The 105,282-nt window shown below is 50.6% G+C and overlaps 1 protein-coding gene across 7 annotated transcripts; it reads right to left on the bottom strand.

Moving 5' to 3' along the window:
- Positions 1–1,381: 1,381 nt before the first annotated feature.
- ARHGEF18 (Rho/Rac guanine nucleotide exchange factor 18) lies at positions 1,382–102,396 on the bottom strand. 7 transcript variants are annotated; one of them, XM_061422259.1, is made up of 30 exons: positions 102,100–102,396; positions 96,225–96,336; positions 82,474–82,595; positions 72,149–72,429; positions 70,975–71,125; positions 70,211–70,325; positions 69,143–69,200; positions 68,482–68,526; positions 67,842–67,919; positions 65,919–66,021; positions 65,637–65,778; positions 23,240–23,378; positions 21,350–21,462; positions 21,051–21,191; positions 19,137–19,387; positions 18,297–18,422; positions 16,199–16,316; positions 15,115–15,363; positions 12,888–12,964; positions 11,393–11,571; positions 10,322–10,413; positions 7,875–8,057; positions 6,678–6,767; positions 6,257–6,381; positions 5,562–5,618; positions 5,417–5,464; positions 4,828–5,298; positions 4,145–4,463; positions 3,409–3,525; positions 1,382–3,323 (listed from the first exon to the last, which is right to left on the bottom strand). In XM_061422259.1, exons 3-30 carry the CDS (start codon positions 82,486–82,488, stop codon positions 3,169–3,171), a joined length of 4,038 nt encoding a protein of 1,345 aa, XP_061278243.1. In that variant the 5' UTR covers positions 82,489–82,595; positions 96,225–96,336; positions 102,100–102,396; the 3' UTR covers positions 1,382–3,168. The 7 variants fall into 7 exon arrangements, with proteins under 7 accessions (XP_061278243.1, XP_061278242.1, XP_061278245.1 ...); XM_061422258.1 differs by having other exon boundaries at positions 96,225–96,310; XM_061422261.1 differs by lacking the exon at positions 102,100–102,396 and adding an exon at positions 97,419–98,960 and having other exon boundaries at positions 96,225–96,310.
- Positions 102,397–105,282: the final 2,886 nt, after the last annotated feature.

The following is a 105,282-nucleotide window of genomic DNA, read 5'->3' as shown; positions in this document are numbered from 1 at the left end:
CGGGTCTCAAGCTCCCAGGCATCGCGGGGTGCCTGTCGTGGCTGAAGCACCTCACAGCCACGGCGTGGACTCAGGGCTGCCGTGGTCCATTCGGGGCCGGTCTGAGCATTTCGAGGGCTCTGAGCATCATCAGTGGAGATGCCTGAGGCTCCCAGCTTGTGAAAGCACGGCGGGCGAGAAGGGACCAGTTTGTTTCCAATCTGGGGTTTGAGAGGCCACGTGCATGTGTGGCCTCAGGTGATATTGGCAGGTGGTGGGCGGCCCACGCCTGCCCCTCACTCACTGGCCCCTGGAAGAGCCAATGAAGGGTCGTGTTTACAGGCCCTGAAGCCTGTGGTTTCAGCCATGTTTTGTTCTTTTACAAAGAAGGTACGTGGTGGGCAACAGCTGGGGTGTGGGGCTGCTCAGGGTCTCACAGGACACAAGGACCCCACCTGGCCTCCAGCTGAGCCCCTGCCCCGTCCATCTGGGGTGCTCCCTCTGGGTTAGGAGGCTGGGCCAGGTCACTCTCCCCCTTCCCTCTGCCTTCCAGGCACCCAGAGGACCTGTGAGATCAGGGTGGGGGTCAGAGTGGCACCTGCCTGTCTGAAGACTCTGAGTTAACACCTGCAAGGCAGCGTGCTTGCCAGGGAACCACGTGAACACCTGTGTGTGTGATGCGGCAGGTCACAGGTACCCCAGGGGCTGGCATCCCCGAGGGCCTGGGCAGCAGGGCTGGGATACAGCTGCTGGCACTGCCAGTCATGTGGCTGTGCCCCCTGCCCGGTGCCCTTCCCTGGGCTGGCAGGTCAGTTAGAGGTTGGGGTCAAACAAGATGATGATTCCAGGGGACCAAGCCCCAGGGGCATAGACAGCTTTTTCTTGGGATGTGGGGGAGCATGTGTGTGGCAAATTAGGCTCCTTTGAGGAGGGAGATTGACAGGTCCAGAAGCCAGTAGGGTCCCCCCTCGTCGAGGAGGCTGACATCCCAGGACCATGGTGCGGGGGGCAGCCTAAATGGGTGGGGACCCATGCGCTGGGGGGCCACCTCAGCACTGCCACTGCCTCCAGCCTTGACTGTCCAGGTGGAATCCAGAGCAGGCTGCCTGGCCTGGGTTGTCTGTGCGGTCTATCCCGTCACTAGTCGGAGCTGATGCCAAGTGGGACTGGGGGTGAGGGCTGTTACTGGCCTGGGACATGTCCCTGCCTCCCTACACTCCCCGCCAGGAGAAGTGGAGAATCACAGTCTGGTCATCAAGCAGGCCTTGGGCCTGGTGTCCAGGGCTCCCCAGGGTCCTAGCAAAACAGAGGGTCTGAGTGCTGTTGCCCCCGCCACGCAGACTGCAGCACTGAAGTTTGGGCAGGTTGTCCTAGAACAAAACCCCAAAGAAAGTGACTCCGGTCCGCTCCCCCTAGACACGTTTATTGCAAGAGTCAGGTCTTAAGTTCTAGAGCAGTTCAGACATAACCCCCAGTGAGGAGATGCTGCTATCATTGTAAAAAATGATCGTCGGGTTGACTAAGGTCATGGTCACAATTAACGAAGATGTGCACAGACCCCACCGAAGTAGGAATGTTTGCTCAACTCCTAACTTTACAAACGAGACTGGGCTGTACCTGGGAGTGGCCTCGGGGTCCTGGTGGGACGGGCCCATGGTGCTGCCCCGATGCAGGCACCACCTGGAAGCCTCTGTGGCCGATTCCCACCACTTGGCGTTGAACTTATCCCTGCAGGAATCCCCTGGGTGGGTGAGAGGATCCTGTGGGTGGGGGCACGGGGCCCAGGAATGTCCTCTTCACGACAGGACAGGAATGTAAAGTCAGCTTTTCTAAAGTGCTCCGATGCGTCTCAGGACCAAACACAGTGGTTACAGACGTGGCATGGGTGGCCGGACGTGTCCCGGGGAGGGGGCCACTGCTCCTCTGGAGCACTCCAGGACTGCGGTCAGTTCCTTGTCACTGTGGGCCATGGTGCCCAAGCTCCTGCTCCACCCCAGACCCTGCCTTCCCACCAATGCTTGGCGGGATACTGGGTTCTGCAGGGGCGTCTGGGGTGCAGGAAAAGGCTGGACTGCTCCCTGGCCCCGAGCCTGCACTTGGCCAGAGCTGGAATGTGGGTGTGCCCACTGTCACGCGCGGCACCACCCCAACAACTGCGGCTGCACCACGAGGCTGGACCAGTGGTCCTTGCCCTCCTCTGGGGGACTGATGACAACCTGCGACAGCTCACTGGACGTGAGGTGCCTGTGAGGCGGCTATCTGTGCACTCGCTGCCAACAGTGACTGCCCAGGCCACACTGGTCCCTTCCAAGTTCTGCTCCCACTGCTCTGTGTCACCTCAGTATCTGCCCATCCACTGGAGATGCCAGCTGGGGGCCACCTCATGGGGAAGGAGGACTCTCCATCCAGGGCTGGGACCCTCAGGCATGCGCCAGCCCTGGTGGAAGCCCTGGGCTTGGCTTCCCAGGCATTCAGTCTGGGAGGCGCTTTGGGAAAGCACCAACTTCGACAAGAGTGGGTTTTAAAAACCTCCACCAGATTAAAATGAGCGGTGGTCTGTCCCCTCCCGGTCAGCCCCTTTCAGGATGAAATTCCGAACCTGCAGGACATACCTGCATGCCATGGGCCAACCCCTTCAGCCACCCTGCCTGCCCTGTGGCCCTCTGTCCTGGGTGAACTGTGTGCCACCCCTGGGTGGGGTCGCATCCTGGCCTAGAAGTTCACCACAAACCCACTCGTGTCTCTGCTTTAGAAGTCATTTCGGCCTGATTCTGTGGACAGAGCCAACCCCATCAGGCCCCTTCTGGTGCCATTGTGGCTTGCTGCAGGGTCTCCTGGTGGCTCTGGTCACTACCTTGGAAAGATAGCCCAGAGTGGGACTCTCCTCTGCTGGAATGGGGTGCTATGATGGCAGATGGCAGCTCCAGTGGGTTAGCTTTGCTTCAGCCTTCCATTACAAACTTTCCTTTTCACGTTAAAAAAAAGGTTTACAAAGTTGCCCAGGCACCACTGCTAATCCTTCAGAGCGAGCAGCCTCAAGACAGCAGGCCAGCTCTGCCTGCCCCGTCCTGGCAGATGTCAGAGGAGGCCTGTGTGGGAAGGGGAGAGGGTGGGCTGGGGGTGGGGTGGGGCCACAGAGCATGAAGAGTGGGCGGTGCAGGGAGGGGTCTGCACCCCGAGCCATGCCCCCTAGAAGAAGATGACGTCTTCTTTGCCGGTTTCTTCCTTGTTGACTGGTGTGGAGGACGGGGCCCCGGGTGGAAAGGATGGCCCCCAGGTCTTGAGGGGGAGGGACTCGGTGGGGACATCGGCTGGGCCCGGGGTCGGGGCTGGAAGGCTGGGGTCTGGAAGAGAGACGGGGTGGTGGGTGTCCGCATCAGCCAGGCACTGTGGGTGCCAGGGGGTAGGGGGCTGGGCCGGCTGGCTCACCTTGGTGGGGCGTGGAGCTGGGCAGGACGGGACTCAGCGAGCGGCGGTTCCGAGAGGTGTTCTCTTCTTTGCCCATGAGCTTGTTGAGAAGCAGCGGCTGCCTCAGGTCAAACGAGGCTGAAAGAGGGTGGAAGATACTGGGGTCTGCAGTCTCGCTGCCAGTGCCAGAGCACCTGGACCTCGCCCCACTCCTCGCCCACACTTTCTCCAGTGCTGGTTCCCAGGGAGGGACGCCGCTCAGACAACAGGCCCCGAATTCACTGACAAAACCCAGAGCAGACACCCCTGGTGAACGAGGGGGGCCCCTGGACTCGTTCAATCTTCAGACAAGAGGTTCTGTGATGCTGCAGCCTGGGGTCCTGGGACCAGGGCCCTGTTCCCCAGGAGGGCCCCAGGGCCTTCTTACTGGGGAACACTGGCTCTGGGGCGAGGACTCAGTGGGGAGTAAGCAGTGTCAGTCACTGGCACACTTTCCCCCTCTGCACGGGGGTTTCCGAGGCCCGTTTCTGAATCACCAAGGTGCTCCCTTGTGTCTGATCCCAGTTTTGAGGGCCAAGGTGGGAACAGGAACTGAGTTCTGAAGTCTCTGGGGGTGGGTAGGTGGTTGTGTGTGCGTGGCGCAGGCCTCAGCGCCATCACCAGCTGGGGTTTCCTGCCGGTGTCTGGTCCAGAGGTAATGAGCCAGGAGGGCACCAGGTGAGGGGAGGGAAGGGGGTGCCAGGAAGTCCCGACTCACCCGAGCTGTCCCAGCGCTGGGAGCCCCGGTTCTTGCCTCCCTTGTCCTTTCCGCCCTTGGTGGAGGCTGCCAACTTGGTGGGAATCTGCTGCTGCACAGCTGCCTGCCTCTGGATCTGGTTGGTGGCACTCAGCAGCTGGATGGGCACTTCGCTCTTGGCCGGGGCGCTGTCCCTGCGGGCCACCTCGGGGCGCTCGGCGTACTCGGACCCCGCACTGGACACCAGCGAGGTGGGTCGGGGCCCTGGTGCTTTGGTCAGGGTCATGGATCCATCCAGCCCATTCCCATTGAAGCTGGGAGTGTGGCTTAGAGGCTGGGTCTGAAAAAGCCACAGAAGACACATCCCAACGCTGTTCCTGCTGGAAGCCCTTCTTGGGGTACTGAGGAGGGGCAGCGCCCTGCGGATCAGCACGGTGCCATGCACCAGCCCCCACACTTTGCAGGCTCCAGGGTGGAGGTGGGGTTTTGGAGGTTGGATGGAGCTGGCGTGCCTGCCCACCTCCCGGGCCCGGCATGGCTTAACCGAAGCCTCTTAGTTCGGAGGGTCCCATCTGGGCATAGAGTCTGGTGTAGGCCTGATGGAGTCAACATTCCTCCCTTGTCCCGAAAACACAGGCACGTACCCACCCACGCATGTGCACACTCAGGCTCTCAGGCACAGGCACCATTAGGCCGGTGCTCACCTCCGCCAGTGCCTCCGGCGGCAGCGCCCCAGGCGCTGTGTTCTGCTTCTTGAGCCGGCGCAGCATCTCTAGGCGCTCGCGCTCCCGCTCCACGGCGCGCTGGGCCTCGCGCAGCCGCTCCAGGTCATGCTGGTAGGCCTGGCGCTGGCGCTCCAGCTCCTCGCGCTCCTGGTTCAGCCGCTCCTGCAGCCGCAGCAACTCACTCTCACGCTGCTGCAGCCGCGCCGAGGCCTGGTCCAGCTCCCGGCGCTGCTGCTCCCGCTCGCGCTCCCAGCGTTGCTGCTCCAGCCGCAGCTGGCCCTGCAGCTTCTGCACGCCTGCCAGCTCCTCTCGCTGCTTCTCAAAGTTGCGCTGCCGCTCCTGTTCCAGCAGCAGGTTCCCGCGTGTTGACTGCAGCCGGAACTGCTTCTCGCGCTCCTGGATGGCTGCTTTCTGAATTTCCACGTAGCTGTCCTGCTGGGCGATGACCACCTGGGGGAGGGGAAGGGAGGGCCGGCTTTAGGAAGAGCCAGGCCATCCTCCAGCCCCCAGCCTTAACCTGAAGGAGGAGGGCACATGTGGCCCGCTGCGCTCCCCAAAGGCCCCGTACCTGGAGGCTGAGGAGCAGCTGGGACAGCGTCTGGATCCGCTGGACGAGCTGTGGAGAGAGGGACAGGGCCACTGGGCGCTGCAGGAAGCCCCGCTGGGTCCCAGGGAGTAGGTGTGGGGACGTGGACACACAAACCTTCACTTACCTCCAACTCCAGGACCGCAGGTGGGTGGGGGCCGGGGTCTGCACCTGGTGACTCTGCCTGGGGAGACAGCATCAACACATAGAGCCTTTACAGGCCAATCTGACTTGAGTGGGACCCACTTACTATTGATGAGACATCCCCTTAGCATGGGACTGGCCCCACCTCTGCTCATCTGACTTGTGCCAGCCTTGGTGTCTGGAGAATTAAGGGCGAAGGGTGGTTCCTGGGAGGTAGGAGGGTGCAGGGGTGTGGGCCCATGTGCGAGGCTCTTAGGAGCCCAGAGCTGGGACTCTGAGCCCAGTGCTTGGCAAGGGTGGGCCTTAGGAGCCAGAGAGAGGAACAGCCAGTGACGTCACATCCGTGGAAGGTGGACACCTGTGTAGACTGCCAGCTGGTGGTCCCCGCCTAGTACCTCTCACCTACTGATGAGGCCACTGCCCTGAGCGGGTCCCCTCCCCTGCCTCCTTCCTGTGCGCCTCCCACCCCGCCCTTCCTTGGGACTGCAGGAGGAACCCGCATGTCCTTTTGCACATTAATGATTAGTCACTGCCGAGTGGGGTAGCACTGGCTGCTATTTGCCCCAAGAGGGAAAAACCAGACAAACCAAACATAGGCTGTTCGGCCTCAGAGGATAATTATAGGGATATGGGCTGACTCTGTACTGAGCTCAGGCACATCCCAAGGAGGCAACGTACCACCTTTGAGGCTTCCTCGGGGGCCCCCTGGGTATCTCCAGGCCTCGAGTCCAGGCTGCTCACCAGGCCCTGCCAGTCTCGGGGGCTGAGGTCACTGCTGCACATGTTCTTCTGAAGACTGCCATCTGAAACCCCAAGCCAGGCGCGTGAGATGCCTCGGGTCCCACCTGCCCTGCTCCCCGCCCCACCTCATCCCCTGGCTGGGTAGGGAACCTGGGCCGCAGAAACTGGCTTGGGGGCTGCTGTCAGAACATGACTGACAAAACCCGGGAAGTTCCAGAAACCTGACCCTGGTGTTTACAGAAGGTCGAGGGAAGCAGCAGAGAGATGCTGAAGAGCAAATGCCCAGATGCCATGGAAAGGCACGCCCTCCCATGGTTGCCGAGCTCCGGGGTCCCCAGCAGGTGGCAGCACCATTTACCCTTGCCTGGGCTGCCTGCGCTGCCCCCGTCTTCTGCCTGGCAGTAGGCGTTGCCCAGCCGCCTGCAGATGAAACTCTGGATGTCTTCGACTGTGGAAGGAAGGGGATGGAGGGGAGCTGAGTCACCCTCTGGCTCCACCCTGGGCATTCAGAGCCAAATTCAGGGACCCAGGCAGAGGCCTCAAAGGGTGTCGGTTACCCACTATCCTGGGCACCCCCTGCACAGGTGCTGTGCCTAGGACATGCCAATCTACAGGAGAGGTGGGATCTCAGGGGACCATGGGGTGGGAGGTGGGGGGCCCTGGGCCTGGGAGGGAACTCAGCATGGCCACTACCTGTGTGCTGATGGTCACACAGATGGGCAGGAGACACAGGAGGTGGCCTCGAGGGGAGGGGGCAGGGGTGGTCACACAAGGTGCTTGAGGACACAAACTTTGGCCAGGTGAGGGGGTGGGGAGAATGTTCTAGGCTGAGGCACCAGACACGAGGGAGTTTCAGGGCCCAGGAACAGTGGTGACTACAGACATCGGAGACGGTGGCTTGGCTGGAGAGAGCAAGACTGAGTCCACATGGGACCCTTCCCGCCTTTTCCCTTCACTCTGATGGAAAGTTCTGGAGGGCAGGACCCTGTCTGTCTTGCCGGTTGATGGAAGAGCAGCCCTGGCTGTGCTGTCAGATTGGATAAGCACTGGCCGTCCTGCCCAGCAAAGCCCCTGGCCTGGCACAGGACTCAGCAGCCATGTGGAAGATGCTAGGGGCTCCACAAGGACCCTGATGGCTCTGGGAAGCAGGCCGCTTATCGGCCAGCACCCTTCAGCTACAGGGACCAGGAGCCCCTAAAATGACCCATCAAACTTGTATGTGTATCTTTTTCTGGGGAGAGCATCAGTGATCCACTTATCAGAAAGAGGAACCATCTCAGTCAATTTGAGATCCCCCCTGCCCAGCATGGGGCCTGGAGCTCAGCAGGCACTGGGAATGTTTATTGAGTGAATGTGAGATGGTGCTTGGAGTCTACATCGAGGGGCTGGCACCCAACTGGTCCAGGGACCTTCCAGCTCTAACAGAAGCGGGCAGAAGCACACGGGGATGGGGTGGCTGGTAGGCCACACAGGGCTGTGTGCCCGGCCTGGGGTCCCCTGGGAGGCCCCAGGAACGATGGGGCTGGGCTGCAGGGGTGGGCTGGTGGCTACTCACTCTCACTCATGGCTGACTTGAGAATCAGCTCGCCCTGCAGGTTCTCAGGGGGGTCCCCTCCCCGGAAGAGAAGCCGAGACAGGGCGAGGTCCTCGAGCCCGCTCATCTCGGCCATCTCCAGGTAGATCTGCTGCTTCTCACTCAGGCTCTGTGCAATCTGCTGGTCTTTCCTGTTCAGTCGCTCTGCAAGGTGGCCGTGAGGTGGTGGTAAGCCTCCTCTGGGGTGGTTTCCCCCAGGAACCGGCTGTCATGATGCCTCGCTGGGCCAGGAGGGCCTCCGGCGTTCCCACTGACCCTCATCCTGTCCTGGACCACTCCCTTCATCCAGAATTCCCGAGAGGCAGGCAAGGGTGTGGCCCTGCCTCCTGCTTGCTTCCCTCAATTATAAAAAGATCAAATATGGTGGGAGTGTGGGGCAGGGCCATAGCAGACTAAATTTATTAGTTTGGGACAAACCGAGAGCCTTTAAAGACTTAGTTTTCTAATCTTGAAAGCCTTCTTACAAGTCTCTGGGTTTTATACTTTTTAAATTTTTATTTCTGGCCACATTTCACAGCATGTGGGATCTTAGTTCCCTGACCAAGGATATCAACCCGAGTCCCCTGCAATGGAAGTGTGGAGTCTTAACCACTGAACCACCAGGGAAGTCCCTATAGCTTTTTTGCTGCTGTGACTATGACTTATTTTACTAGACTTTCTCACATGACTGCTAGTGTGTATATATATATATATATATATATATACACACATCCTATTTAGCTAAATTATTTAGTTCTCTTAACATTTCCAATAGTTTTCCAGTTGATTCTATCAGATTTCCTAGGCAGATAATCCTGTCACCTGCAAAAAATAATTCTGCCACCTCCCTTCCAATTGTGATTTTTTTTTCCATTTTCTTTTTGGCTGTGCAGAATGGCTTGTGGAAGCTTAGTTCCCCGACCAGGGATTGAACCTGTGCCTTTGGCAGTGAAAGTGTGGAGTCCTAACCACTGGATCACAAGGGAATTTCCGCAACTGTGATCTCTTACTTCAGAGTCTTCCCATTATTACCCTGGCTGGAAAGTCCAGGGTGGAGATACTAATGGTGGTGATGGTAGGGGAGGGGCCCTGTCTCGATCCTAGCTTTGATGGGAGGGTCCCTGACCTTCCAGTGTGAAGGATGAGATTGGCTTTCGGTCCAAGATGGGAAAGAAGAGTTCAGTGAAGAAGATACCGATTTCTAATCCACCACAACTCGTCAGGAATGGGTGACAACGAGACATTCCTGGATGACTCTGAGGTGTTTGTGGAGATGTGTCTGGGCAAGGCCTGTACTTTATTAATTACCCTTCGGCAGGAATACAAGAGTGAGGAGGGGGTGAAATGAGCAGTATGTTAGCATGATACTTTTGGGGTCAAGGGGATTTCCCCTTTCCTTTGAATAATTTTATTCCTGAATACCCTCCAACGTGCACCTCTCCTCACACAGAGAAATAAAATACACACTACCTAATTTTAGGTGCTTACTGCTTCCATGTTATCTAAGTTGAATATAAAGATCACGATAAGAACGGGAGAAGAGGGGAATTGACTGAGATCAAAAAGTACTTGGACTTATTTTTGGCAATGACCTCGCTGAAACTGCACAGGAAGCTGTGAAAACTGGGGAGGAAAATAAGCGTGATGTGGTCCAATGATAAGATGGAATATTATTCAGCTTTAAAAAAGAAAAGAGCCTGTTGCACGGATGAACCTTGAAAACATCATGCAGTGAGACAGACCCGTCACAAAGGGACAAATGTCCCTGTTGATAAGAGATGTGTGGAATAGCTAAATTCCCAGACAGACAGTAGGACAGAGGTTCCCAGGGTCTAGGGGTGGAGAAAGAGTGAGAGTGATGGCTAATGGGGATGGGGTTTCTTTTTGGGGTGATGAAAACAGCCTGAAACTGTCGGGACGGTTGCACCACCTTTTGATATAGACTAAAGCCACTGCATGGCATGTTGTGAATGGGTGACCTGTGTGGTATGTGGAATACAGTTCGATAACGTAGTTAAAAAAATATCCAGATGGAAGAGGAAGCCGGTGTGGCTGGTTGCAAAACCAGGATGGCCTGAATCCACTCGACTTTAGGAGGAGGCCGTGGGGGTCCCAGCTCTCACAGGGACCTGGAGGGTCTGACACACTTGACGTGGGATACCACGTCGAGTCCCTTCCTGAGCGAGGACCCCAGGAGGAACCCCAGAGCCCCCCAATCCCTTTCCCATACGCTCCCTGGAAGATCACTATCCCAGGGCAAGGGCCTGGGTTCAAGCCCTGGATGTGTGGGCAGGATCCGCTCCATGGCCAGCCCTCATGGGACAGAAGGGAACGGCCACCACTGGGCCCAGTAGGGCTCCCGGGGCCGTGTCACCAGGTGAGGGCTGGGTCATGGGTGTGGAGGTCGGACTGATTCCCTCCCCTCTCACCTTGGAAGTCCCTCAGCCTCACAGCACGCGTCTCGACCACCTTCTTTTCCTCTTCGGCCTCGCTGAAGGGCCCTTCCTCTTCGTCTGGGCAGCTGTAGGGAGAGGGGACGGATGGGTGAGTGCACTCCAGGGAGTGGCTGCCTCTGAGCTGGCAGAGGTCCACCTGGAGAAGCCACTGCAAAAAGCATCTCTGATGTGCTGAGAGATGTAGCTTGTTAGTGGCCAACCTTGAGGGGGAGACACAGCCATCAGCGTGCATCCAGTCTCCAAGTGTTGGGAAACCATCGGCCACACGTTTTAAATACCTGGACACTATTTGGGGCAATTCATTCCCTGGGGCCTCCCAGGCATGGGAGGCTGCCAGCCCAGCAGAGCTGAAGCTGAGCACTGAGGGCAGGCTGAGCAGACTAAGGGAAGCTCCTGGGTATAAAGAGAGGCAGCAGGCTGGGCATGGGGGCCAGACCCCCGGCCCCATCTGAGGACCATAAGCCAGGCATCACACGGAGCCACAGGGCTGGGGTCTGTGGTTGGAGGGGGAAGAACAGCCCCCTTTGTGGGAGGGAGACAGCCCACCAATACAGAAGATTAGAGCTGCCAACCCTGCATCCCTGTCCCAGAGACATGCAGTTAGTCATGTCGGAAGGAGCCCAGTGGGGCTGTCTGCCTGCCCTCAGATGAGGGGAGGGACAGAGCACCGAGGTGGAAGGAGAGGGAGGGGAAAAGCACAGGGGTCTCCCGCCTGCCTGCGAGCCCAGCACCTCACGGGCACTTCTAGGCATCTGCCAACTTGCCAGCTGCCGAAGCCAAGGGCTTCCCTGGTGGCTCAGTGGTAAAGAACCCGCCTGCCAATGCAGGAGATGGGGGTTCGATCCCTGGGTTGGGACGATGCCCTGGAGAAGGAAATGGCAACCCACTCCAGTATTCTTGCCTGGGAAATCCCACAGACAGAGGAGCCTGGTGGGCTGCAGTCCAGGGGGTTGCAAAGAGTCGTACAGGACTGAGTGACTGAGCAACAACAACAGAGCCGAGGGTGCAGCCATGGGGGGTGGGAAGGCCTGCCGGGCCCCTCACCTCTCCACGGCCCTCCGGATGTGGGCCATCCAGGTGTTCCTGTCTTCCTTCGAGCTGGTATAGATCTCGTACATCTCGGGCCCATGCAGGGAGGCACTGATCAGAAACATGGCTTTCTCCTCGTTGGCTACCTCCCTCACGATGAGCTTTTGCAGCGAGATGACGGGGCGCTTGGAGTCCTGCACAGGTGGGAGGGGAACAGGGAGGGTGACCCTGTACCTGCTGCTGCCCCACAGCTGTGGAACCGCGAGCTGGAGGGGAAGGGGACGGGGGTGGGGGCGTGCACCCCGCTTATCCTCCAATTCAAGGGAGAAAGGTTTTTCCATCTAGGGGAAAAAGGCACTATGGTGATGATATCCTCACATCATTTTTCATGTGTCTGTTCAATGTGCTTAAAAGATGTTTTATGATCGCTAATGCATGAATGCTGTACAAATCTCAGCAACATAACAGCTGGTGGTCTATGGTAACAAACACATCTTCCTCCCAAACCTGTGTCCCAAACAATCAGAGCCAAGCAGTATTCCCAATCTCTGGGCATCCCCCAAGAGGCAGTGCTCTGACCGACCAGTAAAAGGCACGCTTGTAACTGGTTGTTATGGGCTGAACTGGTCTCTAGCCGCCACTGACCCTAGCTAAATCCATATGCCGAGGTCCTAACCTCAGAAAACATGATGGTATATGGAGACAGAGTTGTTAAAGGGGTGACTAAGTTGAAGTGAGGGCTGAGGGGGGTGGCCCTGACCCAACAGGACTGGGGTCTTTCTGAGCAGAGGTGATGATCAGGATCCAGGCACACACAGAGGGTGGCCAGGTGGGGCACTTGGGGAGCAGCAGACATGGTGTCGCCCTCGTGGGAGTGAACACACAGCACGCATGACGCTTGCTGGGGTCATGGGCGTGACAGCGCAACCTACTTCTGGAAACTTCTTGAGAAGCCAGTTTAAGTCTCTGGGAAAGGGATGAGACTCCAGAGTTGAGTGACAAAGTCCCTCATCCTCTCCAGGGGGACTCAGCAGTGGGTATTCATGGGTCACCCAGGTGAGAGGGGGAAGAGGCCAACTCCCTGGTAGACGAGGGCCAGGTGGGGTGGATGGACCCCAGACTGACTCCGAGTCCTCCCCAGCGGGGAGCTCCTGCAATGTGGCTGTTCTAGGACCAGTGGGCCATGGGGCCAACGCAGCCACAGCTCACAGGATGGCGGCTGCCTGAGCCGCATCCTCAGGGGTGACCGGGCAGCCTTGGCATGACCCTGAGGCCCCCTCAAGCCACTGCACGGGACCTTGGTTTTGGCAAAGTCTATTCCTGCCTTGCTGGCACCTTCTGGCCCTGGGAGGGCCTGGGGCGACAGGCTAACATATGGGTGTGCTTCTCTAGCCACCATGCTCTCAGGCCACCCCCCTGCCCCAGCACTGAGGTAGCCCCCTGGTTGCTCCTGCCCCTCAGCTGCCTCCATGTGGGCAGGTTTTGAGTAGCGAAGGGACAGGACACGTACCACGGATGCAAAGACGTATTTCTGATCCTTTTCTTGGAGCAGCAGCAGCACATCTGTCAACAGGACTGCGAGGACGTCTAAAGGGAGAGCATGAAAAGAGATGTCTTTCAGGGTCCCCGTGGCCGTGTGGATCCTGCCAGGCAGACGGAAGCCCAGGTGGCCTCGGCCCTGTGGCGCTAAGTCGGTGCCATGATGCTTCTGCAGCAGCCCAGTGTCGGGGGGTGTCCCAGCTTCGACTTGACCCCTCCCCTCCCCTCTCCTGGTTTCAACATTTAACAGCGAACCCCTGGACCCTCGCATCCTGCCTCCTGCCACGGATATACTCTCGTCCCCAGGAGCCAGAGCTTCCTGGTGGTGGCAGGCTTGGAGCCCTGTCCCTGTGGAGACATCGTGAGGTGACCGCCAGGCAGAGCTGGTACACAGGGGTGCGAATCCTAAGCTGTGTTTCTAACAGCAGCACTAGCGCTGTGGGAAATGAAAACACCGCCTCCTCAGGGAGCTTGCTCAGGATACCCCACCCCAGTTAGATACCCTCCCCTTATGGAATTCTCCTGCACTGAAGCCTGCGGGGTTCCTCTGAAGCACCTACTGAGCTTTTCACTGTTTTCCTGTTTACTTCTCTCTGTCCACCGGCTGGAGCCCCACGGGGTAGGGCCTCGGCCACCTGCCTTGGTGCTGGGCACATAGTGGGTCTCAGTTGTAAACCGTATCTTCTCGCTGCTCACCTGCTCACATGGAGAACAGACACTTTCTGTCATCTGGCCACCTGTGACACTTCCCCAGAGATCTTTAAAGATGCTGAGGCCAAAGGACAGGTGATGGGTGTTTCCAGAGGCTCATGGAACGGACAGGACACTCAAGGATGAGCCCTGAGCTCTGGTTTGGAACAGCACAGCAGATCTCGAAAGGAGGGCTTGGAGCTCGCCCCAAGCAGCAGGGGTGACACCCACGTCGCATTCTCTACCCCCACTGGGGCCTGTTACTGTTGTTTAGAACTCTGAGGCCTCTGCTGAGTCAGGGAGTCATGATATGCTGGGTTTCTGCTCAGGAGTCGGTGACTCGCTGCGCCCTCTTCACCTGGTGGCCCTTGCTGTGTGCACCATACCACCTCCATCACTGGAGACAGAGGGCACCCCTGCAGCCACCTCCAGCTTGCTCCTGCTCTGATTCTCCACTCCTCCCGACTTGCTATATAACCATCCTTTAGCCATGAAGTGGTGGCTCTGTGTCAGCTGGTACCCACCACTCCAAAATGGTGCCACTGATCCAAGATAGCGTCCACCACTCGAACATTACACCCACCACTCCGAGGTGGTAACACTGATCCAAGATGTCACCCATCACTCCAAGATGGTGCCACCAATCCAAGATGGCACCCACCACTCCAAGATGGTACCACCGATCCAAGATGGCACCCACTACTCCAAGATGGTGCCACCGATCCAAGATGGCACCAACCACTCCAAGATGGTGCCACCGATCCAAGATGGCACCCACTACTCCAAGATGGTGTCACTGATCCAAGATGGCACCCACCACTCCAAGATGGTACCCACCACTCGAAGATGGCAGCCACCAATCCAAGATGGCACCCACCACTCCAAGATGGTGCCACCGATCCAAGATGGCACCCACCACTCCAAGATGGTGCCACCGATCCAAGATGGCACCCACCACTCCAAGATGGTGCCACCGATCCAAGATGGCACCCACCACTCCAAGATGGTGCCAACGATCCAAGATGACACCCACCACTCCAAGATGGTGCCACCGATCCAAGATGGCACCCACCACTCCAAGATGGTGCCACCGATCCAAGATGGCACCCACCACTCCAAGATGGTGCCACCGATCCAAGATGGCACCAACCACTCCAAGATGGTGCCACCGATCCAAGATGGCACCCACCACTCCAAGATGGTGCCACCGATCCAAGATGGCACCCACCACTCCAAGATGGTGCCACTGATCCAAGATGGCACCCACCACTCCAAGATGGTGCCACCGATCCAAGATGGCACCCACCACTCCAAGATGGCACCCACTACTCCAAGGTGGTGCCACTGATACAAGATGGCGCCACTAATGCAAGATGGCACCTACTACTCTAAAATGGTACCACCAACCCAGGATGACATTCACCAACCCAAGATGGTGCCACTGATCCAAGATGGCGCTGACCACGCCATGATGGAGCCCAGCAGAGGCGGCCGGCGCAGGGCTTTACCTTTCAGGCGCCCAGAGGTGGTCTTCCAGCACAGGGTGCCCTCCAGGTGGAGCTGCCTCTGCAGCATGTCCTCCTTGCGGAAGGTCAGCCCATTTTTGAGCTTGCTGGAGGACTTGAGGTCCATCTTCCCAGCGATCTCCCTGAGGCGCTGGCCCTTCTCGCACTCACTGACCCTGGCGTCCACTTGTGAGATGATGTCTTTGATGAGGTTCAGGGCCTGGGTCAGGTCTCTGTGGTCCTCGGAGCCAGCTACCACACATGGCAGAGTTAGCGCTTTCCTTGGTCTGCATCCACACACGTGATGGAGGCAGGCAGGCTATGGGGTCGAGGAGGTGTCTCCCGAGGCCATGGCTCAGAGCGGCCTCGAGAGTCACCTTCCAGCTCAAGTCTCCTGAGAGATAAAGGCTTTTCCTAAGTAAAGGTACAGCCCAGCGCCTGGCTGACACCAAGACAGAGCGTTTGTTGAATGTAGAAGCTGAGGCGCAAGTCAAGCAATTAAAACGGCCCTGCACAGCCCTGGGTCACCAGCCTCCCCCTGCCCTCCAGCTCTCCAAAAAAGACTCCCACCACCGTTCCCCCACCATCACCAAGGGCTGGCTCCTCCCACTCCAAGGGCAGCGGGACTCCTGCATCCTCCCACTGCCCAAATCCCCTGGAGAAAACAAGGGAGGTGTGGTCAGTACTGCCCTGGCCTTTGAGAACCCTGGGCTGGGCTACATGTTCATCTTCTCTGCCTTCCATGGCACCAGGCATGTGACACGGAGGTCCTTAGCCAGAACACAGCTTGCACCCTTCCACTGACTCTTCAATACTAGTTCAACTGCTCTAGTTGAGACTTTGCAGGAACTGAAGGGGGGGTGCAGGCAAGGGAGACCAAACACCCTGTGTTTCTCAAGTTGGAAATCCCAGCCCCCAGGAGGGTAGATTCTACAAGGTGGGAGCTCAGTTAATGATCGCTGAGCCTGGCTGAATCCAGGACAGATTGCAGAGCAGACTGTCTAATCCACTGTTAGGACGGGGGCGGGGAGACTGAGACTCTCCTCCCCACCCAGCGTGGACAGGCAAGGCAGGAGGGCTGGCATACCTTCTGTATTCTGGATAATTCGCTCTACCAGCACAGGGTACTTGGTGATGCGTTGGGTGACCAGGAGGATACACTCCTGCACGCCGAGCCGCCTCACGATGGAGAAGTTGCCGATTCTCTGTGAAATGGAGAAGACAAAGCCATGCCGTATGGGCATCTGTTTCCTGCCGAATCGTTAACGGTGGGACACGGGGGGCTGGGGACCCTTTCCTTTATCAGTTCGTGGGGACCTTTTCTTTGTTGCTTCAGCAGACACTTGAAAGCAGGGACCGGGCTTCCCTGGTGGTCCGGTGGTTGAGAGTCCACCTTGCAATGCAGGGGACACCGATTTGAACCCTGGTCCGGGAAGATTCGACATGCCAAGGAGCAACTGAGCCCACATGCTGTGACTACTAAAGCCCATCCGCCCTAGAGCCTGTGCTTCTCAAAAAGAAGCTACTGCAGTGAGAAGCCCATGCATTGCAATGAAGAGTAGCTCCCGCTTGCCACCAGAGAAAGCCCGCATGCAGCAATGAAGACCCAGCACAGCCAAAAATAACTAAATAAAAAATTAAAAAAAGAAAGCAAGGAGTGCCTGCTATATACAGAAAGGCCAAGAAGCCAGAGGTTGACTCACTTGCTGTAAAATGCAGGGCTCTGCAAAAGCCATGAGGAAGAAACTAGCTGGTGTGGATTTTGGGAATCACCAGAGAGCTGTCCACACACACACATGCACACGTGCAGACCCTAACACTGCTGATGGTTGTTGAGGCCTTCTGATGCAGCTGGGCCTGTGGTCCCTGCAGTAGCTCCCTGGTGGCTGCTGGTGCATGCTTCTGGCTAAGAGCCCAAAGAGGCGATCATCTGAAGCCATCCTTTCTTTTTTTTGGCTGAATTGTGCAGCTTGTGGAATCTTAGTTCCTCAATCAGGGATTGAATCCAGGTCCACAGCAGTGAAGTGGCAAGTGCTAACCACTGGACAGCAGGGAAAGCCCTGAAGCACCTCTTGGTGGGGGCTGGGGCAGCTTCCTGTGCTTCCTTCTGCTTGTCTGTCCCCACTGCTCTGCTTTGTGTTTTAGGAAGGCCAGGAACCATTGTATTTTTGACTGTGCCATGGTGGCATGTGGGATCTTAATTCCCCTGACTAGGATCAAACCTGTGCCCCCTGCATCGGAAGCGTGGAGTCTTAACCACTGGACTGCCAGGGAGGTCCCAGGAGCCAGTTTGTAAGAGCATGGGAGGGGATGGGACAGAGACCTGAGACTTGGCTCTGTTTCCTTCTGTCTCGTGGGAAACCCCCACCTGCGAGGGGCTTCTGGTTCAGGACGTCAGGCGGCCTGGCCCCGTGCTCATCACCAGATGAATTCAGACCACTAGACGACCCTCTCCCTGTCCCATCGGTCTGCTGCCGGGACAATGGAGTGAAATTTAATGACTCTCTGCCCTTCACTCTAGCCCGTTATTTACTGGGTGTCACTTGGGGCACAGGCTGCAGGCATGGAGCTGTTTTGGGGCTTCTGCTGCAGGGCACACGCTGACAGCGCCCCACGGCCTTGGCCCAGGAGCACCTCCCAGGACGCGGCAGGCAGGGGTCTTGGCTCCTGGGCCCTGAGCACCCACATGCTGTCAGGCAGAGGACAGGTGTGGGTCATTCCATGGGCTGATGGGGACGAGCGGGGAGCAGACGGCCGGAGGACAGAAAGGGGCAAAGGCTTGCAGGCCTTGTATCTGCTAGAACATCTGAGGCAGGGGAGGTGGCTCCGGAGGGGACGCTCGTGTCCCCTCGACAGTCTGAAGGACAGTGGTCACCCACTGAGTGGCATCTCAGGGGCCACCCTGCTGTGGTGGAAACAAAAACCACGCCTGCTGTGCTTTACACCCGGGGATTTTCCAGACCTTTCATGGCCCTGTTCTAAATGACTCTGTGGTTAAAAATGAGGTAGAACCTGGAAAATCACCGTTTTGTAACAAGTCCTTTATAAAGCTCTCCAAATGCCTACAGTTTTGTGGGGAAAACAAAAATAAACAAAACAAAACCGCTCCCCATGAACAAACCAAAAAACCCACCTACTGCAAAGAGAATACGTTTTTAATATAAAGAAATAATTTTTTTTTTTACCTTGATCAAGTTTTGAAATTTCTTGTTTTGCTGCAGCAGCAACTTGTAGTGACTGACAGCGTCGTTGTGACCGCTACAAAAGACGCTGTATTTTTCTTTCATCCTCTCTCCGTTTTCACCTGAAAACTGAGGAGAGGCGTGGACCTGTTACTAGGAGAAACATGGAAACTGCTGGGGAACGTCTTCACCTCGTTCGCCTGAGTCTGCTAAACCACAGATTGACCTGATTTGGGGTTTCACTCTCGTCTGGCTTGCTGGCCCCAAACAAAATGCTTCGGCACATGGTGTCTCATTAACAGGGCACCGAAAGGGCAAAGGAGAAAACTTCTGCATGTCACAGGTGCTTGTAAAACACCCCGAAATCCGACCAGGAAGAATACATTTAAGCAAGAGAATGTCAGAAAAAAATCAGAGGTGAAAAGGGTCTTCTTTTCATGAAAGGGTCGTCTTCTCCTTAGTTAGGTGACTTGCATGCTCCGGGTGCTTCAAGGGCAGATGAGGGGTCCTGGGTCCCCTCTGTCAATCTCGGCTCGGCCCAGAAGTCCATTCAAAAGTCAGTTTGGGGTCCATGGCCCTGCCATCCATGGCAGTGGTTCAAACACCACGCAGGTGTCAAGACCAAAAAAAAAGTAAAAACTGGCTAACCAACTGGCCAAACAAAAGCACAGCCTGTACACTGGACGGTGTCTCGACAAGCGTGTTTGCTGTTCAGGCCTCTGTTTCTGAGCTCCCCTGCCTCAGATGGGCAGCTGTGAGAGGCCAGGACCACTGTCCTCGGGGGCTGGGCTCTCAGAACACAGAAGGACAAAGTGGGGTGGGGGTGGGTCTGGCCATACCCACCTGCTGAAGCAGGAGGTCCCCAATCTTCCGGATGATGTAGTTGTGGGCACTGCCCTCCTCCAGCGACTCCAGGCGGCGCTCCTTCAGCCGACACAGGAAGTGGCTGTGCACCTCCAGCAGGTCGTCCGCGCCTGGGAACAGGCGGCTGACGGCCTTGGGGCTGAATTGCAGCTCCTCCCGCAGGGCCCGGGAGTAGACCTTGAGCATGATCTTGAGCGTCCGCACATGGTGGGCCTCCGTCTGCATCAGCTCTGAGGGGGCGGGGATGTGGGAATTAGCGGCACAGGTCGACACCCCGGCTGGGCCCTCCCTCGTCTCACTATGGGCCAGTCTGGCCTCTCAGCTTTCCTCGAAGCCCTCATCATAGTCGTCTGACCTCCCAGGGGCCAGGCCTCCCGTCCTCCCTGGCCCAGCACTGCCCAGGGCCCAGCTTAAGGAGGTGGACACACACCAGGAAAGGGAGGACTGGATGTATGCCGAGACCTCAACTTCACAGGAGGGTTTTCTGTCTAATGTCAACTGAAGACGTTTTCAGGCTGCTTGAAACAAGACTGTTCTGATGGACATCCCTCCCTGGGATGTGAAACTCACACGCTGGTGCTGTGTCAGAGACTCGCCCCAGACTGTAACTGATAGGAAAAGTGAAGCTCAAGGGAGGATTTTTAATTCATGTTAAAAGCAAATAAAGATTAGATTTTGTGATGAAGTTTTTCTGTTGTTTAACTTAAGGTCTTGAAGCTGTCAGAGACGAAACAGAAGTCAAGAGGATACATGTATGCGCACGGCTGATTCCTGATGCTGTCCACCTGAAACTATCACCATGTTGTTCACTGGCTATTGCTGTTGTTTAGTCACTACGCTGTGTCTCTCTTGTGACCCCATGGACTGTAGCCTGCCAGGCTCTGCTCCTCTGTCCATGGGATTTCCCAGGCAAGAATACTGGAGTGGGTAGTCAGCCATATCCTTCTCCAGGGGATCGTTCCAACCCAGGGATCACACCCACGTCTCCTGCTTGGCAGGCAGATTCTTAACCACTGAGCCATCAGAAAAGCCCGTTAATCAGTTATACTCCAATTTAAAATAAAAAGTTTAAGGGAAAGCTTAATAGCATCAGCCCGTTCCAGGGCTGCCAGCCATGGGGCTGGAAGGACTCTGTGCTTGTCCAGCTGTGGAGACAGCGAGGCGAAGCGCTGTCCAGATGGAAGCAGTGGACTGCTGCCCCCACCGGCCCTGTCTGCAGGACCCCTGGCTGGCCCGGGCTCTCCTCCTTGCCCACACCCCGACTTGCTCTGGCCCTGGCAGGGAGCTGAGTGTGTAAAACGCGGAAGGAGTTGAGTGTCCACTGGTGAGTGGTCACCACTGAGCTGCAGGGAGGGGGGCCTGGAGGGACCTGCCGGGAGCACCAGCCCAGGTTTGGGCAGTGTCTGGGAGCTATGGTTTCCATGGTGACCATGATATCCGGTCTCAGGAGAGTGGCTGCTCACGGCTAGCTCTCTGATGGTTACTGGGAAGAGGTGCCCACCTGGGAGCCGGTGTTATGGTCACATTCAGATGGACAGACCCGCCTTCAGAGCCCCCATTGCGGCTCTGTCCGGGCCTGTTTGCGGTCATCTGACTGGGGACGGCTGGGATGGGCCTGCGTGGTCTTCTCCCTCGGGGTCACCAGCAAGGTGGGGATGACTAAGGACTGGGCATTGGGCCATTCCCCTCCCCGGGGACTGATTCTCAGAAAGTCTTGCCCGGCCGCCCCATCCCTGGCCCGGAAGGCCCAGTTGCCCTGGGATGAGGGGAGCAAGTGTAGGGTGCCACGTGGTCTCAGGAAGGATCGACAGTGGAGCCCCGGCTCCCCAGTGGAATCAATTAAAAAAAAAAAAACGAGAAAAGAAGAAAGAGAAGGCGCGCAGGCCTCCTTACCATAAAGCACATCCTGCCTTTTCACCACCTCCCTCTTCTGTTTCTTCACATACTCGGGGTCCACAGAGAGGCTCCAGGACTCAGCCTCGAACTCGTGGGTGTCCGCTTCGACCTCACCTCTCAGCGAGGCAGTGTAGGGGTCTGAGGGAAGGACAGGAGGCTGCTGCTCGGCGGCTGGGGCCTGGCTGGCTCGGGGGCTACCCCCTGCCCTCGTCCCCTGGATGCCTGCACATGGGTCTCGATGCCTCCCAGAGACTGGAGCCCACGTGACACCCGGGGAAGGATCGCGGTGATGGTACCTTCTATAAAGATGGGCTCAGTGCTGGAAGATGTAAGAAAAAGCGAGTCATCGGCCACCTGCTTGAGCTTCGGAAACAGTGTATCAGTTTCATCCATCTCTCCTGTGAGTGGTCTAAACAGACATAAAAACAACTTTAAAGAACTTGAATTAAGTGCACACACACACACGCACACACACTCATACACACACACACAGTCTATAAGAGCAAACCAGGTTATTACTTGATTTGATTAAGAGCAAACCAGGTTGTTACTTGATTTGATTAGACACTATTTGAGAACTTTCTGGATGTCAATATAAGGCTTAACTCTGTCATAAACCTTTTTTTTTCCTTTCTTTTTCTGGCTGTGCTGCGTGGTTTGTGGGATCTTAGTTCCCTGACCAGGACTGAACCTGCACCCCCTGCCATGGAAGTGCCCAGTCTTAACCACTGGACCACCAGGGAAGTCCTTGTCACAGATCATTTTTGAAAATTAGGAGACTACCTGTGAATGTGACATGACGAGCTCCTCCATCAAACTAACTTTTTTTTGGTGGAGGGTAGGGAGTATGGTTGATCTACAATATTACGTAAGTTATGGGTGTATAACATAGTGAATCAGAATTTTTTTGACTCAACTTTTACATTCCGTTTATAGTTATTATAAAATATTGGCTATATCTCCTGTGCTATACAATACATCCCTGTAGCTCATCTATTCTGTACGTAGTAGTTTGTGCCTCTTAAGTCCTTGCCCCTATCTTGCCTCTCCCCACTGGCAACATTAGTTTGCTCTCTGTATCTGCCACCAAAACTAATTTAATGTTCAAGTACATTCTATGAAAAAGTGAGTTAAAGCGTTAGTCACTCAGCCGTGTCTAACTCTTTGAAACCCCCTGGACTGTAGCTGCCAGGCTCTTCTGTCCATGGGATTCTCCAGGCAAGAATGCTGAAGTGGGTTGCCATTCCCTTCTCCAGGGGATCTTCCCGATCCAGGGATCAAACTCCAGTCTCCTGCATTATAGGCAGATTCTCTACCATCTGAGCATCAGGGAAGCCACCCAAGTACACTCTACAGGTGTATTCATTAAATGCTTCCTTTCCTAGCCACTGGTGCCCTCTGGAATCCCCAGAATTCTTTCCAGCCAGAGCAGGGTGGACACAGCTTCATTCCCAGTCCAGACTAAAGGGAGAATCCTTTCTAGGGGAAAAGAAGATCAGCTTCTTGTCCCACCGACTCATGCAGAGACATTTTTTTTTAACATGAGGTTTTCTACTTGAACGCTGCTGAATGCAGCACTTCGAGAACCACCTGGAAGCCCTAGGAAAACCAGCCTAAAGCATAAATAATACGATACAGACTCCGCAGCGACCCCAGCAGGCTTCCTGCCTGGTCTGCAGGACGGAAAGGAGCCCTGTCCAAGGGTTCTTCAAGAGCGGGAGGCAAACTGGCTCCAAGTGGCTGGGGACCCCAGAACACACCTTTTTTTTCCCTTCCCTTTTGAACTTTTTATTTTATATTGGGGTATAGCTGATTAACAATGTCGTGATGGTTTCAGGTGAACACTGAAGGGACTCAGTCATACATATAACATGTATCCATTCTCCCCCAGACCCCTCTCCTATCCAGGTTGCCACATGACACTGAGCAGAGCTCCCTGTGCTATAGTGTAGGTCTTTGTTGGTTATCCATTTAAAATATAACAGTGCGGAACACACTGTTTTTGAAAAAGGAAGAGAAGTGAATCTCCCAGGCAGGTGTTAATGGGAATCTTGCCTTTTGGTGGTGTGGTCCTGCCGAGGGTCTCCTTCCGGAGAGGCTGTCCGAGGGGTCCCTGAGGAAGCCTCCCCACCTACCCGCTTCCTCCCTTCGCCAGCTCCTGGTGGCAAAGGGGGTAACCCACTCACCCGAGTCTTGTCCCGGTTCCCGCTGGGCTGGGTGCTGGCTGTGGACCCCCCTTCTGCAAGACCGTCATGCCGACATTCCTGGTCGGGCGTGGGCTGCCATCAGACAGGAGGGTGGCCCTCGGGTGCTCCTTCAGGGATGCTGCAACGGAGGCAAAGACAGAGTGGGTGCTGAGGAAGTGGGCGGGGTAGCGCAGGTGGCCTGTCGGGAGGCCCTGCTCCGACTGGGGCCGCAGCGCCGAAAGGATCTTGGAGGTCAGCAGCTCGTTGTCCAGGAAGATGCTCTCGCTCCACTTCCTGGGGAGAGAGCCGTAGAAGGAGAGCTCAGGGCGGCTGCGGGGCGCGCCCTCCCTGTCGCCGCTCTTGGAATGCCCGTTCCCCATGGTCACGCTCTGGGCACTAAGACTCGGCTGCTCTGTGCTGTTTTTATACCCTGGAGCAGGGAGGGGGGGAATCCTTCTAGAAATGGCAAGCTGGTTCTCTTACTGTATTGGCTGAAGCCGTGGGTCTGGAGGGCAGGAAGTGGGTCCCCACTGTGACCGTTCAGTGTGGAAATCGCATAGGATTTTCTCCTTGGGTAAAACACCAACAAAACGGCAACTCCCCCACTCCAGACCCTTTCTGTCTTGGTGGGGAGAGGGGGCAGATAGTAAGGATCAGCTTATATCCGCCACAGAGAATCTTAGGATCACAGACTAAGGACCTCGTACCGACATCACACACGCGATTGTAATTAATCTGAGACCAGCTGTCAGGGTGATTCTGAGATGTGGAGACCACTGGGTCTCTGATGCTCGTAATTGCTAACAGAACCTGAGGCTCTGATCCTATAGTAGAAGGTGATCGGAAACCAACCGAACACACAACAGGGGCCCAGCAGGGCTGTCTGTGCTCATCAGCTCGTTAATTTCAGAGTTGGCATGTTACTGTTGATAGCAACTTATGCCCCCCAACCCTGCCACAGATCATAAACTTGAATGTGTTCTACTCATATGTGAATTCATTCAATCCTCTCAGTAAGTGTGAAACTAGGCAATCTTATCTTCACCTTGATAAATAAGGACACTGATAATTAAGAAGCCCAATGCCACTTATATTTGATAAATGAAAGCCCATGATATACTCACAAGACGACCTGATTCAAATCTATAATTTTTTCACACTTGTTACTAGCAGTGCCTTGCATGTTACTTTAAGGTCACAATCTATGGGCGAGTACTGATCTATTATAACTATACTTGAAGTCATGATTATACTGGATTTTGGACACACACCCCCCAAACACAATACACACACACACACAATAAAAAACAAAAACAACAAAACCAGAAATGTAGCAACAGACTGGATGTCGAGCGGAAAGGATGTTGAACACAAGTAAGAGACCAAGAGAAATTTGAAATTAAAATAATTTCAAATTATTTTTTAAAAATGTGATGCTAGAATTAATGTTTTAAAAGTGCAAATGTAATTTTTGCCTTTTTAAATTTAAAAATATGTATTGAAGGACTTCTCTGGTAGTCCAGTGGTTAAGAATCCACCTGCCAATGCAGGGGACAAGGGTTCAATCTCTGGTCTGGAAAGATCCCACATGTGATGGGGGCAACTAACCCTGTGCAACACAACCACTGAGCCACCGCTCTAGGGCCTGCAAGCCACAAGTACTGAGCCCATGTGCTGTAACTACCAAAGCGTGCGTGCCTAGAGCCTGTGCTCCGGGACAAGAGAAGCCACCACAGTGAGAAGCTGGTGCACCGAAACTGGAGAGTAGCCTCCCTCGCTGCAACTAGATAAAAGCCTGAGCAGCAACCAAGACCCAGCACAGCCAAAAATAAAAATATGTACAGGGGAAAAAAAAGTGCTGAACATTTAGATGCACGGTGCCCACTGATTCCTCCCTCACTGATGGAAAACTGCAGCTCTTAGAAAGCCAGGCTGTCATTAATTAGGCTGATTTTTTGCTGCCTCTTTTTTGGCAAATCCACCATGTAAGTCAAGCCTACTTGGGATGGGCTGCTTGGCTAATTTTGAAAGCCACATTTAAAAGCTTTGCTCTAAGACAAACAGCAGCCTTTAAAAGAAATCTGACCACTGGCATTCCAGATCTGGCTCCTGGGTCCCCAGCGCATCCCTTCCCCGTCCCCTGGTTTCTCTATGTCACTCGAGGAAAGTAGTTGGGATTCTGGTTCTGAGTAGCACGGAGACTTGGTGGTGCCACGTGCTCAGTGATTTCAGACGTCCTGACATGGAGATCGTAAATGGCTAATGGTGCCTGTTATCGTGGTAGACACAGGTGGCCAAGCTGTCGCCCATATACCAACACCTGTTTGGCAAAGGTGAAAATCGTAAACCGAGGCCTCCACGGTCCCTGGCAAGTGCTTCCCGGCATTTCTACACCCAGGGAACTCCACCTCGGCAATTATGATCTATCTGGATGTACAAACGGGACGAACGCAGAGACAAAGCCTTTGCCCAGTGTCCTGGTGTGGCTGGTAGGCTGTTCCTGTGACCCAAGGTCCTGCCTGAAGTTGGATGGATTCTGCTGTAATCGAACAGCCCACAGAAGAAAAGGTAACCAGGAACGCCCTCAAAGAATCACCGCTTCCAGAGAATTTTTAGAAAATGATGGATAACACTAAATCTACAGTAAGTGTAATCAGAGCCTCCTTGGGGTGTTGGGAAGACACTTTGAGGTTCTTCCGTCTTGGTCTTGCTTAGGGATCCCAGGTACCCCTGGACTCTCAGAAGGGGAGAAGGGACAAAATTCCAGGTAACACAATGCTGAGTTGGCCCTGACAACGTATGCCATGATTTACTCACTTACTCTCATTATTGTCTGTCTCCTTGGTAGGAGGGAGAAAGGGTCTCTCACAAAGTAGGCACCAAGAAATCACTGTTTCACAGGATTTTATTCAGCTAGAAAAAGGAATGAAATTCTGACACTTGCTGCAACGTGGACAAAATGTGAGGACACGATGCTCAGTGAAGTAAGTCAGACACCAAAGGACAAAGATGGTCGGATTCCTCTTCTAGGAGGTCCCAAGAGGAGTCAGACTCCCAGAGACAGAATGCAGGATGGGCTGAGGTGGGTTCCCGGGGTGGGGGAGGGGAATGAGGAGTTTTGCTTAACATGGACAGAGTTTCAATTGGGGAAAATGAAGAGAGTTTTGGAGATGGATGGTGGTGATGGTTGCCTGACACTGTGAATGTACTTAATGCCACTGGATTGTACTCTTCAAAATGGTAAGGCTGGAGCCTTAGTCACCGGATTACCAGGGAACTCCTAAGTGACTCACATTTTTCACTTCAACTATCTCTGCACGTGATTGTGAACACCGCACAAGTACTGATTCGAGGGTTACAGACACATTTTAGCCAGCAGGTGAATCTGCAAACACGGAATCCAAGAATAATGTCGTTCGTCCATACAGTGGAATACGAGGTACTCAGCCAAAGAAGGAACAAAAGGTTGAAACATGCTCCTATGAGGATGGACCTGGGAAAAACCCTGCTGAGTGAAAGAGGTCAGGCACATAAGATCTCTCAGTGCAGGATCCCGTCTCTAGGAAACATGCAGGATAAGTCCATCTACAAAGGCAGAAAGCAGATTAACAGGTGCCTAGGACTGGGGGCTTCCCTGGTTGCTCAGACGGTAAAGATTCTGCATGCAGTGTGGGAGACCTGGGTTCTATCCCTGAGTTGGGAAGAACCCCTGGAGGAGGGCGTGGCAGCCCACTCCACTATCCTTGCCTAGAAAATTCCACAGACAGAGGAGCCTGGTGGGCTAAAGTCCATAGGATTAAAAAGAGCTGGACAGGACTGAAGCGCCTAAGCACAACAACAGGACTGGGGGAGATTGGAGGGTGACAGCTCATGGGTATGGGGTTTCTTCTGGGGGGTCTAAACTTGACTTCATGAAAAAAAAATGAGAAGGGGGAAATTCCCTGATGGTCCAGTGGTTAGGAATTGGCGCTTTCACTGTCCTGGGCCTGGGGTTCGATCTCTGGTTGGGGAACTAAGATCCTGAAAGCCACGTGGTGTGGCCAAAGAAACAGTTTTTAATTAAAACATTTTTTAAATCAATAAAATGGATTGCAGTGACTCTGAGAACATTAAAAGCCACTGCACCGCACACTGAAATTGGTGGATTGTATGATATGTGCATTGCATCATGGTTAATGGGTAAACTGAGAGGAAGGGCCATCTTTCTGCAGGAGGAGAGGGAACCAAGGGATCTGTAGGCTTGACACCCACTGTGAGTGAATCTTGCTGTCCCTGACTCTGAGACAGCCAGGAATCTGTATTTGTCCTGCCATCGTGTTCTCCTACACCAGGACAGCTACGGTGGGGCAGGTGAGCAGTGGCCGGGCGCTGGGATCTGGGCGGTGCTGTCTGCACTGCCATGGGAGCCACCCGGGAGCTTAATTAGCACCCTCTGCCTGCCGCTGAGAGGTGCCATCGACCGGTGTGCTCCTGGCCCACTGTGGCCACCCGTCCACCGTGGAGGGGACCCAGAGGAGAGGGAGGGACAACAAAGAGAAGTGAATGGTAAAAATGGAAAAAGTTCTTGGCCCGGAGGAAAAAACACACCCTGTTCTCAGCCACAAACACAGACAGCAGTCCGTTCTCAGGAATTTTTTTTTTTTTCAAACCTGGAATCTAGAAAAATAGTGTAGATGATCTTATTTGCAAAGCAGAAATAGACACAGACATAGAGAACAAATGGATGGATATCAAAGGGGAAAGGGGTGAAGCGGGTGAACTGGAAGCTTTGGATGAACATATATACACTCTACTGATAGTAGGTATAAAATCGCTAACTGATGAGAACCCACCGCACAAGGAACTCTACTCAGTGCTCTGTGGTTACCTAAATGGGGAGGAAATCCAAAAAGAGGGGATATATGTAAACATACGGCTGAGTCACTGTGCAGTACAGCAGAAACTGACACAACATCGTAAAGCAACTGTACTCCAAAGAAAATCAATAATAATAATAATAATAAAAAGATGCTACCCTGGGTTGGGCTTCCGTGTGGGAGAGCCTCAGACAGACTGGTCATATAATACAGGTATATATCCTAAGCCTGGTGGCTCAGACGGTAAAGATTCCGCCTGCAAATGCAGGAGACACAACAGACAAGGGTTTGATCCCTGGGTTGGGAAGTTGCCTTGGAGGAGGGCATGGCAACCTACTCCAGTATTCTTGCCTGGAGAATCCCATGGACAGGGGAGCCTGGAGGGCTACACAGTCCACCAGGTTGCAGAAGCAACTTAGCACCCACACACCCTGGGTTATGAATCATATCCCTCCTAATGTTCTTCAATGAATAAAAGCAAATAACGTAATCACTTTTAAAAATGTCCTTGCTGCTAAAACCACAAAAACAAAAACCCGTTTTGTCTTGGTTTCTTAAAGAGTGGTCTCTGAGCAAATCAGGTGACGAAGCTGGTGTGAGAGCTGAAGTGATCCCACCTTGAGATGTTACTTGGGTGACAGACCCCACGCTGTGCAGTTCAGGTGAACAGGGGCTAATTTCTATCCCACTTAGGCTCCCGAGTGAGCTGCCATCTATAAATCCCCTGATACACCAGCAGGACCCCATCAGCCCCCGGGGGAATCATTAAGGACCCACAAGAAAAGCCTATGGATATGACTTAATAGTTACAGACCTGTTGAAAATTAATTTTCAAGGAAACCCATCAAGTGACCATCTTAATTGGACTTAAACTGTCCTTCTATAATCTAGACCCACACTGGTTTCCAGAAACACTGACTTCCAAATAAGAATTTTAAATTCTAACCAACAAGGATATACCCCCTGTTGTTATACCAACAACCATATACCCCCCTGCTGTGTAGCATGGGGACCTATATTCAATATCTTATAATAACCAATAATGGAAACGAATCTGAAAAAGAATAGATATACATGTATTGTTGTTCGGTTGCTAAACCGTGTCTGACTCTTTTGCAACCCCATGACATGACTGTAGCCCACCAGGCTCCTCTGTCCATGGGATTTCCTGGGCAAGAATACTGGAGTGGGTGGCCATTTCCTTCTCCAGGGGATCTTTCCAGCCCGGAGATCGAACCCAAGTCTCCTGCACTGGCGGGTGGATTCTTTACCACTGATCCACCTGGTATTACTGAATCATTTTGCAGTACACCTGAAACTAACACAACATTGCAAATCAACTAGACTTTAAAAATTTTTTTAATATTCTAAATGGCAGACTCCTCCTGTCACTCTATAGGAAACCAACTGGAAACATCTCTGGGAGGCAGCTGGGCCAGGGTACCACGTTCCTGCAGTTTTCTACTGCAGGCCAAGCAAGTGGATCAGACTGGCGGCATCTTTAGGCAGGACCAGACTTCCCCAGCCACCTAGCAGTTTTGGAAGCTTGGCTTCAGAACAGCTCCCCCATTTCTCCCATTTGGGTGAGGTCCTGGGTCCTCCTCCCACCACCTCCATTCTTTGTGTTTGCGAAAACTTCTCTCCCAGGCTGTGAGTGCCGCCTGTCTCTAGAGAGTTCTAGCAAGCACAGGCTGCAGGGAGAGTGTTCCAGAGACAATTAAGAAAATCTGATGCCAAGTGGAGTTTTCAGTTCACAGCTCCAGGCTTGGCGGCTGCCTGAGAACAGACTGAATCGATGCTGAGACAACTCATTGATTTCTCTGCCTTGCTTCATTGTATGTTATACAACCGAGGTGGCATAAAAAAGAAAAAGAAAAAATATAGGAGGCAAAAAAAAAACAACCCCAAAAAACAAAACCAACAGCCAAGCCCCAAATCTTAACCCCCTGCCTCAAAGGACAAGGAAAACAACTAAAAAAAAAAGGCATACTGTGGTTTAGAAGAGTAAGCCAGAAAGAACATTCTTTGTGGATCTGAAATCACCCAATTAACAAAATACACAGCCCCCTTACTCCCAATTACGTCAAACCAGCAAACACCACTATTAAAAAAAAAAAAAAAAGTGGTATTTTCTTGACTGTGTGTGCAGAAGACTTAAGCATCACAAAACAGTATAAAAGTAGAAATAACCCATGACGTCACCGTCCACAGTTAACTGGTACTGGAATGAAGATTTGCAAGTTGAGAATTAATGTTTAATACTGAGTGATTTACAGAGCCATGTTGAAAGCTCCCTCATGTATAGCAAAAGGATAATATGGTAGCAAATACCATATTTTTTGCATAAATACTGTACAGGACATGTGGGTTATACCATCAAGTGATATGCTTGCAAATCACAATCATACAAAATATTCCATATTCTCTATGGATAATTCTGGAAGTTAAACATAGAAAGGACAAATGGCCATGTCTGTGGGCATAAACATGAACTTCAACCTAAAAACTTCATGTTTTTCACAAACAAAAACTCAAAATGGACCACAGATTTAGAACCATAGAAGTATTCAGAACTAACATAGGAGAAAATCTTTAGGAACTGGGGCTGAAATGGTAAAGAGTTCTTTGCTGTGACACCAGCAGCCTGATCCACAAAAGAAAAAAAATTTTTTTAAACTGTCTTCATCATGATTAAAAATGTTTGCTTGTGGAAGATCTCTTAAAAGGATGGAAAGAGGCTTGGGAAGAAATTTGCAAACTGCCTGATGAAGGACTAGCATCTAGAATATATAACAGACTCTCAAAATCCAATCGTAAAAATACAAACAACCCATTTAGAAAAATGAGCAGAAGAGATGAAGACTGCATTTCAGCGAAGAAGATATTGAATGATGATGTAAAAAAAGCACATGAAATGATGTTCAACATCACTCAACCGTCAAATGCAAACCAAAACCACCAGGGACCATCACTACCAGGATAGTTAAAATAAAAAAACAGTGATGATGCTAATTGCTTGCGAGGATGTGGAGAAACTGGATTGCTCATACATGGCTGGTGAGAATGTAGAGAGTGCAGTCGCTCTGGGAAACAATTGGGCAGTTTGTAAAGAAAACAAAACAATTGCATTCCTAGGTATTTATCTCAGAGAATGCAAAACTTCAGTCCAGACAAACACCTATGCACCACTGTTCACTGCTTCTTTGAAGCCCAAACTAGAAACAATACATGGGTCCTTCATGGAGTAAAAGGCTAGACAAACTTCAGTCTACCCACACGACAGAATACAACACACAACAGTCAGGGTGGATCTCACGGGCATTGTACTGAGATAAAAGAGCCAACCTTGGACTTCCCTGCAGTGGACTGGAATCCACCTGCCAATGCAGGGGACGAGGATCCGATCCCTGCTCTGGGAAGATCCCACATGTCTTGGAGCAACTGAGTCTGGGTGCCACAGTTAATGAGCCTGCCCTCTGGAGTGTGCGAGCTGCAACTGCTGAAGCCCGTGCTCTGCAATAAGAGAAGCCACCGCAATGAGAAGCCCCTGCACGCCACAACTGGAGAGTAACCCCGCTTGCCACAAGTAGAGAAAGCTTCAATGCAGCAATAAAGACCCAGCACAGCCATGAATAAATGTTAGGAATATTTATATTTCTATAAATGTAAATAAAGGCATTAAAGTAAATATGCAAATAAAGTCAGACAAAAAAAAAAAAAAAAAAGAAGAAGAATTCCTGCAGGAATGTGAGCATCGGGAAACTGAGTGGGAGATATATGCAAACTCTGTACTCTCTTTTTTTGTAACTTTTTTTATAAATTGAAGACTAATCCCAAACAAATAGTTAAATGTTTTTTTTTTTAAAGTTCAGGAAGAACTGAGCCTTATTAAAAACAAAAGAATAATTTTTGAAAAGATATGTGTGTGGACACTCCGAGTTATGTTTAAAAAGGACTAGAATGAGCCAGGCCCTTCTTGGCAGAGGGAGGAGACAAGCAATTGAAAATATTTATTTAGGGATACCCATGTTCAGCAGTGGCGTTATTCACAGTGATGCTGAGGCGGGAGCAACCCAAGTGTCTATAGGTGGAGGAATGGATTAACAGATGTGGTCCATTCATAGCATTGGGATTTTATTTTAGTCTTAAAAAAAAAAGGAAGGAGATGCTGAGCCCTGCCACACTGTGGATAAGCCTTGGGGACATGATGCTCAGTGAGAGAAACCAGACACAGAAGGACACAGGGTCTGATCCCACTCACAGGTGGTCCCTGGAGGAGTCAGATCCTCAGAGACAGGAAGTGGACGGTGAGGCGGGGGCGGGGCGAGGGGCCAGGGAGTGAGTGTTTCATGGGGATGGAGTTCCAGTATTTCGAGACTCAAGTTCTGGAGATGGATGGTGGGAATGGTCACACTGTGTTGTGAAAGTACTTTCAGCCACTGAATTGTGCCCTTAAGATGGTTAAGATGACAAGTTTTTAGTGTATTTTATGACTATTAACATCCCATTAAGGGACTCAGAGTGTGTCCACACAAAAGAAATGAGACTCCTTCACTGTGGTTTCCGTCTTCATTCCGTGCAGGTGAGATGGCCCCTGGACTTCGAAGGAACAGAAACAACACACTTCGAAGATCATCAAGGCTCAAGGCAGGACTAGGCACGCGTACTTAACCTCAGCTCCTCAGGGCCAGGCACAGCACAGCCCAGGGACACAGATGGCACCAAGTGAAGTCCCTAGACTGAACGATGCTCAAGTGGGACATGGACACAGCTGGCTGAGCCTGTGTGGAGCACCTCTGGGGGAGCTGGGGAGGACAGAGATGACAGAAGGGCAAAGCCATCCTGATTGGCAAAGAGGAAGGAAGTTAATCTTACAAACTCGATGTTAATCTGTGGCAAAAAAAAAAAAAAAAAAAGCCTTCTGGGATGTGAGCATGGGACATAATGGGCTGAGAATCTTAGGTTTCCTGTTCCTTGGAACAAATCAAGACAACTCCGAGAGGTGTGCTCTGCAGCACTAGAGGAGAGTAGACAGAGAGAAGGTGCTCATGGTCGCTACAGCAAATGGCCTGCTAGTCCCTGGGCGGTTCTGGGCACAGTGGGGAGACAGAGTGGATACGGGCCCCTGGGGTATAAGTTAGGTGCTGGCTGAGTCCCTTGTGACATCCTTGTAAATTCACAGGGGGATTAAGAACCCATGAGCACAGCTTGAGGGACTTTAAAATTTACTGGGACCACACTTCCCTGCTGGTCCTGTGACTAAGACTCTGCACTTCCAATGCAGGGGACCACCCGGGTTCAATTCCTGGCCACAGAACTAAGATCCCACATGCTACAAGTAAGAGCCCGCATGCCACAACTAAAAAGGTTCCACAAGCTGCAATGAAGATCCTGTGTGCTGCAACTAAGACTCGGTACAGCCAAGTAAATAAATATTTTAAAAAGTTTACTGGGTGTCCACAAACACTCAGGCTTGGCAGTGGACTGATCTTACACAGAAAGAGGGTCTCCAGTAGAATGCCAAAGGGCTCTGTCCTTGGCCTTGACTGAGATGAGACCATAGGAGCCTTGCTTATCAAATTCACGGATGACACGCAGCAGAGAAGTTGCCCCAGATTTTGTTTGTAAATAAAGACAGAGAGATGAATTAACACAAAACTGTCTTGGAGAAATTACTATAGAGGAAATACCAAGAGATCCAGCAAAGATGGGGGGTGTGGGGCAGTTCCCACGTGCAGCAGCAGCACAGGTGAAAAACCAGGGGGGCGTTCCAGGTGCCTGCCAGCACCTCAGTAAACCACCAGCGTGGTGCACACAGGGCTGGGTCACCTTAGGTCACAGCAACGTCAGTGAGATAACCAGAGCCAGGAGGGCTAAGCCGCTGGCCGGCCAGGCCTGCCTGGGCATTTACCTTGGGCCACGGCCAAGTCCAGTGAGTTCACTGCCCCAAAGTGGCACCCAGGAAGCCACACGATTTTCTAAAAAGTACCAGAGAGGGTGGCACACAGGGGGCCCCAGGCCCCCACGAGGGCCTGGTGGGGCATGCCTGGAAGGTTGACAGACCCACCAAGGGGTCCCAGCTGTGACTGGAAAGGAAGGGGTAGAAGGTTGGGAGCGATGCTTGGAGGAAAGAAAGCGCAGGATGGTGTCCATGCAGGACAGGCCTGTGGGCGGGTATGGAAGCAGGTTCTCCTGGGGGGCTGCCCTATGCAACAGGTGACGGTAACAGGTGAGGAACTGTCGCTTTCCCATAATTATTAAACACTTAATAGCAACTGCCCAGGATTCCACAAACCACACGGAACCACCGCTCCTGTTTCAGCACATTCTTTTCCATCTTTATTTCTGTTCATTTCAATGAGGAGGTCATGCTGTCATCCACCATCAACCATTTCTGATCTGCAAAAACAACCTTTTCCCACAGCTGGACCTCACGTGGGGGCGAGCTCTTGCCAAACTCAATTTTGCATCCCGCCTTTCTGCTGAAGATGTGTCATAAACATTCTGTCAGCCTGTGAAACACACTGAGGAAAGCTTGTACTGTGGCTTTTGTACGGAAGTCTTCTGCAATGGCTGTAAAATCACTTATTGGAGACGACCACTCCTCTAATAGGCTTCCCAGGTGGCGCGGTGGTCAAGAATCCACCTGCCAGTACAGGAGATGTCATGAGAGATGTGGGTTTGATCCCTGGGTGGGGAAGATCCCTTGGAGGAGGAAATGGCAACCCACTCCAGTATTCTCCTGGAGAATTGTCCTGAAGAACTGTCCAGTATTGTCCTGGAGAATCCCATGGACAGAGGAGCCTGGTGGGCTATAGTCCATGGGGGTCGTAAGAAGTCAGACTTGACTGAGAGATTGAGCACACATGCTCCTCTAATGTTGTGTTGTAATGTTTCCTGTGGTTATAAATTAAGCTGTGATGGACACCTGCATGACACACTTCCGATCAGCAACGGATATTCTCCTGGGATAGATCCTTATTAGCAGCTGGGTAACCCTCATGGCCCATTTCCACAGTCTGTTCCCCCCATCACAATGCAGACAGTCTGGAATCTTCCTGATTGTGGGGAAAAAAAGACCCTGTGTTTTCAATGCAGGGGTTGCAGGCTCGATCCCTGGTCAGGGAGCTAAGATCCCACAAGACTTGCAGCCAAAAGAAAAACAGCTCAAAGAGCTCTACTGAGCCAAAAGCACTCTGGTGAGCTGGGGGTATGTGGCCTCCCCAATCAGGGAACTCAGACTTGACACACTTCCCAGGAGAGGCGGGGCCCCCTCTGCACACACCCTTTCTTTCCCCCATTGTCCCTGGGGCCCCTCCCTGGGCTCTTCGGGAGCCCCTGCCCCTCTGTGTAGGGCCCTCCCTCTGTACCAGTGAGACACGCCCTGGCCGTTTGGCCAAGGCTGTGACCTCCTTGAGAGGCTGCCCGCCCAGACTTGCCAGCCCCGTCCCTCCTCACCTGCTGCCTGCTCGGCTTCCCACGCACCTGGCTAGTAGTCCCCATGGCTTCAGGATGCAGTCCTGAGTCCTTGGCCTGCTTCAGACAGACTCTCTGGGATGTGGGCCCTTCCTAGGCCTCACCTCTTGCCACCATGTCCACCCTCGGAGGCCTTGGGGACCCTGGCCCAGGCACCCCTTTGCTTCGCCAGCTTTGGGGCCAGGCCAGAGTCCCTCTGGGTTGCCCTGCCCTGCTTCCCACCCTCAAGGTCTAGGCCTTTTGGTGGTTTCTTTACCCTCCCCCGCTTTCACTGCATCACTCAGGCCTCATTGAACCTTGACCCCCATGAGGGTAAGGGGTGGGTGTCACTCATCTCTGTGTGACATCACTGGCCATCTTTGGGCTCAGGGCACAGCTACACAGGCAGATCTCAGCCCTGCTGGGAAGGTCAAAGGCAGACATCCAAGGGTGAGGCCTGCAGTAGTCAGGTACAAGCCTGTCCAGCCTGTTCTTGGTTGTTTCACTTTAAAGACACGTGGTCACCTTTGCACACTTCTCCTGGGGTCTCTGTGGCTCTCTTGTTACCCTAGCTGACTTGATGAGGACAGCCTCACCCCCACACGGCCCAGAGACACCCCCACCCTTGGGACTGGGCAGACACTCTGCCCTTGCCCTTGGCCCACCTGGCTTTCCTGGCAGGTTTGATTTATTTTTGTTGTTGTTTGGTCAGTTGCTGAGTCATATCTGACTCTTTGCAAACCCAAGGACTGCAGCACACCAGGCTTCCCTGTCCTCCACTATCTCCTGGAGTTTGCTCAAATTCATGTCCATTGAGTTAGTGATGCTATCTAACCATCTCATCCTCTGTTGCCCACTTCTCCTCCTGCCCTCAATCTTTCCCAGCATCAGCGTCTTTTCCAATGAGTCAGCTCTTCCAATCAGGTGGCCAGAGTATTGGAGCTTCAGCTTCAGCATCAGTCCTTCCAATGAATATTCAGGGTTGATTTCCTTTAGGATTGACTGGTTTGATCTCCTTGCTGTCCAAGGAACTCTCAAGAGTTTTCTCCAGCTCCACTGTTCAAAGGCATCAATTCTTTGGCGCTCAGCCTTTGTTATGGGTTTATTTATTTACTTATCTATCTATCTAGGCCATGCTGTGCAGCTTGTGGCATGTGGGATCTTAGTTTCCAGATCACGGTTTGAACCCTGGCCCTCAGCATTGAATGCTCAGAGTCCTAACCACTGGCTCACCAGGGAAATTCCTCCTGGTAGGTTTTAAACCTCTGTGTCTGAAAGCAGACCAGATGGAATCCCACTACCCATTTGGAATTGGGGTGGTGGGCCAGGCCGCCTCTAGTTTGTCAGGGGAAAGAGAGGGAGGGGCTGTGGGTGGTTTTGTCTCTAGCCTTCCAAGATCAGAACCTTGTTTCCCTCGGGCTCCTCCAGCCCCAGAATTCTGAGAGATGGAGGAGGCTCTTTCTACATTGTGAGGTGACCTCTGATTAGGAAATTTTGATGGCACACTACGGAAAAACTTGGGTGCATGGGGAGAAACCACACTCTTCCACGAAAACTGTTCAAAGCTCCTTTTCCTTCTAGGACATCTGGGAGTTAGGGATGCTTTGTGGCGTAAAACATACTCTAACTGGAAACATTCACGTGAGACCTTTATTCTGGCAGAAGTGGGCCAGTCTGTCCCCATTATCCCTCAAGTAGTTTAGCATCATTTCCTCACAGGGACATGATGTGTAGAAAAATATTACTCTGACATTGCTGGGAAAAAAAGAGGCTGGGGTAGGGCAGTCAGGCACAGCTAGATTTTAGTACCCAGTCAGTAGATGTTAATTATGTTAATTAAGCAGCTGGTGTACTGCCTACAGTCAGTTCTTAACATTCTTAATAAACCTTAACTTGAAAGTTTTTTCTGGCAGGGGCGGGGGGGGGGGGAACACTGGCTTAATTATTCCACCAATAAATAAGGTACATCTCTAAATTAATATCTAATGTCAAGATGGAATTTCTCTAAATTATTCTTGTTTTGTAAAGATAAGAGCTACCTAAAGCAAACTGCTATTCGTGAGTCATCTTAAAGAAAAAAAAAAAAAGAACAAAGCAGAACATTCTTGGGCTTAAATCCAGGCAGCTGCATATTATGCTCCTGGAGAAAAATGCAGTCCAAACTCCTTACCTGCACAGATTGCTGGCTGAAAAGAAATGGTCCTCAGGAAACTCAGGTAAGGGCTCATGCAAAAATGTCACCTCTGTCACTGTTATCTGGATTTGATCCCTCAATTATAGTAGAGGAATGAACTTAAAAAAAAAAAAATTTTTTTTTAAAGATAAAATTAAAAACCAGCCAATACTCTTGTCATCATTCACAAATGACTCTGCCCCAATATCTGTTTGCCTGGGTGGTACGCTGACAGCTGTCATCACAGTGAATATACCCCAGAAGGTAAAGAATCCGCCTGCCACTGCAGGAGCCACAGGCTCGATCCCTGGGTTGGGAAGATCCCCTGGAGAGGGGAATGGCAACCCATTCCAGTATTCTTGCCTGGAGAATCCCATGGACAGAGGAGCCTGCTGGGCTATAGTCCATGGGGTTGCAAGAGTCGAACATGACTGAGCACAGCACAGGGCATGGTCTTTGTATCGTTTTAATCATTTCCCTGTAGTCAGATGTCAGAGCCATGTATTTCAATAACATACGCAAGCGTCAAGGGGACAGAATTGCAAAGGCAGAGATTAGAAAACGCTTTATGATTTCAGATCTGTGTCAGTAAACTGCTTCTCCAAATAAATGTACCGACGAGAACAACACTGCAGGAAAATAGGAAAACGGGAGTAAGGAAAGATAACCCTGGGAGGGGACACAACAGACTGACAGCTAGCCGCAGTTGCAAGGGATTGTGGGTATTTCCCCTCATTTTTCTGTTTTCCAAATTCCCTGTGATGGCCATATGACCTTTATAGTTAAAAAAAAAAAGAAAAGGTTAATATTAGGAGGAAGCTGGGTGCAGGGTATGTGGGAAATCTGCACAATCTTATTATTATTATTTTTTTTTGCTGAAGCTGTGAGGTTTATGGGATCCTAGTTCCACCACCAAGGATTGAACCCAGGAGCTGGTGGTGAAAGTGCTGAGGCCCAGCTACTGCACCGCCAGGGAATTTCTACATGATCCTTTTTTTTTTTTTTAGATTTTCTTCAAAGATCTAAAATTATTTCAAACGATTTAGCATTTGGATGGCTGGAGGCTTCTTTAAATTTCTGATTAAAAGGAAATTAGAGAGGAGAGTCTCTACCATAGGTTTGGTTTCAAGCAGGAAACCTGACAAATTTCCATTAATGGAAAGGCTGTTGGATCTATACCAAATGGCAGGCAAATAAAAGTGCATTTATCTACTTTAAATATTGAAGGTCTATGACTTTTAAAAAGAAGTGCTGGGGCTTCCCTAGTGGACCAGTGGTTAAGACTCCACGCTTCCACTGCAGGGGGCTCGGGGTATGAAGAAGAGAAACAAGGAGAAACAAAGTGGGCAGAGCGGGGAGGGGACACTGTCATGGGCCTTTAGAGGTGCCTCGGGTTTATACTTTTTCCTTGAAACTGAAGCTACAGAAAAGTTTATGCATGAGGGTCCTAGATCAGATTTGCCTCTGGAAGTGGCTGATGCAACCAGGGAGCAGTAATGGAAGGAGCCAGGGGTGGAGAGTGCCAGGACTGCTGACACGGGGGATGGGCAGGGGCAGACTCAGGGCAGGGAGAGGGGAGAGGTGGTGACTTTGACCTAGGATGGGAGTCGCCCAAGCTGCTTGGGAGGTCTCAGGTGACAGCTAGATGCAGGAATGGGGCCCTCAAGAGACAGTCCAGAAGAGGGATGGAGACTTGGGCAGACGACAGTACCTGAAGCCAAGGAGTGGACGAGACTCCAGAGCTGGAGAGACTGCTTTGCAGAGCTGCCTGGGGACTGGATGGGGCAAGACATGGCAACGATGGCCCTCAGGGTCCCTGGCTGCTGCATGTAGTGCAGAACAGCGGGCAAAGGGAGTTCATCTCAGAAGCACTGCTTCATCAACTGAAATCCATAGGCTGTTTTCTCACAGGCTGTCATTCAGTCCTCGTTCTCCATCCTGTATTTCCCTAGCTGCTAATTTAGACCAATGGTTCTCATCCTGGGGTAATTTGGCATTTGGGGGACATTTGGCAGCATCTGAAAACAGTCGAGATCATCATCGGGGGTCGGGGGTGCTCCTGACATCCTAGGTCACTACTAAGGATACTGCTCGGCACCCCAACCACAGAGAACCATCCGGCCCCAAATGTCCACAGTGCCCAGGGTGGGAAAGGCCACATGAGACCCAGACATGGAAACTGAAACATTCCTTGCCCTGAAGCCCACCTTGCTGGCTTTAGTCACTGAGACCTGGGGGCTCTGATGACACAGAGATGGGGGCCACCCTAAAGCTTTGATAAGCAAACCTTCCACATCTGTGTCTTTCTAAATTACATGGTAAATGACTGGTCAGGACAGAGCAGAGGATGGAACCCAGGAGCGGTCTCCATCTAATTAACTCACCAAATGTGAGCACATGTGCTCAGTCACTCAGTTGTGTCCGACTCTTTGACCCCATGGACTGCAGCCACCAGGCTCCTCTATCCATGGGATTCTCCAGACAAGAATAATGCAGTGGGTTGCCATTTCCTTCTCCAGGGGAATTAACTTCCTAATTAATGCCCTTTGGGAACTTTCACCCAACTTATTATAAGCCTGGCTAAAGGGTGATTAGCTCAGAATCATCTTAACGTCTCCGTGTACTTCCTTCTACCCCAAGAATGTTGTCTAGAAGCAGATCTGACCTTCCCATCGCCCGGTGTTCCACCCAACTTTCCTGGTCGACTGACCAGACCGTCACCTGCCAGAGGAGGAAATAAGGCTGCTGTGACACCATTTCTTCCCAGGGATGCATGCTGGCTTTAGGGCTTACAACCGCAGCTTTGATGACCCACTCTTCTGGGTGACGGAGGCATGATGGCGGGTCGGCTGTCTCTAGTTGGGGGATGGCCCTGGCCAATCCTTCTGCTTCCTCCCCAGGCCTGAGACCACACTTGCCAGATGCCAGATGCTTCTGCTGGGATGCCCAGAAATGTCAGAGGTCATGGGTATCTGAGACTTGCTTTTAAGTTCTTACAACTCTCTGGTGTCAGGCCCAACTAGCGTAGAGAAGCCTTACGATCCAACAATGAAAAACCAAACGACTGATTCAAAAACGGGCAAAGGGTGTGAATACATATTTCTCCAAAGAACATACAGAAATGGTGCAACTAAAAGACTCCGCATGCTATAACTAAAATCCTGCATGCCACAGGTAAAAGAGCCTGCATGCTGCAACCAAGACCCAGCGCAGCCAAATAAATACATACTTAAAAAAAAAAAAGATATCGAGAAGTAGCCAATAAGCCTGTGAAAAGCAGTTCAACATCCCTATTGTTAGGAAAATGCAAATCAAAACCACGATGAAATGCCACTTCACACCCACTAGCATGGGATGATGTAAAATGACAAGGGTAGGGGAGGATGCAGAGAAACTGGAATCCTCCTACGTTGCTGGTGGAAATGTAAAACGGTGCGGCTGCTTTGGGAAAGTTTGGCAGTTCCTCAAGAAGTCAAACGAATTACCATGCGGTCCAACAATTCCACTTCTGGGTATGGACCCAAGAGAACTGACAGCAGGGACTCCAACAGGTATCTGCACACCCGTGTGCATAGCATCGTGATTCACAACAGCCAGGAGGTGGAAGCAACCCAAGGGTCCGTGAACAGATAAATGGATAAACAAAATGAGATATATCCATAAGATGGAACAGTACCCAGCCTTAAAAACGAAGGAAATTCTCATGCCTGTTACAAGCTGGATGAGCCCCGGGGACATCATGCTCTGTGAAACAAGCCAGTCACAAAAGGACAAATACTGCATGATTTTACATATACGAGGGGCTGAGTGTAGGCAGATTCTCAGAGACACAAAGCAGAGTGGTGGGTAACACAGGCTGGGGAGCCAGTGTTTCATGGGGACAGGGTCTGGGAAGATAAGAAAGTCCAGGAGATAGATGGTGGGGATGGTGGTGTAGCGATGTGAATCTACACTTAAAACCAGTTAGAATGTTTCCTAAGAAAAAAAAAGGCACGACTAGAGCTAGAGGGGCCTTGTCCTTCAGAGTGAGGCTGCAGCTCGGCCATCGTGGATTTCAGCTTCCTCCCACAAACCTGACATCCTGGGCGTCTTTCCTCTCTACTGACAGCTATGTTCCATGATGGACAGGGCCCTGAGAGCTTCCTCAAGAAACTGATTCCGACACCCAGGGAATTGCTCAGGGCTCTAAAAGTGGCCCAGAAGGTCCCTGCTGCCCACTTTTAGTGGTCGCTTCTCAGAGCTCCCTTACCATTTGACAAGGGTGGTTCAGGGAAATAAGGAAACAAAACTGCTATGTTTAGTGTTTTTGAGTCATTCTGATGAACAAGTTTACCCACTGCATGGAGGGGAAGGGGAGGCAGTGGGTAGGGAGGGGGAGGAAGGGTGTCTCTGGAACTTTTTACCAAGAGTAAACTAGTAACTACCATGTGATCCAGCAATCCCACTCCTGGGTACATATCAGGAGAAAAGTTTAATTTGAAAAGACACAATGCAGCCTTATGTTCATAGCAGCACTATTTATAACAGACAAGACATGGAAGCAACCCAAGTCATCAACAGGTGACTGGCTTAAGAAGATGTACACACCCACCCACCCACCCACACAATGAAATATTACTCAGCCATAAAAAAGAACGAAATAATGCCATTTAGAGCAACACGGATGGCCCTAGAGATGATCATACTAAGTGAAGAAAGTCAAACAGAGAGAAACAAACATCATGGGACATCACTTATATCTGGAATCTTAAAAAATGATACAAATGACCTTATTCACAAAACAGAAACAGACTCACAGACATAGAAAACAAACATGGTTACCAAAAGGGAGAGTGCCAGGTAGGAGAGATGAATTAGGAGTTTGGGATTAACACATACACACTGCTGCTGCTAAGTTGCTTCAGTAGTGTCCGACTCTGTGCAACCCCATAGACGGCAGCCCAGTAGGCTCCTCTGTCCCTGGGATTCTCCAGGCAAGAATACTGGAGTGGGTTGCCATTTCCCTCTCCAGTGCATGAAAGTGAAAAGTGAAAGTGAAGTCGCTCAGTTGTGCCCAACTCCTAGTGACCCCACGGACTGCAGCCTATCAGGCTCCTCCGTCCATGGGATTTTCCAGGCAAGAGTACTCAATAAGGATCTACTATATAGCACAGGGAACTATACTCGATATCTTGTAATAACTCATAATAGAAAAGAATCTGAAAAAGAACACACACGCACACACACACACACATAACTGAATCACTTTGCTCTAAACTAACATGATATTGTAACATGATATTGTAAATGAACTATTGTAAATGAACACTTCAACTAAAAAATATTCTATAGTGCTAAAAAAAAAAGAGTAAACTACTAAGAATCACTCCTAAATGATAACACCGACCACCAGGGCGAACAGCCTTCCGACATGAGGATGAAAGGGCAAATCGGGTCGGGAGGACAAAGGTGTGATCGTGATGCTTCGATACGAACATGGCTGGGAAGGACGGGAGGAGGACGCCCCTGCACAGCTCAGGCATGTCCCAGAGCTTATCCGCTTCCCTTCGCTCCATTTCCCACCACTTTCTGGTATTAGGCAAAGAGGCACCTTCAGCCTCATTCACAAGGAATTCAGACCTTAAAAAAAGCATGCACTTTGTGGATAAGTTATTTCATCCCTCTGAGGGCAAGGCCAGAGGCAGGACTGTAGGGGCCCCAGCAAAACCATTCCACCCGCTGAGGCCCCGCTAGCAAGTCGGCAGGCTTTCCTCATTGGCATGTTGTAAACAATTATGCAAATTCAACTGACTGTCCAGAAATCAGAATGACGTGATAAAAACATTTTAATGAAAACAAAGTGATTTTGAAAAGATTAATTCAGGTGTAGCTACGACGCATCTGAAATCTTGCAGAAAACCCCAACTGGCCTGATTATGTAATAGTATTATTTTTCAAACCTTCAATGCGGGAAATAAAGAGCAGACGTCAGCAGACGTGGCTGTGAGGAGGGCAGGGGAAATCAAACACTTGACGCAGGTCAGTGGGTTTCTCTTTCAGTAGATAAAAACCATTCTGTTCAAGGAGGAAGGCAGGAAAGAAAAACACAAACCTACAACGCTAAAAGGAAAAACAAAACTGAACCTTGCTTGCAATGGCCTGGGAAATTATTCAAGGGCACTGCACGTCTGTGAAGAGAACTGAAATGGTGTCAGAGGTTGGGGAGGCTTAGCAAGAAGACCTTTCATGGGGAGTTCCCAGTGCACACACACCTGCCAGGGACTCCTGTCCCCTCTGTAGGTGTGTCCCTCACCGTATTTACAGGATCAGAATCATGGGCCTAGAAAGAGAACAGGAAAAATCAGGAGTCTGTTGTAAAATCAGGTGGTGGCAGACTCTGGCCCTTGGGCCAGCGACCGGTTTTAGTCAATAAAGTTTTATCGGCACCCAGGCCACACCCACTTGTTGTCTGGGACTGCTTTAGCAGGTAGGGCAGCTGTGACCAAGGCTCTGTGGCCTGCAGAGGCTGTATTTACTCCTGGGCTTTTTAAAGAAAAAGAATGCTGAGCCCTGGTCTACTGTATCTAATTGGTTTGTTTTGGAAAGGAGGGCCTATTCCCTGCAATCAACATGCACCCAGAAGGGCTCATGTGATACTCCCCTTTTTAATTCCTGACACACACAGGGAATGGAATAAAGGAAGCAGGGAAGTGGTTTAGCTGTGTGGAGTCATTACTGAATTCCAGAGCCCTGAAACGGCTCATGTTGGTAGCAAACAGGTATGAGGGGTGGGTTTCTGACCATCTCAAGATCCCCACTGTCCTGAGAATGCTGGTTCTAACTGGCTCCTACATTTGGAAAATTCCAGAACCTTGCAAAACCTTCATTAGTATTCCTTTTAGTACTGCAACGCTGTGAGCTTGAATACATTTTAATATATCTCATGTCTCAAGGTCAGGGAGAAAACACTTTTCATGTGCTTATGTAAGCTAGGTGGAGGGCTGGGCAGACAGAACTTTTTTTCCCTCTCTAAGGCAACAAGACTTTTGTATTTAAGAGGGTGGTATCTGAACACATGGAGAAGGAGCAGATTATGCAGAGGACAGGCAAATAGCCAAACATTTTGACCCACTGTAATGTATTAGGCACCAATTTATACTTTACAGCAAATTATACCCACAGAGGATTCAGATTTAGACGCTTCCCAAGCAAGGAACTAGTTCTCCTTAAGGTCAATCTCTTTCCTCTCCTCACTTAAACTGGGCTCCTGAGAGCGAGCTCGAGTCCAACCCTTAATTTTAAAATACCTGGAAGTTACGATGTGTTCTAAAGAATGTACGGATTAAGTACTAGCAACTCCTGTAAGCCTGTTCTCATTTACAAGTCACTGGAAATACAGAGCTCCTGCGGTGGGTGGCATAAAATCCCCCCCAGTTTCATGTCCACCCGGAACCCCAGAAGGTGGCCTTATTTGGACATGGGGTCTCTGCAGATATAATCAAGTCAAGGATCTCAAGATGAGATCATCCCGGATTTAGGGTGGGCCCGAGATCCAAATGATGGTGTCTTTATAAGGGAAAGAAGAGGGATATTTGGACGCGGAGAGACACACAGATATGGAGACAGGCACCAGAGGAGGAGGCCACGTGAAGACGGAGGCGGAAGAAAGGATTAACAAGGCCCTATTGCACAGCACGGGGAACTACATTCAATAGCTGGGGACAAACCATTAGGGAAAAGAAAGTGGAAAAGAATATATAGGGACTTCCCTGGTGGTCCAGTGGCTAAGACTCCACACTCCCAACGCAGGCGGCCTGGGTCTGGTCCCTGGTTTGCGAACTAGATCCTGCATGCTGCAACAGTTCGCATGCCTCAACTAAGACCCAGTGCGGCCAAAATAAATACTTATTTAAAACAAAACAAAACACAGCTAGATCCAGGTGACAACGTGGATGAAGCCTGAAAACGTTACATTAAGTAAAATAAATCAGATGCAAAAGGCTGCCTGTTGTGATTTCATTGACAGGAAATGTCCAGAATAGGCAAGTACATAGAGATGGGAAGTAGATTTGTGCCTGGGGATGGGGAAAAGGGGAGTGATGGCTAATGGGTACGAGATTTCCATTGTGGATGATGAGAATGTTCTGGAATTAAGACAGTGGGTATGATTGCACAACACTGTGACTATATTACAAACCACTGACTCATACGTTTTAAAAGGGTGAATATTATGGTATATGAATTTTCCAGGCAAGAATACTGGAGGAGGAACCATTCCCTTCTCCAGGGGCTCTTCCCAACCCAGGGACTGAACCTAGGTCTCCCTCATCGGGGGCAGATTCTTTACTGTCTGAGCCTCGAGGGAAGCCCCATGAATTATAATACCCCAATTAAAAAAAGGAGCAGCAGAATGGTTGAGCCTGTGAATGGCAGAGCTCACCCCAGTAGGTGGGGAAGTCTTCCCCTTTGATTGAAGCTCTGGGAACATTCTAGAAGAAGGAAAAACACCCCAAGGAAGGTTTTAGCTTCCTGATCATCAGCGGGGCTGGGGTGGAAGGGGGAACCTGGTGACAGATTTGGAAGCACTGATTTACCAGGTGGGACTTAAAATAACTGTTCCTTGGATTTCTGGAGGAGACCACTGTGGTTGCACTTCATTTAAGGAAAAAACTATCCATTTATTCATTTTGAAAGACGTGATTCTTTAAAGTTAAAAACAAAAAGAGCAAAGTTGCATTCACTGTTGCAATTCTAGGACCTGGTTCACAGCAGGTACCGGATAATAAATAATCTGCTGAATGAATGAATGACCGAGTGAGCGAATGAACAAACACACCCAGACGCTGTGGGAGCGCTCCACTAGCAATAACAGCCCTAGGAAGCAAGGAGTGGTATGTTTGTAATGCGATGGACAGGAAACCAAGGATTAGAGAGTTCAGGTAGCCTCCCCAACAGGACAGAAGCAGACCCGAGTGCCCTGCTGTCATCTTTGTGTCCAGGTGCTCATGGTCCTGTGTGCAGAGAAGGGGCCTTGAGGCAGGCCAGCAAAGGAGGACTGACAGTGGCCTCCTGACAAAGGCCTGCAGTGAGAAGGGAAAGTGAGGCAGGGCAGGGCTGTGAGCCAGGGGCTCCCGAGTCAGACAAGAGGAAAACCAGGTGTGCTGTGCGCTCAGTCACTTTAGTTTTGTCTGACTCTTTGCAATCCCACGGACTGTAGCCCGCCAGGCTCCTCTGCCCATGGGATTCTCCAGGCAACAATACTGGAGTAGGTTGCCCTGTCCTCCTCCAAGGGACCTTCCTGACTCAGGGATCGAACTCGCGTCTCCTGCATTGGCAGGTGGATTCTTTACTGCTGAGCCGCATGGGAAACCAGGTGTGCAATTTTACTATTTTGTTTGTGTCAATCTACCACAAACAATGGCTGAGAACAACACAAATATATTCTCTTTTGGTTCTGGAGGTCTGAAGTCTGAAACAGCAGGGTTGCGATCCTTCCAGAGGCTCCAGGGTAGAATGTTTCCTGACCTCTTTCAGCTTCTAGAGGCTGCCTGCTTCCCGTGGTTCGTGGCCCCTTCCTCCATCTTCAAAGCCAGCATCTTCTTTTGAAAAATTTTTTATACATGTTTATTTATTTATTTTTGGCTACACGGGTGTTCACTGCTGTGCACAGGCTTTCTCCATTTGCAGTGAGTTGGGGCTACTCTCTAGTTGGGGTATGCGGGCTTCTCACTGTGGTGGTTCCTTTTGTTGCAGAGCATAGGCTCTAGAGCTCTGAGGCTTAGTTGCATTGAAGCATGTGGAATCTTCCTGGACCAGGGACTGAACCCATGATCCCTGAATCAGCAGGCAGATTCTTAACTACTGGACCACAGGGAAGTCCTAAAGCTAGCATCTTCTAACCTGTCTCTGACCTCTGCTTTGGTCATAGCATCACCTTCTCTGACCCAGACCCTCCCGCCTCCCTTGCATAAAGACCCTAGTGACGACACTGGAGCCATCTAGATAACCAAGGATTATCTCCCCACCTCCAGATCCTTAACTAACTCACACCTGCAAAATTCCTTTTGGCCACGGTAGGTCATCTATTCAAAGTTCTTGGGGGTTAGGACATGGGCATCTTTGGGCCATATTTCCACAGGATCAATGGGGTGGGAGAGGTCCGCTATAGTTCCAGAACAGAAAAGAGATGTAGATGTCTCCTTGATCTCCAGAACCACAACTCTCCATGAATAACACCTTGGTGTGTGTGTGTGTTAGCTGATGCCTGCTGGAAATGGCCAGAAAAGCCTGGAAAAGCAAGGATGGGAAATCAGCCGGCTGAAGGGCATCAGGCTTCTGAGGCTGGTTACATAAGCACACGAGTCAGGTTGCTGTTCTGCTGTCAGATTTCATTTCTGAAGGTTTTCACATCACTTTGCTGCTGGATTCTCCAACTCTCCCCTCCCCCCCCTCCCCCCAACCCCTAGCAGGCAGCGCCTGCTTTCTAAATAGACACCGTGGGACTTTCCTGAAGGTCCAGCTGGCTAAGACTCCTCGCTCCCCATGCAGGGGGCAGGGGTTCCATCCCTGGTTGGGGAACTTGATTCCACATGCCCCAACTAAAGATTGCGAGTGCCATGGGTTACCCTTCTGCCCCGCTCCCCTTCCATCCCAAAGAGCTACAACTTCAGGGTCCCTGGTGGTCTACAGATGAATACTTTTCAATGTTCTAGACCTCTGAAAGACCCTGGGATGGGGTGGAGGTGGGGAGGCGAGAAGAGAGCCTTGATCTGACGGGAGGGCACAGTCTTCCCCAATCTCCAAAGCAAGACAAACTTGGAGACAGCTCCAACTAGCCAGACCAGTGAGGGTAGGCTCCTGGGAGCTGCAGGCTGTGTAGGGAAGCATTCTCCTAGCTGATGACGTTGGGGCCCAGCATCCATCTGGTCACCTCCATCACCCTCTCTCCCACACTACCACCAACAAAGCCCTCACTCATCTACCTGTGAAGCGACCTGAACTCTGTCCTCTTTCTACAGTCCTTGTTTGTTTGGGTTCAACGGATCATCACCTCTCAGGCCACCCTGTCTCCAGCCTCCCCCCTTTCCTGTTCTGCCACCCAAGGATGGAGGCAGCCATTGGGTCCACCCTGGCCTATAAGATACGATGGATGGCACATCATTTCCTGACTCTGAGCCTCTGTACACCATTCTCCCTCTGCTCACAGCCGCTGAGGCCTGGCCTGGCCACCACCCCTCCACAGAGGACTCTCCCGCCTGGGACACAGCCAGGGTGACACTGTGACCCCAAATCTCTGCCTCAACTGGCCTGTCCTAACGGACAGCACTGAGGACCCTAACTGTCTCCCACGTGGCAGGGACCTGAGTCTATAATCTACTTTCTCGTTTAGTCGCTAAATCACATCCGACTCTTTGTGACCCTATGGGCTGTAGCCCACCAGGCTCTTCTCTCCATGGGATTTCCCAGGCAAGAATACTGAAGCAAGTTGCCATTTCCTTCTGCAGGGGATCTTCTTGACCCAGAGATTGAACCCGGGTCTCCTGCATTGCAGGTGGATTCTTTACCACTGAGCCACCGGGGAAGCCCCTCAACAGCTTTCTTGAAATGGAATTAAAATACTACGTAAGTCATCCTTTTCAAGTGTACAGTCCGACGGCTTTCAGTTTATTCAGAGTTGTGTGTCAGTTTCAGAACATTTTCCTTACCCTCAAAAGGAAGCCTGGACCCCTTAGCTGTCACTCACCATTTTCCCCTCTCCCCACCCCAGGCAACCACTAATCTACTTTTCTGGTGTCTCCATGAATTTGCCTGTTCTGGATATTCTGTGTAAATGGAATCAGACCCTATGTGGCCTTTGGGGACTGGCTTCTTTCACTGAGCTTTCACATAGTTTTGAGACTCAGCCAAGTTGTAGAGTGTGTCAATGCTTCATTCCTTTGCACTGCTGAAGAACAGTCCACCGCATGGATGGCCCACATTTTCTTTCACCCATTCTTCCTTTTTTTTTTGGCCACACTGCATGGCTTGCGAGGTCTCAGTTCCCTGACCAGGGACTAAACTGGAGTCACAACAGTGAAAGCCTGGAATCCTGAGGCCACAGGGAACTTCCTGGCCCACGTTTTCTTTATCCATTCATCAGCTGATGGACATTGAGATTGTTTCTACTCTTTGGCTGTTGTGAACAATGCTCCTGTGATGTTTTTGTGCCAATTTTTGTGTAGACCTAGGCTTTGGCACCCCACTCCAGTACTCTTGCCTGGAGAATCCCATGGACGGAAGAGCCTGGTAGGCTGCAGTCCATGGGGTCGCTAAGAGTCCGACACGACTGAGCAACTTCACTTTCACTTTTCACTTTCATGCATTGGAGAAGGAAATGGAAACCCACTCCAGTGTTCTTGCCTGGAGAATCCCAGGGACAGGGGAGCCTGGTGGGCTGCTGTCTATGGGGTCTCACAGAGTCGGACACGACTGAAGCGACTTAGCAGCAGGAGGCTTTCTTTTCTCTTTGGCACATACCTAGGGGTGGAACTGCTGGATCTTATGGTAAATCTAATGTCTGACCTTTAGAGGCACTGCCAGACTGTTTTCACAGTTGCTGCCCTGTTCTACAGTCCTACCAGCAGTGTCTGAGGGTCTCCATCTTTCCATCTTCCTGTTTCTCTTTCAGTTCTTAGACAGAGAGCCCCTGAGGGGATGATGCAAAGGGTCACAAGGATCTGCCATCACTCCCATGTCCTGGCATGATGAGAACTGACTCCCAGATGACCCAGAGCTGACTCCCTTACTGCCATGATGCCCAGGGATGCTCCCCATTGTATCTGGTCAGTTACTGTCCATTTCACTCTTATGAGGGGACGGAGGAGTACACTAACCCTACTGTGGATGACTTCACAAGTTATTCTTCTAAATTCAATTTCCCTCTGAAAATTAATCTCAGCAAATCAGAGTCATCCATGAACAGTGTAACTGTCCTGGTGTGCTGCAGTCTTCGGGGTTGCAAAGAGTCAGACACAACCGAGTGACTGAACAACAAATTGTCCTCATGGGATCACAATGGATTCCAGCCAAGCAGTCTGATGGGGTCCTGCCATCCCTGCACCCCACACTGTGATGGAGGGGGCACCCACTTAGACCCTCTTACTATGGCCTTTCTCTCCTCCTGAAACCCATCTGTAGGAATGACCAGCTGATAAAATGTCCCGGCGGTTGACAGTGGTGACAGTTGTGTGAGCTTGTGAATGTTCTAAAACCCACAGAAAGGCACCCTTTAAAAGGGTGAATTTTATGGTATGTGAATTATGTCTTAATGAAGCTTTTTTTTTTTCTTTTAAAGTGACATGCATTTACAGATGTAGAGAAGAGACTTGTGGACATGAGGTGGTGGTGGTGGTGGTGGTGGTGGTAAGGAGAGGGTGGACGACTAGAGACACTTGCATTGACATTTACACCATTTCCTCCTCCAGAGGATCTTCCTAATTCAGGGATCGAGCTTGCATCTCCTGCACTGGCAGGTGGATTCTTTACCGCTGAACCACCAGGGAAGCCATATACGCACTACCGTGTGTAAAACAGATAGCTAGTGGGAACTGCTGTATAGCACAGGGGGCTCAGCCCCGCGCTCCGTGGGATGGGGGCGTGGGAGGGAGACTCAAGAGGGAGGAGGTATATGTATACAGGAGAAGGCAACGGCACCCCACTCCAGTACTCTTGCCTGGAAAATCCCATGGACGGAGGAACCTGGTGGGCTACAGTCCATGGGGTCGCTAAGAGTCGGACACAACTGAGCAACTTCACTTTCACTTTTCACTTTCATGCATTGGAGAAGGAAATGGCAACCCACTCCAGTGTTCTTGCCTGGAGAATCCCAGGGACAGCAGAGCCTGGTGGGCTGCCGTCTATGGGGTCGCACAGATTCGGACACGACTGAAGCGACTTAGCAGCAGCAACAGCATGGCTGATTCACCATTGTTGTGCAGCAGAAACTAACACAACATTGTAAAGCGATTATATGCCAGTTAAAAAAAATTGACATGCATTCAGAATGTAACCACCTGCAATATGTTAAATATATAGCCCCTTCCTTAAAATCTTTAGAATAATTTTCTCAAGATATGGTGATACTTTGAACAAAACCAACTGCAACTTTTTTTTTTAGATTCGTTTTTTTTTTTTAATTTTATTTTATTTTTAAACTTTACAATATTGTATTGGTTTGGCCAAATATTGAAATGAATCCGCCACAGGTATACATGTGTTCCCCATCCTGAACCCTCCTCCCTCCTCCCTCCCCACAACTGCAACTTTAATCTCAATGGCAACTATGAATCTACTTAAGAACCAAAGCAGAGAAGCAGCATACCAGTTGAATTTAGTTAGCCTGCTTACCTCTGTGTTTAGCTGTGGCTCTCTTTGCAACCGTATGGATTGCAGCCCACCAGCCTCCTCTCTCCATGGGATTTTCCAGGCAAGAATACTGGAGTAGGTTGTCGTTTCCTTGTCCAGGGACTGAACCTGAGTCTCCTGTGTCTCTGGCATTGCAGGTGGATTCTTTACCGCTTACACCCAAGGCAATTTTACCGTTTACGCCCAAGGCAATTTTACTGCTTACACCCAAGGCAATTTTAATCGCACACTCAAAAAAAGCGTAGCTGCAGGGGTCCTTTCACTGAGGCCTCCTGGAGGACATTATTTGAATCAGACTGCCCCTCCCCCGTCAGCCACATTCCTCCTCCAGAAAAATTCCTAGTGGCCGCTCAGGAGCTGTGCAGGGAATTGCTTTGCACCTGGAGAGAGGGTTTACAAACCAAGAGCAGCTCTTCACCACTTTCAGGGGAAAAGTAAAGTTTAAGTCACAAATAATGAAGAAACAGTGACTAGCTGGACCTAACAACGCCTCTGGGCTTAAAATGACTTAAGAGAGCCTAGAGGAAAATGTTTAAAAAGTCATGGGTGGAATTTGCGGAAATGGAAACAGGACCCAGGACGAGTGAAGAAAAATGAAGGAGACCTTGACACGAGGATCAGAAATATGCTAAGCACGTGGAAGGTAAACAGCCAGGGAGGCACAGCTGGTGACCACAGCCCTAGGCCGGGGGTGGGGTGGGGGTGCGCTGGTGACAAGGGCAACTGGCTGTAATCGCTACTGTGTGACAATGAAAAGTATACCAAGGTTTCCACCAGGAACAATATACGTGCTACCACGCTTCCAACGTGGGGGCGTTCTTACCTCCACTGAAGAAGAAAAAAAGAGAAAGAAAAGAGATTCAAAGAATCTCCTTTCTCTCCTTCATGCCACTGAAGCGGGAAGTAAGCGATACACAATGCAAACAAGTTACACTGACCAGAATTAAAAAAACTACCCCACTCCTTTATTTTTGGGCTGAGCTGTGCTGCATGCAAGATTTTAGTTCCCTGACCAGGGACCAAACCTTTGCCCTGCAATGGAAGCACAGAGCCCTAGACACTGCACCGCCGGGGAAGCCCCTCTTACTCGTTTTAGCACAGCTTCTTCCACCCCCTTAGAAGGGCTTGACCCACAGAACTAGAAAACTACTGATAAAACGTAAATTGCAACCCAGTCCAAACAACAACTGAGATGCTCACATTCTCCAGACTCTTTATTACTCGGAATGTCGACTGAAAAATATGGGCCTGAGATTTAAAAAAAAAAAGAAAAAAGAAATAATGCCATTTGCAGCAATATGGATGGACCTAGAGTATTAAATGAAGTCAGTCAGAGAAAGACAAATATCATATGGTATCATTTACAGGTGGAATCTAAAGAAATGATACGAATGAATGTAACTACAAAACAGAAATAGACTCACAGACATAGAAAACAAACTTAGGGTTACCAAAGGGGATGGCAGGAAGATAAATTAAGAATTTGGGATTAACATACACACACCTGTTGTTTACCTGTTTATATATAAAACAGGTAAACAGCAAGGATCTACTGTATAGCACAGGGAACTATCGTGTAAAAAACTATAACAGAAGAGAGTATGAAAAAGAATGTATATATGTGTGTATATATACATATAGGAATATACATATATGGGAATATATTTGTATATATGGAATCCCCGGTAGCTCAGCAGTGAAGAATCTGCCTGAAATGCAGGAGATGCACATTTGATCCCTGGGTTGAGAAGATCCCCTTGAGAAGGAAACGGCAACCCACTCCAGTATTCTTGCCTGGGAAATCCTATGGACAGAGGAGCCTGGTAGGCTACAGTCCATAGGGTCACAGAGTCGGACACAAGTTAGTGACTAACCAACAACAAATATATATATGTATCACTGAATCACTCTGCTGTACACTTGAAAGTAAAACAACATTGTAATCAACTATATTTCAGTAAAAATAAAAAATTAAAATACAGACCTGGGGGCATACCACATGCACAGAATATATAACATTTATTGAGCATTCACCATATGCCAGGGGCTGTGCTTCCCACCTTACATGTATTACCTCATCAAATCCACAACTGATCCTCATTCTGGGTTTAAAGATGGGGAGACTGTGACTTAAGTGGTGGAAACTGGGACCAGAAGAACCCAGATGTGATTTGACACTTAAGCCTGTGCTCTTGACACTTCTCCATACAACTCCAGAATTAATCATTCACCCGGATACCTGCAAAACCATCCCCACATCGCCCTTGGCCATAGGGCTGTTCACCTGTCCTGAACTTTCTCTAGTCAACAAGAAGAGACCTGCCCGTCTACGATCCTGGCTGGAGTTCCACTCTCCCCCAAACGGAGACAAAAGGAAGAAAAGTTGTGTTCTTCATTTCCGAGGTAAAACTTCGCCAACGCTTTTGATCCCCTGGGCCAGCCATCTCTTCTACCACTTCGATCTCAACAGAGAACCAGGTAGAAGAGAGGAGGAGAAGACAGCTACAATAAACCATGCAAGGACCAAGGGCCTCTGATTCCTGCACCGCACCATCTAAATTCTCCCACAAGAAAGAAACTGGAGGGAGAACTAAAGACCCAAAGCACACACACTTCCTATGATTTTGTGACCCTAACGATCAACTGGCAGGAGGACGTGGGCTCCACGGAGTGAGCGATGCTCGGGGGCTTCAAGTCCCCCAGTGCTGAGTTATCACCACATCTCAGGTCCTGCCCCGGGAGCTCCAGATCCCGGACGCCGAGTCCTCTCCCTGTTGAACCAGGGAGGTTGCACTGCCCAAGGGCTGGGGCTCGGCCGGAGCCGGCGGGCATCGTCTGAACTGTGCCTTCTCCAAACAGAGCCTGCATGCACGGAAGGGACAGCCTGCACTGCAGGATCCACCCACCAGTTTGGACGAGCCCACGGGGGCCGGCCCCGAAGCCGAGGCAGCCTCGGGGGTCCTGCGCCCGAGGCCACCCGCGGGAACCGACGACGCCTTCGTGGGGCCCGAGGCCTCCTCCCGAGCCTCGTTCTCCTCAGACCTGCCCCGCCGCCCTCACCTCAGTCCGCCGCAGGTCACTCGCCGCCCGCAGCTCCGTTAGCTTCCCCGCCGCTGCTGCCGCCCGGCCTCCCGGGGTCCACGGCTGCCCTCGGCTCGGAGCCGGAAGCGGGAAGCCACGGGGGTGAGATGCGCACGCGCGGCCTCGCCCCCAAGGGCGGATCAGAGGGTGTGGACCCGGAAGGGGGCGTGACTCGAGGGTCGGTGGGTCGCACGAACCTGGGACATTAAGGCTCATCCTGGTGATGCAGGCAGGGGTCTTTAGCTCGAGCTTAGGCAAGGCGAAGGGACTGAAAGGTACTTTCGAGGAGGGTGAGGGCGATCCTTGAGGGGCGGGTCAGTCGGGCAGAGGGGCGTCTAGGGGAGGGAGGTCATGAGAGGAAATCAGCGGGGTTGGGAGCCGTTTGGGGGGAGGCGGTCAGTGGGGCCCCGAGGTATTCGCGGGACTGGGAGGCGCTTAGAAGGAATCTTAAGGAGAGATTATTGGGGTTGAGGGAAGTTTTGTGGAGTCATCGGGGACGTGGGTAATTAGCAGGTCTGGGAGGGGTTTCCTGGTAGAGGATAGCAGGGCTGGGCGGGGGGCGACTTGGGGAGTTAGGGGTATCTAGAGGCAGAAAGTGGGGTACAGTGGAAGCCTGGGGACATCAAAGGGGGATTAACCCCGGGGGAGAGAAGTTTGAGAGGGGAGGATGCAAGAAATGGAGAGAACAGGTCTGTCTCCTGTGAAGAAGTGGCATCCTAGGTTACAGGAAGTGAAAATTTACAAGTCTTGAAAACATGAGTTATTTATCTCTCAGGTGATCCCAGACACTGCAACATAGATACCACCGGATACCCCAAACACATTTCAGAAACCCAGGCAGTTACCATCAGATACTCAAAACTCACTTTCAGGCATGGGAAAATAGACACCCCTTGTAGATCCCTTCTCACGGAGAAGGCAAGGGCAACCCACTCCAGTACTCTTGCCCAGAAAATCCCATGGACGGAGGAGCCTGGTAGGCTGCAGTCCTTGGGGTCGCTAAGAGTTGGACAAGACTGAGCGACTTCACTTTCACTTTTCTCTTTCATGCATTGAAGGAAATGGCAACCCACTCCAGTGTTCTTGCCTGGAGAATCCCAGGGACATGGGAGCCTAGTGGGCTGCCGTCTATGGTGTTGCACAGAGTCGGATATGACTGGAGCAACTTAGCAGCAGCAGTAGGTCCCTTAAATACCCCCAAACTATTCAGAATCTGAAAAACATGCCAAATATCTCAAAAGTACTGGACACCTTCATCCAGTAGCCATCAACTACCCACAAACAGGCTTTCAGACACTCTGGAATATATCAAAGCCCCACATGGAAACTTCTAGATTCCCTCCAACACAGATGCTATTAGAAACCCCCAAAGGGGTGTTCAGAGGATGAAACACATGCTGGACACCCCCACAGAGGTGTTTTCAGACACCTATAGACATGCCAGATGCCCCTCCATGTGCCAGCATCCCCTCAAATACCATCAGCCACCCCAGTTCTGAGATTTGTCTAATCCAGGCCCTCCATAGGTGAAGAGGGTGGGTAGGAACGAGGAGAGGAGCCAAAGAGCTTTCACCTAAGGTTGAAGCTAGTCAACCAGGTCAAGATCGCCCCCAAATAATCTTACTTCAAAACACACACAATCAGGATGTCCCTAGTGATCCAGTGGCAAAGACTCCATGCTCCCAATGCGAGGGGTCTGGGTTTAATCCCTGGTCAGGGAACTAGATCCCACATGCCACAACTAAGAGTTTGAATGCTGAACTAAAAGTCCTGCATGCTGCAACTGAAAGATCCCACGTGCCTCAACCAAGACCTGGTGCAGCCAAATAAATAATAATAAAGCCACACACAATCTGTGTTTGACAGCTCTCAATTTAGAACCTGGGTGGCAGAGTCCCCAAGTGACCTGCCTTCGGTTTAAATCCAGACTTCATGATCAGGAGAGGGAACATGTCTAGGGAGTTGGAGGGTCCAAAAGTGCAAGAATCCCACCCCAGTGGAGGTCATCAGACACCCACCCCAGTTGAGGTCAGAAGCCCAGACACAGGTACTTTTGAGGTCTCGATGGATCTGTAAATGATCACTCTGAATGCCCATAACTTTTGGACTTTATCCCAAAGGCAGTGGGGAGTCACTGAAAGATTTTAAGCAGGAAGAGTGGCATGATCCTTATATCTAGAGCTCCCTTTGTTACCTTCAGGTTGACAAAGTTCTCCCCTAAACCCTTTCAAGGGGCCTGTCAGAAAGAAGAGGCATCTCTTGTCTTCCTCTTATCCATCTAACCATTTCCTGCTTTTACTGAGTCCTTATCATGGGCCAGGGACTCTGCCAAGAGCTAAGGATCTGTGTTTCTCAGTTTTGCTACTAATGACAGTTCATGCTTGTGCTCAGTCACTCAGTGGAGTCTGCGACCCTATGAACTGTAGCCCCACCAGTTTCCTTCAGTGCATGAAAGTCCTCTGTCCATGGGATTCTCCAGGCAAGAATACTGGAGTGGGTTGCCATGCCCTTCTCCAGGGAATCTTCCTGACCCAGGGATCGAACCCAGGTCTCCTGAGTTGCAGGCAGATTCTTTACTGTCTGAGCCACCTGGGAAGACCATAATGTCTGCAGACATTGCTAAATGTTCTTCAGGGGGGACACAGTGGCCCTTGGCTGACAGCCATTGGAATTTAAAGTCACCTCATGCAGGCTTTAAAGTCACCCCATGCAGGCTTCCTGGGGGAGGTGGCCTTGCTCTTTGTCTTAGAGAATGAGTAAGAGTTAGGTGGTGGAAGGAGTTCCAGGAAGAGCACTGAATGAGCAAGGCACATGTGACCGGCACGAGTAGCCACGAGACTTCAGGGTGGCCGGGCGAGGGGATCTTGGGGGTTGAGTAGTGGCAGAGAAGGGTGGAGGGCTAGGTGGGGTCAGACCACGGAGGGGCCCCAAAGGTCAAGGCTAGGAACAGGACTATCAGGAATGGCACTCCACCAGCGGAGCTGGTCACTGGGAAAGCATCTCAGCTTTACCCTGGAGACACTAATTACCTGGAACATGATTCACTTCCTGTTCTGTTCAACTTACAGTGGGGCTGTTTCCTTAAGGGGACAGTCAGTCACATCTAGCTTTGAATATCTGTGATGGGAGGTAAGCTTGTGGCGACTTACACCTGGGTGGTGCCTGCTCTCAGCCTGCTGGAGTGAGACACAGGTGTTCTGGCCTCACGTTGCTCCCTTAGACAGGTGTGGGGCTGTGGTCAGAGCCTAGGGTTAGGGTCTGTGACTAAAAGGCTAGCTTTGCCTCCATAACAAGAGCTAGCACTAGGACTTCCCTGGTGGTCCAGTGCTCTGAGAATCCTGTCAATGCAGGGGACACAGATTCAATCCCTGGTCCAGGAAGATCCCACATGCCATGGAGCAAATAAACCTGTGTGCCACAACTACTGAAGCCCACCTGCCTTAGAGCCTGTGCTCCGTAACAAGAGAAGCTACTGCAGTGAGAAGCCCATGCACCGCAATTAAGAGAGTAGCCCCCATTTGCCACAACTAGAGAGTAGCCCCGATTTGCCACAACTGGAGGAAGTCCACTCAAAGCAATGAAGACCCAGTACAGCCTATAAATAAACACTACAATGTAAAAAGAGAGATATTGCCAAATGACGATGACAATAGGTGCTACCATTGCCCGTATGTACCCGGCACCATGTTGAGTGCTCATCATTTCTGTGACATGAACTCCAGTCTCCCTTGATCTCAAAGGGTTGTCCTGAAAGTCAAATATTGTCTCCAGAACATGGAATTTGACTCCTGCCATCCTGAGAGTAGGCTGGATTGAGTGACCTGCTTCTAGAGAATAGAGAAGAGAAACGGGAAAAATAGCAACCTGGCAGTTGTTAACCATACCCCGGTGATAAAGATTAATATTCTCAAGGATGTCATGTCGATAGCACTTACCCCCTTATCTGATGAGGCATAAAGGTTCCCCAAACCCATAGCCCCTCTACAATTTTAAGAAAACACCAGGACTTCCTTGATGGTGCCGTGGGAAAGAATTCACCTGCCAATGCAGGGGACACAGGTTTGATCCCTGGTCTGGGAAGATTCCACATACTGCGGGACAGCTAAGCCCATGTGACACAACTGCGCCCCGTGCTGCAAATACTGAAGCCTGAGAACCTAGAGCGTGTGCTCTGCAACAAGAGAAGCCACCGCAACGAGAGGCCCATGCCCTGCAACACAGACCCAGTGCAGCCAAAAACAAATAATAAATAAATTTTTAAAAAGGGCTTCCCTGGTAGCTCAGATGGTAAAAAAAACAAAACCCGCCTGCAATGCGGGAGACCTGGGTTTGATCCCTGGGTTAAGAAGATCCCCTGGAGGAGGACATGGCAACCTACTCTAATAGTCTTGTCTAGAGAATTCCCATGAACAGGGGACCTTGGCGGGCTACAGTCCATGGAGTTGCAAAGAGTCAGACATGACTGAGCGACTAATGCTATGCTATGCTATGCTATGCTAAGTCGATTCAGTCGTGTCCGACTCTGTGCGACCCCATAGACGGCAGCCCACCAGGCTCTGGCATCCCTGGGATTCTCCAGGCAAGAATACTGGAGTGGGTTGCCATTTCCTTCACCAATGCATGAAAGAGAAAAGTGAAAGTGAAGTCGCTCAGTCGTGTCCGACTCTTAGCGACCCCATGGACTGCAGCCTACCAGGCTCCTCCGTCCATGGGATTTTCCAGGCAAGAGTACTGGAGTGGGGTGCCATTGCCTTCACAATTAAAAAAGAAAACATAAGACATGGGAATTCTCTGGGCGTCCAGTGGTTAAGAATCCGTACTTTCCCTACTGAGGACATGGGTTCGAGCCCTGATTGGGGAGCTAAGATCCCACAAGCTGAGAGGCATGGCAAAAAACAAACCCATCAAAACCCCAAAACCAATAATGATAACAACCTCCCCCAAAACATCAGGCAAGCCCAGATTAATGGACCTCGTACAAGACACCTGGCTAGCATTTCTCTGGATTGTCAAGGTCATGAATAGTAAGACGAGACAGAGAAACCCTCACAGACCAGAGAGACTAGGAAGACAGGACGATTGAAGAGAATGTAGTATCTGAATTGGATCCTGAAACAAGGAGAATACTAATGAAAGAACCAAACCAAACCTGGTGAAATCTGAATAGAATCCAGAATTGAGTTAATAGTACTGGACCAATGTTAGTTCCTAAGTTGTGACAAATGTATCGAGGTCCTGTTGAGAGTCCCTTGGACAGCAAGGAGATCAAATCAGTCAATCCTAAAGGAAATCAACCCTGAATATACACTGGAAGCACCGATGCTGAAGCTGAAGCTCCAATACTTTGGCCACGTGATGCCAAGAGCTGACTCACTGGAAAAGACCCTGATGCTGGGAAAGATTGAGGGCAGGAGGAGAAGGGCACCAACAGAGGATGAGATGGTTGGATGGCATCACTGACTCAATGGACATGAGTTTGAGCGGACTCCGGGAGATGGCGGACAGGGAAGCCTGGCGTAGTGCAGCCCATGGGGTGGTAAAGAGTCAGACACGAGTTAGTGACTGAACAACAAGACATTAACATGAGGGAAAACTAGGTGAAGTGTATATGGGAGCTCTCTCTGCACTTTTCTGTAAATCTAAAATGAAAAGTTTCCAGGAGGACAGGGGTCTGCCCCTCACTGGAGGGGTAGGAGAGTCCTCAAATAGATAGTTGTATACTCTAAGTTGCTCCCCCAGGTGGCTCAGTGGTAAAGAATCTGTCTGCAATGTAGGAGACCCAGGTTCGATCCCTGGGTTGGGAAGATCCTCTGTAGGAGGAAATGGCAACCTGTTCCAGTATTCTTGCCTGGAGAATTCCACGGACAGAGGAGCTGGGGTTCAGTCATGGGGTCGCAAAGAGACACGACTGAAGCAACTGAGAATACTCCAAGTTAGAGTCTATTGCCAAAATGCAGCAAAACACTTCACTTCCAAGTTACAGATCTGGTCTCTTTGAAGTCTGATCTTTAGTCTTACTCTAATGGTAAAATCCCTAAGTAAGCATTGGTTTCACCATAGTATTAGCATGGATTCTTTTTTTCCTGCAACAACAACAACAAAAAACCATTAAGCTACCCCTTCTGCCTGTCTTGCATTTTATTCTACACGTGGTTATTTGCTGGTTTATGCTAGCCAAGGACAGCAATCCACAGAGTTCCATCCTTACATCAAGGAATGGAATCTGATCCTGAGCGTCTAGTATTTTGCCTGTAAATCTACTGATAAAAGATTGTTGGAAGCCAGTCATAGAATCTGAAGATAAACTCTAATCTCTCCTTTGCTATTTTGGGATTTTCACAGAAGCCAAGAACTCATTGCAAAACATTTTTTCGAGTATGAGTGCTTATATTCCATCCAGGAACAATGCATTTTTGCTTGGTTTAGAATTACTGGTAGCTCATTTTAAAGCAAAGGAAAATCCACTGAGTGCGTGTTTGCTGTCTTTAGAACTGTTTGCCAAAATATGGTATGAAGATGTTTTCATCTTCCTACTATTTTAAATATTATTGTACAGAGCCATTATCGATGCCGTTTTTTTTTTGTAGGAAAAAAGCCTTAAAAAGTGCTCCAATTATTGACATTAAGTGCATCAAACAAAGTGTCTTTGGCATATTAGACTTTTGCTCTTCTGTAATTTAATTTTCTTTTAAAATATAAAATTTTGCCTTTGTTGTTGTTCAGTCACGCATTCATATCCAACTCTTTGCCACCCCATGGACTGTTGCACGCCAGGCTTCCCTGTCCTTCACCATCTCAACTTTAACCATTAACATTAACCATTCACCATCTCAACTCTAACATGAGTCTGCTCAAACTCATGTCCATTGAGTCAGTGATGCCATCCAACCATCTCATCCTCTATCATCCCCTTCTCCTGCCTTCAATCTTTCCCAGCATCAGGGTGTTTTTTCTTTGCATCAGGCATTGGGGCTTCAGCTTCAGCTTTAGTCCTTCCAATGAATATTCAGGATTTCCTTTAGTATTGACTGGTTTGATCTCCTTGCTGTCCAAGGGACTCCAAGAGTCTTCTCCAGCACCTCATTTTGAAGGCATCAGTTCTTTAGCACTCAGCCTTTTTATTGCCCAGCTCTTACATCTGTACATGACTACTGGAAAAACCATAGCGTTGACTATATGGACCTTTCTGGGGAAAATAATGTCTGCTTTTTAATACACTGTCTATGTTTGTCATTGCTTTTCTTCCAAGGAGCAAGTGTCTTTTAATTTCATGGCTGCAGTCACTGTCCATAGTGATTTTGGAGCCCAAGAGAATAAAGTCTGTCACTGTTTCCATTGTTTCTGCATCTATTTGTCGTGAAGAGATGGGACCAGATGCCGTGATCTTAGTTTTCTGAATGTTGAGTTCTAAGCCAACTTTCACTGTCCTCTTTCACCTTCATCAACAGGCCCTTTAATTCCTCTTCACTTTCTTCCATAAGGATGGTGTTATCTGCATATTTGAGGTTATTGATATTTCTCCTGGCAATCTTGATTCCAGCTTGTGCTTCATCCAGCCCAGCATTTCATATGATGTACTCTACATATAAGTTAAATAAGCAATATGACAATATACAGCCTTAATGTACTCCTTTCCCAATTTTGAACCAGTCCATTGTTCCATGTCCAGTTCTAACTATTGCTTCTTGACTTGCATACAGGTTTCGCAGGAGGCAGGTAAGGTGGTCTGGTATTCCCATCTCTTGAAGAATTTTCCACAGTTTGTTGTGATCTACACAGTCAAAGGCTTTAGCATAGTCAATGAAACAGAAGTAGATGTTTTTCTGGAATTCTCTAGCTTTTTCTGTGATTCAACAGATGTTGGCAATTTGATCTCTGGTTCCTCTGCCTTTTCTAAATCCAGCTTGAACATCTGGAAGTTCATGGTTCACGCACTGTTGGCTTGGAGAATTTTGAGCATTACTTTGCTAATGTGTGAGATGACTGCAATTGTGCAGTAGTTTGAATATATCTGTGTATTTATTTAAAAATACTCAACTCTGCATCAACATGGATACATTTCTCTACTGGATCAGTACTGGCTCAGTTCTGGATCTCTGCCCTCACCCTTCCTTCTGCCAACTTCCCACCTGCACCTTGAATTTGCTGCCTGAGATAGAGCCCCTCAGGGCTTGATCGTGGCCTTCCAGGGAGGTTCCAGTATCCAGCAGACCTCACCCCCACCCCTCCCAGATGAAGAGATAAGGAAGTCAGCAGAAACAAGAAGTCACTTGCTGGTCAGGAAGATTCCCTGGAGGAGGGCATGGCAACCCACTCCAGTATTCTTGCCTGGAGAATCCCATAGACAGAGGAGCCTGGCGGGCTACAGTCCATGGGGTCACAAAGAGTCAGACACTACTAAAGCAAATTTAGCACGTACCTGCTGCTTAAAAGGACTTTAAGATGCTGAAGACTTTGCAAAGCCTGGGTGGCTTCTGCTGGAGAGCGTTCACAGGGTCAGAAAGCAGGTTGGATATCTTTGGAGAGAAAGCTCCAAATGGGTCCACTCCTGACTGCAGCAGCCAACAGGCCCGCCGCCAGCAAAAACTACTCCGGAAAACGGGAGGAATGAGGAAGAAGGAAAATGCCCACGTGTGGGGCCAAGCAAGGCAGAAAAGCAAAACCTGTGGCTCAGGTCTTGAGGAGGCACCTGCCCCCAGGATGGAGGGACCGCTGTCACTGTATGGCCCACCCTGGGGCCAATTCTCTGTTGTACTCGCCCACTGATTCTCACCTGGGCAATCCTAGCCCCCAGGGGACATTTGGCCACATCTAGAGACATTTTTGGCTGACATGACTCATGGGGCAGGTGTTAACAGCATCTAGTGGGTGGAGGCAAGGGATGCTGCTCAGTATCCTGCAGTGCACAAAACAGCCCTCCCCTCCCTCAACAAAGAATGACCAGGCCTCAAAGAGCAATAGGGCCAAGGTGGAGGAACCCTGCAGCAGCCGGAATTTGCAACTAGCATGCAGTTGCCAGTGCCTCCTCTCTGCCCCTTGTCAAAAAAAGCAAAGTTCTAAATCTCATAAAAGACCAGAGTCATCTCCCTCCAAGGCCTTTGGAACCCAATACTTTTTCCTGATTTCTGTGTTGGGTTTCCCAGTGGTAAAAAAAAAAAAATCTGCCTGTCAATGTGGGAGACACAGGTTCAATCCCTGGGTTGGGAAGATCCCCTGGAGAAGGAAATGGCACTGGGAAATCCCATGGATGAGGAGCTTGGCAGGCTGTAGTCATGGGGTCACTAAAGAGTCCGTACATGGCTTAGCGACTAAACAAAACAAACAAAATGTTTTCCTGAGCAGAGACTGTTCTGGGAGGCAGGAAATTGCCTGTTAATGGGCTGATCCTGCCTCCTCCTCTCTCTCTCCCTCCAATTCATATATTACAGACCTCACCCCTTTCACTACATCATGCCTGCGTGCATGCTAAGTTGCTAAATCATGTCTGACTCTTTGCGACCCTACAGACTATAGCCTTCAGGGCTCCACTGTCCATGGAATTCTCCAGGCAAATATACTGGAGTGAGTTACCATTTCCTCCTCCAGGGATCGAACCCAGTTCTCCTGCATTGGCAGGCAATTCTTTACCACTGAGCCGCCAGGGAAGCCCCATCAGGGCATCATAAGGTGGCCTTATTAGCTAATGTATTTAGTTCAGTGAGGTCATACTGAGTTAGGGTTGGCCCCTAATCCTCAGGCAAAGGGGGATTTGAGGCATGAACATGAGTGTGGGGAAAATGCCACATGAAGACCATAGTTCTTCTGGCACAAACCATTGGACTTCCGGAAGCCAGGAAAGACACTTGGGATGGACCCCTTCCCAGCACCTGTAGAGGGAGCTGACACCTCGATCTTGAACTTCTCCAGAACTCTGAGACAATGCATTTCTGTGGTTTAAACCAGCCAGATTGTAGCTAACTAATACACTGCCTGAGTCTGGATTTTGCCAACAACGAAAGCGAAAACTTAAAGGGAATCTGGGAGTCCCAAACTTCCCTGGTGGTCCAGTGACTAACACTCTGCACTCCCATGGCAGGGGACCTGGGTTCCATCCCCGGTCAGGGAACTAGATCCCACATGTTGCAACTGAGAGTTCACATGCCACAACTAAATATCCTGCATGCTGAAACGAAGATTGAAGATACTGCGTGCTGGACCTAAGATCTGGTGCAGCCCCATAAATGAATTAATAAGCACTTTAAAAAAAAAGGAACTTGTGTGGGGCAGTCCAAGCTAACCAAATACCCCTGCTCTTAGGGATGGATTCCTGGTGACCTCCAGCAAGCCATGGTTGGCCTGAGCTGGAAAGGGAGGATGCAAAGATGGAAGGAGGCCATGGGAGCAATTTAAGGGAAGTAAGGCAGAGAAAGTGGCTGCCATCCAGGGCGACGGGCTAGGCCACCGGACTCACCAGAGCTCAGAAAAGGTTTGCCGCACATAGGGCAGCTGGAGTGGCCAGAGAAGTTTCCTCGAGCCAGCTGGTGCCCGTTGATACATTCTTTCCTCTCTCGCGCATCCTGACCTTTGTCCTTCTGATGCACTGGGGTCTTCCCCTGTTGGGGACAGAGGTGGACCTTAGAATGCCCTGTGTGTCCCTTCCCACTTGGAATCACAGGGCTCTGGGACCAGGGACATCCTGGCAAGCTGGAGAAGGCAGAGAGGGTCCCCCCAACCCCTGGCCCAGCCCTCTGACCTTCTCCTTCTGCCTGGTGACTCGATTTCGCAGGGAGCTCAGGCTGCGTTTCACCTTGGTGCCCCTGTCGCTTCTCTCCGTCTTCCCCATGCTGTCCTCACTCCTAAGGGGTGGAGAGTTTGGTGAGGAGGGTTACAGCAGACCCAAAAGGCCCTTCTGGCCAGTTCTGCATGTCACTCCTGGGATCCACCTGGAATCTACCTGAGGCCCCTCTATCCTGTTCCACCCTTGCTGTGGTCCTGAACTCTCTCTCTCCTCTCACTCACTTATTCACTCAAAACACATTTACTGGGCTTCCCTGGTGGCACAGTGGGTAAGAATCTGCTTGCCAATGCAAGAGATACAGGTTCAATTCCTGGTCTGGCAAGATCTCACATGCTGTGGGGCAACGAAGCTGGTGTGCCACAACTACTGAACCTGTGCTATAGAGCCTGGGAGGCACAGTGACTGAAGCTCAAGCACCTAGAGCCCACGCTCCACAACACGAGAAGCCACCGCAGTGAGACGCCCGAGCACCTCAACTAGAGAAAAGCCTGTGCAGCAACAAGCAATGAATGCAATTGTATATATATACAGACATATATATAGGTATAGTATGTATATACTATAGTTTGCATACAGATATAGTATGTATAATATATAGATGTATATATAGAGAGATAGATATAGATATCTATCATATATCGTATATATATATATAGAGAGAGAGCTTCCCTGGTGGCTCAGATGGTAAAAGAATCTGCTGCAATTTGGGAGACCCAGGTTTGACCCCTGGGTCGGAAAGATCTCCTGGAGAAGGGCATGGCAACCGACTCCAGTATTCGTGCCTAGAGAATTCCACGGACAGAGGATCCTTGTGGGCTACAGTCCATGGGGTTGCAAAGAGTCAAACACGATTGAGCAACTAACACTTTCACTTTCATATTCATATATAGGGCTTCCCAGGTGGCTCAGTGGTAAAGAATCCACCTGCCAAGCAGAAGACCCAGATTTGATCCCTTGATCAGAGAGATCCCCTTGAGAGGAGAATGGCAAACCACTCTAATGTTCTTGCCTGGAAAAATCCCATGGACAGAGAAGCCTGGCAGGCTACAGTCTACAGGGTCTCAAAGAGTCAGACCCGACTGAGTGACTGAACACAGACACACACACACACACACACACAACATTTATGGAGGTTTGCAAAGTTCCAGCAGACTTGGGGACTGGGTTTGCCTAGGGGAAAGTGACATGGTCTCAAGCTTGAGGTACCTTGATGGACCTTGTCCATCTCTGCCTCCTTCCTCTGATTCACACCCCCTTCCTATCTTATCAGCCTGAAACTCTGTCCATTCTTCCCATGGGATGTCTCTCAAATCCCCCTGCCCTCTTCCCACCCAACACTCAAGCCTTAGATCTTACCTCTTCTGGATGATCAGCGTACTCTCATTTAATAAATAACATATTAAGTCATTGCATGTATTTATTATAATACATATAATACAAAGAACCCCAACCCCTGCAGAATCGAGTCCCTGGAGGGAGATTCCATGCCTCTGGTCTGCACCCTTGATGGTGCTCACCATCACTGGTCACCACAGAGCTGTGGACTTCTGCTTCCCAGCAGCAATCTGGCCTTTGCTGACTCCCCTCCCCTCCTTCCAGCCCCACCCCGACACCTTTCCTGTGGAAGGCACCCAATTCTTTTCCCCATCTCATCTCAGCATACCGGCAAACTCCTACTTTTCCATTGGAAACCAGCTCAAGCTGTCACCTCTTCTGAGAAGTCTTCCCCTGCCCTGCCAGGGAGTATGAGGAGCCCCCTGCCACCCCCACTGTTTCTCTGGTGATTCCAGTAAGAGGATGGGGCCCCAACCCCTCATCCCATCTCAGGTCCCTGCCCTCTCAATTCAGTGCCTGCCCCGCCCACAGCTCAGTACTCACTCAGACAAGAACTCAAACCAGGTGAGGTTCGAAGCTGCTCCTCCGGGGCAGACCGACAATCGAGCCCTCTGCCGGGCCCTGCAAGGTCAAAGGGGACAGACAACAGGGTCGGCAGCCCTTCCCCTGACCCCTAGCGGCCCCCTCATCTGTCCCCTCTCTCCCAGGGCTCCTGTGGACAGGTGTGCAGCCCATGACCAGGGATCCTGTCATCCCTCCACGTGTGGGCTTGGATACATGGTCATTGTGATGGGTTTTCCAGCAGAGGGTAGTAACAGGTCTTGGTCAAACAAAGTTAACATGTTGGGAAGATTTTTCCAACAGACGGCAGCATTTTGGGAAAGGGCCGCCTTTTCCCATTTGTGCAAAGGTACAGCGTGGCTAGCGGCAGCTTGCTCCTGTGTCCTGTCCTTCCCCACACCTGTGCCTCCTCCCACCTCTCCAGTCCTCATTTTCCTCCCATTCCTCCCCATCCTCACACATGTCCCCTCTACCCGTCCACTCTTCCACCTGTCCCCACACCTGTCTTCCCATATCCGTTCCCTGCTTGCGTCCCCCATCCCTGTCCACCGTCCCCCTACACCTGTCTTCTACATCTGTCTCACACACCTGTTCCCCCACACCTGGCCCCCTATCCACTCACCCATGGTACTGTCGGAGTTCTTCAAGCACCTGCTGGACAATCAACCTGAGCGGGGGGGTTGGATAAAAATAGTCCACAGTTGCCCCCAATGACAGACATTCCCCCAAACGAGCTGTGAATGCCTGACCCGGCCCTGGTCCTGATGCAACCCTTAACTGGAAGGCCCAAACCCTCTCCTGATACTGTCGAGAACCTTCTGAGGTGCCGGGAGAAAGTTGGTGTGGGAGAGGAGACTGAGGTTATTAGAGGGGGACTGTGGCTGGCCCTCAGAGAAGGCAATGGCACCCCACTCCAGTACTTTTGCCTGGAAAATCCCATGGACGGAGGAGCCTGGTGGGTTGCAGTCCATGGGGTCGCTAGAGTTGGACACGACTGAGCGACTGCACTTTCACTTTTCACTTTCATGCATTGGAGAAGGAAATGGCAACCCACTCCAGTGTTCTTGCCTGGAGAATCCCAGGGACGGAGGAGCCTGGTGGGCTGCCACCTATGGGGTCACACAGAATCGGACACGACTGAAGCGACTTAGCAGCAGCAGCAGTGGCTGGCCCTGCTCACTTTTATGGGCAACAATGCTACATCCCTGCATCCCTCTTCCCCAAACCTTGACCCCCTTGGCTGTCCTGGGGGTCCCTCCCCCACCTAAGGGTCAGACACTCACACATGATTCGGCTCCACATGATCCTTTTCCATGCACTCCAGCACCGGGGGGTCCAGGCCTGGAAGCAGCCCCCACCCCAGGAGACATAGGTGTGAAAGGTGCCCTGGGGCAGGACCAGCCTGGCATACAACTCCTGAACGCACCCCTGTAGACCTGGAGCCGGTCCAGATGGGGCTTGCCATCCTCGGGGCGAGGGAGAGTTGTAAACAGGACAGACAGCCAGGGATGGAAGCGTCCCGGGTGTGTCATGAGCTCACAAAGGGCGAAACGCTTTACACATATTAGGTCAGTGGACTCTCAAAGTGACACTAAGAAGATACTCTGATTGTCTTTCTTAGCGACAAAGTGGAGGAGGTTCAGAGACTTGCTAGAAAGTGGTAAATTCCTGGACTTCCCTGGTGGTACAGTGGTTAAGAATCTGCCTGCCAATGCAGGGGAGATTCTGGGAAGATTCCACATGCCTCGGAATGCCTCGTGTGCCACATCTACTGAGCCTGTGTTCTAGAACCCTCGAGCCACGTGCCAGAACTGCTAAAGTCTGTGCACCCTAGAGCCTGTGCTCCACAACAGGAGAAGCCGCTACAATGAGAAGCCCATGCACCGCACTGAAGAGTAGCCCCTGCTTGCTGCAACTAGAGAAATCCTGCACACAGCATGAAGACCCAGTGCAGCCAAAAAATAAATTAATAAATAAAAATTTTTATAAAAAGAAAAAGAAAGTGGTAGCTTCTGGTTTGGCCTGTAGGTCTTTCTGATACCAGAGGAACACAAGCTCTTCAGATAGAGATTCAGAGAAAAAGAAGGAGACAAAGAAAGACACAGAATCAGAGGAGGAAGAGAGTCTTGGAGGTCATTCCAATATTGTGCCCACCTTGGCTTGAGAGTCCCCTGGGAGGGTGAGGGGGAAGGGCAGATGATGGAGGAGCCATGTCACCCCTCCCCCAGCATTCTGCCCAATTCCTGCCGAGGGGATCCTAAGCCTCCTCCACTAGCCCCAACCAGGGGACCCTCCAGCAGAAACCCCCTACCCCACTTGTTTGAATGAAGGAAACCCCCAGGCTGGGCTACCTTGAACAGCTGGAGGTGGCACTTCCAAAGCTGGAAAGATTTCCAGGGAGCTGATCTCATCGAAGGACACAGGAACAGACCGTGACCTCACTCTTTTCTCGGGGCTGTCACATTCCTGCAGGGAATAAGCATCTCGCTAAGCCCGGAGGCAGCCTGGGCTGCAGGCAGTTTCCCTGGGTTGAGGGTCCCCCACCTCCAGCTGCAGACAGGGGCTACCCTCAGCCTTGGGGCACAGGAGTAGGGATGGGTCTCCACAGCAGCCGAGGGCTGGAGCCAAGGACCGTACCAGCCAAGGACCACCCCCCAGCTGTGGGCTGGAGTTCTGGAATTTTGAACCACAAATTCCAGCCATGGCCAGAAACTCCCCACCCAGTCATGGTCAAGGGCAGAGATGCCCCAGGTGGAAGCTTCAGCTCCGAGTGTACATTCTCCAGCTTTGGGCTAAAATCCCAGACCTGAGATGAGTTCTTCTCCGTTGCAAAGTTCAGTCACAGACAGGGCTTCCACCCAGCTGCAAAGATTCAGCGACAAGCCTGAGTTCCCTAGCCCAGGGGATGGCGCTTACAGCCAAGGATCTCAGGCCAGCAAAGGACCTTCAGGCTTGGTCTGAAGTCTTAGGACCCAGCGACTTCTCTGTCATGGGTGACACCTGCCATGATGGGTTGGTCCCCCCAGCTATGTGTAAGGCACCCCAGGGTCCCACAGAGGCAGCTGCTGGGCGCATAGTTGTGTTATTAACTGGGGTGGTTGGGGGTTGCACCAACCTTGCTTGGTTGCTCTGCGGGGGTTCCACCCCCAGGCAGACACCCTTGGGTCCAGGCCTGCAGGCCCTCTCCTGGCAGGTTCAGAGCGAGGCTGGCCAGTGTCCGAGGCAGAAAGGGCCCCTCATTCACAGCTGAGGATTCGATGCTGAGCCTGGTGAAGATCAAGAGGGAGTCAGGTCTCTACCACTGGGCTGTCGCCCCAGCTCCAGCATTCGAAGCACAGGGGCTGGGGGGAACCCTTGGGTGGTCCTGTGATGGGGGCAGGGCACAGACAGTGTTCCAGATCTCCCAGCACCAGGGGGGTGGACAGGAAACCTGGCTAGAGGAGTTGATGCTGAAGTTCCATTTGCATCACAGGTCCACTGCTCTTTTTACACAGACTAGATGAATATTTGGGGAAAACTGTGAGGGGTGGGGGCTTCCCAGGTGGTGCAATGGTAAAGGATCTGCCTACTAATGCAAGAGACATAAAAGACTGGGTTTCAGTCCCTGGGTCGGGAAGATCCCCTGGAGGAGGACATGGCAACCCACTCCAACGTTCTTGCCCGGAGAATCCCATGGACAGAGGAGACTGGTGGTCTACAGTCCATGGGGTTGCAGAAGAGCCAGACACAGCTGAAGTGACTGAGCACACAAGCATGTGAGGGGTGGAGGGAGAAAGAGGGGTGGGGGGAGAGTTGAGGAGGGCCCACAGCTAAAGCACTCCACTGTTTCAGGCTGCCCCTGCACTGTGTGGGTGGTGCCAAGCACCTATCTGTGTTTCGAACAGAAGTGCCTCTGTGGTTCTGTGCTCACATATGCAAGGGACACATTTAGGCGTCTCTGGGTTTGAGCAGGAGGAGGGTGCATGCCTGTGTGTGGGCATGTAGCCCCCGTGTGCAAGGCCAGGTGTGCTCATCTGGGTCCAAGCGTGCCTGCCGGCTTCATGCAGCCTCCAGGTTGACCTGGCAGACGCTCCTTCAGCGTGTGCTTGCTCACCCGTGCACACAGATGCATGTGCCCACACGCATGTGTGCACCTCCGGAGGGGGTCTCTGGGGCTGCCTCTGATAGCACAGACACCTCTGGTGGCCCTTGAGCTAGGTGACCCAGAGGTGGTGGTGGGGGGTGAGGAGCAGCGTGTGGCCGCCCTGGAAGGTGTGTCCCGGAAGGCGGCGGCGCAGTGGGCGGCTGACCTCTGCCGGCTCTCAGAGCAGCTCCTTGACCTCTCCCAGCTGCGTCTCCGAGCAAGGCCCTGGGACCTCGCAGCGCTGGAGAGGGGCGTTTCTCCTCGGGGCGTTTCTCCTCGGGCTTCTTCACTAGGGGGGCCACTGTCTCTGGCTCCCCCAGGCTGGCTGTGTGAAAGGACTTCGAGGCCCAGGTCCTGGAGATACTCACTGCCCTGAAGGGCCCCCAAATCCAGGCTGAGGTCCTCTGAACTCTCGCTACCGCCGAGCAGCCCTGGGATTCCATCCTCCTGGAGACAGATGCGGAAAAGGCCTTGACCCACAGGCAGCGAAGACCCCCACATCCAGACCCTCCACACCATCCCCTACTTATCCAACCTGGGCTCTGGGCCCAGCTCTTGGCAGGTGGGGTAGAATGAGGGTGGTCCCCTCAGTGCAGGCCTTCAAGGCCTTAGTCCTCAGAAAAGGGGTTGGAAATTAGGGCTACTGGCCCCGACTCGACCTCCATTGTTGAGTTTCTGTCTGATCATCTTATGAAACAGGCCACGTAAATCCTGTCCTCTGTCCTCTCTCCTCTGTCTGCCGGCTCACCCAGCTTGCTTTAAGCCTCTTATAAGATCATGTGTGTGAATGCAATTTGTACAAGTGCCGTACTCCATAATTTGGCCACCTGATGCAAAGAACTGATTCATTGGAAAAGACCCTGATGCTGGGAAAGATTGAAGGCAGGAGGAGAAGGGGACAGCAGAGGATGAGATGGTTGGATGGCTTCACCAACTTGATGGATGTGAGTTTGAGCAAACTCTGGGAGTTGGTGATGGATAGGGAAGCCTGGAGTGCTGCAGTCCACGGGGTCACAAAGAGTCGGACACGACTGAGCAACTGAACTGAACTGCACGCAGTATCCTTGATGCTACTGGCTGAATTTCAGGCAGTATTGTGGCTCCTAGGCTTTCCCCAGGGCTGCCCTTAGGGGTCTCCTAGACCCTAAGTCTCCCTCCCAAGCCAGGATGAGAGTGGAGCAAGTGAGGAAGCCACCTCGGGCACAAAATTGTAGGGGGTACCCCCAAACTCAGAGATCAAGAAAAGCGTATTTTCACACTTTTTTTTTTAAGTTTGTAATTTTCATTTTTTCTTTTTCCTTTCTTTTTTTGTTTGGCCACACCTCATGGCATGGGAAACTTCCCCCACCAGGGATCGAACTGGTGCCGTTGTAGTGGTAATGCAGTCTTAACCACTGGACCACCACTAAGTGTAAGTAATTCAGTCGTGTCCAACTCTCTGCAATCCCATGGACTGTAGCCTACCAGGCTCCTCTGTCCGTGGGATTCTCCAGGCAAGAATGTTGGAGTGGTAGCCATTTCCTTCTCCAGGGGATCTTCCCAACCCAGGGATCAAAGCAGGGTCTCCCGCATTGTGGGCAGATTCTTTACTGTCTGAGCCTCAGGGAAGAAGCCCTAAGGACCACCAGGGAAGCCCCTAATACAACAGTAACAAAAAACCCAACAGACTTCAATATAGTGCAGAGTTCCATGATGAACAAATCATCAAAGTGTTACGACATGACAGGGACTTCCCTGATGGTCCAGTGGTTAGGACTTGGCGCTTTCACTGCTGGTCTAGGAACTAAGATCCCACATGCTGTGTGCTGGGGCCAAAATTTTTTTAAAAGGCGGGGCTTCCATGGTGGCTCAGAGGTAAAGAATCCGCCTGCCAATGCAGGAGACACAGGTTCAATCCCTGATCCAGGAGGATCCCACATGCCTCAGAGCAACTAAGCCTGTGCGCCACAACTACCGAGCCTGTGCTCTCGAGCCCTTGAGCCACAGCTACTGAGCCAACGTGCTGCAGTTATTGAAGCCTGTGTGCCCTAGAGCCCATTCTCTGCAACAACAGGCCACCGCAATGAGAAGCCTGTGTACTGCAACTAGAGAGTAACCCCTGTCGCCACAACTAGAGAAAACCTGTGTGCAGCGACCAAGACCCAGCATAGCTAAAAATAAATACATAAATAAATAATTTTTAAAAATTAAGACATGACAGTATTGGACTCTGCACTTCGCTCACCTCACCCTATTTCCAGCCCTCCGCTCCATTGTACCAGAGAGTAGCTTGGAACCTTTGAGCTCCTAAATCCCTTCCGATACCTTCCCCTCCCTCCTCAGCCCGGTATTTACAAAGGGCTCCTGGGTCCACCGCCTCCTGCTTCCAGCCCCTCTGCAGCCTCACGTTCCCACCCACCCAGGAGGCAGCTGTTAGACTCTAAAAATACATAGAGGTAGATGATAACGCCACATCCACCAAAGCACCAACCAGTTGCCTCCCCAACAGTTATTCAAGGGCCTTATTCTTAATCCCATTGCAGCTCTTACCAGGGGGTGTTGTTGTCCCACTTCCCAGATCAGGAGGCTGAGGCTCAGGGAGGAGAAAGGACTGTGCAGCCTCGGGTCACACAGTTGGTAAATGGCAGAGCCAGACTCAAACTCTGTGGGATCTGTCTGGATCCAAGCTCTATGCTCTTTCTTGCTCTACTTCCTCCTCTATTTCTTTTCCTAGTCTTTTCTTTGCCCTCTCCTCTCCCTGTCATTCATCCCCCTTTTTTTTTTCTTCCCAGCCAGGGCACCTGTTTTTTCCTTTCCCTGGAGAATCTCTTCTCCTAGGCCATCCAGAGGCAGTCTGGTGAACTCCTATTCCTCCTTCAAAACCCACCTTGGGCATGCCCTCCAGGCTGCCTTTCTGACTCTTCCAATCTAAATAAGGTGTCCCTCCTCTGGGCTGTCAGGGTCTGCAGGATAAGCACTATTCCTTTCCAGACTGTTGTGACGCTGTCCTCAGACAGGGTTTGGTGGGTAGGTGGGTGGTCCGCCCCCCATGCTACAGGCAAAACCAATCCTGAGATGTGGCCTTAGGCATCTATGTGAGCTCAGGCAGTCCTTGATGGACTGTCCCGATTGGTGGCCTAAAGGGCCCACTGAGCAGACCTGCCACCCTTGATGGTTTCTACAAGAGGCTCCCAGGATAGAATTGCCAGATAAAATACTGGACACCCAGTGAAATTCGAATTTCAGATAAACGACTTTTTTTTTTTCTAGTGTAAATAGATTACAAACATTGCAATATTTGGCAATCAGTTCTAACTGGGCATCCTGTAATTTTATTTGCTCAATTTTGCAAGCCTACCTATCCATGGGCCATTTGGCCGGTCGTGGGCAGTCTTTACTAGGAAAGGGGGAACAGGGAGGTCCCTACTAATGCTTGGTGAGGGGAATTTTCAGAGAAGCAGCCAATTGAAAGTGGAAAATACCTGGACTGCCCCGGTGGTCCATTGGATAAGAATCTACCCGCCAATGCAGGGAACATGGGTTCAATCCCTGGTCTGGGAAGACCCCACATGGTGTGGGCCACCTCAGCCTGAGTGTCATTACTACTGAGCCCACGCAGTCTAGAGCCCACACTCTGCAACAAGAGAAGCCACCATAATGAGAAACCCATGCACACAACTAGTGAATAGCCCCTGCTCGCTGCAAATAGAGAAAGCACATGTGCAGCAATGAAGACTCAGCATAGCCCAAAACAAGCAATAAATATATAACCAAAATTTTTAAAAGAGAAAGAGGAAATACTTGCCAGCCAAGAGCCAGGCATTTGGTTGGCTGGGGATCTTGGCTGGTGGGAGGCAGGTAGCAGTGTCCATACCTGTCTTGAATGAGGTTGGAAGAACTAGGGTCTGGCTTTTTCTCTGACCTTCCCCACTTGGAACTCTACAGTTTTGATGCCTTATAGTAAAATATAAATGGGGCTTCCCTGGCAGCTCAGTGGTAAAGAATCCACCTGCCAATGCAGGAGACTGGGGGGGGGGGGTCAGGAAGATCCCCTGGAGGAAGAAACGGCAACCCACTCCAGCATTCTTGTCTGGGAAATCCCATGGCCAGGGAAGCCTGGCGGGTTACAGTCCATGGGGTCTCAAAGAGTCAGACACAACTTAGTGACTGAACAATAGCAACAAAAATATAACAGAATTCACCATTGTAACAATTTTGTGTACAACTCTGTGGCATAAACTACATTTACTCGATATGTAATCATCATCACTCTCCATCTCCAGATAAACTTTTTTTCATCTCCCCCTAAGGAGGGTTTGTCGGAGAAGGCAATGGCACCCCACTCCAGTACTCTTGCCTGGAAAATCCCATGGATGGAGGAGCCTGGTAGGTTGCAGTCCATGGTGTCGCTAAGAGTCGGACACGACTGAGCGACTTCACTTTCACTTTTCACTTTCATGTATTGGAGAAGGAAATGGCAACCCACTCCAGCATTCTTGCCTAGAGCATTCCAGGGACAGGGGAGCCTGGTGGGCTGCCGTCTGTGGGGTCGCACAGACTCCGACACGACTGAAGCAACCTAGCAGCAGCAGCAGAAGGGTTTGTACCCAGTAAATAGTAACTGCTTATTGTTACCTCCTCCAGCTTCTAGTCACCTCGACTCTACTGTGTCTCATTGGATTTGCCTATTCTCTGCTGTTGTTCAGTCGCTAAGTTATGTCTGATTCTCTGTGACCCCAGGGACTGCAGCACGCCAGGCTTCCCTGTCTTTCACTATCTCCCTGGGTTTGCTCAAACTCATGTCCTTTGAGTCAATGATGCCATCCAATCATCTCATCCTCTGCCGTCCCCTTCTCTGCCTGCCCTCAGTCTTTCCCAGCATCAGGGTTCTTCCCATAAGGCTTTGGCCGCCTGCCTATTCTAAGCACCTTGTTTAAGTGGGATCGTACAGTGTTTGTCGTCTTGTGTCTAGTTTATTTCACTTAGCTTAATGTTTTCAAGTTCATCCGTGTTCTAGCACAGGTCACAGTTTCCTTTCTTCTTAAGGAAGGATAACATTTCATTGTATGGATGGAACCACACTGCGTGGATATAAGCAAAACTGCATTTTGTTTATCTATTTGGTCTTTGATGGACAATTGAGTGGCTTCCACCTTTTAGCTCTTGTGGATTTTGCTGCTATGAATCAGTTCAGTTCAGTTCAAGTCAGTCGCTCAGTCGTGTCCGAGGTGTATAAATGTCTGAGTCTCCATATTTACCTCTTTTGGGTAGATCTGTAGAAGCGGGGTTGCTAGATCATACAACAATTCTCTGACTGGCTTCTGGAGCCCTGGCCATATTTTCCATGGTCTCCTCTCTTGAATTTCTCCTTTACACCCACTAATCTGTTTTCTTTTTTTTTTTTTTGGCTGCTCTGTGTGGCATGTGGGATCTTAGTTCCCCGACCAGGGATCGAACCCATGCCCCCTGCAGTGGAAAGCATTGCGTCTCAACCACTGGAACACCAGGGAAGTTCCTGCACCCACTGCTCTGGTTTCCCCAACCTGCCTGGCTGCTCCTTCTCTGTCTGCCACTTCCTCCCTGTGCCTTTCATACACCAGGGTACCTCTCCTTCAGTCTCTATCCAAAAAACCCACCCCTCTGGCCCGGCTGGTCCGGGTTCCCCTGATTCTCCTCTGACTTCCCCAGCCGCCTTCCTGAAGTCACTCCCATCCCGTCCCGGGTGTCTGGACAACCTCTACCAACCCCGTCTTCCTCTGCCACAGCCCCTAAAGTTTCCTCGCATCTCTGGTTTTCATCCTCCTGTAAATATAAACACGTCAGGACAACCTCTTGGCCTGGACTGGGTCCCCCCTCCTCTGTCTCCTGCATCTGGCCTCCCTCACAGGAGGCAGAAGTGGGAACCCGGCCAGGTCTTTGGGTGGAAAGGGAGGGTGGACGGCTGTGGCAGGTACAGCGAGGGAGAAGGAGGGAGGGGGCTTCGTCCTTTGCTGGGGAACTTGTATCTTTCCTCCAACATTTCCTGGGTGAGAAACGGGAACCAGCCCACTAGGAGCCTCCCCGGGCATCTGCCCAAACATAGGTATGCTGGCCCTGACACCCCAGAGAGCGTGCCATCAACTCAGACTCCTGCTCCCTGGACCCTGGGGAGCCTTGGGGGATGGGTGCCTCCCCGCCCCCGCAGACCCAGAGGCGAGATGCCCCAGGAATTTCCACTCTATAAAAACGGCTAGCTGTGTGCAGATTTAAATAGTACACAGATCAACGTTTTTTTAAAAATGTAAATGGCTATTTATCTCCTTGTACTTTAGGAAAAAAATAGCACACCAGAGCAACTTCGTGTCTCTGGTTCTGTTTCATCATGTAAAACAGGGAACGAGTTTCAAACAAGAGAGCAGAACAGGGACAGAGGGTTTTCTGGTGGCTGGAAGGGTAGAAAGGCCTTCGTCAGGGTTTGCATCCTTGATGTAGTTTTTGTTGGCTCAGTGTGACCTAAGACAAATTTCTAAGCCTCTCTGGGCCTCAGTCTTGTCATCTCTAAAATGGGTGTTATGTTGCCTTCTTTTTGAATATATTTTTATTTGCTTATTTAGTTATTTTTGGCTTTGCTGGGTCTTCATTGCTGTGCGGGCTTTTCTTACTTGCAGCGCTTGGGCCTCTCGCTGCAGTGGCTTCTCTTGCTGTAGAACACAGGCCCTAGGGCGCTTAGACTTCAGTAGTTGCGGCTTGTGGGCTCTAGCGCACAGGCTCAATAGTTGGAGCACACGGGCCCAGTTGCTCCGCAGCCTGTGGAATCCTCCCAGACCAGGGATCAAACCCTTGTCTCCTGCATTGGCGGGCGGATTCTTCACCACTGAGCCACCCAGGGAAACCTTATGTTGCCTTTTTGTAGGATTGCTGGGCAGGTGAAATGAGATGATATTTACATCTTGTAAGCCCTTGATCTGGAGAAGGCAATGGCACCCGACTCCAGTACTCTTGCCTGGAAAATCCCATGGATGGAGGAGCCTGGTGGGCTGCAGTCCATGGGGTCACTAGGAGTCAGACATGACTGAGTGACTTCACTTTCACTTTTCACTTTCATGCATTGGGGAAGGAAATGGCAACCCACTCCAGTGTTCTTGCCTGGAGAATCCCAGGGACGGAGGAGCCTGGTGGGCTGCCATCTATGGGGTCGCACAGAGTCAGACACGACTGAAGTGACTTATCAGCAAGCCCTTGATCAGTGGAAGCAGATATGGGGTTGGCCAAAAAGCTCATTTGGGTTTTTCTATAACATCTTACGGAAAAACCTGAGCACACTTTTTGGCCAAGCCCATATTATGGTGGTTGTTTTTAATACTTCAGGAATCAGGGATCTTCCTCTGGGGCCCTGCCAGATGGAGCTAATTGGAGTAGACCAATGATTAAACCCTGCAATGACAATCAAGTATGAGTGAATGTTCTAGAAAGTAGAAAGTGGGCTAGAAAGAACAGGAGGGGACAGTTGACTCTGGAGGGACAAGAATTCTGGACTGGAGTTCTACTTAGGAAATCCCTTTTTTGTTATTATTTTTTAAAACTTAATTTTTTTAAGTTTGAAAAATTAGATTTATTCTAAGCCAGATCATACAAAAAATCCCTCTTTTAAAATGGACAAACCACTGGGGTAATCACTGGTGTGCAAAATCTACTAAGGATAACTCAATTAGGACAGGTTAGACCATCTTTAGACAGCTTCCATAACCAAAATTAAGCCCCCAAACTGTATTTCCAATCACATAGTGTCTATGTGACAGGTAAGTGATTTCTTGAACTGGCTATATAGGTCAATATATATAGCCAATTGCATATATTTTAAAATAATCTATATCTTACCTGTGTATCCACTCCAGTAAAGAGGAGCCTTGTAGGCTACAGTCCATGGGGTAGCAAAGAGTCGGACACGACTGAGCTACTTCACTCACTCTACCTGTATCACTGCAGATGGTGACTGCAGCCATGAAATTAAAAGATGCTTACTCCTTGGAAGGAAAGTTATGACCAACCTAGATAGCATATTCAAAAGCAGAGACATTACTTTGCCAACAAAGGTTCGTCTAGTCAAGGCTATGGTTTTTCCTGTGGTCATGTATGGATGCGAGAGTTGGACTGTGAAGAAGGCTGAGTGCCGAAGAATTGATACTTTTGAACTGTGGTGTTGGAGAAGACTCTTGAGAGTCCCTTGAACTGCAAGGAAATCCAACCAGTCCATTCTGAAGGAGATCAGCCCTGGGATTTCTTTGGAAGGAATGATGCTAAAGCTGAAACTCCAGTACTTTGGCCACCTCATGCGAAGAGTTGACTCATTGGAAAAGACTCTGATGCTGGGAGGGATTGGGGGTAGGAGGAGAAGGGGACGACAGAGGATGAGATGGCTGGATGGCATCACTGACTCGATGGACGTGAGTCTGGGTGAACTCTGGGAGTTGATGATGGACAGGGAGGCCTGGCGTGCTTCGATTCATGGGGTCGCAAAGAGTCGGACACGACTGAGCGACTGATCTGATCTGATCTGATCTGATACATACTTTTCATTAAAATGCATGCATATTTCAATGAGAACTCCTACTAAATGTAAAAAAAGAAGAAGGAAGGAAGAAATCGGGAGGGCTTCCTGGAGGAAGTGACAATGAGGGACACCCTGAGCAATGAGTAGGAGTTAGCTAGGCGGAGGCTCTGGGTGAGGGCATTCCAGGCATTAAGAGAACAGGATGTTCAGAAGCCTGGATTGGCAAGATTTGCTTTTGGCTGGAGGTGTGTGTGTATGTGTGTGTGTGTGTGTGTGTTGGGGTAGGGGGGATGGAGCTGTATCAGCAGGCCTGGGAGCCCAAGAAAGGATTTAATCTCTAAGTTCCCAACAGTAGTGGTAGGGAGGCTGGGGGAGAGGAGGTGGTGATTCCCCTTCAGAGAGATGACGCAAGATGCAGAGCCCAGATGGGCTTGAAGCAGCGAAGATGCCTGTGCAGATCACCTGGGTGAGCAACTATGGTGGCCTCCACCAGGGCAGCGGAAAGGCAGGGACAGACATGGATAGCACTGAGAGCTGTACAGGTCTGATGCTATACAGGGCTTTTGGACAGAAGGGGCAGGGACATCGCCATCTGCTGCCTCCAGCTCTGGTGGCCAACAAGATGAGGATGAGGATGTGGGTGGCAGGGCTTCTTTGGAGGTGGTAGGTGCTCAGCGAGCACACCCAGGGCTCCCTGCTTCCCCAGATGCGTGGTCTTTCCATCACCATCCTAGCTGCCCAACTGCCTGCTGCCCACGGTCCCTATTCCAATATATACAGAGCCCTGGAAGGCTCTAGGGCTAAGCCTGAGTCTCAGGTCTCTCTTCATTTACTCTGGACTCTTCCCAACACCGAGGCAAATTCTCTCCCTCTTGGACCCCAGTGTGCTCTTCTCCAAAATAAGGGGTGGACTTCCCTGGTGGTCCAGTGGTTAAGAGTCTGCCTGCGAAAGCAGGGGACACAGGTTCCATCCCTGGTCCAGGGAAGATTCTGCCTGCTGTGGGGAAGCTAAGGCTGTGAGCCACAACTACTGAAGCCAGAGCACTCTAGGGCTCATGTTCTGCAGCAGGGAAGCAATGAGAAGTCTGTGCATCACAACTGGAGGGCAGCCCCCAGTCACTGCAACTAGAGAAAGCCCACACGCAGCAATGAAAATTTAGCACCGCCTTGATCAATCAATCAATAAAATTTAAAAAACAATACCAGCAGATACACAGAATTCCCTGTATATGGTTTGACTATAATGAAGCCTCTTTCCTTAGTGTGGTGGGTGGTCCAAAATGCCACCCAGATTCCCCCTTTGGTGAGGATGTGTTGCCCCAGATGCTAAGGGGTCGGTGGCTATCAGCAGACGGCTGTCAGCTGTCAGCCTCCTCCCAGGAAGTCATATCCCTTCCTGGGCAGTCCACAGGCCATGACTTATTGGTGTGGAGATGCAATGGCTTGGTCATTTCAGCCTAATTTGGGATGACTCTGCAGGGATGTTCTAGCTCAGAGCTCCTCATGGGAGCTTTTCCTTCCTTCTTCATTGATCCATCTACCCACCCATGCACCCATTTAGCCACCCTTCCCTCCTCCCTCTCTTCCTTTCTTCCCTTGATTCTTCTATCCATCCATCCATCTCTTCTGTCAGTCCTTCCATCCATCCATCCACCCATCTATCCATCTGTCCATCCATCCATCTCTTCTGTCAAAATGTCCTTCCATCCATCCATCCATCATCCATGTCTTCTGTCTATCCTTCCTTCCTTTCCTCCTTCCAGCCATCATCCCTCCACTCTACTCATCCCGTGCTCCCTCTTCTTGTTCCATAAAGGGTTCATTTCCTCACCTGTGGAATGGCATAATAACCACTCTGCTATGTTTTAATAATTCCCTGAAATATTGCACACAAGTGCCTGGTAAAACCCAGGTGCTAAACAAAGTGTACTTGCTCCCCTGGAGTCATCAACTCCTGCCCATCTCAGCAGTTGGACACCTGCCTGCTCATCCTCCATAGTGGAGAAGTCTGGGTCCTCAGGCCTCCAGGGTCCACCGCTGCTCTTGGTGGCTGAATCTGCAGCTCCAGAGTCAAAGGGCTGGACACATGGCTTGGGCTCAGAGCCTGTGGGAAAGGAGGGACAAGGTGTTAGACCTGAGCTGTGAGGCCTGAAGAGTTGGGCCCCAAATGCTGCATCTGGGCCTCAGTTTTCTCATCTGTAAAATGGGGTTGCAGGGGAGGATGGTACTGATGATCTGTAAGCCAACATACATGCCACCACTCCCCACCACTCATCCTGAGCCTGGAGCAGACATTTCTGTTCAGGCACATGGCTCTTTCCTCCTGAGCCATGGCCCCCTCAGAATTCTTCCCAGTGCATTATTTAAAAAATTTTTTTATTTATTATTATTTTTGGTTGCACTGAGTCTTTGTTGCCACATGTAGGCTTTCTCTAGTTGCAGTGAGCAGGGGCTTCTCTTTGTTGCAGTGGTCAGGCTTCTCATTGCAGTAGCTTCTCTTGTTGTGGGCAACAGGCTCTAGGCACGTGGGCTTCAGCAGTTGCAGCTCGGGGGCTCACTGGTTGCCGTGTGAGGCTCTAGTACATATGGGCTTCAGTAGTTGCAGGCCACAAGCTCAGCAGTTGTGGCTCGAGGGCCTTACAGCTCGGGCTTTAGTAGTTGTGGCACATGGGCTTAATCACCCCACAGCATGTGGGATCTTCCCAAACCAGGGATTGAACCCACGTCCCCTGCATTGGCAGATAGATTCTTAACCATTGGACCACCAGGGAAGTCCTGGACTGAGCCTTTTGCTGAGGGAGACACAGGTGTCCCATCTCTCTCCCTCTGCCCCTTGCACGGCTTCTAGAGCATATCGTGCCTCCCTATTCGAATCCCCATGGAGGTGCCCCACCACCTGGAGGAAAAAGGTCGAATGTCTTGGCTCAGCCACCGATGTCCACCAGGATCCTCCTCTGCGCCTTGTCTCTGCCCCTTAGGCGGGACCCACTGCCTAAGAGCACCCCGTTCCTGTTCCAGGGCCACCTGCCTGAAGACCTCATCCTACTCACTGCAGAAATGTCCATCCACCCTCCTCCCATGGTGCCTCTGTCCTGGGCATTGCCCTGCACTTCATTGCACCGCATTATCTTGACCCCTGGCCTCCTTTCATGCCTCCACGCCCCCTGCCATGACATCCCAGGTCCTGTTGAAACTGGGGAGCTGAGAGAAGTGTGCGTGGAGGTGACAGTGGAGGAGCTGGGTGAAGGTGGAGGCAAGGAGAGACCAGTGGAGGTGGTACTTGGAGAGACGGACCAGCACGTTTGCGGTAAGAGCCAGTAAGAGCCCCGAGGGGCTGGGCTGGGGTGGGGAGTGGGATGGCGGGGTCCTTGGGCAGTGCCAGTTAGGGCCTCCTTCATTCCTTAGCTCAGGTCCTCTGTGGCTGGGTGATCCCATCTCCTGGCTTGCTGGACACAGTCCTGGTTTATGCTGCTGAGTCAAGTAGTGATGAACATTATGGGACTTCCCTGGTGGTCCAGGGACTAGGACTCCATGCTCTCAGTGCAGGGAACCTGGGTTTGATCCCTGGTTGGGAACTAGATCCCACATGCCACAATTAAAAGATTCTGTGTGCCACAACTCAGACCCGGCATAGCCAAAGAAATAAATAAAACAAAACCTCCCACAGTACCACGCTTTTGCCCTCCAAAGGGTACCAGTGGGGTGGCTACTTTGTGGCCACTCCACCTATAACCACCGTGGCCAGCAGATGAGAAGAGATGATGCTGTCTTTTTCTATCCCAAAGTAGGATGAGCTGTCTGTAGCCACTTACCTTCCTTCTCCTCCCAGCTGTGTATATACCAACACTGCCCTACGTTTTTGGGGGCATGACACTTGTATAATTTGGAGGGCTATTTTTTTTTTTAAGAAAAAGAGTATGAAATTATGAATGCAAAATTACTGGGAAGTAGCAAGAACAGCAGAAAACAGCCAAGACAGGAATAAACGCATTCCATAAATAGATGAATGAAAAGCTATTACATGGGTGTGAAAAACTTAAGGAGTTTGGAAAACATTTTGGCAGTTCTTCGAAAACTTAAGCATACTATGGCTCAGGAAGCTCAAACAGGGGCTCTGTATCAACCTAGAGGGGTGGGATGGGGAGGGAGATGGGAGGGAGGTTCAAAGGGAGGGGCTATATGTATACCTGTGGCTGACTCATGTTGAGGTTTGACAGAAAACACCAAAATTCTGTAAAGCAATTATCCTTCAATAAACAATAAATAAATAAATATATAAATAAAAACTTAAGGACCTCCTATGTGGTCTAGTGGTTAAGAATCTGCCTGCCAATGCAGGGGACACAGGCTTGGTCCCAGGTCTGGGAAGATCCCACACCCTGCAGGGCAACTAAGCCCATGAGATGCAGAACTACTGGAGCCCACACACCCTACAGCCTGTGATCCACAGCAAGAGAAGCCGCTGCCATGAGACACCCGTGCACCGCAGCTAGAGAGTAGCCCCCACTTGCTGCAACTGGAGAAAGCCTTTGAGCAGCAACAAAAATCCAGGGCGACCAAAAAAGAAAAAAAATGGTGGAAACAATCCAAATGTTCATAAACAGATGAATAGATACACGAAATGTGGTCCATCCATACAATGGAATGTTTTTCAGTCATAATAAGAAACGGGGGGGAGTTCTGGGAATTCCCTGGAGGTCCAATGGTTAGAACTCAGTGCTTTAACTGCCGAGGTTAGGGAACTAAGCCCCTGGGCAGGGAACTAAGATCCCACAAACAAACAAATAAACAAAAGAAGAATACAAAAGGGAATGGCGTTTTGAAACCTATTATACCATGAATGAACCTCGAAGACAGATATCATGTGACGTTGCAGAAGTCAGTTCACAAAATATCCCATGTTAGTGGATTTCATTTATATGAAATGTCCAGAACAGGTGTATCTATAGGGGCAAAAAGTAGATTAGTTGTTGTCTAAGGCTGGGGACGGAGAAGGCAATGGCACCCTACTCCAGTACTCTTACCTGGAAAATCCCATGAGCGGAGGAGCCTGGTGGGCTGCAGTCCATGGGGTCACTAAGAGTTGGGCATGACTGAGCGACTTTACTTTCACTTTTCACTTTCATGCATTGGAGAAGGAAATGGCAACCCACTCCAGTATTCTTGCCTGGAGAATCCCAGGGACAGAGGAGCCTGGTGGGCTGCTGTCTGTGGGGTTGCACAGAGTCGGACACGACTGAAGCGACTTAGCAGCAGTAGCAGCAAGGCTGGGGAGAGGCTTCCCAGGTGGTACTAGTGGTAAAGAACCCACCTGCCAATGCAGGAGACACGGGTTCGATCCCTGGGTCAGGAAGATGCCCTGGAGAAGGGGATGGCAACCCACTCCAGTATTCTTGCCTGGGAAATCCCATGGACAGAGGAGCCTGGCGGGCTACAGTCCATGGGATTGCAGAGTCAGACACAACTGAAGCGACTTAGCATGCAAGGCTGGGGAGAAATGGGGAACTTTGGAGTGATGAATAAAGGATTCAGATTTCTTTTGGGGGTGATGAAAACCTTCTAAAATTGATTGTGGTAATCATTCACAACACTCCTATTTTTTTTTTTTTTTTTGACCATGCCACAAGGCTTGTGGGATCATGATTCCCAACTAGGGAATGAACCTGGCCCCCAGCAGTGAAAGTCAAAGCACCGAGTCCTAACCACTGGGAAGCTGGGGATTCCCATCACGGTATATTCTAGAAACCACCGCTGCTCTCCTAGCTACTATCCCAAGCTGGGTTAGGGCCTCTGTTCGGCTGCCCTCATTCAGCCCTGCATCTCCCACAAGGCAGCTTCTATGACTCGGGGAGATGTTGGAATAAAACAAGCAGGCTGTGAAGGACGAGAAAAGCCAGATGTGGGGGTGAGTCCTGGAGGCTGATGGCAGCTTGAAAAAAGAGGGAGAGACTCCCTGAGAGGCAGTTCCATCCCTTGGCCAAGATCCCAGGGGGCCTCAGGACAGGCTGCTGGGTGTGCCTGCTTTCCTGGATGGGGGCTTCACAGAGGCTTGAACCTCATCCTTGCATCTGTGACCCTGCAGGTCTGGGACCCAAAGGCTGAAGGTAAAAGTTGATTCTTTGGATGGATGCTTCTGACCCAGGAATGTGTGGCTTCCCTGGTGGCTTAGATGGTAAAGAATCTGCCTGCCAATGCAGAAGATGTAAGAGATGTGGGTTCCATCTCTGGAGGAGGGCATGGCAACCCACTCAGTAACTACTCTTGCCTGGAGAATCCCATGGACAGAGGAGCCTGGCGGGCTATAGTTCACGGGGTCACAAAGAGTTGGACACGACTGAAGCAACTGTCACTTCACGTCATTTCTGACCCAGGAACAGGCTGAGCCTGACCCTGAAGACAGAGTCCATTCTGATCTCTGCATCACATGCTGAGCCTCAATCTTTGGGTCACAGACTGAATCCCTGTCCCAGTGTCATTGACTGAACCTCGGTCCTGGCATCATACTCTAAGCCCTGATTGTGGTGTCATAGACTGAGTCCCAGTACTGGAGTCATGGACTGAGTTCCCATCCTAGAGCTTCAAGCTGTACCCCAATCCTCATCACACACTAAACACTGATCCCAGGCACACACTGAGCCCTGACTCTGAAGTCACACTCTGAGCTTGGTTCTGGTGACAGATTCTCTCAAGCTCCAGTCTTTGTCTTCAGTGGCCTCTGGTCACCACTGCCTGATCTCCCCACCTGCACTCCAACCTCAAGCTGTTAAGACCAAACTCCTTGTCTTCCTTTCTCCTTCGGGGTCTATGTATCAGTGTGACTGTAGTGTCTCCCCAGTGACCCCCACCAGAAACCCGAACTCGAGCCTCGCCTCCTCCCAACCCCTCAGGACACCAAGCCCTGTCAATTCCCCACCCCTCTTTTTTAAAAAAACTTCCATTTCTTTAGCTTTATTTACTTACTTGGCTGTGCCAGGTCTTAGTTGTGGCATGCAAACTCTCAGGTGCAGCAAGTAGGATCTAGTTTCCTGACCAGGGATTGAACCCAGAGCCCCTTCACTGGGAGCACAGTCCTAACCTCTAAACCACCAGGGCAGTCCCTCCGTCCTTCTTTGGTTTTGCCTTTGATATGATCTTAATATCAGCCTCCATTATGCTCTATCTGGGTTTCCCAGATGGCTCAGCATTAAAGAATCTGCCTGCCAATTCAGGAGACCTGGGTCCAATCCCTGGGTCAGGAAGATCCCCTGGAGAAGGGAATGGCAACCCCCTCCAGTATTCTTGCCTGGAGAATTCCATGGACAGAGGAGCCTAGTGGCTACAGTCCACGGGGTCGCAAAAAGTCGCATACAACTTAGTGACTAAACACAACAGTGCTCTCTCTACACAACCACAAGTTTTTTTTCTTTTTGGTCATGCTATCCAGGCATGCAGGATCCTAGTTCCCCAAGCAGGGATCAAACTCATGCCCTTGGCATTGAGAGTACGGAGTCCTTAACCATTGGACCATCAGGGAAGTCCCTACAATCGCAACTCTCATTGGGATTTTCCTGTACAAACCATTGCCAACAATAGTTGGCTTCTTCCATCCCAGTAGAAGAAGATGTGTCTTCTTGGCATGACATTTCAGAGTCACCCTCCTTCGTCTGGTCCCCACCCCATAGACACCAGTCCCCTTACAAGGACATTTGAGCACTTTTCAGTCCACCCGCTCAACTCCCCCCAAATGCCTGAGCTCCTAACTCACCATTCTCCTGTGCACCTCTGTGCAGTTCCCACCACTCTTTCCCACTCTTCTGCCTGGCAACCAAGGGGTCCCTCTGATCCTCTGTAGACGGTCTTAGCCAGAAAACTTTGGATTGGTTTGCTAGTGGCTAAGAACCCCTGGGCCAATGCACGAGACATAAGAGACTCGAGTTCAATCCCTGGGTTAGGAAGATCACCTAGAGGAGGGCATGGCAACCCACTCCAGGATTCTAGCCTGGAGAATCCCATGGACAGAGGAGCCTGGTGGGCTACAGTTCATGAAGCTGCAAAGAGTCAGACATGACTGAGGGACTAAGCATGCACGCACGCACCCCTTTTCTGCTTCTGGATGTACTTTAATTGGACTGCTTGTTCCCTTCTAGACCAGGAGTTTCACAGGCCAATTCTGGCTCAACACCTGATTTTGTAAATAAAATTTTAGTAGCACACAGCCACACCCATTCATGTGCCTTGCTGTCTGTGGCTGTCATCATGCTACAATGACAGTGTCCAATAGTTGCATCAGAGACCATATCACCTGCAAAGCTGGAGGTATTACTCCCTGGCCCTTTACAGAAAAGGTTTTCTGACTCCCACTCCAAGGTCCATGGGGGCAAGTTCTGTATCCAACCCACTTTTACATCCCCCAAGTCTCTTGATCAGTTCCAATATGTCTTGCTTCATGCTAAGTCTGTCATGTTCTTTCCATTCTTCTATCTTAACAACAACCCTCTGAGTCCCCACATTATGGAAGGAGAAACTGAGGCTCAGAGAGGTGTACTGACTTGTCCAAGGTCATACCAGGCTGTCAAGAGGCAGAGCTGAGATGGGAAGCCAGGTATTTCTTATTCCAAAGCAAGGGCTCCTAACCACAGAGCTATTCTGTGGTGAGCTGATGAATGGATAGATGGGTGGATAAATGATTGGATGGAAGGGTGGATGGATGAATTGGATGAATTGTTGGATAGATGGTTGTTGGATAGCTGGTTAGTTCATTGGCTGGCTGGCTGAAGGGAAAGTTGTCTGGCTATACGGTTGGATGAATGGATGTTTAGATGGGTGGATGGTTACCTACATGGATTAATGGGTGGTTAGAGGGAGGGAAGAATGTGTAGACGCATAGGTGGATGGTTGACTGGCTGGCTGGTTGGATGGATGAATGAGTAGACGTTTAGATGGATAACTAGTTGGATGGGTCTTTGGATGGATAGGTGGATGGATGCATAGATCCAAGGATGCATGGATAGATAGTTGGCTGTCTCTCTGTTGAGTAGATGAATGGGTAGATGGTTAGATGGATGGATGGATGAAAACATGGATACATGGAGGCATGAATGGATAGTTGGCTACCTGACTGGTTGGACGGATAAAAAAGTGGATGGTTAGATGGATGCATGGATGGATGAAAGGACGGATAGTTGGGATAAGTTGTGTGGCAGTGTCCAGTGGCAGTGATTGCTCTGCATTCTGGAGATGGTATTCTTAGGGGATGAGTGTGGGGAGAGCTCTAGATGGAAGGAGGCAGGACTGTGGCAGAGAAGCCAGGCAAGAAGGAAACCAAGTTGAGACACAGAATGTACTCATGATATACATGCTTATCATATACTAGGGAAAAAGTGGAAAAAGTGTGGCCAAAATGAGTAACTGAGCAACCGAGGGAAAGGGCCAGTGGGGCTCTGCCCTGCTGCAAATCCCAACCCCCCTTCCCTAGCCTTGTCTGGCTCCCCACATCTACTCCATTATTTTCCCAGGAGGCCCCGTCTGGTGCCCAGACAGCCAGTTACAGAGCGTAAGAGGAGGGCACAGAAAGGCTAGAGACGGGAAGGACACGGTTAGGGAGCCCCTCTCTGTGCCGCACCCCCAAGCTTCTCTCTAAGGAGCCGCCTAGCAGCTTGGATTCAGGTTCTAGGCAGCCTCTTACACCAGCAACCCCTGCAGCCCTGGCCATAAAAGGGTTTAAGAGTTGCCACTGGTTCCCACAGCTCACTCCCCCACCTGCCAGCCTATAAATCATAGCTTCAACCTGCCTGGGGTGGGGAGACAGGGTGGGCTGGGTGGCCAGGAGTGGCTAGACCTTCATAAGGATGTGGACATCTTCGTGATCCATGGCTGATATCCTAATTCTCTAGCATAGCCATCCACTGGTGGATTTAAACACTCTCTGCAAGCCCCCCCCTCCCCACTCACACTGGTAGCTTCCTTCACTGCCCAGAACACACTCCAGAGGTGGCCTTGGAACAGAATGGGTTTCAAAGCATGGGTCTTTCAGTATATACTTGCTGTGTGACCTTGAGTTCATCACGCCTCCTTTTTGAGTCCGGCTTCACAAGGGCTCAACAGCTGGCAGCAATTTCTACCACTATGACTGTTCTTCTATTGCATCCCAGTCCCCAGGCCACCCTCTCCCTCCCCAGCCCCAGCCTCCAGGTCCCCTGCTAGCCCTATCTCCTCCAGCAGAGTGCCTGGCACACTACAGGTCCTCAACCAGAGCGTATGTCATGAAGAAGCGAATGGGTCTTCTCCATGGTTCGTCTCCTGCACGGAAACTCACTCACTAACAAGTACCCAGCTTAGGCAAGGGGTAGGGGGAGTTCCTATCACACAATCCCCCTGTGCCCCATGGCCTTGGACACTATCTGGCTATCTTCCAGGACTAAACTCTTGCTGAGATTTAAGAAGTGCCTCTTTGCAAAAGCAATTCACCCAGACCTTGGGGGGATATGATACAAGAGTCTATCCAGCTCCCAGAGGTAAACTGAGGTCCTGGGACCCGGTGTGGGGGAGTGCTACCAGCCAATGTGTATGTGTGTGCATATTCCAGGGCATGTCTACTTGAATCTCTGGATGTCTCAGACCTTCCTCTTGCTGCCTCTCTGAGCCTCTGTCCTGCACCCACCCGGGGAACAAGTAGCATCAGGAACCCCCAGGAAGCCACCAGGCTGCCCCAGGTCTAGGGCGAATTGTCCATCCACAAATTTACCTTCCGAGACAACCTCCTGGCAGAGCTTGGGGAGACATCTCCTCTGAGACAAGAGGGACCCCACAAGTCTGTGATGTTCCATGGGGGCCCTGGGGAAGCAGAGATCATCTGGGGCTGATTCAGGCAGTGTCTGTACCCTGAGCTGAGAAAAGGCTTGGAGTGGGATGGTGGGCAGCAGGCTGTCCAGGGAGCCTGGGTGGCCAGTGCCCACTACTCACTGCATGCCCCCTTACCTCTCTTAAAGGCCCACCGCTTCAGCCAGAACTTGGAGAGAGCCGGCCAGGAGTGGTTGAGCGCCGAGCTGGCCATGGGGGCCGTGCGTGCGAGCGTGTGAGTGAACGGCAGGATGAAGAAGGCGCTCGGCTGGGAAGCCCTGCCAGGACAGGGCTGCCAGCGAGAGGGGCGGAGACTGTCTGCAGGGGCTGCCAGACACATCAGCTGATGGCAGCTGGGGACTGGGGCGGGAGACGGGGGAGGCAGGACTGCAGCCTTGGGGGAGGCCGAGCACTTAGCACTACCCCACACCTCCCTTGCCCTCTAGGCCTCTTGCTCTGGCTGTATTAATACAAGACATTCCCAGGAGGAGCAGAAGAGAGCAGTGAGAGAGTCCTCAGACCACAGGTATAGACTGGGTCTTGAGGTCGGTGGGCTTGGGTATGCGTGAATGTCTGAGTGTTTGTGTATGAGTGTTTGTCATTGTCTCTGCTTTTGAGGGCTTCCCTGGTGGCTCAGATGTTAAAGAATCTGCCTGCCATGCAGGAGACCTGGGTTTGATCCCTGGGTCAGGAAGATCCCCTGGAGAATGGGATACCACTCCAGCATTCTTGCCTGGAGAATTCCATAGACGGAGGAGCCTGGTGGGCTACAGTCCAGGGGGTCACAAAGAGCTGGACACGACTGAACTCACTGAGCATGAACACACTATGCTTTTGACAGTGCATTTGTGTGACAGCTTCCCAGGCGATACAGTGGTAAAGAATCTGCCTGCAATGCAGGAGGTGCAGAGACCTGGGTTTGATCCCTGGGTCCAGAAGATCCCCTGGAGGAGGAAATAGCAACCCAATCTGGTATTCCTGCCTGGGAAATCCCATGGACAGAGGAGCCTAGTGTGCTGCAGTCCTTGGGATTACAAAGAGTTGGACACAACTGAGTGAGTGTGAACACAAAGTCCTTTTGTGTGTCAGCACATAGCATGTTTTTAAATCTTGAGTGTCAACTTGTCTATGGGGGTGTGTGTATATAGGGGTGTTTATATCAATGTTTCCTCCTAGTTTCATTGAGGTATAGTTGACTGACATCACTGTATAAGTTTAAGGTTTACATCATAATGACTTAATATATTGTGAAATGATTAGTGCAGTAAATTTCGTTAGCATCCATCAACCCATAAAAAGTGAAGTTGCTGAGTCATGTCCGAGCCACCAGAGAAGTCATCAACCCATATAGATACCAAGAAAAGAAAAAATATGTTTTTTTTTGTTGTTGTTCTGATGAGAACTTGTAGGATTTACTCTCCTGGTTGGTGGTTGGTTTAGTTGCTAAGTCATGTCCATCTCTTGGAACCCCGTGGACTGTAGCACACTAGGCTCCTCTGTCCATGGGATTTCCCAGGCAAGAATACTGGAGTGGATAGCCATTTCCTTTTCCAGGGGATCTTGCCAACCCAGGGATCAAAGCCACATCTCTTGCATCTCCTGCACTGCAGGTGGATTCTTAACTGACTGAGCCACCAGGGAAGCAAATACACCATATAGCAACATTAACTGTAGCCATCATGTTATACGTTACATCAAAGATTTACTCATCTTACAACTGGAAGTTGGAACCTTTTGACCAACTTCATCCAATTTCCCCACCCCACTCCCTGTCTCTAGTAACCACAAATCTGATCTCTTTTTCTATGAGTTTGGTTGTCACCGTTTATTTTTTTTTTTTTTAAGTTCTACATATAAATGAGATCATATAGCATTTGCGTTGAGAACTTATTTATTTCATTAGCATAATGCCTTTAAAGTCTATCCATGTTGTTGTAACAGGCAAAATATCCTTTTTTTAAAAAATGGCTGAATAATATTATCTATGTGGTTTTTAAAATCTCTGTGATCCTCTGTATGTATTTGTGTGAATGCCCATATCTGTGGGATGGGTTCTACATGACTCACCTGGGACTTGGGGAGATCTGCTTCCAGTATTTGGGGGGAGAGCTTGGTATTGGCCTGTGGTTTCCTTGTGTCTACAAGTCTGTTGCTTTATCTGTATGTGCATCTGTGTGGATGCCAGCCAGCGCTTGTTCATACAAGTGCTGCCCCCTGGTGGTGGAATCTTCCTCACTTCAGTTCAGTTCAGTTCAGTTGCTCAGTCGTGTCCGACTCTTTGTGACCCCATGAATTGCAGCACGCCAGGCCTCCCTGTCCATCACCAACTCCCGGAGTTCACTCAAACTCATGCCCATTGAGTCGGTGATGCCATCCAGCCATCTCATCCTCTGTCGTCCCCTTCTCCTCCTACCCCCAATCCCTCCCAGAATCAGGGTCTTTTCCAATGAGTCAACCCTCCGCATGAGGTGGCCAAAGTATTGGAGTTTCACCTTCAGCATCAGTCCTTCCAATGAACACCCAGGATAGATCTCCTTTAGAATGGACTGGTTGGATCTCCTTGCAGTCCAAGGGACTTGCAAGAGTCTTCTCCAACACCACAGTTCAAAAGCATCAATTCTTCGGCACTCAGCTTTCTTCACAGTCCAACTCTCAAATCCACATATGACCACTGGAAAAACCATAGCCTTGACTAGATGGACGTTTGTTGGCAAAGTAATGTCTCTGCTTTTCAATATGCTATCTAGGTTGGTCATAACTTTCCTTCCAAGGAGTAAGTGTCTTTTAATTTCATGGCTGCAATCACCATCTGCAGTGATTTTGGAGCCCCAAAACATAAAGTCTGACACTGTTTCCCCATTTATTTCCCATGAAGTGATGGGACCAGATGCCATGATCTTCGTTTTCTGAATGTTGAGCTTTAGGCCAACTTTTTCACTCTCCTTTTTCACTTTCATCAAGAGGCTTTTTAGTTCCTCTTCACTTTCTGCCATAAGAGTGGTGTCATCTGCATATCTGAGGTTATTGACATTTCTCCCAGCAATCTTGATTCCATCTTGTGCTTCTTCCAGCCCAGCATTTCTCATGATGTACTCTGCATAGAAGTTAAATAAGCAGGGTGACAATATACAGCCTTGACGTACTCCTTTTCCTATTTGGAACCAGTCTGTTGTTCCATGTCCAGTTCTAAATGTTGCTTCCTGACCTGCATATAGGTTTCTCAAGAGGCAGGTCAGGTGGTCTGCTATTCCCATCTCTTTCAGAATTTTCCACAGTTTATTGTGATCCACACAGTCAAAGCATAGTCAATAAAGCAGAAATAGATGTTTTTCTGGAACTCTCTTGCTTTTTCGATGATCCAGCAGATGTTGGCAATTTGATCTCTGGTTCCTCTGCCTTTTCTAAAACCAGCTTGAACATCTGGAAGTTTACAGTTCACGTATTGTTGAAGCCTGGCTTGGAGAATTTTGAGCATTACTTTACTAGCATGTGAGATAAGTGAAATTGTGCAGTAGTGTGAGCATTCTTTGGTATTGCCTTTCTTTGGGATTGGAATGAAAACTGACCTTTTCCAGTCCTGTGGCCACTGCTGAGTTTTCCAAATTTGTTGGCATATTGAGTGCAACACTTTCACAGCATCATCTTTAAGGATTTGAAATAGCTCCACTGGAATTCCATCACCTCCACTAGCTTTGTTCGTAGTGATGCTTTCTAAGGCCCACTTGACTTCACATTCCAGAATGTATGGCTCTAGGTGAGTGATGACACCATCATGAAGTCATGTTATCTGACCCAGTTATCTGGGTCATGAAGATCTTTTCTGTACAGTTCTTCTGTGTATTCTTGCCACCTCTTCTGAAAAATTCCTGGCTGTTCCTTCTCTCTTCAGTGACCTCTCAGCCTCCACCCTGCCTTCTCAAAGGGTCATCCACACTTCTGTCTTTACCGACATACACCTACTTGACTCCACCACCCCCTGAAGTCTTATTTCCATCCCTTTCAGTCTTCTAGCTCTCTCTGTGGCTAAATCTGTAACAGGCACTTTTCAGTCTCACATTCATGGGACAGGTCTGACCACTGTCTTCCTGAAATCCATCCCTCACAGGCCTCTTGTTTCTCTGTCTGTTCCTTCTCAGTCTCCCTTCTTGACTTGGTTCCTCTTCCTGTTTCTGCCTGACCTTTGAACTCTATATACACAGGGCTCTGTCCTTGGTCACTTCTTGCTCTCCCCACTGGCCTTGGTGACCCTCATCTGCACCTCCCTCATCACTTCCACTATCCTATTGAGTAGGTGGCACCTGAATCAACTACAAAAATACATAAAAATACACTCTACAGATGTAACACACTGGTAGTCCAGTGGTTAAGACTTTGCCTTCCAGTATAGGGGATGAGGGTTGGATACCTGGCTGGGAAACTAAGATCCCACATGCCTTATGACTAAAAAACCAAAACATAAAGCAGGCAGTATCGTATTAACAGCAAACTCAATAAAGACTTTATAAATCCACATCAAAAAAAAACTTGAAAGATACCGCACCATACTCGATACACCAACACTTCCCACTTCCCAACACACTCTCCAGCACTTGCAGACAATGGCAAACACATACACATAAGCAGTCAGACATATGTTAACAGATGGCTCAGTGGTAAAGAATCCACCTGCTATTGTGGGAGATGCAAGAGACACGAGTTTGATCCCGGGGTCGGGAAGATCCCCTGGAGTAGGAAATGGCAACCCACTCCAGTATTCTTGCCTGGAGAATCCCATGGACAGAGAAGCCTGGCAGGCTACAGTCCATGAGGTCGCAAAGAGTCAAACACAACTGAGTGACTGAGAACAGTTATACACAAACATCTAGATGCTTACACAGAAATCCAGAGGAAAACCCAAGGAGATTTAAAAAATTACCTCCTCTGCTGTGCTCCAGGTTTTAATTCCTCATCTCCCATCACTTTCCCTGGACAGACTGCAAATGCCTCTTGGATCTTCCAGACCTTTGGGTAGACAGCAGATATGAGAACTTCAGGGAAATCAAAGGCAGTAAGAAGTTAGGAGGGGCCTTCATCGAACTGGTGGTAACAAAGGCAGGGACCCAGGAGGCCAGAAACAAAGAAACATGGTGATCTGAGCAGAGTTAGAAATGGAGGCTTGATAAAAATCTTATGTTAAAAATACAACAGGAAGGACTTCCTTGGTGGGTTAATGGTTAAGAATCCGCCTGCCAATGCAAGAGACACAGGTTCGATCCCTGGTCCACGAAGATCCCACCTGTCATGGAGCAACTAAGCCTGTGAACCACAACTACTGAACTTGTGCTCTGGAGCCCAGGAGCCACAACTACTGAAGCCTTCATGCTCTGCAGTGAGAGAAGCTGCTGAGCTGAGAAGCCCGTGTACCACAACAAAGAGTAGCCCCCGCTAGCTGCAACTAGAGAAAAGCTTGCACGCAGCAGCAAAGACCCAGCACAGCCAAAAACAAATGAGTAAATAATTTTAAATACTTAGAAAAAATACAACCGGGATAACTATTTCTAGTGATGGCAGGCTACCTCATTGCAGATTTACCCTTCCACCAGAATCAGCTTTTTTTAAAAAAAACTGGATAAAATCAGAAGGCAAAAAAAACACCTTCAGTATCAAGGTGTTGTCAAACCAGGATATGAGAGGTCAGAATCCTAGAAAGGTGAGTAGACATGATGCAGTGCTGTTTCCTCCCACCCTCCCCTCGCAAGCAAGTTGTTGATTTGAATGCAATTCTTCGGTGCAAAGCAGGCCAGAGAGAGGCTGAGAAGCTGAATTCTGAATTCTGGCAATCTTCTGGGGCTGGAGAAATAGACCCTGGAAAGATGGGGTCACCAAAAACTTCATTCTAGGAGCAGGGAGCAACGAGAAACAGAGCAACCTTCACCCAGACTAAAATTCAGCTTCAACTCAGCTTAATTTCTGATTAGACTGAAATCACCTGCCTTTGGGGGCTTCCCAGGTGGCGCAGTGGGAAAGAAATCCACCTGCCAGTGAAGGAGATGCAAGAGACACAGATTCCATCCCTGAGTCAGGAAGATTCCCTGGAGGAGGAAATGGCAACCCACTCCAGTATTCTTACCTGGGAAATCCCATGGACAGAGGAGCCTGGCGGGCTACAGTCCGTTGGGTTGCAAAGAATCAGATATGACTGAGCAACAGAACATGCACGCAACACCTGCCTTTACTTTCACTATCTGCCAGAAGCAAAAGTAAAACCTCTCTGGAAGGAAATAGCACCATGAAGAACCACCAGAAATATCTACAGTTTTTCGTAAACGGTATCTGGCAGTCAATCAAAAGTTGAGGCACATCAGAGAATAGTATCTCATGAACTAAAAGTAGAAGAAAAACCGACAATAGCAACAAACCCACAGAAGATACAGATACTGCAAAGGAAAGCAAGGTAGAATATGGGCCAGGGATGGCTTGGTCTGGTGTAAAATGTCACAGGGAAGGGATATTTTCAGGAATCCCCTCCACGGACAGGATCAGGTATACCTACTTAGTACAAAGTTATGATGTACGGCCATCCCTCTATAACCTGTGTGGGGTTGGTTCCAAGACCTGTCATGAATACCAAAATCCTCCAGTGTTCAAGCCCCACAGTTGGCTCTCTGCATCTGTGGATTCAACCAACCCCAGATCATAAACATAGCAGTCCACAGTTAAATATTGAGCTGTTGGGCTGGTTGTGATGTTGTCAGGGAGGAGGAAGGCTGGGTTGATTTGTGTGGTGGGGGCTAGTCATTGGAGGCAGAGGGCCAATGACCTTGAATGTCTCAAGTTAAAGTTGTAAATAGCCCTTTGGCCTGCCAAAGGGTGGTCTTTTGGTTCTAGACGTTAAAAGATGATACAAAGATCTGGAAGAGAGTCTGGATGGGGGTGAAGGGTATGGAGTGTGTTCCATCTTGATGGACGTAGCTGCCATCTTGGTGGGGATAGCCTCCATGTTGGTGAGGGCATCTAGCATCTTGGTGAGGATCTCTGCCATCTTAGTGAGGTCTTTTACTATCTTATTGATGGTGATTGCCATCTTGTTGATGGTACCCTCTCTTGACACAATGGTGCCCTGACATCTAGAAAGGGCAGATTCCAGAGACACCTCCATGACAGCGTGTCCCATGGATCCATTAGTGAGCCCAGCAGAGATTGGCTGAAGCTGGAAGAACCAGCCAGCTGGTGTAGGGTTAGGTAAGCTGATGGGCATTCAGAGGGAGTGCCAACTAGAAGGCCATGTGTGTGGGTCATGCCAGCGCAAAGGCCGGGGATGAAGTAATAGCACACAAGCTAACATTTAACAAGCGCTTATGTCTTGCCAGCCACCACTCCAAGGTTTTACGTCAATAATTCTTTTACTCTTCACAATCATCCTATGGTGGCATGATGCTATTGACGCTTCCAGCATTCCCGTTGTTCAGGTGAGGAAACCAAGACGCAAAGAGGGTAAGTAACAAACATCTTAAACACAACTTCTTCCCAAGTCATATCCATCCCCTCATTAAAGCTGAAATCAGCATGTTGTCCTGGATTCCCCATGGGCTTGAGCCATGTCTAGAGTCACCAAATGGTCCCCAAGTCTTGTCTCCAGTCCTCTTCCATATGTATACGAGGGGATACATATATCCCCTCACTCTTGAGCCTCCCTCCACCCCCTCATCCCACCCCTCTAGGTCATCACAGAACACTGAACTGAGCTCCCTGTGCTATACAGCAGCTTTCCACTAGCTAGCTACTTTACACCTGGTACTGTATATATGTTGGGCTTTCCTGGTGGCTCAGTCGTAAAGAATCTGCCTGCCAATTTTGATTCCTGGGTCAGGAAGATCCCGTGGAGAAGGAAATGGCAACTCACTCCAATATTCTTGCCTGGGAAATCCCATGGACAGAGGAGCCTTGGGGGCTACAGTCCATGGAGTCACAAGAGTTGGACACAAGTTAGCAACTTAACAACAACAATGGTGTATATGTCAATGCCACTCTCTAAATTTGTCCCAGCTTCTCCCCCTGTATCCACAAGTCTGTTGTCTATGTCTGTCTCTATTACTGCCCTGCAAATGGGTTCATTGGTACCATTTTCTAGAGTCCATATATATATATATACATGCATTCATATGTTGCTGTTCAGTCAATAAGTCATCTCCACTCTCTGAGACCCCATGGACTGCAGCACACCAGGTTTCCTGTCCTTCACCAACTCCCGGAGTTTGCTGAAACTCATGTCCATTGAGTCGGTGATGCCATCCAACCATCTCATCTCTGTTGCCCTCTTCTCCTCCTGCCCTCAGAAGTTGCTTTCTGCACTTCATAATAACTTTAGAAGGACCAGAGCTCCAGGTCTGCTTTACAACTCACAAGCTCCCTCAGCAACAGAGTAGACCTTCCTTTCCCTGAAAGAACACTGTGCCTGAAATTTCCTTACTATACCTTGTGACAAATACCGATCTAACTAATTCACCAGAGCAGGTGCAGAGAGTCATTTTGTGAATTCATCAACTTATTTAAGAACATTACCTTACTGTGGGGGCTTCCCAGGTGACTCCGATGAATGAGGTGACTCATTCATCTATCAATACAGAGACTCGAGTTTGATCCTTGGTTCAGGGAGATCCCCTGGTGTAGGAGATGGCAACTCACTCCAGTATTTTGCCTGGGAAATCCCATGGACACAGGAGCCTGGTGGGCTGTGGTCAATTGTTTTTGTTTAGTTGCTCAGCTGTGTGACCCCGCCAGGCTTCTCTGTCCATCACCAACTCCCAACTTGCTCAAACTCATGTCCATCGAGTCAGTGATACCATCCAACCATCTCATCCTCTGTTGTCCCCTTCTCCTCCTGCCCTCAATCTTTCCCAGCATCAGGGTCTTTTCCAATGAGTCGGCTCTTTGCATCAAGTGGCTAAAGTATTGGAGCTTTAGCATCATAATCAGTCCTTCCAGTGAATATTCAGGGTTGATTTCCTTTAGGATTGACTGGTTTGATTGCCTTAATTGGCTGCCTTAATATGTGATATTTGTTTTCCTCTTTCTGACATACTTCACTCTGTATAACAGACTACTCCCTGCACGCTTGATGGAGATTGACACCCATGACTAGTCCCTCTTTCTAGATGTGACTCACAGAGTTTCTACAGATGCACACGTGTGGCATGGGTGGAGAGTGCTCAGGATAGCCAGGCTGTGGGACAGGGACAAAATATGAGAGAATGGGCAAGGTGGACAGTGTTTCAGAGTGCCTACTGTATGCTGGGCACTGAGCCATGCTCTCACATGCAAGATCCACAGCACAGCACATTCTATGGAGGAGCACAGACAAAGCCAGAGCAGTGCGGACACTTGCCTACAGCCACGCAGACACAGGGGAGTGCGGCTCTGAACCCACAACTGGCCGACACAGCCATCCTTCCATCCGCAGCAGTACTGAGCGCTGGCAGGTGTCTGGCCCTGTGTCGGAGCTTGGGGGGTGGAGTGGGGGCAATGTCCCAGACCAGATGCACTGATGGGTTTGAGATTGATATCCCACGGGTGCTTCAAGGTCCAGTGAAAAGCCTGCCTCTGCCAGGAAGTCCTCCCAGATGGACTCACTCACTCCAGTGGCTGGGGAGCTCAAGGTGCTTGAAAGCGGGGGAAGTGCTCCCTTGGCTGCCAGTGGTTGTCAAGGTTTTCCTCAGAACCACGGGTGACCTGGCCAGTGGAACTCTCTGAGGAGCCTCCGCTCTCTGAGTGCAGCATTCGAGGCCTTTTTGATGTGCCCCTAGCCTAACCCCACCAGCTCCATCATCCCTGGCTCCAGCCTTCCACTCTAAATCCATCCCACTCCTGGCTGCTTCTGGGCCACCTTCCCAGACCCTGATGGCTGTGTTGGCACTGGGGCCGGGAGGAAGCAGCAGGCCTGGGTGTGCCCTTTCAGAAACCACATCCTTTCTACCCAACCTCACCCCACCCCAGGCAGCTGGGTGTGAAGGCTCCCGGTGGAGGGCCAAGGTGGGACCCGGGGCGCCTCCCCAAGTGGAGGGCTCCAACCAGGAGGGCTGCTTGGGTGGTGGGACCTCCTTCTTTGATGACCTTGGAAGACTAGGATAAGGATGTCCTTGGTCATCAGTGGGAGTTTGTTCTGAAAGTCAGACTCCGCCAACGCCACTATCTGGATTATGTTTCAGGGAGGTCTGAGACCTCTCTGGGGCTTCCAGGGTGGCTCAGTGGTAAAACAATCCATCTGTCAATGCAGGAGATGTGGGTTTGATCCCTGGGTCAAGAAGATCTTCTGGAGGAGGAAATGGCAACCCACTCCAGTATTCTTGACTGGAGAATTCTATGGACAGAGGAGCCTGGTGGGCTGCAGTCCGTGGGGTTGCAAAGAGTCGGACATGACTGAGCGACTAAGCACAGCACACACATAACCTCTCTTCTCACCCCACATCTCTAGTTTAAGAACAAAAGCATCTTTGACTTTGCCTCAGGGAGCCTAATCCCATCTCCCAATTTATCCCCTGTTCCTTGTCCCCCGAGCAGACTTTGGCTACAAGGGGGCCATCCTTCTCTCTTGCTCTTATTGATTATGGACCCCAGCCCGCTGAGTTGACTTCTTAAAACCACAGACATTTGCAGAGCAAAGACTCAAGTCAAACAGCCTCCCCAACCCACTCAGGAAGCGGGCTGACTAGAAGGTGGAGAGAAATTGTAGATGGGCTCTCTGCTGCCCCTGAGGCCCCCCTCCCACCGCTGTTCATCCATCTGTCCCGCACTCCCCAGGGATGGTCACTCACCAGATGGAGCCTTGTCCTCGCTGCTGTGGGTGCCCCAGCTTGGCGTACTAGCTCCCGCAGCCCCCACGACCCTTGGCTAGGGCTTTGAGCTGGCCCCAGGGGAGCATCTGCGGGCCGGAGCCCGGGTTAAGCCACAGGGTGACCCAACTCTGCCCCAACTTCCTCTTCCTCAATCGCCTGCCTGCCTGCCTGGCACCTCTACCCCCCTGTCGTGGGCTGAGGCACGGATGTGAGTGCAGCACAGGACAGGGTTTTAAAAGAGGGAGCTCTCCCCCCTCCACTCAGCAACACCCCGCCCCGTGCATGCAGGCATCTTGAGGTGGGGTAGCAGACTGGGGATGTGGAGGGCAGTCTCAGCACTCTCCCCAGCCCCCACTTCCTGTGGAACCCACTGCCAAAGAGGTATAGAGGGCTGGGGCCTCCCCCCAGCATGTGGGACACGCCAGTCATGTGTATCCACAGCGACACAGGCACTCACATACACGCATGGCAACACGAGCATACACACGGTTACATGGGGCATACGGAGGCACCTGCGTCCCCAGGGTGCACTGGTAAAAGGTGAGTAACCACCTCTCTTGACCACACACACACACACAGACACATACACTCAAAGCTGTGATGCATAGCATTTGTTGATTTTGTAGGGGCTTCCCTGGTGGCTCAGTGGTAAAGAATCTGCCTGCCAACGCAGGAGACAAGGGTTCGATCCCTGGGTTGGAAAGATACACTGGAGGAGGGCATGACAACCCACTCCAGTATTCTTGCTTGGGAAATCCCATGGATAGAGGAGCCTGGCAGGCTACAGTCCATGGGGTTGCAAAGAATCGGACATGACTGAGCGAATGGGCATGCAGCTGGCGTGTGGTGTAAATACTCCCATCATGACTGATTTCAACTGCCAACCTGATGTCATTCTGCATGGGGTGAGGAAGAGATGCTCAGGCTTGCCTCCGGCATGCCACTAGAGTGGACACCTGGGCACTTGGATTCTTACAGAGAGACATGTGCCCCCAGGTTTGCAGGTGTGTAGGTAACTGTGGGTCCCCAAGATGCGGGAGTGTGTGGACAGAGCAGTCTGCCCACAGACACCCCTGGGTGCATGCAAGTTACACGCGGGCTCCTTGGCACTCAGAGACAGGTGGTGTATAGACACAGACGATATACTCATGCAGACTCAGGAAAACTCAAGCGTGGGGACATGCACCTGGAAGCTAAGGTTAGAAGGAGCCCATAACAGCACAGAGACAGGCAGAGCCAGTGGTCCTGGCTCACGAAAGCCCATTCTTTAAAAAACACATGTAAAAGTTATTATTTATTGGTTTATATTTGGCTATACTGGGTCTTTGCTGCAGTGCTTGGACTTTCTCCAGCTGAGGCTTGGGCTTCTCATTGTGGGGGCTTCTCTTATTGCAGAGCACAGGCTCTAGGGCATGCGGGCTTCAGTAGTTGCAACACACGGGCTCAGTAGTTGTGGCATGCAGACTTAGTTGCCCTGTGGCATGTGGGATATTCCCAGACTAGGGATGGAACGTGTGTCCCCTGCATCGGCAGGTAGATTCTTAACCACTGGACCACCAGGGGAGCCCCATATTCTAAAATGTTTAGGAATTTCGTGAGCCGGTTGTTAAATGCAGCTATCATAAAAATTTGATGATTTGAATTGACAAAAGTAATAACACCACTTAAATCTGTCATCATGTACTTAATGCTCCTGAACTGCATGCTTAAAAATGGTTAAGTGGTACACTTTGCATCACGATGTTTTACCGTAATAAAATTGAAAAGAAACGCATCACTTCCTAATTATTTTGCTCCATTTTCCTCTTACTCATGCTTTTGAGGTTATTTATGGCTACTGAGCGACTTCACTTTCACTTTTCACCTTCATGCACTGGAGAAGGAAATGGCAGCCCACTCCAGTGTTCTTGCCTGGAGAATCCCAGGGACAGAGGAGCCTAGTGGGCTGCCATCTATGGGGTTGCACAGAGTTGGGCACAACTGAAGCAACTTAGCGGCAGCAGCAGCATGGCTACTGAAACTGCTTGATGGAAACAGTATATAAAGGCATTATATACTAGTCCATATCTATATATCTGTATGGAAGTATCTCTCTATTAAGGTATATATTTGTATACTGGACTACATCTTTGTAATTCTGTGTTTGGTGACATCACATTGGTACTTTGAAACTGAGGGTATTTATACCATGCAAATGGGCAAATCAACACTTTCCACCCAAGAGCTGGCTGTTAACTATTTACCAGCACACCACTGCACAGAGTGTGCACATCTGCACGTGTGACATTGCATGCATGAATGCAGGAGCCTACAGGGGCACACACCACACACCAGAGACACACACAAGCATGACAGGCTCCTGGACACCTGGAAACAGGAACCTGTAGAGACTCACTCAGAGAGGGGCATGCAAGGAGACACAAATACAGACCCCTGTGTTCATGTTGTGAACAAATAGCTTACAAATAGCTGTGAAAAGAAGAGAAGTGAAAAGCAAAGGAGAAAAGGAAAGATATAAGCATCTGAATGCAGAGTTCCAAAGAAGAGCAAGAAGAGATAAGAAAGCCTTCCTCAGCGATCAATGCAAAGAAATAGAGGAAAACAACAGAATGGGAAAGACTAGAGATCTCTTCAAGAAAATTAGAGATACCAAGGGAACATTTCATGTAAAGATGGGCTCGATAAAGGACAGAAATGGTATGGACCTAACAGAAGCAGATGATATTAAGAAGAGGTGGCAAGAATACACAGAAGAACTGTACAAAAAAGATCTTCACGACCAAGATAATCACAATGGTGTGATCACTGACCTAGAGCCAGACATCCTGGAATGTGAAGTCAAGTGGGCCTTAGAAAGCATCACTATGAACAAAGCTAGTGGAGGTGATGGAATTCCAGTGGAGCTATTTCAAATCCTGAAAGATGATGCTGTGAAAGTGCTTCACTCAATATGCCAGCAAATTTGGAAAACTCAGCAGTGGCCACAGGACTGGAAAAGGTCAGTTTTCATTCCAATCCTAAAGAAAGGCAATGCCAAAGAATGCTCAAACTACTGCACAATTGCACTCATCTCACACGCTAGTAAAGTAATTCTCAAAATTCTCCAAGCCAGGCTTCAGCAATACGTGAACTGTGAACTTCCAGATGTTCAAGTTGGCTTTA

This window comes from Bos javanicus, chromosome 7, assembly GCF_032452875.1.
Source record: "Bos javanicus breed banteng chromosome 7, ARS-OSU_banteng_1.0, whole genome shotgun sequence".
NCBI lineage: Eukaryota > Metazoa > Chordata > Mammalia > Artiodactyla > Bovidae > Bos > Bos javanicus.
Note: the sequence above shows the minus strand (reverse complement) of the source record. Positions and strands in the feature narration are given on the sequence as shown.

Excerpts from the sequence above, each read along its gene's own strand:
- ARHGEF18 (XM_061422257.1), bottom strand. The coding sequence starts at position 91,649 with ATGTGTCTGGCAGCCCCTGCAGACAGTCTCCGCCCCTCTCGCTGGCAG. Across the intron at positions 67,920-68,481 it reads GAACTCCGACAGTACCATGG|GGCCCGGCAGAGGGCTCGAT; the intron begins GTGAGTGGATAG and ends TTGACCTTGCAG. Across the intron at positions 16,317-18,296 it reads AATTTCAAAACTTGATCAAG|AGAATCGGCAACTTCTCCAT; the intron begins GTAAAAAAAAAA and ends TCCATTTCACAG.